At 41.0% G+C, this 144,179-nt stretch overlaps 1 protein-coding gene and 4 long non-coding RNA genes across 11 annotated transcripts in view; 3 read left to right on the top strand and 2 right to left on the bottom strand.

Annotated features, from left to right (window-relative positions):
- Nucleotides 1-6,984, bottom strand: part of LOC118227111 — a 9,002-nt gene extending 2,018 nt beyond the window's left edge. For 3 of the 4 annotated variants that reach the window (XR_004765169.1, XR_004765167.1, XR_004765170.1), the window contains exons 1-4: nt 6,826-6,984; nt 5,863-5,928; nt 4,903-5,127; nt 1-1,285 (exon numbers count right to left, since the gene is read on the bottom strand). The exon at nt 1-1,285 is cut by the window's left edge. This is a non-coding gene — a long non-coding RNA (uncharacterized LOC118227111). The remainder of the gene's footprint in view (nt 1,286-4,902; nt 5,128-5,862; nt 5,929-6,825) is intronic. The other variant, XR_004765168.1, reaches the window with a different exon arrangement.
- Nucleotides 6,985-23,859: 16,875 nt separating this feature from the next.
- On the bottom strand, nt 23,860-67,294 carry fam174b (family with sequence similarity 174 member B; the record flags this gene model as incomplete). The annotated part of the gene is made up of 4 exons (XM_035417260.1): nt 23,860-25,559; nt 65,879-66,007; nt 66,612-66,828; nt 67,153-67,294. Coding segments are annotated over 4 exons (936 nt in total), but the record flags the coding sequence as incomplete, so codon positions are not given.
- A 12,087-nt stretch (nt 67,295-79,381) lies between these two features.
- On the top strand, nt 79,382-84,014 carry LOC118227110. 4 transcript variants are annotated; one of them, XR_004765164.1, is made up of 11 exons: nt 79,382-79,888; nt 80,014-80,123; nt 80,533-80,766; nt 80,884-81,062; nt 81,207-81,300; nt 81,440-81,527; nt 82,134-82,244; nt 82,508-82,582; nt 82,698-82,801; nt 82,910-83,179; nt 83,358-84,014. It is a non-coding gene; the product is annotated as an uncharacterized LOC118227110 (long non-coding RNA). The 4 variants fall into 4 exon arrangements; XR_004765165.1 differs by having other exon boundaries at nt 80,014-80,128; nt 83,572-84,014; XR_004765163.1 differs by having other exon boundaries at nt 80,014-80,128.
- Nucleotides 84,015-96,916: 12,902 nt separating this feature from the next.
- On the top strand, nt 96,917-128,958 carry LOC118227112. The gene is made up of 5 exons (XR_004765171.1): nt 96,917-97,138; nt 99,722-99,798; nt 99,978-100,054; nt 127,637-127,696; nt 127,835-128,958. It is a non-coding gene; the product is annotated as an uncharacterized LOC118227112 (long non-coding RNA).
- An 8,439-nt stretch (nt 128,959-137,397) lies between these two features.
- Nucleotides 137,398-138,199, top strand: LOC118227109. The gene is made up of 4 exons (XR_004765162.1): nt 137,398-137,452; nt 137,586-137,645; nt 137,728-137,807; nt 137,919-138,199. It is a non-coding gene; the product is annotated as an uncharacterized LOC118227109 (long non-coding RNA).
- Nucleotides 138,200-144,179: the final 5,980 nt, after the last annotated feature.

The following is a 144,179-nucleotide window of genomic DNA, read 5'->3' as shown; positions in this document are numbered from 1 at the left end:
CTCCTCTTTGTAGGGAATCAGATGGTCTGTGTTTATTTTAGGGAGGAGCACACCACTGTCATTCGTCAGATCAGCATTTTTGTCGTCAGTTGCTTGAATCGTGTACGGGCCAAGATAATTAGGCTCCAGTTTGCCTCCTTTTCATTGTTGTGCATGCACATTCAGTCGCTACACCTTGTCACCCACAGCTAACTGGGCACATTTTACACATTTTGCCAATCGTTTTTGTGTGGCTTCTGCACCCTTCTTACATTTTCTTTTGCCTTTTGGAGAGTTTCTTGATATTTGTGTAGCATCCTCCTCTGCCACATTGTCTTCCACACTGCCATCAATGTATGGATGTAGTGTTTTAAGCTCAATAAATGCCAGCATTATCTGTAACAGTATCTATTTTTTCATCAATGCATCAATAATAGGATAAGAGAAAATACGATGATGAATGTGCAGAATTAACAAGCATTTTTTCATAATACTGAATGTGCATATTAAACATGTACACTAACCCTGTATTGCTCAGGGATCTCCGAAGGGTAGCGTGCTTCTCTCCCAAACATTAGGTAGTATGGGGAGTATTTTGTTGTTTGTTTTTTGGTTCTCAGACCAAACATCACTGCATCCAAGTGATCATCCCATTCATCTTTTTTTTTTGCAACCAATTTGCTGAGCGTTCTGAAAATTAATTAAAATAAAGAACTAATGGATTGACTTTTGCTTTAACAAGGATATTTTGACTGAAAAGTATTGAACATCTTAATGTTTCTTTGTTCTCAACAGTAAGGGTTACTTGGACAGAGTAAAGAATACTATAACATACACAAGTAATTTGCTTATGCATTACAATAGCATTGCTCAACAGTGTGCTTGTTCATGTTAGTTAATACAACCTGTTTACCAACCATGAACATAGAACCACAAAATACAGATGCCATACTGTTACTACTGTAACACTGCAACATCACTGAAACTAATGGATGAATTTAGTGATCTTGTTAACTTGGTTGGTATCCACCCCATAATAGTGTGGAGGTGGAATTGTATGTCTTTACAACATGACATGAGTCATGACAATTCAAGCAATGTATACAAAAATGTAGAGAATACAACAGCTTATCCTGGATTTGGAGGATCCCTAATACAAACATGAACATATGGGGCAGTCCACAAGCCATTGTTCTCACCTCTGTATTGTCGCATTCATCCTTTCTACCAGCCCATTGGTCTGGGGGTGGTAGGGGGAACAGAGGCTTCTTTTTATCCCCAGGATTTTGCAAACATTCCTGTTGATCTGTGTGTATAATTGACCTTTTGATAGGTGAACATGTTTTGTTTCAATTACATGATCATTTCTTAAAAAGTAACATCACAACTTATATCTAATTTAATTAATTTATTGTGGAAGACAATCATAAATCAAGTGGAATTTTATGGAAATTTATGCACACACACAATAGATAAATATCTTATATATGACCATAATTGTCAGGCGGGGAGCGGGAATGGACCCAAGCGCAGAGTAAAAATGCCAAAAGTCCAAAATGGGGAAAACCAAAATACTTTAATAAACAGAACAGGGAACAAAGGGAGCAGAACGCCTCGCTGGGCGGCGATAACAAGGGCAAAGAAAATCCTCAAAAACAAGGGAAAACAAAAATACAAAATTTCCAAAACATGTAGGGCACAGAGCAACAGGCAACGGGCGACAAACAAGCAGGCAGGTAGCAAACAGGTAACAAACCAAAAAACAGGTACAGAAACAAAAGGATCCAGCGCCTGAGTGAGGGAAGGGGGAGACTTAAATAGACAGACGCAGACGAGACACAGGAGGGCACGATGAACAATTAAGCACAGAGAGGGAGGGGAAACACGAGACAATTGGAAACTAATAATGGGGTAATGGGAAACAATGAAACAATTAACAGAACACAAAGTAGGGGTGCCGCCATCTGGCGGCCCAACAGAGAACAACAAGGGGAGAAGACACAGAACCCTGACAGTACCCCCCCCCCCAAGGGACGGCTCCGGACGTCCCAGGAGGCCGACCCTGGGAGGGGGTGAACTGGAGGGCGGGGACAGGGAAACAGAACACAGGAACTCGGACAACAGGAGACTCAGGACTCGGGCGACAGGAGAAACTCAGGGCCCGGACAGGACACGGGCGACACGGGGAGACTCAGGGCCCGCACATCGGGCGACACGGGGAGACTCAGGAAACCAGGGGGACTCAGGAAACCAGGGGGACTCAGGAAACCAGGGGGACTCAGGAAACCAGGGGGACTCAGGAAACCAGGGGGACTCAGGAAACCAGGGGGACTCAGGAAACCAGGGGGACTCAGACAGGGGCAAGGCAGACATACAGGACTGGACTGGGGCGAGGTAGACACAGGACTGGACTGGGGCCAGGTAGACAAAGGACAGCAACGAGACGGGGCACGACAACACTGGACTGGGTAGGGCAAGACTGAGAGGGAAACAACGGACTGACAGACACCGGCACAATAGGGAGACCTACAAAGACAGACACAGGGACAAGCAGGCGGGGAGGCACACGGCGACACAAAGGGACAGGCAGACAGGGAAGGCGAGGGGGGAGCCCAAAAACTGACACAGGGACTGACACAAGGGCAAACAAGACAAAAAACACGCGGACTGGCACACAGGCAGGCAGGCAGACAGGCGGGCAAACACGTTGGCCGATGGGCCGACGGCCTGGGGGGCAGACAAACAGGCCAACAAACTGGCTGACACACATACGGGTAAACTAACAGACAAACAGGCGGGCAGACAACTAGACAGGGCCGGGGAACACACGGACACACGGTTGGGAGCACTGGAGGGTGCACGAACATTGGGTGGAGCACGGACACTAGGGGGCGCGACTACACTGGGGGAAGGACGGACACCGGGGGGAGCGACAACATCAAAGGGAGACTGGACACCGGGGGGAGCGACGAGACCAGGGGAGGGACGACCACTGGGGGGAGCGACGAGACCAGGGGAGGGACGACCACTGGGGGAAGGACGGACACCGGGGGAGAAACGACCACTGGGGGAAGGACGGACACCGGGGGAGGGACGAACACTGGAGGACGCCGGAGCTACAGGGGGCGCCGAAGCTACAGGGGGCGCCGAAGCCACTGGGGGCGCCGAAGCCACTGGGGGCGCCGAAGCCACTGGGGGCGCCGAAGCCACTGGGGGCGCCGAGGCTACTGGGGGCACAGGAAAACGGGGCCGGGCAGGAAAACCGGGAACCGGGCAGGGGAACGGGGAACCGGGCAGGGGAACGGGGAACCGGGCAGGGGAACGGGGAACCGGGCACAGACCCCAGCTGCAGGGAACCCGGCTGGGCCAGAGACAGGAACGCGGACCCCAGCTGCAGGGAACCCGGCTGGGCAGGAGGCCTCTCCTGGGCGCGGGGCAAAGCATGAGGCTTCTCCAGGGCGCGGGGCGAAGCATGAGGCTTCTCCAGGGCGCGGGGCGAAGCAGGAAACTGCTCCCGGGGAGCGGCGGGCAGAGCAGGCGGCGAAGGCCCCTGCGAGACGACAGGCAGAGCAGGCGTCGAGGGCCCCTGCGAGACGACAGGCAGAGCAGGCGTCGAGGGCCCCTGCGAGACGACAGGCAGAGCAGGCGTCGAGGGCCCCTGCGAGACGACAGGCAGAGCAGGCGTCGAGGGCCCCTGCGAGACGACAGGCAGAGCAGGCGTCGAGGGCCCCTGCGAGACGACAGGCAGAGCAGGGGGCTTCTCTGGGACGCGGGGCCGAGCAGGCAGCTCCTGCAGAGGGACGGCGGCCCGAGCAGGGCTGGGCTGTCCGGGCTGGGCAGGGGACAGGAACACAGACCGCAGCTGTAGGGAACCCGGCTGGGCAGCCGGACGGGACCGGCGGGACCCCTGCGGGCCGGGCCCTCGAAAGATGACCAGTCGAGTCCCTTCGAAAGCAGGGCCGGGAACCGCTGGCTGGGTAGCTGGAGGTCTGGCTGACCGGGAGGCAGCCCGACCACGGCTCCTCCGTGACCGCCCGCCCCGGGCGCTGGGAAGCTCTAAGGCGAAGGCCTCCCAGTCGCTGGGTGGTGAGTCGTCCGAGTCACTCCACCACCCCGGTGGCATGATCAGCAAACAAAAAAAAAAAAAAACCCCAAGGAGAGAAAAAAAAGGGGGGAAGAGGGGGAAAAAAAAAAAAAAAAAAAAAAAAAAAAAAAAAAAAAAAAAAAAAAAAAAAAAAACTCTGCTGGGTCCAGATCTGGCTGGATCCTTCTGTCAGGCGGGGAGCGGGAATGGACCCAAGCGCAGAGTAAAAATGCCAAAAGTCCAAAATGGGGAAAACCAAAAGACTTTAATAAACAGAACAGGGAACAAAGGGAGCAGAACGCCTCGCTGGGCGGCGATAACAAGGGCAAAGAAAATCCTCAAAAACAAGGGAAAACAAAAATACAAAATTTCCAAAACACGTAGGGCACAGAGCGGCAGGCAGGCAGGCAGGCAGGCAGGCAGGCAGGCAGGCAGGCAGGCAGGCAGGCAGGCAGGCAGGCAGGCAGGCAGGCAGGCAGGCAGGCAGGCAGGCAGGCAGGCAGGCAGGCAGGCAGGCAGGCAACAGGTAACAAACCAAAAAACAGGTACAGAAACAAAAGGATCCAGCGCCTGAGTGAGGGAAGAGGGAGACTTAAATAGACAGACGCAGACGAGACACAGGAGGGCACGATGAACAATTAAGCACAGAGAGGGAGGGGAAACACGAGACAATTGGAAACTAATAATGGGGTAATGGGAAACAATGAAACAATTAACAGAACACAAAGTAGGGGTGCCGCCATCTGGCGGCCCAACAGAGAACAACAAGGGGAGAAGACACAGAACCCTGACAATAATAATGTGCTCTGTATCAAGAACTTTGCAAAGACATAAATTACCTCATTGACAAATTATTTTCCCTGATCAGTCGGGATTCTTTTTGGGGCCTCAAACTGATAAAAGATTTTGAGAATCTGTGACCTCCGCAGCAGTCTTGGTCTTCATGAGGCTGATGGCCTGAGGCCATTTGGTCATATAATCAATCATGACACAGATGTACTGATTCCCCTTTGCTATGGCGCAGTTTCCCAATGAGATCCATGCGAATTAACTCAAAGGGGTGCCTTACAGAAAGATAAACAAATCGTTTAGTTTCAGTTTACTACTATGCATTGACTCATCAAGTATGATTTTTATAAATCAACCATCATATACACTCTCAGAAAAAAGGTACCATTCAGTACCTAGAAAGGTACAATTGCGTGTCACTAGTACCTTTAGAGGTACAGTTATTGATGGGGTACAGTTTTGTACTTCTAAGTACACAATTTGTACCCTTGTATACCTTTATTTCTGAGAGTGTAGGCTATACTTAACTAAGACCCTATTTACACTGTGCATTATCATATCTGTTTAACCCAGGTAACGCCAGTTATATTTCTAGTTATACTGTGTGGTGTGGGGATGGCTGGTTTAAGCAGCCACACCTGCCCTGAGTCAAGCTAATTAGACCTGGCCAATTGGATAATTGGTTAAGAATTAGATAATTGGCCAGGCTAATTGGACCCAGGAACAGGAGTGGCTGCACCTGTGCGTAGTGAGGTAATCACTGCGCACAGGTTAAATCTGCCATCCCCACCCATACCAGGAAGCTTCGGTCATGACTGGGTTACATCTGCTCACTTTGGCTGTTACCATCTTGCCAAATCCTCGTGAAATAAATCTGGACTGTTGGAACATCATCTCCCTGTGTCTCTGTGCTGGAGGGCCCCAAGGAAAGCCACTTCGGTGGCCTGTGGCAGGCGTGTTTGCCACATACTGCTAGTACTTAATGAACATAATAATAAACCATGACATACCTTTATAGAGATGTACTCCACCTCCTGTTTAATAGTGGTTTGGCTGGCCTGGCATTGTACACATACCTTATAACATAACAAGATATAAAAAAGTTTTTTTACCACCTGCTTTTATGAAACAATATGTTTATGTACAGTTTATGCTTATCTATCTACATCTACACTTGAGCTACTACTTTTTCTGGCTAACTTGAAAGCCGTGTGCATTATTTTATAATTAGCGGGTATATACTACTGAATGTATATATCTATATATCTACATGTACATATTTACACAATTACAATCATGACATTCTGACAAACATGTGGTGTCTATATAGGGGCATATGCTATGTATATATGTTGCATTTATGTATGCATTCATGCAGATTGAACTGTCTGGCACTAATGGTAGGATCGAGTTGGTACAAAGGGCTTACATCTGAAATTTCAATGTGTGAGTCATTGTACAGAGCCTAGCTCGTGGAGGTGGTTTGAATTGGGAACTATGTTTGAAGGTGATTACCCTATGTATTACTGTGCTGTCTAATAAATGAATGAGAAAGCATTAACGTGTTTCTGTTTTGCATTGGTAGTTGTGAACTACTGTGAGCCATTTTAGGGGAGGGCTGATGGTGGTTAGCATGGGACTGAGAGTAGATCATAATTTATTCACTCAATTTTCTTTATCTTGTGTAATTTTTTTCATCCTGTGTTTCTCTTTTAATTTATGTTTGTGAAATATGAAGTACTGCCAAACATTTGTACTCCGAATACCTACTACTCCTGTATATCTCCTAGGCATTCCGCATGGGGGTTAATTTATTCAAGGAAAACTTGATCACAAATTAATGTTAACTGTGAATGTAATAGAACATTAATCTGGAGAAATTATTTTTTTTTTATATCATTGTAATGAAAGACTAATAATGTTAAGTCAAAATCTTCAGTGGGCTACATAAGATTACATTTTTGGATAATTACCCAGGTGTCAATATCTATGGTCATTCCAGGCCAGAAAAATCTCTTCGTGATGGCATCTCTGGTGCGTTTCTGTCCGCAGTGTGCCCCCTGGCTGCTTACGTGGAAGTCAATGAAAATGAGGTTGGCCTCGTCAGCACCACATACCACCTTTCTCTTGATGGCCCCATCACTGCCTTTCTTCTGCACATAGTACAGTTCCTCTTCTGTGACATATACATAAAAATAAAAAAAAACATATTCGTATTCGTATTCGTTTTTAGTGACCCACATACATATCCGATCCTAGGTCTATATAACGGATAAAGCACAGAAAACGTTCACCTAAATTAATATGTGATTTGTATAGAATATGTGAAGTAAGATGCTGAATTCAATATGTCAATGTAACTTAATTTTTACAATTTATTTATCAATTTCTGAGAATTAGCCTACCTTCTATTTCGAAAGACTTCGCTTTCTTCCGAAAATTGCTTTTTTCGCTTTTGGACATCTCAGACTGGAATTGCCTGTCTTTTTTATACAGAATAATGTTTCTGTAAATATCAGGATCCTTTTTAAAAAGCTAGATACAATGTAAAACCTATTCGGATGACATTATTCACAGTTGTTTACTAATTTAACTTGACTTTTTTTATAGCCTACTTGTTCGCACATGCTCAGTCTGTAGTGATGAAGACCTCGTCACGTACACTACATAGGTAGAGATTAAACTGAACAAGCATTACTCTATTTAAACAGTTTAAATGGACACATTTTCTCTGCTGTAGAGAAATGTTGTCTGTCTGGTGTGTGTGTGTGTGTGTGTGTGTGTGTGTTAAATACAAATAAAAATGCAAAGAAAATTTGATTCAATTTCAATTTTATTGTTATACCATCACTCAAGAAAAGTTTATGGAAATGTTCCAATTTAGCTTGAGATTGACGCCTTGGGGAAAAAACCAACCTGGAGAAATTATGTTGCTGCTGGAAAAAATACTGTACAGTTGATGGACAATCCATGCTGTTACCTACACTGTCAAATGCTTTTCAGAGTGTAGAGCACAGGTAAGGATACATTCAACACAAGGTCTTGCCGAAATCTATAGGTCTACCCGCTGCCGAAATCTATCCCCCGCAGCCCCCATTCCTCCTCCGGTTATACAATAGGGTCTAGTAGTGTCATTCTGGTATGTGTTAAATACTATTCAGTCAAGTAAAGGGGGGGGGGGGTGAATTTTTGGCTGCCTTGCCGAAATCTCACTCACTTATGTCATCAGTGATTTTGTGTACACACAGGTCTCCGCTCGCATCTCTGCTTGCCTGAGGGACATCCTGAGCTGGATGGATAACCACCATCTTAAGCTGAACCCAGGTAAGACAGAGATGATCTTCATCCCTGCTCCATCCTAACCTCCTTGACTTTTCCATTTCCCTAGGGGACACCGTGGTGTCATCATCACCCACCGCAAAAAACCTCGGAGTGGTGATGGACAACCTCCCCCTCTTCGTGTCTCTACTTCCCACTCGCGTCTGCTGTCTGTCCTGGCCCCTTGCTGGTGGAATGACCTCCCCGTGGCGGTCAGAACAGCAGAGAATCTGACTACCTTCAAACGCAGACTAAAGACTCATCTCTTCAGGTTGCACCTCTCCCCACTACTCCCTAGCCTATAGTTTAGCTCAATGTACCTAGTTAGGCTAATGCGATCACGTTAGTTTTTATTTGACAGGATTGTTTTTGTCTGATTCTGATTAGGCAAATGTGATTTCAGTGCTAGTTTGTACTTGGCAGGATTGTTTGTTTGTTTGCTGAACAGGTTACCCTACAGGTTTGGAGTCCTGATCTATGTGGTCACTTCTGGCACTACGATCTTTACTTCACTCTAGTGTGTTTCTTTTGCACCTCTGCACTTTGAACTAATGCACTTGTTGTACGTCACTCTGGATAAGAGCGTCTGCTAAATGCCTGTAATGTAATGTAATAATTGTTGGTGATTTAAACATACATGTGGATAAAAATGGTGACCCCCTAGGAACAGCTTTTGCCTCTATTATTGATTCCATTGGTTTTGTACAGAATGTTTGTGAGCCTACTCACTACCGTGGCCATACCTTAGACTTATTTCTGTCCCATAGTATTAAATCTTACCGCGCATCTCATAACCCTATACTATCAGATAATTTCCTCATTACATTTAATATTAAGGCATCCAATCCTCCTGTATCAGAGCCTAGACATTACTACAGCCGATCAGTAAACCCTGAGGTTATTCCAAAATTTATAAATATGCTTCCGGAGTCATTCCTCTCCACAGAAGAAAAGGCTGATGAAACTGCTGATGAAGCTGCACTGGACCAATTGACTAACCAGCTAACCCTTACCCTCAGGAACACTCTTGATGTTGTTGCGCCCCTTAAAAAAAGAAACCCTAGTCGGAAAAACCACACTCCATGGTACAACGATACCACCCGGGCCCTGAAGCAGTCTACTAGAAAATTAGAGCGAAAATGGCAGTCAACAAAGCTAGAAGTATTTCATCTTGCATGGAAAAACACCTTTCTTCAGTATAAGCAAGCTCTTGCTTCTGCTAGATCTGCCTTTTTCTCAAAACGAATTGAACAAAACAGACATAACCCAAAATTTCTATTTAGTACTGTGGATAAATTAACTAAAAAACAATCATCAGAGTTTTCAACTTATCCCTCCAATCTTAGCAGCATTGACTTTATGAACTTTTTCGATCAGAAAATTGAGGCTATTAGAGACCAAATTTCCAAACTGTCTCCATCATGCACTATTCCTGTTCATGTTAATAAACAGCCCCGCACCTGGTTACAAAAGGAAGATTTACAGACAGCGGTACTAAACTGTTTTACGCCCATTAGCATGGTCGAGTTATCCTAGTCACAGGATACGTACCTGAGTCACTAAAAGTGGCAGTTATTATGCTATTATTGAAAAAACCAAACCTGGAACCTGATAAATTGGAAAATTATAGACCTATTTCAAACCTTCCATTTCTATCAAAATTATTGGAGAAAACTGTTGCTAAGCAACTAAGTGCATACCTTAGCTCTAACGGTATCCTTGAAGTATTCTAATCAGGGTTTAGACCCCACCACAGCACAGAAACCGCACTTATCAAGGTTACAAATGATTTACTACTGTCAGCCGACCGTAACTCTGTGTCGGTTCTTGTACTCCTCGACCTGAGTGCAGCTTTTGACACAATTGATCATGGAATTCTACTGGACAGACTCCAGGCCTGAGTTGGACTTCATGGACAGGCACTCGCATGGTTTGGATCATACCTATGTGACAGGAAACAGTTTGTCAAATTAAAAGAAGAAGAGTCCAGCTCCTCAAAAATGAAATACGGTATTCCTCAAGGATCAGTACTAGGACCAGTACTCTTCTCGCTATATATGCTACCGCTTGGCAATATTATCCGGGCACATGGCGTAGAGTTCCACTGTTATGCGGACGATACTCAAATCTATATTTGAATGAAACCTGGCGAAGCACTGCCGCTTTCACGGTTAGAGATATCAAGATATTTTAGATATCAAGGTTTGGATGCTTTCAAATTTTCTGCTCCTAAATTCAGATAAGACTGAAATGTTGGTTTTAGGTCCCAAAATATTAAGGGAGAAATGGTCTACTCTCACCTTAAACTGTGATGGTTGTTTGGCTGAACCTAATATGGTCGTTAAAGACCTTGGTGTCACCATTAATCCTGATCTATCTTTTGACACCCATATAAAAAACATTTGAATTGCCTTCTTTCAGCTACGCAACATAGCTAAAATTAGACACTTCCTGTCAGTTGGGGATGCTGAAAAATTGATCCATGCATTTGTTACGTCTTGGCTGCCCTAATAACTCGTTAAAGAGTCTCCAGCTTGTGCAGAATGCAGCTGCTCGTATCTTGACCAGAACTAAGAAGTGTGAGCACATTACACCAGTACTAGCGTTGCTTCACTGGCTACCCATTAAGCATAGGATAGATTTCAAGGTTTTGCTCCTGACTTTTAAAGCTCTGCATGGACGTGCACATGTGTACATATCTAACCTGCTCCTACCTTATAAGCCCACAAGGTCACTCCAATCCCAAGATGCAGGCTACTTGGTAGTCCCAAGAATTTCCAAAAACCTAAAAGGTGGTAGGGCTTTCTCCTACAGGGCCCCACTACTGTGGAACCAGCTTCCAAAATTTATAAAAGAGTCAGATTCAGTCTCAATATTTAAATCTAGATTAAAAACGCACCTCTATGCTCAGGCTTATAATCAGTTATAGTCTGGAGACAGGGTGCGAGAAGCCTGTAGTCATAGAGCTTTGTAGGTGGCAATCCTTTCCTTACTGTCACTTGTCAATCAGCTGTGACCCGACTTTACATGGGCTGGTTCTTGATAGGCGAGTATGGTTGTCCACCCCTCGTGACTGCATGGGCTCTCCATCCCTGTCCTAGTAGCCATGCAGCCATATACTACTCCTGGCGGTGTCCCCCCAATACATACTACTGCCACTTTACCCACTGTCTGCTATATTGCAAATTCCCTAATTGCCGTTTCTACCCTCTTCCCCACGCTGCTGGCGGGGCTCTTGCCCAAACCCTCGAGAGTGCATCGAGAGTCGTCTGGTCTCCCCCACCTCTGTGGTCCAGCCCCACTTTCGTCATTGCCTCCGCCCTGCCCACATCTGTCGCCACCTGCTGTTCCCCATCACCGCCACTCGGCCCCACCCATCATCTGAGCCACATCGTAAACCTTATAAAACTGACTGACATGTTGGTCACCAGTCGGCACCCTGAGCCGACCAGAGGAGGATGGGTTTCCCCCTTGAGCCTGGTTCCTTCCAAGGTTTCTTCCCATCTGCCACAGGGAGTTTTTCCTTGCCACTGTTGCCTTAGGCTTGCTCCTGTGGGGTTTAGGCCAGGGTTGTCTGTAAAGTGTATTGTGACAACTGCTGTAAAATATGCTATACAAATAAAATTTGATTGATAAAATTTGATTGATTGAGGACAAGAACACTGGGGGAACCAGAATCAGCAGACATTAGGAGATCATTTGTCACTCTGACTAGGGCAGTTTCAGTACTGTGCCTTAATCTGAAACCAGACTAGAAAACCTCATAAAGGTGGTTTGAGGACAGATGTGAATGAAGTTGGTGGGCTATACTTGACTTGAAAAGGGTTGTGGGGATAAGGATCAAGCAAGCAACTTGTCGTTCTGATTTTGGAAACTATAGTTAATATGTTAGCAGCTGAGACAAGTGGCTGAAGGATGGACCTGAATATACAAACTGAGGTAGCAGAGTGGACTGGTTGGCAGTGGAGGACTTAATATTATCCCTGATGGTGGTTATCTTGGAGTTAAAGAAATGGCTGCATTTCTCAGAGATGGTCGCAACAGTCAATAACGCGGCAGGGTTTAAAATGTGATTCATGTTTCTGAAAAGGAATTTTGGGTTTCCAGGATTGCTAGCAATTAGCCCAGAAAAGTAGGCAGCCTTAGCAGATTTTACAGCAGAGATGTATGCAGACTGATGTTCTCTGAATGCCCTATGGTTCTTAGAAAAAATTAGATTACTTAATAAAAAAACATTGAAGCATGAGAGTAAATGTATTGAAATAAAAGTATATAGTTTTCCCATATGTTTGAACATAACATATAGATTATTATCTGTGTCATTTATTATATGCAGCCTTTTTTCTTCATTTTTATTAAGGGTGCCAATAATTCTGGAGCCCACTGTAAATGAATTCCCTTGGTGTCACCAATATTTGCTACACCAATTACACAACAAGCACTGACTCAATAAACTCATTGGGCCTCATTCACAATACTTTTATTAAATTACTTACTTTTGTTCTTAAAAATGTTCCAACAAAAAAAAAAAAAAACTATGTGGCATTCATGACGCATATGCAGATCTTTGTTTCTGTGCATATTCCAGGTGTATGAAATGATAAATGCTGACTGTTTATAAATTTTGTGTGCAGTGCTGTTCATGTGATTAGCGTAAGGGAAAAGCCATGAACAAATACAGATAAGAAAAATATAACGACTTCCAAAATGTTCGTGCAAATGTTCTTACACACAGTTTATGATCAAATGTGATTGTACGCAGAGCCAGCCCTGACCAATTTGGTGCCCTAGGCAAGATTTTAGCTGGTGCCCCTTGCATCACAGCTAATTCCACATATACATATAAGACTAATCAATATGAAAATGCAAAGGTTTACAACTATTAATTACAAAAGGGGATGGAAAAGGAAAATCATTTTAATTGACTATTATAAGCAGTGCTAACGTTGGCTAACTAGACTTACAACGGCTTGGCTGAATACTCAATTCTGATTGGTCCAAGGGTGGGTATTATTTCTCACTAAAGGGACACCTCAGCCTTTTAACAGTTCTAAAATCAATGCGCTACAAAATCCAGCATTCTAAAGCAGTTTAAACAGCAACATTATTCTTTCGATTTTTAATTGTTTTTACGTGCTCTCCCCTTTTCAATGTCCAATTTCGCAATAGATGGCAACGCTGAATCACGGTTCTTGGGTAATTGGCATCCCTAAACTGGCTTAATTTAGGGATGCCAACCATCCCGCAAAATACGGAATAGTCCCTTATTTGGACAGTAGAACAGTCCATATTTAATTCATTGCTACGGGACACATTTTCATCCGTATCTTTGTGAACCATTTTGTTTGTAGTAAACGCTGTTTTGAATACAATTCAACAGTTAGCTAGCTAGCTAGCCGGGATAACAAGCATGCTGTGAGATCATTCTGACCTAAAACCCAGAATTTTAATATTGGCTAGGAGACAAGTGACGTAAAGCTAACTGGCATTCAAGCCCGGTTTCAGACTGTCTTGGAAAAACGCAATGTCTACACTGCAAGACCGCAACATTTTAAAAAGCAAGACAGAGCTAGGGAGATTAATTTGATTGAGTTATGGTTTCATGTAGTTTTCGTAAATGATGTAATGACAAAAATGACCAGAATTGGCGCTAATTTTATGGTATAAAACAAGAAGGAACAATTTTTTATTGATAGAATCATTAGTTTCACAGAATTAACGACCAGAGGTTCTTGCTTAACAACGGTGCAAATAGAACTACCAACCACAGTTTTGGTTTGTGCAGCACACTTAAAAGAAAAAGTACATTTCTCAAAATGATGTTGTAGGTTATTCCCCAAACACCTGAATAGTCTTTCCAACTTTCCTTAATGAATTTAAGGTGAGAGTAACTGACGTTAACTCTAGCTATTTATTAAATTAGCGAACGTTACTATTGTCCAAAGTAAGCTAGTAACACCCTGCTCCAAGTCCAACGGTAACTACTATTCAATAGATAAACTATTCATTCATCACATTACCTCTGTCTTTTTCCCGTTTTTCCTCCTCTTCTCTTCTTTTTCTTCCCTGAGCACCAGAGGGCTCTGGTCTTTTTGACATGATATATATTTGAATTGAATGGTGAATGGACTGCATTTATATAGCGCTTTTTTCCAAAGCGCTTTACAATTGATGCCTCTCATTCGCCAGAGCAGTTAGGGGTTAGGTGTCTTGCTCAAGGACACTTCGACACGCCCAGGGCGGGGTTTGAACCAGCAACCCTCCGACTGCCAGACAATCGCTCTTACCTCCTGAACTATGTTGCTATGTCGAATTAGGCTACTGATGTTAATCGTGTCACATTTCACGGTCAGTAGTGTCACTCACTAGTTCAGATAACTCGCCCATCCCCCACAATCAGGAAAGTCTAACTAAGAGTGCGAAGGGGGGGGGGGGGTAATCATGCTGGCAACCCACCCAGAAAATAGGGCCTATTTAATGGGTTATGTAGTTATGTTGTTGTGGGCTTTTTTGTAATACTTTGAAATAATAGTATTAAAATTGTATTAGTAAAAAATAGTAAAAGTTAAAAATTTTGAATTTCTTTTTCTTTTTCTTTGGGGCACCCCTATGGATGGACGGCACCCCTAGCATTCGCCTATACCACCTATGCCACGGGCCAGGCCTGATTGTAGGCATGTTTCATGCATGAGGCCCATTGTTCCAATGGTATAAAATATAGGCTACATAAACCTATGTAAGAGGTCCCTAGTGCTATCAGCATCTTCAACAAGTGTAGGTGACCTGTATAAAGTGTATATGTGTTGTGTGCTTGTCCCTATACAGCATATAATTTCAATGGAAGGTAAGTCATTCTGTCATTATTGTGGGTTTTATTGCACACAGGTGCGGCCAAAGACAATTTTTCAACCTTGCACAATAAAGGCTGCACTGTATTGTACTGCATTGTATTGTTTGTATTTTACTATAGTATACACAAGCAGCATGTAGTCAAGAAATGGAATACATATGGTCTTGTCAGGATGAAAAAAAAAACGCAAAATCAGAAAATCATGAATGAAGAACTAAGCAGACACATTCCCCATCTGTTCCAGGGCTGCGGTCAATTCCATTTTCAATTCACTCAATTCATTACCTTAAAATTCCTCACTGAACATTTTTCAATGTATTAACTCAATTTCAATTCATTTTGTGAATTGACTGAATAGAAAATTTAAGTGGCCCAAGTGAAATTTACAATTTGGTGTAACGACCCCTCCGCTCCTTTTGTCCTGCCGGTTGTGCTGGTGTCTTTTCCTCTTGCCTGCAGAGGCGTGGCCTTTGGAGCGGCAGCGGTCATTATTGGGAACACCTGTGGCGAGGATTGGCTTGGCAGCATATAGGGTTGGACGGGACATCAGTGCGAAAAGATCCCTTCTCCCCGCGTACTGTTGGTGGCGGCTCCTGGCTTTCTGTTATTGTATTTTGGATTTACACTGAACACGCATGCAGCCTATTTCCACACATCCACTCCCTACATTTCTGATTCCACTGATTCACTCATACCCCATGATTTGACTTTAGTGGTTAAACTTACTTTCTAATAAATTTTTCATTTGTTAGGTTTTTTCATTTAAGCTCACGTGTGTCTCCCCTTTGTTGCGGCCCCAGAGAAAGGCTGTAACAAATGGGAGCTCGTCCAAACTTTTTTCTGTTGCTTTGTGGGTAAGTAGCACGTGCTTCCACGGGTTGTAGCTATGTTGGGGGCGTAGCTGTAGTTTATGAATGAAACAGCTGATCAGTGGGTTGGCGTGATGACACAGCTGGAGTAGTCTAGTTGATTTGTTTGGCGGAGCTAGTGAGCGTTACATGTGGGGAAACACAGCGAGTATTGGGAGCTGTTTTTGTAAAGTAACAGAGAGTGGTTTTTTTCTGTTTTGATTCTGGCTTGTTTCATTTAACCGGGAGGTAAATGAGGGTTTGTTTTGTCTGTGCGGGGCACTGGTCGGGACAGGCTGTAACAAATAATCCGGTACACGATGGAAGTTGTACGGGGCCTTATCTCCGGTTAGGCCGTAGAGGGGCTCGTTTGGGGGGATTGTAGTGTGGTGAACAAGGTTGTGAGCAGTCGCCTCGGGGGCACATCCGTGGCTATGAGGGGTCGCCAGCATGCTGGTCGCCTTATCGCACCATCGGGCTTTAAGTGCGTAAATACCCGCCACAAGTAGCCACCTGAAGCCTAGGGTTGAGCTTTTAGCTAGATCCGGAGTAGGCAGGTGGGGAGAGAGGGCTCCGTTTCATAAAATTGGCCGTGTATTGGGCTGTGTGGGCTGTCCGGGCTGTCCTTACTGTGGTTGCCACGCGTGTTGGGGGTTGGCCTGATTAGTTGTCATGGCAAGTGTTGAGGATTTTTTGGAGCTCCTTCACAAGGGAAATTGCTGACCATTTCAATTTGGATGTTGGGGATAAACGCATGAAAGAAAACATTAAAGTAATCCTTAGGGCTAACTTGGTTGAGCCTGGGGTTTCGAAAATTGAATCACCCACTGCTAGTTCAGTCAGATGTCGGGGGAGGTTTTCTTGCTTCTAATGTTGGTTCGGGGCTAACATTTGAGCAGCAAAAGGAATTGCTCCTGCTGCAGTTGGAGAATGATAGGCTCAAGCAGCAAACTGAAAGGGACAAGTTGAATCATGAGGCAGAAATGAAGAAGCTGGATTTGGAGCAGTGCCGTTTGAATCTGATCCGTGATGGTAAGGTTGCAGCTGAGGGTCTGGTAGGTGATGATCATACTGTTTCATTGGGGGCAACTGCAAGCTCGCGTGCATTTAATGTTGCTGGAAATTTGTGTCTAGTGCCCAAGTTTAATGAATGGGATCCAGATATTTTTTTCTGACTGTTTGAGCGGGTGGCTGACGGTAGGAACTGTTCTGAAGCAGATCGCACTCTGTGCACTCTGTTGCAGTGTGTTTTAACCGGCAAAGCTCAGGAAGCTTATTCGGCTTACGAGCTTGTGCCGGAGGCTTATTTCCAAAGGTTTAGAACGTGTGAAAAATTAGGTAAGCAGACGCATTTAGAATTTGCCAGGGACTTAGTGACTCACTTTAACCGCTGGTGTGCTGCAGTAGACATTAAGAGCCATGATGATTTGTGTAACCTGATCATTTTAGAGCAGTTTAAGTATGCTGTCCCCAGCTATATCAGTACTTATGTAAATGAGCATAAGGTGAAAACTGTTGCAGAGGCATAAGAGTGATTTTAAGTACCGTGGCCGGGGTGAAAATGGTAGATTTGGGGAAGTGTTCAGACCGCGCCCTGGGAAGTGGTTGGAGGAAAGAGCTAGTCCTCGCAGGTTTAGCTCTGATCATGGCTCTAAGGGGCAGAATGATTCCACTCGGGTTTGTCACTACTGTAAATGTGAGGGGCACTGGAAGGCAGAATGTCCTGTAAAAGCGAAAGCGAGGAGGGGGGGTCTAGTGGGGCACAGGTTAAGTCTGTTGCAATTGCTGCTCCGGTAAAACCAAGTTTAAGTGATGCTGTTTTGCCTCGCGCACAGGAGAAAGCTGAACCAGAGGTGTTTCGGGGACCCTCGGATTATTCCACTTTTGTGTCCAGAGGTTAGGTGTCGCTGGTTGGGAGTGACGTAAAGGTACCAGTAAACATCCTGAGAGACACCGGGGTGTTAGATTCGTTTGTTCTGGCCTCTGTGTTGCCATTTTCCCAGGAGTCTGATACCGGGGATTTTGTCTTGGTACGGGGGATGGGCTTAGAAATTTTGCCTGTTCTGTTGCATAAGATGGAGCTTGACTGTGAGCTGGTTAAGGGGGAAGTGGAGATTGCCGTGCATCCTGCACTGCCTATTGAGGGAATAACTGTGATTTTGGGGAATGGTTTGGCTGGCAGCCGCGTCTGGGCTGATGTTCCACCACGTCCCGTTGTTACATGTTTTCTATCCCTTCCGGGTGAACCAGATGACAGTAAGCGGTCTTTTCCTGAGGTGTTCACAGCCTGTGCCGTAACACGGGCGATAAGCCATGCTGAGACAGAGTTGGAAACGGTGCTGAGTCAGATCAAGGAGAGTGTGAGTGTGTACGTGTCTGTGCCTGATTCTCTGTTGTCTGTTTCCCGCAGTGAGCTGGCGGAGGAGCAGAGAGCTGATCCTGGTTTGACTGAAATATTCAACAGGGTTCTCCTGGCTGGGGAGGAGAGGAGCGCTGCGCATGGGTATTTTCTGCAGGACGGGTTGGTAGTGCGTAAATGGGTACTGCATGGTGAAGTCTTTGTCGGTGAACCAATTTTTCAGATAGTGGTTCCACATAAGTTTAGGAGTGTGGTGTTGCAGACCTCCCATGATAAATCTAGGCATTTGGAGGTGCATAAGACTTACGATCTAATTCTGAGGTATTTCTTTTGGCCCTGGATTAAAAAGGATGTGTCTAACTACATTAAAACACGTCATACTTGCCAGTTAACAGGGAAGCCCAATCAGAAGGTGAAGCCAGCACCGTTGAGTCCCATTCCGGCTATTTTTTAGTCCTTTGAGTATCTGATTATAGATTGCGTGGGTCCACTGCCGCGGTCTTAGACTGGTAGTAACTATCTACTAATTGTGATGTGTCAGACAAGGTATCCTGCTGCCTACCCTCTCCGCACAATTACAGCTCGGTGGGTGGTAAAGGCTTTGACCCAATTTATCTCCATCATTGGAATCCCAAAAATGATACAGAGTGATCAGGGTTCTAATTTCTCCCATCTGTTTACACAGGTCCTGAAGCAGCTGCAAATCAAACATAACCAGGCTTCTGCTTACCACGTGCAGAGTCAAGGGGCACTAGAGTGGTTCCACCAGATGCTCAAGTCTCTATTGCGCGGGTATTGTACAGAGTTGGACCAGGATTGGGAGGAGGGTTTGCCTTGGCTGTTACTGGTGGCGAGGGAGGTAATGCAGGAGAGCACCGGTTTTTAGTCCAAATGAGCTGGTGTTTGGACACACAGTGCGGGGACCGGTGACCTTGCTGCAGGATACAGTGAGTATTCCAGAGCCTCCTCGAAATTTGATAGAGTATGTAAATGGGTTTCGACATCGGTTGTATGCGGCAGGGGAGATGGCAAAGGCCAAATTATTATCAGCCCAGGGGTAGATGAAGCGGTTATACGACAGGAAAGCTGAGCTTCGCAAATTTAGTCCGGGAGATCAGATATTGGCTTTGCTGCCTATTGTAGGTTCTCCCTTCCGGGTTAAATTTTCAGGTGCGTTCACGGTGCTTCGTGAGCTTTCTGATCAGAATTATCTGATTGCGACCCCGCAGCGCAGAAAGGCGAACCAACTGTGCCATGTCAACCTCTTAAAACCATACTACGCTCGTGCATCTGGGTCGGGTGAGTTGGGGGTTGATGGGCTTAAAGGGGAAGCAAGGCCTGCTCTTGTGGCAGATACGGTTGAGTGGGGCTCTCATGGGGTCTGCACAGGGGCAGGTGCTTGCTTGATGACGGTTTAGTGCGGGGGCAGTTAAACAATTCAGAGACCTTGCGTGATTTTCCTGGGTTGTTGGGACATTTGTCTGATACTCAGCGCACAAAGATATCTCCTCTTATTTATGACTATCCATGTTTGTTTGGTGATACGCCGACCGGAACAAATTTAATAGAGCATGATATTGATGTGGGAGATGGGCAGCCTATTAGACAAAGATTTTACTGGGTCTCTGAGGAGAAGCGTAAAATTATGGATTTAGCAGTTGAATACATGCTCAAAAATAACATCGCTGAACCATCATCTTCTAGTTGGGCATCTCCTTGTTTGCTGGTAGAAAAAGCTGATAAAAGCCCTCGGTTCTGTACGGACTGCCGAAAAGTGAGCAGTGTGATTAAACCAGATTCTTTTCCACTTCCGCTCATCGAGGATTGCGTTGACTGGGTTGGTTCTGCCAAATTCGTGAGTAAATTTGATTTGCTCGAAGGATATTAGCAGGTCCCACTTACTAAAAGAGCGTGTGAAATCACTGCTTTCGTGACCCCATCTGGCCTGTATTCTTATACAGTGATGCGTTTTGGATTGCGTAATGCGCTGGCAATTTTCCAGCACCTTATGAATAAGGTTGTGGCTGGGTGGAGGGTTGCGTGGTCTACCTCAATGACGTTGTCATTTTTAGTGACATTTGGGACACACATGTGCAACGTATCAAAGCGCTGCTTAATCGGTTGGCTGAGGGGCGGTTGACGGTGAACCTGGCCAAATGTGAATTTACCCAAGCCATGGTAACCTATCTTAGTAAGGTAGTGGAACAGGGACAGGTGTGTCCTATACAGGCAAAAATCGAGGCAGTAGCTCAGCACCCAGTTCCTGCAACAAAAAAACAGCTTATACGGTTTTTGGGGCTTGTGGGCTACTACCATGGTTTCTGCAGGAATTTTTTCGACTGTTGTTGCGCCATTGACAGACTTGTTGAAGGCGGATGTAAAGTATGTGTGGTCCACTGCCTGTCAACAAGCCTTTCAAAATGTTAAATCTCTGCTCTGTTCAACTCCTGTCCTAGCAGCTCCGCGCATGGACCAGCCATTTATACTGCATGTGGATGCCAGTATGGTGGGTGCTGGGGCTGTTCTTTCACAAACTTATAGTGAAGGCATTGATCATCCGGTGAGTTTCTTTTCAAAGAAATTTTATAAACATCAAGTAAATTATTATGTTATTGAGATGGAGACGCTGGCACTAATTCTAGCATTGCAGCATTTTGAGGTCTATGTGGGTTCAGGGTTGGTGCCTCTGGTGGTATATAGGGACTACAACCCACTGACTTTCCTGCATTCTCTGTGCTGTCCGAATCGAAGGTTGATGCGGTGGGCTCTGTTTCTGCAGTCCTACTGTTTAGATGTCCGCCATATCAAAGGATCTGACAACATTCAGGCTGACACGTTGTCAAGAGCACCATGCTCCTAAATTATGTCTGCAGCATCGTTCGGGTTGTTGTTCCCTGTTTCTCCCCCTTTTTCCTATTCTTAAATAGCTTCTCCAGGCGCCGGGGTTGCAGAGATGGACTGTGGAATGGGTTGGTCCAGCAGGGGATTGGCACAGGAGCGGTGGGTAGCTTGACTAATTTTCATGGGGATCTTGAAGTTTTAATGGTTAGGCTACAAGTTAACTTTAAGGGCTACAAATTTATTTTACAATGTAAAAGTATTTGTGTGCCTTTTTGGTGAAAAGGGGATGTTTACTATTTTTTGTGTTTATTGGGAGTCTGCCGGGATCCCCATTTGGGACCCCGTTTTTTATGGGGGGGGAGGGGGGTGTAACTGCTTCTGTCCTGGTGTCGTTTCCTCTTGCCTGCAGAGGCGTAGCCTTTGGAGCGGCAGCGGTCATTATTGGGAACACCAGTGGCGAGGAGCGAGGAGGGGCTTGGCAGCATATATGTTGTAGTCTGTATTCCCGGTCACTTGTCTCCCCAGTACTGTCTCTGTGTCTGTGTTCCCTGAGCTGCTTCACTCCCCTGTACTTGTGTGGTTTCACTATTCGGGTGGTTCCGGGTTTTCGTGGTTTCCCCCCTTCTTTCCAGTCTCGCTTTACTTACTTCCTGCTTATTTCTAGTTTTACTAATTTCTACTAATCCCTACTAATTTATAGATTGTAAAGTACTAACCTCACTAATATACTAACATGTGAATATTACTAATGGACTAACACACTAGTTTTGGGTTTTTGATAGTTTAGATCACTATACTAATACATTAACCAGTCTCCCCTTTTCCATGCTGCGCTGTAGCTCCGCCCCTTTTCTTTCTAGCCTGCTCTAACGCTGAGTTCTGCAATTGCCTGCACCTGTCTCTTGCTCTGACTGCACCTCTCTCTCTCTGCACGTGTTTTACCTGCTTCACCCAGGCCGTCTATTATCATTGGATGTTGTTTGTTACTCCTCCCTCACTCACTTAACCCCTCCTTGATTGTTATCTTCCCCAGTGTATAAATGTCAGTCTTTTCCACCTGTTCAGTGTCAGAACGTTGATCGAATTCATTGTGCCGATTGTTAGTAACTTTGTCTATCGAGATTCCTGCGACACCCCTTTGTACAACTTTGAGTTTGCCTGCCCCTTTTGGTTTTGTTTGCTTCTGGTTTGACCTTCGCTTTGCCTTGACTTCTCTTTTGCCTGTCCCTTTGTACCTTCGCCATTCTGATCTCCTGGTTTTTGATTTTTTGCCTGTTTTTTCACTTCTTTTGGAAACCCGATTCGGCACCGTCCTCTCTCTGATTACCTGGCTTCGAACCTCGGACTGAATAAAGACAACGTTTTTTGGATTTCCCTGGTCTGCGTGTGGGTCCTTACACAGAACATCACAATATAGGGCTGGATGGGATGTCAGTGCGAAAAGATCCCCTCTCTCCGCGTACTGTTGGTGGCGGCTCCTGGCTTTCTGTTATTGTATTTTGGTTTTACGCTCAGCACGCATGCAGCCTACTTCCAGACATCCACTCCCTACATTTGTGAGTCTACTGATTCACTCACACCCCATGATTTGACTTTCGTGGTTAAACTTATTTCTTAATAAATTTATCATTTGTTACTCCCTTAAGCTCGCATGAGTCTCCCCTTTGTTGCGGCCCCAGAGCCAGGCTGTAACATTAGTCAAAGTTGTTTTCCGTTTTTCTTAACTGGTCAAATATATTTAGGGTTGCTGATAAGAAACAGATATCATTAAATCACAAAGTGATCAGGTGGCAGGTTTGAGCAGAGGTGAACAGCAGTAGGTTCTAGAGTAGAACAGGGCCTATGTTGATCAGGCAGGCTGGCTTAATATAGGAATACATAATGACAAATACAGGCCTTCTAATCTATTGCCAGGTAAGCTGTTGTATGTATTGAATACTCTTAGTTAAAAAATGACCGCCTGATATTAGTTTGGAATGTGCCTTCAACTAATTTCCACCTTGCCTCCTTGTTGTGCTGACAGTACTCAACCTAAAAATATTTTCTGGTTTACATAGTTAATCAATTTTATTCATTTAAAACCCTCAATCTGATCCTCCCTTGGTCCCCTTTTGCTAAACCAGTATAGATTAAGTACATTATGGCTTTCCTCATAACATTTCCATTTTATACCTGGGTTGCACAAATTTGGCATCAGGTAGGTGATGAAGCCGACGTGAGACCTTGAATGCATCCAGTAATGAGCAGAGAAGAGAAAGGGGTTGTATGGGGTTTTTATCGCTTTATAGTCAATCTCCTCTAGTGTTTCACAAAAATATAATTTCAGTTTTTGAAACTAGGAAATTAAATGCAAAACTGATTACTAATGTTAAAAAAAATCTCTTTACCACAGTTGTTTATATTGGTACTTCTGTCAGGACCGCTGTCATCAAAGTAGACTTTATTGACAATAAAGGCAATACAGTTATGTTTGGTGGTATGGCTCTGTTCTGGAGCTCTCCCGCCAACCACGCAGCCCGCGTGGATTAGGCCGGGAGGCCAGCAGCAAACCCCCCCTAGAGAGGTACACAGATCCAGCAGCAAAGCAAGTTCTTAAGACATAGGGATGGAGCAATGCAATTTCTTAACACATAGGGATGGAGCAATACAAATTCTTAACACATAGGAATGGAGAAATGCAAATTCTTGATGCATAGGGATGGAGCTGGGGTGGTGGAGGGGGTTTACGAAGCAACGTGCAGCAGCTTGCATGCAGGAGGAGCAGCCAAATGAGTAGAGGGAGGCTGTTTAAGTAGACCGCCCTGTTAGTGAATGTACTGTGATAGGCGAACATCACTCAGCTGAGCCATCAGCTGATTCAGCCGAAGCGCTTGACTCTCGTGGCCTGCCAGAACTACGCGATGCTCCGTATTATATGACCACCAGTATTTGAACACCCCTTGGTCTGGGGCTGTTTTTAATGGTTTAGGCTAGGCCCCTTAGTTCTGCTGAAGGCAAATGCAGTGGCATTCTAGACAATTTTGTGCTTCCCAGTTTGTGGCAATAGCTTGGGGAAAGCCCTTTCATGTTGCCCCTGGGCACATCAGATCGGTGTGTAAGACTGGCCTGCACAGAGCTCTGTCCTCAACCCCATCAAACACCTTTGGCATCAATTAGTAATCCAACTGTGAGGCAAGTCTAATCGCCCAATCAGGGCCCGACCTCACTAACACTCTTCTGGCTGAATGGAAGCAAATCCGTGTAGCAATGCCGCAACATCTAGTATAAAGCTTTCCCAGAAGAGTGGATGTTGTTATAGCAGCAAAGGGTAGACCACCTCCATATCAATGCCCATAAGTATGGATGTCAGGTGTCCACATACTTTTGGCCATGCAGTGTACCTTCGACAGCATAACCAGCATTGTTTTGTATTAAGTTTAGATTTTCCTTGGTGACAGGTTTAGTGGAGACCTTATCTCATCCTTGATTCTGACACTTGCCATGGAGCCCACTCCCACCCTGTGAACCAATCTGGAGGGTAGTAACAGCTTTCCTTCAAGCAGGAGGATGAAGCCCTCTTCCTCTAGGTGGAACTTCAACAGGACCCTCTCCAGTGTGATCAGGTACAGTCTGACTCCCACTCTGATTCCTGTTTCGACTTCTACTTTGATTCTTGCTTTGACTCCCATTCTAGCCCTGACTCCATTCTGATCCTCGCTCTGACACTCACTCTGACACCTGATGACTCATATGCATTGGCTCACTTTCTCACTTTACTGCCATTATTTTTCTTCTCTTTTGGAATCTTGAAAAGGTTGTCTTCACCACAACACTCATTTTGGTGTTATAGAATAAAAGACAACAGAGAGGGCTTCTGGCTGGCTCATTTTGTTTAAACGGCCATGACATGGATATGCCCTACGATCTTGGATCAAATCTGACTGCAAGCCAAAGTTGCATATGAGATGTCTCGATTTGAGTCGGACGAGCTTAGCGGTTTGCTGCAGTGCGACAAGAAGCAGGCTGATGACACCATGTATTTTGGAGGAGAACCGTGGATGTTTTCACTCTTCCAAATCAACAGTGGAGATTGCGCATGAAGACGGATACAAATAGTCAATTGAAAATTCCAAATTAGGGTGGGAATTGGACATACTCAGCCCCGCATTGGGCACCAATGTTTTTAATTTTAAAAAATAATAAATTACTCCTAAAACTAATTCTAACTCTGTCACGATGTGTAATGCTGGACCCAAACGCAGAACTCCAACACAGAGGCTTAGGAGAAAAGCAACCGGTTTATTGAGTGGTAACCAAACAGAGCAGGGTAGGAGTTGGCTGGAGCTGGAGCAGGACCGGAACTGGACCAGAACCGAGCAGGAACAGGAGCAGGACCGAACAGGACTGAGGCAAGACCGGACTGGAGCTGGAGCAGGGCCGAGCAGGACCAGGAGGAGATCAGGACTGGACAGGGCTGGACTGGGAGGCCGGCGAAAGGCAGGCTGGACACGGCTGACAGGGAAAGGGAAACGCAGACAAGATGGGGATGAACAGAAAAAGAGACCAGACAAACACGACAACAGGAAAGACACAGACTGGGGAACCCGAACGCAAGGTGACGAGTGAAGTGGATAAAAGCTAGGGAAAAAACCAGGGAACAGGACTGGAATGAATACGTGATCTTTTTACGTGAGCCGACGAGAAGTTGCAAAGAACAGAGGCAACGATCTGGCAGGGAGTGGTAGGCGAACCGAGAATAAAAACTGGGGAGCATGACGAGGAAGCGTGCAGAATGCAGGGGAAACAGGTGAGTGAAATCAGGTACTCAGAGATTGCTGAAACCGAGACCCGCCTCCACTGTGAAGGCGAAGAAAGATGGTGAAAAAAGAGACAAGATACACGAGGCAATACAGAAAACATGAGAGACGGCAGGGACGTGACAAACTCTGGAGTGTTGCTCAACAGCAGCTGAGGCCCTGAGATTGATGGCCATGACTTTTTCATCAGGTATGGCTCCACCTGAGAAGCAGTTGTTGATGCCATCAGCAGGGAGGCTTATTTAATGATAGGTTGGCCACGTCCGACAGTCCTGTTTTTGGAAAAAGAGGTTGATACATTATCATAGTTGTTGCCTGTTGGTAAAATGGGTAGGTGAAATGGGCATTTTGTCACCTCTACATATTATTTTATATTATTAAGGAGGGCAAAATATGTTCAAGTAGTGCTACTGGCCAGTGTTTAGGCAACATTACAGTGTGTTGTGTATTTTTTAGATTTGTTAATTTTTTATTTTTTGCAGACCTATGAAGTGCTGTTTCAGTTTGTTTGTCCCCCGCAAAACTGCGCCCCCCCCCAAAAAAATGTTTTATCACCAGCCCCCACTGCAATGCGGTACAGTACCTAAATGTGTAATAATTAACTCTTGTATGTATTTCTATACTCTGTCCTCTCGTATGTTTTCTTGTATGGGGATGGGACGACATGAAAACAATTTTCAACCGTCCACCACATTTTGGAAATGTTCCAACTCTCACTGTTGCATGCTTCATAAAAACTATTACACTACTAACTAACGCTTACATTAAAGTGTGAAATATCCACATTATATGCCACTAACCTATTTAAAGACACTCAATTTCAAAAATAACGTGTATAACCGAAGTATTTTGAGCAGTAATACTTACATAGCAATGATGAAATCTTATCTATGTTGGAGACAGAGACAGTAAATCAATGATACTGTTCTATTCGATTGTTTTGCTCCAGAAAACGATGTCAGCTAGATCTATCAGCAGACATATGACTTAGCTATGCCTAGAAGTCCTCAATAATAATAGTATTTTCCAAGAAATTACGAAATATCGTTGACCACGTTTCATTAGGTGCATCATCTTTTACTGCTACCACAGAGTGAATGCGTAAGTGAACGCGATACGAAAATTTTCGGTTACGCTGACCTAAAAAACGCTATTCCAAAATCAAAATTAGACATGTTATACATTGTTAGAAAGCTTATACTCTCACCTACTGAATAAATTAACTGTCAATCAAGCCAGACTGTACGAAAAAGGGCGAAAACGCTGTAAACCACACGTGTGGTATTACGCACAGGTATTTTGGAAGGTACCCAGGCATGACAAATGCAGGTATATTTCACAAACGGATTGTCCAAGACAATATATGACCACTCAGTCTCAAAAGGGACATCTCTACGCGTAAAACCAACGGTAAGGTTGTATATTTATTCAATATTTAGTCCCAGATATTGACTGTAGAATGACATGATATCATTTTTTAAAAAATTTCTCTTTATTTTTTTGTTCAGTGAGCAACGTTTTCACTGTTGTATTGGCATATCTTAGGGCTATTGTTGGGCTGATCTTGTTGCTATGACGGAATACGATTTTTTAGTGGTGAAAGAATATTTTTATGAATTCCAAGATAGACAATATTGTCCATTATATCATGGGTGGGGGGTGTAGTTATAGATGAGACTGCAGGGAGGGGTTGCGTGTTAAATGAATGACCAGAGCGTCAATGGTGGCACTGCAAAACTCCATATTCGGTATAGTTGCCGTGTGTCGTCTACTAATGAAACTAAAATAACGTGTTTCAGTTTTTAACTCATACTTTGGTCGCAGTAGCACTGAATGTCTGAGTTCAGTAATCTTGGCATGCTGGTGTGCTAACCACTAGGGGCTTTGCGCTAAGGGATGAGATTTATGGCAGTCACTTTAAGCTATAATTGCCATTTGAACATTTGAATCAGAAATAAGCAGTTGTTCAAAACAATTTAAAGAAACACTGTCTGTCCTGTTGTGTAGTCAGAGGAGTCAAATGTGAGCAACTTCCTGTTAGCAGTTGGAGTTCACTGGCACAACTAAATTCAGGTAGGAAAAGAGAGGCTTCAGAAAATACTGTAATGGCAAATCATGCTACGAGAGGCTTTTAGCTATCCTTTGTGAATAACACAACATGTGGTTGTATTTTAATTTTTTCAGATACTGTCTTGGGGTGATCATCATATTTCTCCCAGACAAAGAAGGATCTTCTGCAGAAGGCCACGTAGTGTCCAAGAGCATCCTTCGATGGTCCTGGTATGAATGCAACAATTCCTCTCTGTTAAGTTGCAAGTTGACGGGAAATTCAGACACAGGGTAGTAAGTGTCAGCACTTGTTTCTATGCACAGCAGTTGTCCAGTAGTGTAGTTGTGTGTGACTGAGCCACGGCAGATACATTTCTGTGACGTAGGGTCTTTATTTTCAAGCTGTCTGGGCACTCTTCAGGTGTCTTCAGTGGCCGCAGACATGTGGATGGATTGAGCAGTAACCCTTCTTCTAGTGCAGCCTGAAGCTTATTCACTCCTCCTGCCTATAGAATACCTTCATTGACTGAAAGGAGTGGACCTCTCTTGAATGTCCCATACTTAGACTGCAGTGTGGGGAGGAGCACTGACTCTTAGTTGTCACACTCGCAACTTGCTTCATTGTTGTAGTGATGATATGAGAAACGTGGCATTCTGCCGTCACCTGCTCAGCGCCCGACTTCAGTTGCACAGATTCAAATGTGTTGTACAGAATTTTCGCCCTCTGTGCGTAAGCATCCCGTTCCACTCCCTTTGTGGCAATGGTCTTAACCAAATGAAACATTTCAATGTGGTGTTCTTCTCTGTTGACGTAATTGCCAAATGCCTGACTGTCACAGAATGCACAACAGAGCCATTGGCAAAAGGAATCAAAGGCACAGGTATTGTTTACACTCAGAAGTGTTTTGCCATCTTTAATAGGCTGTTTAGCCAGGTAGTTACCATTTCTTAGAAGACCAATTTAGGTTTTTTTTCTTTTCACTGTTGAGTCTGCATGTAACCACTCAGGGCAAGGGGTAAGATAAGACAGCCTCTTCTTTTTTGGTGGAAGATCAAGGCCTCGCCAATTTGCAACATGGATATTCATCATCTTTTGCCATCACATATTCCTTTTTCCATGTCCCGTACTGCTTGGACCTCTGGACCCTGCTCTCCATGGCCTACTGTGGAATCCTCACACTCAACAGACTCTGAGATTTTTTTCTCACTGTATGCTGAAATGTTTACAGCTGCAGTGGAAAGCTTCATGTTGCCCTCAATGTATCCAAGGTGACGAATAATGAATCGGTCTACTCGAATAGGCAAGCTTTTGTGCTTGAAGAGACCATGTTTGAGATTCTTGAATTGTGCCTCAACGCTGGCTGAGCTCGCAGTAATGTTATCACTTTTGAAGTGAGGCACCATTACACCTGTCCACAGAGGCAGGTAGCATGCCATTCTTATCACATGGGGGACAAGCTCAGGAAATGGGAAAATTGTCCTGGCCACCATCATCCACAGCAAGCATCTTGCTCTCCTCACAAATGTCTGTCACCCACCTCTTAAGTTCTGTTTTGCATGCATGAATGGATTCATTGGTCTCCACCTTCTCCAAATCTTCTTCTTTGATGAAAGAAATCGGGACACATCCCTCCGCAATTCTTTTCTTCAGTTGTGTCTTGCATGTCTCTGAGATAACAGGTATGCCTGTGTCATCATTCCCCTCAGATTCACTCAAAGCAACAATTGCAGAATGAATAAGCTCCCTTGCATCCTCCATTGACACTGACTGTAAAAGCTGTGCCATCGCTCTGAGGTAGAAATCTCTCACCCGATTTCCTTGTTTCCTGAGACAGTCCCATTAGCTGATCAATTTGATGCAGTGTACGACATCAACTCTTATGAAACAAGGTGGTAGCTCTCACGACTCGTTCCCCATTAGCACCCCAAAACATTAATTTATGTAGTACTTCAAATTGGGGTGTGGAGGAAAGGCCTTGACAAGACCCCCCAGCAATGCAAGCGAGAAATCACAGCTGTGCCTGCCCGATGCCATTCTGAAAGCCAGTTTCCTATGGCGTTGATGTCGTGACGTTCAGAGAGCATTAGCGCCACTGGAGCATGAATTGAACTATCTCCTTGTGAAGACAGAATTCCCTGGTATAAGATGTGTCCAGATGTGCCATTAGGTCTTTTTAGTTTTTTGACGACTGTGCCTGTAGCATCAAAACTCACAACGGAGCCTTGGTTTTTTGATTGCGACTTGTAGGGTTGCATTTGAGATGGGGACCAGTAATGGCAAAACTTATCAAGACCAATGTCATGTATGCTCCCATTGTGTGGCATACTGTATTTCAGGAGTTGAAGTGAAAGAATGGGGTCCCTGTTTCCTAGCTCCTTGTCGCCCCTCTCTTGTTTGGCTTTTCTTAATGTGACCAGATTTGGTAGGTGGCTAGGCTCTGGGTCACCAACATCCATGTTTTTGTGAGCCTAAGTAGCTCACCATACATGTGGCTGTTTTCGACCTTCCCAGAGTTCCTCGGACACTCGTGCTCTCAGATTTCCAGATAACTTGCGCTTTGATTTTCCAGTGTGGAGACTCTCATCAGTATTCCTGATCATGCATGTAAACAGCACTGGCTTGTCAATCTCAGGGATCTTTTCACTGTTAATGGACAGTTTTGCATTGCACTCAGTGCAGTTCCCTATGATGTCAACATACTTTGAAGCAGCATTTGGATACACCTCCGCCCTCCTGAAACTCAATGTACATGAAGATTTCACTGTTCTCCATATCTCCTCATTCAGGATATGAGTCCATGTACCACATTTTAAGGTGGTGTACTGTCTTTCATTTGAGTCTGACAATTTATTACTTTATGCAACTTTCTCATGCCAAATTTCTGTCCATCTTTCATAAGAAAGTGTCAGTTCAAAGTTCGTCATAATTATTCTGCCTGCACTGCAGTGAAGGATGAACATCAGCCTCATCAGGGCTGTCACTGTTTTCATGTATTTCTTGTGTATCAACAGTTTGTAAGCCAAGGAGTTACCATACATTGTGTCTGTTTGACTTTACAAAGGTGTATACGTTCTTTGGTGACATCTTGCTCTCAAGTTGCTGACTCAATTCTGCCCACACATTTTCAGATGGAAATGCTATACATTCACCCTTGATAACTTCTTCCCTAGCAGCAACGATGACTTTTAAAATGTCATCTTTGTTGCAAGCTGGCATCCTTGGCATCTGATCAAAACAAGACTAGTCAGTTACCACTGATGTCATTACTTTTAGATTTTATTTTTGGTCAGTATTATAATGACAATGTCTTAGCTTCCATCGACTTATCAAGTTTCTTATGCAGGACATACTGTATTTGAATGATGATTGCTGTATATTGTTCCCATACAAACTATTATAAACATACATATATATATATATATATATATATATATATATATATGTATGTTATTATGTATAACAGATCTGCATTCAAATTATATCTGTTTTAGATTCAAATGTTTTTTGCAATTCCTGGTGCATTCAAATGTACCTTGGAAACTAGGGAACTGGTAAGTTATGGCATTTATACAACTTAACAAAATAACTATAAATAACTAAAAACAGCATTCCTGGACAGAATGTTTCATCATGCTTGTTTTTAGATTTTACATATATTTTCAAAACACCTATTATGTTCTCTTTGTAAAAAGGAATCACACCAGATAGTTAAAATACATATTAAAACAAAGACTGTGATCCCCACAATTCCTTGCCACACCACTTCTCCTATACAGATGCGTAACAACTCATAAACTTGGGTATCACCCTTGCTACAAGAGTTTCCCACTTGGAACTCCAACTTGCAGGGTCATTCAAGCGCTTATTTCAGAGTCGGAAAGTCGTATTAACGAGAATCTGACATGAATTGAACACACAGTGACTGAGCAGCTCTGAGCTTCCTTGGTGCAATTGAACCAATAATCCCAAAAACTACAAGTCCCACTCATATGGTACTCCTTGTTGGTCATTTGCACCAGGCGTACTTTCCATTGCAGAAAATGTTTGATTCCAAAACAAATAGTATTTGAATCTAGGTCTGATGTGTAAACATCTGGATTACAATTCATGCAATTCACATACAATTCTTTGATTGCAGTAGTATTTACACTACTTAATACTTACGTATATTTACATGTACTGTGTAAATATTATACTACTACTGTTTATTATAATGATATGATTAATTAAGGTTAATCATCATCTTTATCATTTTCATTAAACACTTTCAAAACGCTAAGCAGCAAACTAGCTAGCTAGCTATTTTATGCTCACCATTAGGTCGGGTAGCTCGCAAGTTTAACTGCTTCCTCGCTAACAATCCAACTTTTGATGCATATTTAAATTCATACCACCATGGGTTCAGATGTAAGAGTAACCAGCGATAGATTTTGCATTTTAAACAGTAGACTACAAGCTCCAACCTTCTAAAGTTAACAAGCTAGCTTCACACATCCAGCAGCAGCACAGTGTATACCTGGCTGTGTATTGCGGAGCGCTTAACGTGGTCTTGATGTTCCTAGTTCCCAAGATGCTGTGCTAAAAATAGATACATTTTGAGGGCACGTTCATGTAAACCAGATACGCGCAGATTGTGCGCAAGCAAGCAGATCTTCATAACATTTGAAAAGGTTTGTTATAGGAAAAAAAGGAAACCATAATATAATGATTAGCTAATTTGCACAGAATCTGCGTAGATCTGGCTTACATGAACGCTGCCAGTGATGAGAATAGCTACGCAGCTGAAACGATGCAGACTTGGGGGTAGATCACCTAGCTAGCAACCTGGCTGAGAGGCTGGATGATTATTCATGAGTCAAAAAGTTTAGCTACTATCTCAAAAAGAATACCGACACAAACCATTTTTACGGCACAAATGAACACAAACCCAGCACAAACGAATGACACCACTTTTGGCCGATTCGGAGCTTGTTGGGGTGGAAGATGACATCATGGCTAATAATAAAACGCTTCATATCTAAATAAACATAACGGCACTTAACAAAACAAATACAGCACACCAGCACAAACGAATGAGACTACTTTGGAGCAATTTGGACAATGATGGGGTGGAAAATGATGTCACTCGTGAAAAAAGTAATGTTTAATATCTAAAGAATAAAAATAGCACATTTGCTTCTTTCAACGACACAAATGAGCACAAACGTAGAACAAACGACCGAGACTACTTCGGGGCGATTTGGAGTTACTTGGGGTGGAAAGTGACATCACAGCTCATAAAATATAATGTGAAATATATCAAAAACCATACCGGCACAAATTATGATTTTTACAGCACAAATCGGCACAAACGAATGACAATGTTTTTATCCATGTTCTGATCACATGGGGCGCCAACTTCACGGAGGTGAAAGGGTTAATATCTGAGACCATGTAATCAGCTGTACTGTTGCCAAGAGGTGAGCTGTAGGTGTGACATTCTGTGTTATGCTGTTATTTCTGGGCCAAAGAGAGAAGCCCCATTTCAATTTCATTTATCAGAGCGGTCATTTAAAATATATTTTAAATAAATTTCAAGTGATGTGTTATTAATACATATAGTACAGTACACAGTATATCCTTTCATTTAAATAAATCATGTGATTACAGGAACTGGTCTTGTACCCTAAAGGTTCAATTCCTGGCTAGGGCACTGCTGTTGTACCCTTGAGCAAGGTACTTAACCTGCATTGCTTCAGTATATATCCAGCTGTATAAATGGATGCAATGTAAATGCTATGTAAAAGTTGTGTAAGTCACTCTGGATAAGAGCGTCTGCTAAATGTCTGTAATGTAAAAGACTGACTGACTGACGAAAGTGTGTCTGCGAGCGCATGGTTAAAGGCCACCCCCTCCCAATGACAAACGCGGTTGGGATGGTGCGAGAGGTTATGTGTGTGTATGTACGTATGGCAGGGTCACCACAGACCTTACTTCATTGGGGCACCACTTTCGTGCCACCCTTTCATGGGTGCAGAGAGGCAGTTCCAGGGAAGGGAGGGCCAGAGAAAAAGGAGCAGAGATGGAAAGGATAAAACTAACAATTACGGGGAGGGAAGGAAAGAGAGGATTCAAGAAATGCCAGTTCAAGTTGTGCATTTTTCAATGGCAATGTAGGCAATGTAAAGATACTAAGATCTTAAACAAATATATAAAAATATATACAGCGTGAAGCCGTAGAGAACAAAAAGGAATGCATAAAATCTCTGTGAAACTAATATTAACTTCTTCACTAATGGCTTATAAAACTCCATTTGAATGACGTCTTTCTGTTGCATCAGGTGGCGATCAAATGGTCTCCCTCACTCAATGGCCCTCATTTATCAATCTAACGTAGAAACCAGCGCAGATCCGAGCGCAGAAATCGTCTTACAACAGGGTTCACGTGTGATTCATGAAACGTTCGTCTCTCGCCAATCACAGAGTAGAATGATCAGGCGTTGATAAATGTGGTGGCTTAAAACAATCATCATTTAAATATCACTCCCCTATATATTCTCGGTTTAGAGGCCTTGCCCCTGGAGTTCACAACATGGAGAAGTGTAATACGGCCAAGAAGAGAAATTTCTCCGACCTAGAAATAGAATCTGAACCAATTAGTTCTATTTGGCAGCCTGAAAAGTGGCATAGAAGGAAGTCAGAAAAATGCAGTGTGGAAGGAATTCACTGCTGCGGTCAACAGCGTTGCTGTGGACAATCAAACTCCAGCTGAGGTTGGAATATTTAATTTATACATCCATGATATGTATAGCTATATATATAATAGTAATTAGCTTATATCGTAATTCTTTACATTTAGGTGAAGAAAACATGGTCAGACCTCAAACTCTCCACCAAAAAGCGTGTTGCAGCCAGAGACTGTAAAAAATATGGACAAAGCTACTGTGACGTCACCCACTGACTCTCCGTGGGTCTCTAAAACACGTTTTGAAGCTCAATGGCCATGTTGTCGATTTGGAGCCAAAACCATAGAGTTAAGCGGTCTTGTGATTTTTACAATGTGATTGACAGTCCGGTGCGGAAAAGCCCATCAACCTGAACGAACGATTGCAGAACGAACTTGAGGCTAGCTGACTGTCTGCCGTTATGTTTTAAAATATATTATCAAATGTTTACAGAGTTCAATTTCCATCCGTGACTGTACTGTGTCATGTAATCACGTTATATGTATGACATTAATAATACAATTATGTTCAGTTATCTTCAATTTATGTTTCTCAGCAAAACGAATATGCTTAGCTAGCATATCAGCTTGCCAGTGAGCTTAGGTAGGCTATCCGTGGTTAGCTCACGCATTAGCAATATGCACCACAAGGGAAGAACATCGACTACACTGATGGTCAATCAATCAGAGATGTGTAGGCTACTGGTGATTTGACTAGGCTAATTTTTGTATAACTGTCTGGTAGACCTGCTGTTAACCGAGCAAGTTATCGTCGTAGGTTTTCGCCACAGTCAGTTAATGAGCCAGTAACTGCTACTAGCTACTCCATCGCCGTTTGTGGTGTTCACTCGCTGGGTGACGCTAGCTGACCGATTGTTCGCAAGTCACTTTCTACCGAATAAAAATTAACACTGTCAGCGGTGATTAACAAATCTACCAAGTATTTTAATAACCGATCTGCAGGCGTGTAAATATGACAACGCACTTTGTACAGCAAGATTTCCACCTGGTGCATGAAGACAAAAATAATGTACATTGAATTTCTAATTATTATTAGACTATTATTTTTTTCTTGTAAATCATCAAAACCAATGGAGAAAAAGCCAATATACGCAAGGAGCCCCCAGGACCGATTCTGAGAACCACTGTCTTAAATGCTCTTGTCGGTCTCTTAAATGCTAAAAACATGTTCCTTTCTAAATGCCAGTCTAACAAAGATGGTTAATTTAGTTAAATTCTGTGTTGTATGCTATTCAGCAAATAAACCTTAATTCGCTTCGTGAAACTGAAAATTTTGCAGTGTTTATCCCAAAATCGGGATTACAGTAGCTTTGTCACATGCGTGAAGCATGGCCCAGGTAGACATTTATGGAATGTACATGACTGACAAGCCGTCAAACACGTTTGACAGATTGAATATTTGCAGTTTAGGGTTAGCTAGCTAGTCAAATGGCTTGGTAGCCGAAGTTGAGAACTGTTTTAGCATAGGCTACTGGACTACCAAATATAGCAAGCTGATTACGCTTTCTGCCAACTAATTATTTGGTTAAGTAGGCTAAAGGAAATAGTAAAAATGACTCGGCTACTGAAAAACTTAAGAGGAGGATTATTTTATGGTCGTCTAGTGCAGCTGTAAATAGCACACGTCATAATGAAATCACTACGAAATGGGATGCCTGCATTTTCTGACTTCGCACAGGTAGACCGTGGTCGGAGCCGCAATGTCAAGGCCAAGAGGCGCCACCTCCCACCCCAGTGACCATAGACTGTAAGCCCTTACTGTAGCTTAGTCCTCCGCAGTAATCAGGAAGTGACCCAAACTGTACCTCATTGGTCCACAACAATTATTATAACAGTGCCCAAATGACACAATAAATCATGAAATCGACCCATGGACAGTCATAAGACGAATAAAATACACATATTGTGACTATTTGTTCTCGTGAGAAAAAATTATTGACTTTGTATTTTGACCGCATTTGTACCGTAGACTTACATGGAAACCGGATATGAAAACACCTATACTGGAGCCAACCGTAGTGGCGCTAGTGAGCAACCAGGAACAACAAGACCAGGAAATGAGCTTCAAAAACGAAGTCTGGTTTTGGCCGCTTGGTTGCAGCCCGTAGGCGCAGCACCCAGATGACTGGAGGAAGCCAGCTAGATTCCAGCCTTGTATTGACGCAGACTGAGGAGCGAGTGTCCGCACTTATCGGGTCTGCTTCCATTTCGGGCATAACAGGTGCTGGAGGAGATAATGGTAAAAATTTAATAGCCTAGGCTACTAGTATTTAAATAATTACTCAGTTGCAGGGTTAATTTATCTCTTCATTTTAATGATTTAATGATGTTATAAACATGCTTTCGTTTCGTTCGTTCCGTTTTCGTCTTACGGGCGCGTAGAGGTCTTCTAACAGAGCCAGATCTTCCATTGCCGAGATTTGATGAAGCTCTTGTTAGGTGACTGAATAAGCATCTAACCTAATTGCTTGCAATTGTCACCAGTAGCGTAGCCTAACAAGTAGGCCATCTCAAAATGAAGGAGAAATTAATCTCATAGCCTACACCAAAAAACTGTTAACCCCGTTAATTGCAAACAATTTGAAAATAACTATTTATGTTAGGGATATGACACAGTCGATGTAGGCCTTTACAAAATTGAATATTTTGCCATAGGCTACATATGTTTAAGTGATGAATATGTGGCTGCATATGCTTAGATGCCCGTCAGAATATGGTCTAATAACAATTCTCCGACTCAGCCAGATTTACTATGCTGCACCGTAAGTCCACACTGACATGAAAACTTGCGTACACGTACATGTATTTGAGATACCATGCGTGCTTGTGATGTGTGGTTACGCTACCTGACACTGTCCTCGGTGTGTTCTACTTTCTTTCAAAGGCTGCTTTACATTGGTTTGGGGTATAGTTTTATTTTAATTGTAAACTAGAGTTAATTGTAGGCTACTTAAAATATCAAAGTGAACAAAATGTCTCTTTTATCATCTGTTCTCTAGCTAGCTAGTTAATACATGTTGGTTGCTTAATTCACAATTGTGATACCGACAAAAATCTACCTAGCACTTTAAGCAACAAGGGCAGGCTTGGATAAACCGAAGCAGCCAACCAAGCGTCAACAAGTTAGCTGAGCCATTCCGATCATTTATAAATTGCTCTCTGTATCAGCTAACAACTTCAAGTCAGCGTTTGCTACAGCACACAACTCCGCTTGCCTATCGATGCACCCCCCCGACATCAGAGGCTAGTACTGGCTACGAAGTAATATTTTAAATACAGTTTCTGTGAATAAGTTAAACAGAATGAGTTAAAATGCAGCTATTTTAACACCTATTTCTCGCCTCATTTTTGTCTGTGGAAGATTTTAATCACATTTATTAGTGAAATGAAAACTAAAAAAGTTTAATTTGGCTCGGCTAACACGTAATAGGCTACTATCCTCTGGCTATGAGTTGGTCTCCAAGGTAACAGATTAAACTCTGAGTTAGAGCCAAATTAAATGTTTTTAGTTATATGTTGTATGGTTAAAATGAGCTGAAATTCAGTTCTAACATATTTCTCGCATCATTTTCATTCTTAGAAGAATTTTTGTAACATTTATTAGTGAGATGAGAAAACAAAAACAACAAAATTGTGGCTGTTCAGTGGTCTCATCTGCCATTGCGCAATGAATGCTGGGATATGTGTGTTGTCAAGTTCATACAAGTTACCAACCGATGCATCCTCGGTAAAATGGGCGTGTCAAGAACACTTTAACCGTTCTTGGCGAAATGCAAACTTGTGTATTGGGACAGTACTTGGGCCGCTAAAGATGACGTTTCACAAGGACACAAGTACAGAGAAGAACGCATATTGAGAAACAGCCTCTGTGTCTGCTGCATCTGTGTCTGTCTCCTTCAAAATGACTGACAGAGTGCCCCTACCCCACCTGATGGTGTGTAATACTTTAAATTAGGACCCATGGCAAACATGAACTCAATAAATAGTTCCATCTATTAAAACTGCATAGGCGGAATTGGGTGCTTTTGACTGGGGTCCCCCAGGATAGTAAATCAAATAAGAATAGGATGAACATGTTTTCATCATCTACTTTCCATTGTTGTTTTAATGTTAATGTATTGTATTATTAGAACTGCACCTTTATGAATTGCAACAGCTGAGCTTTATGTGAGGGTCAGTCAGAGATTTGTTTGTTGGGAAGGGCTCCCAATTTAGCCCTGCAAAAAACCACAACGGTCAGTTTGCAGTGAGTTCGGACAAGTGTCTGTACATTTGAGATGTATTTTACTCGTGTCATTGTTAGGGCTAGTATCATCATGATGAACTTAGTTGCTTACTTTTATCGAACTGTGCCAAGCATTCACAGGCGTATCATGCGATAGTTCCTTTTCATAGGTCTCTCAGTTGACCTACGCTGGACTCAGTGGCATTCTCCCGTTATATACCTTTCAGACGTTATTAAAAAAGACTTGACTAAGCCATTCGAAAGGGAGTAAATTGTCTTTGTAGTTCCAAAAAAGCAGGAAAATCTTACTGATAGTAGCCTAAAGCTTGACGCCGCTTAAACACAGCGTATAGAGCCATTAACAGAGCGAATGCCATGACAATGACCAGACTATTTCCACATCACCTACAGACTAATGCAGCTCCAACCTCCAAACTATTGCATTTTGTTTCAACCCCCACAAAAAGAACCGCCGTTTATCCACACCAGCAGTTTGGGTATAAGACCACCAGAACGACTACAACAGAGAAACTTTAACGGAAAAAAACAAGACTCTGAAATTCTCTTAAATTTATGGTCAATTTATACCCAACTCAAACATAAATTGTAAGGTACCAATTTAAATATTTGTTTAAGTGCCGCCACCTTGTAGCCTAACCGTGCAACTTCACAAGGCCAAGTTTATGGATGGGAGTCTTTACTCATAGACCTCAAAACAGACCAAGACATAAGCCTATGCACCATAAAATGGGCCTAAACTAGATACAGAATTCATTTAATACACATATTTACGCAAGAACAACCAAAAATAGCAAGCCCACGTCATAAATACCCCCATAATGTATGCTTTGCATGCCCCCCAAAATTGGTCATTTAATACCAATTCCACTTGAACATAACACAAACTGAAACTAGAAGAGTGCACTCAGTTGAGTGCAGATCTCCGCCAAGCGTGTTAGCTTTGCTGATGCAACAACAGAGGCTACACAATAAATGCAACCAGACAAGTACAATATTACAAGTTTTTACCATGTGCCACTGAAAATCCCACAAGCTCCGATTCAGTGAAGTAACGCTAAAGGTAGTGACATGTTGGCTAATTTCATTCATATCAGCCACAATGTGTTAGACAGAGCAAACGTTGACGTTATAGTCTAGCACTTTCATTTTAAATCTGGACAGGAACAATCTGGACAGGAACAATTCTAAAAGACCAGCGATGTAAAATATCAATTTCAATGTGAAAATGCCAACAAAATAATTGCCACAGATTCAAACATTAACTTACCCGTTAGCTGGTGGATTATTTTGTTGGCATTTTAATGTTGAAATTGACATTTTACATTGCTGGTCTTTCATTCCAAACGGAAGCAGTTGTTGATCACTTGCAGCCCCTATTAGCCGGTTAGGAGGAGTGAGGAGTTAGCACTCAATGTAAATCAATGGACAATGATGGAAATTAATTCAAATAAAATACTTGTCATTGCAAAATATTCAAGAATTCAGGTCCTTGGCCTGCTGTCAGCATGCACAACAAGTATTAGGCTGATCGGCCCGGTAGTATGCGAGATTAGCTGCGACCAAATGCATAATCCCCTCCAGGCTCTCGCCTGGCGGAGATAATTACATTGACGTCAACTGTACTTTGATTTTTGGAAATCAGATGGCTGATATGCATAAATAAGAACATTTCATTGTGTTTATAACTGAGCACATTTTCATATTGAAGTGACAGTGCAGCATTTACAAATAGACTGATAAGACCAATACTGCTAATATCCCTCATTCATTTTTGGTCTTGACACAAGTCACTTCTGATTTTGCAACAAACAGAAAGGAACAGAACAGAGAAAGGAATAACAGACAAAAAAGAAACATTCAGTAGTACACAATATTACATCACATCATGCCTCCCACTGTAGCCTACATCCTGTGAAATCTTCCCTGTAAAGTCCTCAATATAAATAATCTGAGAAGTAGCTATAGCCAGTGACTTTGTCTGTTGCATAGTATGCCAAAGAACATTTATTCATTAAGATAGATTGTATTTCCAAAAATAAAAAATAAAAAAATCACGAAATTGCACAGCATTAATTAACAGTAATGTCCTTGGAGTCCTTGGTTTTCCAGCAGGTCAAAATAGTGTAGCAAAGACCTTAAAAGTTCCTAGAACGATAAGAACACCTTATCAAACAGGATCGGATTACAGGCTTTTACCAACCATTCTAGCTTGATTTTCTGAGGGTGTTATCAAGGGAGATTTCGTACAATTCACATTGGTTTATGAAAACTGACTTTAAACAACATCCAGACAAAATATACAAACGGGATGCAAAGGGTGAGGGAGTAGTTCAAATGAGAGCTGTACTACCCAAATAAATTATGTTGCAGGAAGTTAAAGCTAGCTGGTGAGCAATGGAGAGACTGTATAACATGCACAGAATAAACATGACGAATCTAATAGACACTTAAATGTCATTCACAGTGCGAGTTTGGTAACGATACAGGAAAAACAAGAATATCTTTAGAGCAAGATGCATGGTACCAGAAAATGTGTCTTACTATTAGCCCCTGTAACAGGACTGTTACTCTCTATATGATATACATCTTTTAAATAACATCTTAAATGCTTCCAATAAATTTTGTGATTTAAAGTAACGGTTTGGCACCAGAAAAAACCGTTCTGTGACCAGAAGTGCTTCTTGTCATTTATAAAGTCATTAAAGTAGGCCTTCTCCACTGTAAACTTAAACTCAGCACCTGAATGCTGAATTTAGCATAAACATAGATGTGTGTGTGTGTGGGGTGGGGGGGGTGCTTTGGTAAAATATTGGTCAGTCAACAAAGGGCAACGTTCCCGTTTAACCTGTATTAACATAGAAATTGTTATTTTTGCTGTCCATGAAATGAAGATGTTTCTCTAGACTTCAGCTGCCTTTATCAAACTCCAGCACCAAAAGCCAATTAAAACTGAAATGAGACCACATGGGGACTTCCTACATCATCTGAAAGACTACTCAAAACTGTGCTCTAAATTGTAAAAAAGCAATAGCCCAGCTATGTTGTTTGTCAACAGCCACTTTTAAATCCAAATGTTTTAAGTAAGTACCCACTGCAAATGCAGGAGATCTCCACTTTAAGAGGCAGTAAATAATTTGCTACACTTGACCACCACACCTGGAAAAACTTATCTTTGAAAGCACGCCTTATCTCTATAAACTTGAAAAGAATAATATCAGTGTGCACCCAGGTGTAGCTTGTTTACACTTACAGTAGATTGTGTGCAAACTGCTCCATGTGCAGTATCTGTCTACCAATATGTGGTAGAGAACCAGAAACATCTAGGTTGAAACAAGAATAATACCTACATTTTTCCAATTTGGTATATAACGCAACATTTTTGCATGTTAGCTAGGAGTCCAGCCAATGAGGTTTTGCTTAGTGATGGGAGAGAAACAAGGTTATAACACAGTCCAGTGATGAATTTGTCTGTCAAGCACTTTTATGCCCAATCACAAATGCTACAGATGTCCCGTGGGCTCGCCTCGCACAACAGTGCACAACACTACCCCCACAAAAAAACCTGCAGAGAGACCACAATTCTCTGTGACAGAATAACAGATGCATTTAAAAAATGCACTTGAAGTAATAATCTCGATTAAGATTTTCATTAAAATAAATGTCTTTTAAGTCACTATCTATCGCTGCATTAGGTAACACAATGGTGATTGAGCCTATTTTTATATTAATTTATACTATTATTATTATCATAATTCACGATTAAAAAAACTTGGTGTCTGTGGCGACATTCCCGGAAAAAAAACACAAGCGATGCACAGTTAGTGACGCGTTTTTCATCACCCATCAGTGGTTGGTCCGCCAGAGAGGGTATACGGAACTAACGCAACAGGCTCGCTCTTCAACTCACTTGTGTGTGAGCGGCGTACTGTTTTTTCCAGTGTCTGCATGCGTTACAATAACAGAGAAAGGGGGGTTGGGGGAGTTATGGAACCCTAAAAAGTTTTTGTGTAACATGAGAGATCATATTATTTGTTGATGTAGATTTCGTATTACATTTAATGACAATGTAACTTTACTAAATTACATAGCTATTTGCACAGCTAACGCTAGCTACCGGACCATGTCAAGAAAGACAACATTAGTTTAGACAACGTTGCGCACAGTATCCATCTCTCATATCAGGTAACGTTGCGTTAGCTAGCTAGCTAATGTAATTAACACAATCTAATGTCGGCTAACAATTAGAAAAAAACGCTAGCTAACGCTACCGACCGGTACCAAACTCGCAAACCGTCTCTCGAATGCAATGCTACCTTGTTGCAACGTTGCAGTGTAGCTAACTTAAGGCCAGTTCAGATCAATGATTCGCAACGAGACTGGGTGCAACTTGCAAAATTCCAAGACGTCTGATTGTAAACGTTCTAAAACTGCACTTGGCAATTTGACAAGGTGGGTCTTTTAAAACCTCAGGGCAGGCAACGGCTCTGCTACTAGCCAGTTCACACCGCTGCAATTTTCTCTGCAACATTCTAAAACTGTTTCGCCTCGTTGGGAATCACTGATCTGAACTGGCCTTAATGTTACCGTTATTTACACTGCCATCGAGTTCATCAATATATTATAATGATCGGAATAAAGCCGGGGTATGTGGAGCAGCATGCAGGAGAAAACTAAATAAAAGAATGGATTAGCATTGTTATTTTATTACGCTTCCTCATATGTTTCTTCAGCCTTTATGCCCTTTTTGATGAAATCTCCTTTGTTTTTGTTTTATTCTTCTTGTTCTGATTGCTAATTTAACACCCAGCTCAGCTTTATTCTCGAACAGTTTAGCTAGCAAAACCAGAAACACCAGGGGTAACATTTTGCAAGGCAGTTGTTTCAAAAATACCACACAACAATCATTCACGAAAAAGACTGCTTATTGTGCACGAGATACATAATTGCACGAGCCACAGCGAATCCGGCAAATTCTTCTCTGCAGTGTAAAGATGTTCATACCGGGAAAAAGGTGGATAAAGAACATTTGCAGAAATTAATCATCACTAATTCTACCCCAGGTTTGCTACGGCATTTTAACCCGGCTCGGCAGTGTAAAGACATCTTGAGTTAGCCTAATGTTAGACAACGAATGAGTATGTACATAACGTTACTTTTATAACAACCGTTTTTTATTCAGTAAATAGTAAGTGTTATAGTTGGCGTGCCAACTGACTGACGTCACACAGGCGACACTGGTTGGATCCGGTTGGATCTATGGGAAGTGAGGTCCAAAAACACACCTGCAATTACCGCTTCTCGCCATTGGCACCGCCATAGAGAACGAAACTGAAATCTTCGAGATTGTCACTTTAATGAACAAACCTCACAAGAACTCTGAAACAAGACTGAAAGACTGAAAGATCCACCTATTATACCCATTCCACTAATTTATTCCTGGATTATGCATTAAATATCAGGAAGGATTATTCCTTTATTATTACTACATCACAATTTGCAGGTAGACCTAAATGCTTCCTATTCAAGTGCAGTTTTTTATTCTCTGACATAAAACTATTCAGTGCTCTTCAAACATTATCATTTTTAATACTGCCACATCTTTCATTCCTGGTGCTTCCTAAGGATGAAAATATGCCACAGAAAAAGCATGTGGCATACAGTAACACACAGAACCACCCACTGAGTCATGAGGGCAGGTGCTGTCATAAGGAATAGATGTTGATTGATGTGTTTTTTTTTGGCCATCCCAGACGTTTCTTCTGCCATAGGTTCTCTTGGCAGGTTTCCAATGTTTTTTCCCCCGTAGGGACATTGATTTCAGCAGAAAATAAAGTTTGTGGTTAACTTAAGTTTAAGAGAGAAAAGTTGTTCATTTTGTTCTATGACAAAAATGACACCCATTAATAATTCAACTGTGAATTTTGAAGGTGCTGTGTGCGTTAAAATAGTAAGTTGCTAACAAGGTGCTATGTTGAAACTACAACAGTTTTTGTGTGCAGGCGCTCTAGTATGGAAACTTGAGTGGTGGTTTGCAGAATGTGACCATTGTTGAAGTTTCATTATAGCAACTTGTTTGCAAGTTACTTTTTAAAAGCACATAACAGCTTTAAAATTCAAGTCTGAGATATTAATAAGTGTAATTTGTGTTATACAACAAAACGTAAAACTCTTAAGCTTATGTTAACTGCAGACCTTATTTTCTGCAGAAATCAAAATCCCTTTGGGAAAAACAGGATTGAATATCTACCAAGGGAGTCCATGGCTCAAAAATGCTAACTCACTTCCAGGTTTTAGGACGACAAACTGTGGCCCTCTATACTCATAGTGGCTGGATGACAGAGAACATTCTATAGAATCATACAAAAGGATCTTTGTATCCCATTATGTAAAATATATCATGTCCTTCAAGTCCATGAAATATTTTTCATGATTCATTATAGTGGTAGAGATGCGTTAGGAATAGCTTAAACAACCCAAATAAAGGGAATGCGGTTTGTCTATAATTCTGTAACAATCACAACAGAGGTCATTAAACATATGCAGGCTAATTGAGGGTACAGAATTTGTGTACTACTAAGCATGTTCAGGGTCACAACCCTGGTTTGTCTCTCTTTAAAATTAGAAGGGGAATACTTTTAGGCTGTATCTTTTTTTGTTGTTTACAGGACCCGCAATTGATTCCTGTGGCATAGACAAACCCACAGAGCACAATAGGGTTGCGAGATCTAGAACTACTCAAAACCGGACAACAAACCCTCGGCTTTGTTCACAATTAAGCTTCGAGCTGTGCATGTTGTCCGCTTTTGAAAAGTTCTAAATCTTGCAACCCTATTGTGCTCTCAGACCGGGGGATCCTCCTCAGACTGAGGAACCGACACCAGACCAGGGAGTCACTGACACACAAATTCATTACAAACTACGGGTAAATTTCCTCCATCAATTACTCACACCGGACAATGTAATTGTCATTGTCTTATCGAGACTACAAACAAGATGTGTACAAATAATGTGAAAACCAGACATTCCAGTTGAAAACAGGACGTCTGGCAACCCTAGAACACAATCAAATCTCATCGTGCACAAAGAATGAAATACATACTAGATTCCATATTTTTTGAGGATTTTGGTGGGGTTTCTCTTCATTTTTTGTACTTTCAATCCTTGAGAGGTCGTGGTTAGTGGATGGGTGGAGGGCAAGGCTCACTAAGTGATCCAGGGTTCACAGTAATCCACAACACCAAGGTTACAGTGGTGTAGAATACTAAAGTTACAGTTGTTGAAAAAATACTGTCCATGGGTTCCAAGTAAAGCTGTAATCCTGAAAGTATTTGAAGGAATGTTGGTGGGTTGGAACAGAAGCTGCTGAGTGTGTTCCAAAGGGCTCTCTTGTGGAATCTTGAAGCATGGCCACTAAATCCATCCATCCATCCATTATCTATACCCACTTATCCTGTCAGGGTCGCAGGAGGTGCTGGAGCCTACCCAGCATGCATTTGGTGAGGAGCAGGAAATTGCCACTAAATTTTGACCAAAAAATTCATGCAAATGGGAGTGAATTATCTGTGGTAGTCCCTGCTCCCACTGTACTTTTTTTTTAAGGGGATGTCATGGTCAGGTGTACATATCCTTCATATTTTCAAGGTTTTCCAGGCATTAAAAGTGTCTGTAAATTAGCTATATTGAAAGAAGGATTTATGATTTTGAGGTGCAGGGAATCGAGACAGAAAACTATCCCTTGTCTATAGATGTCAAGAAACACAGCTGCAAGACACTTTTGTTTCATGAAACATACTTGATTACTTGCGCGATGAAAATAGCCAACTTGCACAACTGAAGTCACTTTTTGTGCATGTCCCCCCCTCAATAGGTATTAACACCAGATCTTACAATACATTCAGTTTTACCAAGCTCCAAAACTGTCCTTCGTAAACAAATCTACCAAAACATTAGTCTTGCAGGGCTGATGGGATGCCTTTAAATCTCCAAGACACTGTGGTCTGAGACATTGAAAACAGAGAAAACAAAGTACAACGTAATGGGGCAAATTGCACAAAGTATACTAAATTATCTCCCTGGTTTGTAATCCAAGGAAATGTTGATGGTATTCTATTGACGTGTGAATCTTCACCTGTAACACACAAAAAAGGATCAGTCAGATACAAAACTTACAGTACTTTCTCTTTACCAAAGACAAACAAACCACATACTATAACTGATGTTCCCACACAGTCTAACTGAGGGACATTGTGTAACAGTTTCCATAAAAGGTTCATAGCTTAACCTCTTAGCGCACATGCCAAATCTGGCCAATCCATGTCCATTTAGGGGGTACCCTTTTTAAAGCTTTATAACTCCAGAGGTGAACACCACAGAGACTTGAAAAATGGCTTAAATGAAGCTAGACATTTGTACAATTTACAATACTAAAGCAGATTAGTTTATATTCATAATTTTGGAAGAAATAAAGTGCCACAAATGCAACTGTCTAGACAAAAAATCAAAAATGAATGTGCACTTTTTTAGTTTGCAATGAAATACTGAGAGATTGCATACAGCAGGTTAAACTATACATGTGCTGGATCAAAAACTTCTTGACCACAAGTTCATAAAATCAAAGGGTGGATATGTAGAGCTACTATAGATTTATGAAGCAAAAAGTAAGCAGTGTACCCAGCGTCTCCAAATCTATCCAAAATGTCTAAATTATGCATTGTTGTAAATCACAACATAGTCTGCTAAGTCTGCTAAGATGGCGCCGCGGATGGCTGCCTCGGTGTGTTGGTGCGCATTGTTTTGCCTTGTTTTGTTTGTAAATTCAGTGTTTTGCGATAGCATCCGGAACTCTTTCACCAGAGAAGAGCTCATGAATATCAGGGTAACAACTCCTGTGGATTTATTTCCCAACTTTCTCATCCCATCTGCGGAATTACTGGTCACTTTTGTCAAAGGTACGCTCACCCTTGTTCACGCAGTGAAACGCCGGAGGAGAGGGAAACGTGCCGGTGCGCTCGTGCGTCTCCGCAGACGCGGTCTACGCACTCCGTTACCGGGAATATTTCTCTCTAACGTGCGATCGCTGTGCAATAAACTGGACGAACTTCAGCTACTGGTGGAGAAAAACAGAGACTTTTCTTCATCTTCCGTTTTGTGCTTCACGGAAACTTGGCTGTGTGGATCGATACCGGACTCTGCGCTGCAGCTGGCAGGCTTTCAGCTATTCAGAGCGGATCGCGACACAGAGCGCTCCGGCAAAATGAAAGGTGGAGGTATTTGTTTTTATACAAACAGTGGCTGGTGTAAAGATGTTACAGTGATTATGCAGCACTGTTCTCCTGTTCTGGAAACTTTTTTCATTAACTGTAAACCCTTCTACTCCCCCAGCGAGTTCGCTTCATTCATTCTGGTCGGTGTTTACATTCCACCGCAAGCCCTCGTGCAGGAGGCACAGCGTATGCTCGCCGACCAGATACTGTGTGTGGAGCGGACAAACCCGGACTCTTTCGTTATTGTCCTCGGCGACTTTAACAAAGGGAATCTCAGCCACGAACTGCCTAAATACCGCCAGCTGATTAAATGCCCGACCAGAGAGGAGAACACTTTAGATCACTGTTACAGTACAATCAACCGTGCCTATCACGCCGTCCCCCGCGCTGCACTGGGACACTCTGACCACGTCATAGTCCACCTGATTCCTGCATACAGGCAGAAATTAAAACTCTGCAAACCTGTTGTGAGGACATCTAAGAAGTGGACCAGTGAAGCTATGGAGGATCTTCGCGCGTGCTTGGACTGTACTGACTGGGATGTTTTCAGGACTGCTACCAACAGTCTGGATGAGTACACAGAGGCTGTGACATCATACATCAGCTTCTGTGAGGACAGCTGTGTACCATCACGCACCAGGGTTAGTTACAACAACGACAAACCCTGGTTTACAGCTAAACTCAGACCGCTAAGGCTGGCAAAGGAGGAAGCATTTAGGAGTGGGGACAAGGACCGGTTTAAAGAGTCTAAATACAGGTTTAGCAAGGCGGTGAGAGATGCTAAACGACTGTACTCTGAGAAACTCCAACAGCAGTTCTCAGAAAACAACTCGGCCTCTGTCTGGAAGGGCCTCAGACAGATCACCAACTACAAACCGAAAGCCCCCCACTCCACTAATGACTTGCGCCTGGCCAACGACCTGAACGAGTTCTACTGCCGATTTGAAAGACAATGGGACAGACCTGACACCATCCCCCGTGACCCCATTCACCAGCTCCAGACCACCAGCTCCTCCTCCCCCATCTCAGTAGGGGCCCGAGCCTCTCTACAATCACCCACCTCAGAGGCCCCCTCCCCCTCCCCTATCACAATGACGACTCTCTCCCTCCTGGAGAGGGACGTTAATAGACTATTCAAGAGACAGAACCCCCGCAAAGCAGCTGGACCAGACTCTGTCTCTCCCTCCACCCTGAAGCACTGTGCCGATCAGCTGTCTCCGGTGTTCACAGACATTTTTAACACCTCACTGGAGACATGCCACGTACCAGCCTGCTTCAAGACCTCTACCATTATCCCCGTCCCCAAAAAAACAAGGACCACAGGACTCAATGACTACAGACCCGTCGCCCTGACCTCTGTGGTAATGAAGTCTTTTGAGCGCCTTGTACTGTCCCACCTCAAAACCATCACGGACCCACTCCTGGACCCCCTGCAGTTCGCATACAGAGCCAACAGGTCTGTGGACGATGCTGTAAACATGGCCCTCCACTTCATCCTCCAGCACCTGGACACTGCAGGAACCTATGTCAGGATCCTGTTTGTGGACTTCAGCTCCGCCTTCAATACCATCATCCCAGCTCTACTACAGGACAAGCTCTCCCAGCTGCACGTGCCTGACTGCACCTGCAGGTGGATCACCGACTTCCTGACAGGAAGCAGCACGTGAAGCTGGGGAAACACGTCTCCGACTCCCGGACCATCAGCACCGGCTCCCCTCAAGGCTGCGTCCTTTCTCCTCTACTCTTCTCCCTGTATACTAATAGCTGCACCTCCAGTCATCAGTCAGTCAAGCTCCTGAAGTTTGCAGACGACACCACTCTCATTGGACTCATCTCTGGTGGGGATGAGTCTGCCTACAGGAGAGAGACTGAACATCTGGTGTCCTGGTGCAGCCAAAACAACCTAGAGCTCAACACCCTAAAGACAGTGGACATGGTTGTGGACTTCAGAAGGAACGCAGCCCCGCCCGCCCCCATCACCCTGTGTGACTCCCCAGTCGACACTGTGGAGTCCTTCTGCTTCCTGGGCACCATCATCACCCAGGACCTCAAGTGGGAGCTGAACATCACCTCCCTCACCAAGAAGGCTCAGCAGAGGATGTACTTCCTGCGGCAGCTGAAGAAGTTCAACCTGCCAATGACAATGATGGTGCACTTCTACACTGCCATCATTGAGTCCATCCTCACCTCCTCCATCACCACCTGGTACGCTGCTGCCACTGCCAAGGACAAGGGCAGACTGCAGCGTATCATTTGCGCTGCTGAGAGGGTGATTGGCTGCAATCTGCCATCCCTCCAGGACCTGCACACCTCCAGGGCCCTGAGGCGGGCAGAAAAGATTGTGGCCGACCCCTCCCACCCTGGACACAAACTCTTTCAAACACTCCCCTCCGACAGGAGGCTGCGGTCCATCAGGACCAAAACCTCACGACATAAGAACAGTTTTTTCCCGACTGCAGCTGGCCTCATCAACAAGGCCCGGGACCCCCCACTGATACTGTACTGTTATCCTGACCCCCACGGACAACAAACAGACAGCACCTGTACTTATAAAACTTTATCCCCTTGCACTATTGTTTATTGTTTACTGTTTACCGTTTGCACTATGTTTATGTTATGTTATGTCTGTTATGTTTTTATTGCACTATGTTTATTTTATTTTATTTATCTTATTTTATGTTCACTGTTATGCACCACCTGACCAAAACAAATTCCTTGTATGTGTAAACCTACTTGGCAATAAAACCTGATTCTGATTCTGATTCTGATTCTGATTCTGATTCTGATTCTGATTCTGATTCTGATTTGCGTATTTCACTACAAATTAACTGTTTTTACTCAAGAAACTCACTGTTGCATCATTTTCAAGAGGGAATTACAAGCTTTCTGTCAGTACAGTGGTCTAAAATAGCTAGGGGTCCAGAAAAATATTAAAGTCTCTCCAAAAATGAATAAAATGCTTTTTGTCCATTATAAAGCATATAAACAAGCCCCTTATGAAGGTTTAAGATGAACCATTGCTATCAGATTAAAACATAATGCAAAAATATTGTCACGCAATGCAGTACAGTGCCTAAATGTGTAATTAACTCTTGTATGTATTTCTATACTCTTGTATGTTTTCTTGTATGGGGATGGGACGACATGAAAACGATTTTCAACCGTCCACCACATATTGGCAATGTTCCAACTCTCACGTCATCACTGTTGCATGCTTCACAAAAACTATTACACTACTAACTAATGCTTACATTACAGTGTGAAATATCCACATTATATAATAACACTAACCTATTTAATGACACTCAATTTCAAAAATAACGTATATAACCAAAATATTTTGCGCAGTAAAACTTACATAGCAATGATGAAATCTTATCTATGTTCAGTAGATGGAGACAGAGACAGTAAATCAATTATACTGTTCCATTCGCTTCTGTTTTGCTCCAGAAAACAATTTCAGCTAGGTATATCAGCAAACATATGGCTTAGCCATGCCCAGAAGTCCTCAATAATAATAGCATTTTCCAAGAAATTATAAAAAATCATTGACGACGTTTCGTTAGGTGCAGCGTCTTTTACTGCTACCGCAGAGTGAATGCGTAAGTAATAGGGTTGAGCCGAATACTCGGATGAAACGAGTATCCGGTACGGATAATGTACTTTTTACGAGCACGAGTACCATCCGAGTAAAATGCGTCAATATCGGTACTCGTGATAGACCAGCCACACACAGAGCTCCTCCTCTACACAGAGCCTATACGAAGTTCACTGCTGCTGCACCATACAACACAATCTTGCCATCGTCACAGCCACTCTGTCCACAGCAATCTATTATCTATTGTCATATATTCTCAATAAAATAAAGTTTGCAATTCTCAGATTCGGATCAACACATTATTCTCACCATAGCAAAACACACATTTACTGGACATTCACACGTAAGCACATATTGCTCATTACAAACGGACATTTCTAGCTTCTAGCTTGCTACAGTGAGGCTAACTAGCCAGTTAGCTAACGACTACATGATATAAGCATGTACTTGTATTTCCTAACATTTAGCAATCTCATACACACACTCTACTAGCATCACTGACATCCTAGCATTCTTATACATTCTTGTACTAATGCAATATCACTTTTGTGCAAATTTAGACATCGTCGCTCACCTGAAATCACAAGACATACAGTACATCGCGGTTAGCCAACTGTAACCTGGCACGCTCTGTCTACTACTGCCTTCACACCATCAGTTCATTTAAAAAACTAATAAAACCAGAGTAACAATAACAGCGTCTTTTACTGCTACCACAGAGTGAATGCAATGATAAGAAAATTTTCGGTTACGCTGACCTATAAAACACTATTCCAAAAGCAAAATTAGACATGTTATACATCGTTAGAAAGCGCATACTCTCACCTACTGAATTGTCAATCAAGCCAGTCTGTACTAAAAAGGGCAACAACGCCGTAAACAACACGTGGTATTGCGCACAGTTATTTTGGAAGGTACCCAGGAATCACAAATGCACGTATATTTCACAAACGGATTATCCAAGACAATATATGACCACACAGTCTCAAAAGGGACATCTCTACGCGTAAAACCAATGGTAAGGTTGTATATTTATTCAATATTTAGTCCTAGATATTGACTGTAAAATGACATGGTATCATTATTCAGTGAGCAGCGTTTTCACTGCTGTATTGGCATATCTTAGGGATATTGTCGGGTTTATCTTGTTGCTATGACGGAATACGATTTTTTAGTGGTGAAAGAATATTTTTATGAATGCCAAGATAGACAATATTGTCCATTATGTCATGGGTGGGGGGTGTAGTTATAGAAGAGACTGCAGGGAGGGGGTGCGTGTTAAATAAACGACCAGAGAGGCAATGGTGGCACTGCGAAACACCGTATTCGGCATAGTTGTCGTGTATTGTCTACTAATGAAACTAAAACAACGCGTTTCTGTTTTTAACTTATACTTTGGTTGCAGTAGCACTGAAAGTCAGAGTTCAGAAATCTCGGCATGCCGGCATGCTGACCACCAGGGGCTTTGCGCTAAGAGGTTAACAAAGGATGATAAATATTTATTAAAAACTCTCAGTATCACAACTCTAAAACAAATTACTAAATGTTGGATTAAGTAAAATAAAAGATTCGCAAGACACAACACAGGAAGTATTTGTAATGGAACAAGACCAGGTCAAAACCTAGTATATGGCCGGCCGACCAATGGTGTAACTTCATAACTCGGCCGACCAATGATGTAACTTCATCACTCAGTTAGATCACTCAGTCACTCAGTCACAGACATTCGCGTTTGTAGGGCTGGCCCCGCTGTTGTGGTCCAGCCAAAAACACACTTGCAAACTTCAGAATAATGAGATATAAGGAAAAAAATATAGGAATTGGTAACAAATACTCTTTATAAAGGAAAAGTCATTTTGTTCCAGCCTATAAATAGAAATATAAACATGACGTTATCTGAAAACCTTTAACCTCTTAAGGAACAAGCCAAATTTTGCCAATCCTTGCCCATTTAGGGGGTACCCTATTTAAAGCTTTATAACTCCAGACGTGAACACCACAGAGACTTGAAAAATGGCTTAAATGAAGCAAGACATTTGTACAATTTACAATACTAACACAGATTAGTTTATATTCATAATTTTGGAAGAAATAAAGTGCCACAAATGCAATTGTTTTGACAAAAAATCCAAATAAATTTGCACTTTTAAGTTTGCAATGAAATACTGCGAGATTGAATATATGCAGGAGGTTAAACTATACATGTGCTAGGTCAAAAACGTCTTGACCACAAGTTCATAAAATCTAAGGGTGGATATGTAGAACTACTATAGATGTATGAAGCAAAAACTAAGCAGTGTACCCAGCATCTCCAAATCTATCCAAAATGTCTAAATTATGCATTGCTGTAAATCATAACATATCCATGTATTTCACTACAAATCAACTGTTTTGACTCAAGAAAATCACTGTTGCATAATTTTCAAATGGGAATTACAAGCTTTCAGTCAGTACAGTGGTCTAAAATAGCTAGGTGTCCAGAAACATATCCAAAATCTCTCCAAAATTGAATAAAATGCTTTTTGTCCATTATAAAGCATATAAACGAGCCCCTTATGAGGGTTTCAGATGAAACATTGCTATCAGATTAAAAAAATAATGCAAAAACATTGTCACACAATGCGGTACAGTACCTAAATGTGTAATAATTAACTCGTGTGTATTTCTATACTCTGTACTCTCGTATGTTTTCTTGTATGGGGATGAGACAACATGAAAACAATTTTCACCCGTCCACCACGTTTTGGCAATGTTCCAGCTATGACGTCATCACTGTTGCATGCTTCACAAAAACTATTACACTTCCGTCTAACGCTTACATTACAGTGTAAAATATTTACATTATATAACACCACTAACCTATTTAAAGATACTCAATTTCAAAAATAACGTATATAACCGAAATATTTTGAACGGTAATACTTACATAGCAATGATGAAATCTCCTCTATGTTCAGTAGATAGAGACAGAGACGGTATCAATGATATTGTTCTATTCGCTTCTGTTTTGCTCCAGAAAACGATGTCAGCTAGGTCTATCAGCAAACATATGGTTTAGCTATGTTCAGAAGTCCTCAATAATAATAGTATTTTCCAAGAAATTACGAAATATCCTTGAACACGTTTCGTTAGGTGCATCGTATTTGTCTGCTAACAGAGTGATTGCGTAAGTGAATGCTATGCTAAGAATATTTTCTGTTACGCTGACCTATAAAACGCTATTCCAAAAGCAGAATTAGACATGTTATACATCGTTAGAAAGCTTATACTCTCGCCTACCGAATAAATGAATTGTAAATCAAGTCAGACTGTACTAAAAAGGACGACGACACCGTAAACAACAGGTGTGGTGTTACGCACAGCTATTTTTGAAGATACCCAGGCGTCACAGATGCGCCTATATTTCCCAAACGGATTGTCCAAGACAATATATGAACATCCCTCAAAAGGGACATCTCTACACGTAAAACCAACAGTAAGGTTTTATATTTATTCAATATTTAGTCCCAGATATTGACTGTAGAATGACATGGTATCATTTTTAAAAACTTTTTCTCGTTTATTTCGTTATTCAGTGAGCAGCGTTTTCACTGCTGTATAGGCATATCTTAGTGCTATTGTCGGGTTTATCTTGCTGCTATGACGGAATACGATTTTTTAGTGGTGAAAGAATATTTTTATTAATGCCAGGATAGACAATATTGTCCATTATGTCAAGGGTGGGGGGTGTTTTTTAGATGAGACTGCAGGGAGGGGGTGCGTGTTAAATGAACGACCGGAGCGACAATGGTGGGGCTGCGAAACTCCGTTTTCGGCATAGTTGTCATGTATCGTCTACTAATGAAACTGAAACAACGCGTTTCTGTTTTCATCTCACACGTTGGTTGCAGTAGCACCGAATGTTTGACTTTAGTAATCTAGGCACTTGGGCGTGCCCACCACTAGGGGCAATGCGCTAAGAGGTTAAAGTACTCATGGTGGTAAATAGTCTCTCCAGTATTTCTGCTGCAACTTTCTCCCCTCTTGTGTTGTATTGTATTGTATTGTATTAAATTAAATTAAATTAAATTAAATTAAATTAAATTAAATTAAATTAAATTAAATTAAATTAAATTAAATTAAATTGTTTTTTCTCTTGGTCTCTTTTTTTAATTTATCTTTGAATTTTAATAATTTCTATTTTATTAATTAATTTTTGTGATAATTGGGTAATCATATATATATATATATATATAAATACATATACATACACTCACCAGCCACTTCATTAGGTGACAGGAGTGGCACCCGGTGTGGTCTTCTGCTGCTGTAGCCCATCTGCTTCAAGGTTTGACGTGGTGTGCGTTCAGAGATGCTCTTCTGCATACCTCGGTTGTAACGAGTGATTATTTGACTTACTGTTGCCTTTCTATCAGCTTGAACCAGTCTGGCCATTCTCCTCTGACCTCTGCCATCAACAAGGCATTTTCGCCCAGAGAACTGCCGCTCACTGGATATTTTCTCTTTTGTGGACCATTCTCTGTAAACCCTAGATATGGTGTATATCCCAGTAGATCAGCAGTTTCTGAAATACTCAAACCAGCCCGTCTGGCACCAATAACCTATGCCATGCTCAAAGTCACTTAAATCACCTTTCTTCCTCATTCTGATGCTTGGTTTGAACTTCAGTAGATTGTCTTGACCATGTCTACATGCCTAAATGCATTGAGTTGCTGCCACGTGATTGGCTGATTAGATATTTGTGTTAATGGGTACAGTTTGCAGTTGAACAGTTGTACCTAATGAAGTGGCCAGTGAGTGTATATATATACACCAATCAGCCACAACATTAAAACCACCTACCTAATATTGTGTAGGTCCCCCTCGTGCCGCCAAAACAGCTCTGACCCGTTGAGGCATGGACTCCACCTCTGAAGGTGTCCTCTGGTATATTTGGATTTCTGTATTTGTATCTACTGTATATTTGTATCTGATATTTTGTATCTACTGTACATTTGTATCTGATTGTGTTACTTTGTTGTCTTTGATGCTGCAACAGTGCAAATTCCCCCCGGGATCAATAAAGTACACTACTACTACTACTTATTGCATTATTGGTTTTTATTACATAAAAAATTTGAAATGGATTACATTATCGGGAGTTATTACACTATTGGCGGTTTATTACATTATTAGTTGCTACAGGGCTATAGAAAGTGAAGATATTGTTAGAGGGTGAATTATTTCCACATAATTTTAATAACTCTCGACGGGTCAGAGCTGTTTAGGGGGACCTACATAATATTAGGCAGGTGGTTTTAATGTTGTGGCTGATAGATAAATATATATATAAATATATGTGAGGAATAAACCATGACGTGCTGTCCCGTTATTGGAAAATAATTTACGACGGGGGTGGTGATGCGCCCGAGGCGAAGCCAGGGGTCGTTTAACCATCCCCGAAGTACACTATTTTCCAATAACGGGACAGCCCGAGGGGTTTATTTCACTTATACAACGGGTTACCAACAATGACTATATGGTTACTTTAATATTTATTGATTTTTATCGACTTAATCAGCTGAAAGTGAAATATTCGTCCGCGGCCATTTGGGCATGTTATTTTATCGTTGTCAAGCAAAACTCTGGTTGGCAGTTCCATTTGCACCGTTGTTAAGCAAAAACCTCTGGTCGTTAATTCTATGAAAACAACGATTCCATCGAGAAAAATAGCGCCTTCCCGTTTTATACCATACAATTAGCACCAATTTTGGTCATTTTTGTCACTACATTATTTAAGAAAACTACTTGAAACCATATAACTCAATCAAATTAATCTCCCTAGCTCTGTCTTGCTTTTTGAAATGTTGTGGTGTCGCAGTGTAGACATTGCGTTTTTCCAAGACACTCTGAAACCGGGTTTGGGTTAACTTTATGATAGGTTCGCCGTCACCTGTCACCTAGCCAATATTAAAATTCTTGGTTTTATGTCAGAATGATCTCACAGCATGCTTGTTATCCCGGCTAGCTAGCTAACTATTGAATTGTATTCAAAACAGCGGTTACTACAAACGGAATTGTTCACAAAGATACTCATCCCAAAACCATGAGTTAAATACGGAATGACTATTCTACTGTCCACATAAGTGACGATTCCGTATTTTATGGGGTGGTTGGCATCCCTAAATGAAGCCAGTAACTAGAACCATGATTCAACATTGCCATCTATTGCGAAATTGGACATTGAAAAGGGGAGGGGACGTAACAACAATTCAAAACCGAAAAAATAATGTTGCTATTTTAACCCTCTGGGGTCGAGAGCTCCGCCGGCGGAGCCCGACAAGATGAAATTAACTTTTGTTTCTATTTGGATGATTAACTTCACGTGCTCTTATCATACAGACACAACAAAAACATTGACAGAAACCTTAGAATCACGACTTTCCAATGCGCCGATTGGCAAATAATATGAATTGTTTTAAAAGTTTTATGAATTTGATTAATTAGACCATGTATGCTTCGTTAAACTTTATTCATTACTATGTGAATTTCGCTCGGCAGGAAGTCCGCCCAATTCGCATTCACATGTTAACAACATTATAATTACTCTCCATAGAAGGAGACTAAAGGAGGGGCGATGCGAGATCCATGTGAGAAATGCCAAGTATGCGAAAGTGGGAAAGAATGTCACAGAGTGTCGCCTAATTCACTTCTTTTGAGGTGAACATTTCGTTTAATTTTGGAAAATGGTCCGTCCGGAAGCCGACACTGATGAAGAGCGGTGTCATTTCGAACAGCGAACTGAGGATCAACTTCATGCCTAAGTATATTTCTTATGATCATATTGGTAAATATGTGTACTGTATTGCAACGTATCTGTGTGTTTGTAGGAATATCCAGCAGTGTGTGCGTTTGTAAATTCCCACACTACGAACGATTTGAACTATTGCATCTCAAAAAAAATTAAAACCCTCTGCGTCTGGTTGTGTTAGAAGTATCAGGTAGACTGTATGTTTTTCGATCATATTCGTAATAAATAGCTCATGCCTGGCGTGTAGTGGCGTGGCTAGGATTCTAAAACTGATGTCCTTGCACAATCGATATTAGCATACTCTAAGTAAGTTCGGGAAATGGCAATAAAATAACCACTTAGCTAAACAGACCTAGCCTAGTTCAGATTGAGGCATTGTTATTGATGAGTTGCGTGTAGTTTAATTGGAATATCAGTGTTTATTTAGTTAAGCTAATGTTTTTTCGTTGATAGCTTGCATTATTTGTAAATGTGTGCTGTATTACATTCTCTGTGTGTTTGTAGGAATATTCACTAATATGCGCGCTTGTAAATTCCCACACTACGAATGATTCTAACCATTGCTTCTCATTTCATAAATTGTTTTCATTAGTTAGTGGTTTGTCCCTTTTTTGTAAAGCACATTTAATTTTCACCTGTTGAAGGAAATGTGCTATATAAATAAAGTTTGATTTGATTTCACATTTCCTAACAATTTTGTTTTTATTATATTTGCAGAGATGTTGATCAGGAAACACGGCCTAGTTCACCACTAGCTAAGAGGCCAGGCAGACATTGCAAGAGTACACCAGTCTCCTCTCATCTTCCATGCAGTTTACTTCAATAAATGTTCTAAAATCAAAAGTTGCCTTTGTTTCTGTCTTCTAAATGGATGGCTCACTGAGTCTTTGTCTTAGTGGTGGGGAGGCATGTGGCCAGGTGTGAATAGCCTACTTAGCTGGCAGGTATTCCTACCCAATGCATATTCATTACAGAAAGGCCATTTGCCCTCCCATTCTCACCTGTTGTTGAAAAATAGTAGTCACAACACTAACTTTTAGCAATTTATTTTATGAACACATTTCAGTGACCAAAAGTCTTATTCACAATTGTTCAGTGTGCTTTATTACAACATTCCTGTGCATGTTCAAAACTACTGTTTACAGTTTGTGTGTTTTTAGAGCAGTTTACAATCCACACATGATTATGACCTACTTACTGCTGCCATATAATTGTAGCTGAGTTTGTGCTGAACACAAAGATATGAAACACTTTGGAATCACTGTATATAAAGTTGATGAAATTTACACAAATGTCAGAGCATCGCACAATCACCAGTGTGCCTCATTTTACCCTTAGACCCCAGAGGGTTAACAGCTTTAGAACGCTGGATTTTGTAGCGCATTGATTTTAGAACTGTTAAAAGGCCTGAGGTGTCCCTTTACTGAGAAATAATGCACACCCTTTTAACCAATCAGAATCGAGTATTCAGCCAAGCCGTTGTATAAATATATATATAACCTGTGTCTGGAAATATGGATGAAATATTTCTAATGAAACACAGTATATATTAAAATAAATAAATAAATAAATAAATAAATAAATAAAATGTTACAACTGATAGGTTCCCAGTTTTATTTAGTATACATATATATATATTATATGTAGTGTATAGTGTTTCCGTTTCTGCCATTACTGTGTCTGTAGTTTGCATGCCTCTGTGTCTAGCCCCTCTGTTGTGTGTCTCGGTATAACACCTCTAGTGTCTGCAGCAAGGATGTCACATTCCTATGCTAAATGGCTGCGAGGGTCCCCAGGAAGGGACAAGACCATTTGTCTCCGGCCCGCCACTTAACTCAACCTTTTGATATGTATGACTGCAAACTGTAGCTATATCCAGACACCACACAGTGTGATCGGCAGAGATTCTCTCAGCGCAGCGCCCGAATGTGCTGGGTCTGTCTCTCCCTTGCGCACTGAATTAAACATCAAATCCTCTGAGGAAACTTTGTCAGCATGTTCTTCATCGTCCTGCATTTGACTCCACGAATAAGGGCAAAATATCCTAACACAACAACCAACATCCTGAGGGACTTATAATTCTACAGCCATTTCAGAAGCGAAATGTCACCAAAAAAAAAAACCTCTCATTCAAAATAACCGCAGAAGTTGTAGCCAACCCGTCTTGACATCAGCCTAATTGTTCAATTCCAATTTGTCCTAGTTATGTCAGGAAGGAGGCCCTATAAAATGTTTACTGACATGGCTAGACAGCTAAGCTATTTTTACACATATTTCTTTGATAAGATATTGTCTAGTGTGGTATAATGCATTTTAGTTTTACAAATGGGTGTTTTCTGTAATTACGGTGAAAAAGGGGACGTGAGCCTGATTGACTGGATTTCCCAACTGTAATGGAATTTTGAAGCTAGAGGGCTGCTTGGTTTGAAACAGACATTTTGGCACGTATAGCGTTTTGAGAGTACACATTTCATTATATGCTACATCCCATAACAATATACAAGAAAATGCATTCAGTATATTGTGATAGCAGGTAAACGATCCCGCCAAGTTACGGCTTGGTGGGACAGCATACCCCTTAGGCTATCTGTACAGCACTGTGAGTTTGGCACTTTTCTGGGCTCTCTGCAGAAATAACCACAATAACCACAAACCACAGACTCTCAGCCCTTAAAGGGAACACCGCCTGTTCAGACATGTATGTGCTCAAATATGGAAATAATGCGGTAAAAACCACACAAAAGATTTCAGTTTTTGTGTGAATTTTCTTTTTGTTCTTTTTTTTCCCTGCCTGATTACATCATCACAAATGCTCCAGGCCCACAAAGAATACATCTCCCCTTTGGACATTTAGGTACATCAGCCAATAAAAACATCAGGTACACACGCAAAATGGAAATGCACAGAAGTGCATGCATTTGAAAGACAGAACTTTGCAGCGCCAGCGTTTATTTCACTAGAAGCTTATACGGTAACGCGTTTGCCTATGGGACTTTTGGACAAGTGACAAGCCCGGGTTAAAATCCCCCCTCGGACTCAAGCAAACCTCTAACTCATACACTTGGCTTGCTGGCTAGCTAAAAAGAAAACATTTTACCTATTGTTTTTGCATCTGTATAAGTTTTGTGGCAGCGCTGGACTAGTAATCTGGCAGACCGGGCATTTTCCCGGTGGGCCGACGCACCTTGGGGCCGATATAATTTAATTCAGAATTTTTAATTTAAAAAAAATAATAATAAATAAATAAATAGATTTTGCCCAACAACCAGCCCATAAAGCAGGGACAGCGTCCCATTGGTTCATTTTCTACACTGACACTGGGCTGGCCCAATTACATCTCTTACTGGGCCCCACCCCTCTCCCTCCCCCTCTGTCTTCTTTGTTTCTCATGTCAGATGTTGTGGCTCAGAGCCAAAAATCTGTGGATGCATGAGGGCGTCAAAATGGATAAACAAAAGTGCGGAGAAGTTGCGGGCCAAAAAAATAAACAATCTAGCGGCAGATGCCACAAAATGTGCAAAAATAACCTGAACCTGAAAATAACCTGGCGGCCGTGGTGGCCATATTGAATGAGCGGTGGCGTCACTGATAGAAACCAGCCTTCGTGTGGACAAGTCCAATTCACCACCTAAAAATCAGCCCGATCGACAAAGGCGTTTTCTGGTAAATGAGCGGAAACCAAATTGTTGAAGGACGATGGAAGGCACCTCGACTTAATGCCCCTCCTGCCTCCTATGGAGGCCAGGGGCATAAAAATGCCAAGTTACTCACACATACAAAGCACTGTCTATAAGTAATTAATTCAAACTGGCAAAATCCAGACCTGCCATTAAAAGTATTGATAAAACAATTACACCAAGTTACAAGAGACAATATTGGCAATTTCAGCTTACACAAATTAAACAAGCTATATAAGCTAGCAATAAAGCAATGCTACCCAATGTAGCTTGGCCCTGTGTCTACAAGCATACATTACCACGGTTTCCGCCAGTGTACTGCAAGCCTGGCGGCCCGCCGGGCCTAAGTTGACCCCCTGCCGGGCCTAAGCATCGGGGAATTTTTTTTTTAATGTATTTTTAAGATGTTTTTCAAACTACAGTTACAGTGGGGTGGCTCGGTTGGAAAGCTCCCCAGAGACATCTGTTGGTTAACATGTGAACGCACTATAGGAAAACAGCAGGTCTGAGATCAGTGTTCTTTACCCTCATTGTGCGTAGAGTGACGTTCAACACTTGACGCTTCCAACTATCACAAGCTAACATTACCTAGCAAGCCACCATTTCTTATTTAGTAGGCTAACTAACCTTGTTACAAACTGCGTCACTTCATCTTGTCGGTAAGTACATTCTTTTTATTATCTCCACCAGGCGAGAGCCTGGAGGGGATTAATCATTTGGTTGTGTGTGTGTGTGTGTGTTTGTGCGTGTGTTTGTGTATCTGTCTGCAGCTAATCTCGCATACTACTGGGCCGAACAGCCTAATACTTGTTTTGCATGCTGGCAGCAGGCCAAGGGCCTGAATTCTTGAATATTTTGCAAATCGGTCAACGACAAGTAGGTCTATTTTATTTGAATTAATTTCCATCATTATCCATTGAAATACATTGAGTTCTAACTCCTCACTCCTCCTAACCAATCGGTAGGGGCCGCAAGTGATCAACAGCTGCTTCCGTTTGGAATGAAAGACCAGCCATGTAAAATGTCAATTTCAGTGTTAAAATGCCAACAAAATAATCCGCCAAATAACGGGGTAAGTTAATGTTTGAATCTGTGGCAATTATTTTGTTGGCATTTTCACGTTGAAATTGATACTTTACATCGCTGGTCTTTTGGAATTGTTCCCGTCCAGATTGTTCCTGTCCTGATTTGAAACGAAAGTGCCAGACTATAACGTCAACGTTTGCTCTGTCGAACACATTGTGACTGATATGAATGAAATTAGCTAACATTTAGTCCTCTAGCATTACTTTACTGAATCTGCGTTTTTGGGATTTTCAGTGGCACATGGTAAAAACTTGTAATATCGTATTTGTCTGGTTGCATTGATTGTGTAGCCTCAATTATTGCATCAGCAAAGCACGCCTGCTGGAGATCTGCACTCTACTGAGTGCACTCTTCTAGTATTAACTTCAGCAGTGTGTAGGTAACGTTAAACTAGTAGCATGAAAGTAACATTCAATACACTGTAACACTGCATGACTTATTAATCGACATTCAAATAACTACTTCAATTGTTTATTAATAACGTTAGCTTGATGGCATTGATGTGCACGACAACGTTGTCACAAAATTTTTCCCGACCGTGAAAACTACCTTACTTGTTTACATTTTGGACAGATGTGGCTCCTGAGTAAATCTATCATTGTTTCCGTTGCAGCACTTTCAACACGATAACATATCTGAAAAATCCTAAAATTGAAAAGTGAAGAGTACCTGACCGGCAACCGTAGAAATGTGTTAACACAGTGGCAAAATTAGGCTGTATCTAGAAATACCATCTTTGGGGAAAAAACACTACGGTTCAGGGTCAGGCACTCTTCACGGTAAGAAGAAATTTCAGGATTTTTTCAATATTGCTTGCGTCGAAAGTGCTGCGATGGAAACAACGATAGATTTACTCAGGAGCCACATCTGTCCAAAATGTAAACAAGTCAGGCAGTTATCACCGTTGGGAAAGATTTTATGACAACGTGGTCATTTAGCTAACTTAGCTAGCTAGCCAAGTAACACCTTATACAGTTTTTTAAATGTTTAAATGTGCCCAGCATTCCAAGGCTTGTTGTAAGATTCAGTAGCCAATCAGGACTTGAATACAAGTGTTTTGTAGAGTGCAAAAACTTTGATATTATTTATTTTAATTTAATTTAATTTAATTTAATTTAATTTAATTTATTTTGTTGTAGTTGAAATGTGCCCAGCATTCCAAGGCTTGTTGTAAGATTCAGTAGTCAATCAGGACTTTTTTCAAGTTTTTTGTAGAGTGCAAAAATATTTTTTTTTTGATATTTGATATTATTTATTTTAATTTAATTTCTTTTGTTGTTGTTGAAAACACAGCATTCCAAGACTGCACATTGTTGTCAGATTCTTTGTAAGACTGTGCTATGTTGTAAATAGTTGATTTTTTAAAATGTGTGTTGAATAAATTACTTATTTATAACAACATTCACATTACGTAGTCATATTTTCAAATCTCCAGTCAGCTTTTAGCACTGACTTAATGTAGGGCCCTATGGAATCTGTGCTTTTTTAAATTCTCAATTCTGCGATTCCGTCCGTGATTCTGTTATCACAGAAACTACAGGGCCCTACCTTCATGCTGCCATCAGTCTGTCGCTGGCCTGTGCTGGACCCCCGTCAAAAAAGACACTTGGCCGCCGGCCCGTGCCGGGCCGCCGGCCCCTGTCAAAAGATACTTGCCACCGGGCCTAACAACTTTTCTGGGGGAAACCCTGAATACATTCATGGGGAAAATATACGTGTGGATAGGTTTGTAGGATTCAATATTTATTCAATAGGCCTTAATATGTCTATCTGCATTCATGTATTTCCCCTCTGGCATTTCTGTAGTGTGAAGGATTGCATGTTTCTTGGTTTAAATGTCTCTTTGTAAATGTGAATGTTACATGCTGCAAGGGAAATGTCCCCATGGGGATAATGAAGTATTCTATATAACTGTGTTTGCATGTATAGTATTTATTTTACAATCAGTGTTTACTTTAAGTTGCAAATATACAAGAGCCTGCCCATTTTGTAAAATAAACTTGACAACCAAGTATAAACATATCATTTCTGGAGGAATAACCTTTCTGTAGGTATTCACCAGCAGTTTCATACATTCATTTACTAGGCCATTTTTGTTATTTGACACTTTGATGTGACACAAATTTTGAATGACCACATTTTCTGCAGATGGTAAGATTAAAAAAAACACAGGGTCAAGTTACTTGAAACAATTTAGGAAACACGGAGTAGCATTGCTTTGGAATACAGCTTGTTTCATTTGTGTGAGCTGAGATAGCCAATATTATTTCTTGTGACTCAGCATAATAATGATATAAATACTTTTAAGGGCAAGCCTAGATTTTGCCTGTTTGAATTAATGAATTGTAGAGATGCTTTGTATGTGTGAGTAACTTGCCATTTCTGTACACTGAAAACGTTTTTCATCAGATTGCCTACTTTTTACACGAGTAGGCTACTTCAATACGTGCCAACAAATTGTGCAAAGCTCAAGAAGTGTGTCAGGTTTGCTTGGTTCAATAATAGAATAGCTGAGAGTTATCGCTGTTATTGTATTCCCGACTGTTAATCGTTGGCATTAGGGTGTTTTACCCTGTTTACCTGTACTTGACATCAAAGAGAGTCGAGTCCTCCTCATCGATCTCTTCATTTAACGGATCCATTTCCACTCGCTCGGCGGATGTCGTTATTATGTCGTATTTTCTTGTTTTCCTGACCTTCTTTCCTGATCTGCAACGTGAAAAATGATCAATACTGTCAAGAAATAAAACGTGTGTAATTTTCAGGAGGGAATATCCGGTTTTGGCACAGGCGGTCGACAAGTAGGTTTACACTAATAGGAAAGTAGATGACATTCAACAGGCTGTTTAGGCGCAGTTAAACCAATGGAATTCAATTTCACTTAAATGGAAGGATATTTCTGTATCACTTAAGAAAATTGCGCATTCCAAATCAAATATTTCTGTGGGCCACAAGCGAGAAGCTGGAAGGAGCTACATAGCAGTGGCAGTTAGCTACGTAAAATGGATTACATTTGGATAAAGATTTTTTTTTTTTTTTTTTAAACAAAAAGTTGGCTTATGCTTCACCGTTTAGACCATGCAACAAGTTCAGGGATAACCTATCTACTTGCAACAATCCTGGCATCATCTGGCAGTGATGGTGGTTGATGATTGAAAAGTTGCAGGTCTAGCCTACAGTATTCCACACAGAACGCAACAAAAAGACTGTTGTAATGGAAACACAAAGCCGTCCGTGTTGGCTTGCAAGTGAAAACCACAAATAACTAATATGGTTGACGACAGAACAAAAGTTGTAGACAGCACAGATTTACCTGTATACTCTCACGACCAGGCAAGTGATTACGAATGCAGTGAACACACCGATGAAAATGACAATGTTCCTCAGCGTAGGAAGATCTTTTACGATTGAAGTAAAATGTGATCCGGTTGACGCATTGTCTGTGGTATTCAAACGACCATCCGCTTGGACAGGTACAGAAGTTGAATTTAACTGCGTAGTGGCGGACGGTGGTAGCCGTAGTGCCGAAGCTGTCGTAATAATCGAAATAACAACGAAAAATCGCAGCATACTGCTGAAGCAAAATGCTACCAAGCTAGCAATGTGAATGTTAGTTTTAAAACAGTACGTTTGTTTGCTAGTAAACCTTTTTATTGATATAGCTAGCCAATTTACCGTTACCGCGATTTCGCCATATGCTAAATTTCACAAATCATATTGCTTAACTCAAAATCATGGAGCTAAAAATACCTGAATGATGGCGAATCAACCTCAGTAAATGCCACTACTTACACGCAGACGCAATCCTATTAAAAATAACACACATTGATGTGTATTATGCAAGTACTACGTACCCTGACGCGCTTTGCTGCTATGCGCACCAGATGGTGTATTCAGTTCCCAGTCTGTTCCTGGTTGGTTTACAAGGATTCCTGCTACTGACCTCAGTAAATGACTTCGTTCACGAAAATCTGCGCGTTCAACCGCGGCGCAGAATCATGGATCGGAAAATGACCGGGATAAGATAGTAGCCTAATGCCTCCGCGCGTTTGTTACAGTGCCAGGGCCATCCATGTTGCGTACATATTAAGATATCTGCGCAGCGTATGTAGTGAACTGATGCTCGTCAGTGAACAGGTTTAGCGCCTAAAACACGTAAAACGGGAAGAGATTGGCAGATTAATTTAATTTCCTTTTTTTATTTTTTGAGCAAATATGTTTACCCTATTGGGTAGTATACTTTATAGACATAGGCTACACAGTAAATATGCATCAAAACCTTCAGAATCATGATTCGTACAAAGCAGTGCCCATGTGTATTAATCAATATGGCGGTTGAATTAATGTCCTGTATTTTTTTTTAGCAGTAGCAGAATCTTAGTCATTATAAGCGGAAAAAAACTGGCATGCCACTTTAACGTTTCAAGGCGAACAATATCTGATATTGTAATAATTTATCCGGAGCTTCTACCGCTCCCTATTGGTCAATGCATATAATTAAGTGACCTATATTCAATAGGATGAATGTCTCCGGTCAAACCAGAACAAAAAAACTAAAAGTAATTTTCCTATGTGTTGCACAAAATATTCTCCACTTGGTTCAGTTTAAAAATGTCATCCAGGAACATCGGCATATTGTCGAGTCAGACCCCAAACTAAAGAGAGTTTTTACAGAAGCTCCTAAACTTGTTTTTAAACGTCCCACCAATCTACGAGATTTGTTTCGTTAAATCGGATATGCGCCCACATTGTGCACCGACCTTCCTCATTGTACCAGACGGTAATTACAGGTGTAGCTGCACCCAATGCACTTACACGCACAAACGTAAGAGATTCAGCCATCCACACACCGGTCGGGACATATCCATACGTGGTGTCATTGCATGTAGCACCACGCATGTAGCATATCTTATCCGTTGTCCTTGTGGCCTCGCTTATGTGGGAAAAACATCGCGAGCATTACGAAACAGGATTAGCGAACATAGGAGTAATATCAGAACTGGGGATGAACGTAACCCCGTAGCTGCTCATTTTAAACAAACCGGTCATAATGTCAGTGCATTGAGATATGTTGGAGTGGAAAAAGTGGAGAAGCCTCATAGGGGAGGTGATCTTGAAAAAAGGCTTCTCAAACGTGAAACCATCTGGATCTATTTCCTCAGTACCATGTCCCCCAATGGTCTAAATGAGGAATTTGACATAAAACCTTTCTTGTGATTTTCTTTCTTTTATCTAGTGCCCTAGTATACTAGTGACTAAAAAACATTGTGTAATTAGGGGTCCAAGCAGCGAAGCTGGTGGAACCCTATTGTATCTGTTAGGATTATTAGGGGTCCAAGCAGCGAAGCTGGTGGAACCCTATTGTATCTGTTAGGATTATTAGGAGTCCAAGCAGCGAAGCTGGTGGAACCCTATTGTATCTGTTAGGATTATTATTATAATAATAATAATTATTATTATTATTATTATTAGTGTGGTTGCCTTTGGCAATCACACTACTATTATATCACATATTTAGTGTGGTTGCCTTAGGCAATCACACTACTATTATCTCACATATTATTAGTGTGGTTGCCTTAGGCAATCACACTACTATTATCTCATATTATTATTAGTGTGGTTGCCTTAGGCAAACACACTATTATTATTGCACATATTATTTATTATTATTATTATTAGTGTGGTTGCCTTAGGCAAACACACTATTATTATTGCACATATTATTTATTAATTAGTGTGGTTGCCTTTGGCAATCACACTATTATTATCGCACATATTATTAGTGTGGTTGCCTTAGGCAAACACACTATTATTATTGCACATATTATTTATTTATTATTAGTGTGGTTGCCTTAGGCAATCACACTACTATTATCTCACATATCATTAGTGTGGTTGCCTTAGGCAATCACACTATTATTATCGCACATATTATTAGTGTGGTTGCCTTAGGCAAACATACTATTATTATTGCACATATTATTAGTGTGGTTGCCTTAGGCGAACACACTATTATTATTGCACATATTATTAGTGTGGTTGCCTTAGGCAAACACACGATTATTATTGCACATATTATTTATTATTATTATTAGTGTGGTTGCCTTAGGCAAACACACTATTATTATTGCACATATTCTTTATTAGTGTGGTTGCCTTAGGCAATCACACTACTATTATCTCACATATTATTAGTGTGGTTGCCTTAGGCAATCACACTACTATTATCTCATATTATTATTAGTGTGGTTGCCTTAGGCAAACACACTATTATTATTGCACATATTATTTATTATTATTATTATTAGTGTGGTTGCCTTAGGCAAACACACTATTATTATTGCACATATTATTTATTAATTAGTGTGGTTGCCTTTGGCAATCACACTATTATTATCGCACATATTATTAGTGTGGTTGCCTTAGGCAAACACACTATTATTATTGCACATATTATTTATTTATTATTAGTGTGGTTGCCTTAGGCAATCACACTACTATTATCTCACATATCATTAGTGTGGTTGCCTTAGGCAATCACACTATTATTATCGCACATATTATTAGTGTGGTTGCCTTAGGCAAACATACTATTATTATTGCACATATTATTAGTGTGGTTGCCTTAGGCGAACACACTATTATTATTGCACATATTATTAGTGTGGTTGCCTTAGGCAAACACACGATTATTATTGCACATATTATTTATTATTATTATTAGTGTGGTTGCCTTAGGCAAACACACTATTATTATTGCACATATTCTTTATTAGTGTGGTTGCCTTAGGCAATCACACTACTATTATCGCACATATTATTATTCTTTCTTTCCACCCATTTTTTGGACCGCTACTCCTCCCAGAGTTTTCGCACCACATACACGTGCCATATGTCAAATTGACCGGCTTCTTTGGGAATCGTGCGCTATTACTTTGTGGAAAGTTTCGCTGCACAGTTTTTGAGAAATATGACTTTTTATGCCCAATTTTGTCCCATAGAGATGAATGGAGAACGTGACGTCATACATATGCAAACGGTGAAGTTACAGCATTGGTCGGCTTAGCATCTACAGGAAATGCAGAATCCAGATGCGGTGCATATCTCTCTTTTGTCGTAATTACAGAAAACACACATTCGTAAACCTCAAATGCTTTATACCACAATTTAGATAAGACCTTGACGAAGACGTACATGCACGGATTGTGTTGTTCAAACGAGGTTTCCTGGTGACTTAGCCACCAGAAAGGATATAGCTGAATGCGGAAGTGAACGCGATAAAACGGTATTCCAAATGCAAAATTACAAATGAAAACGCTGTCAGCTAGGTGTATCAACAAACATATGGCGTAGGCATACCCAGAAGTCCTCAATAATAATAGTATTTCACAAGATATTACGCAAATTCTTTGACGACGTTTCGTCAGGTCCAGCGTCTTTGAATGCTAGTGCTAACAAAGAGCGAATGCATTTAATGCGATGATGAGAAAACTTTCAGTTGACCTAAAAAAACGATATTCCAAAACCAAAAATAGACGTGCTGTTATACCTGGTTAGAAAGCTTATGCTCTCACCTACTGAATAAACGAATTCTCAAACAAGCTAGACTGTACTAAAACGTGCAACAACGCCGTCAACAAAACGTGTGCAGCAGCTTCTGGTCCGGTCTTACTGCAGAGAAAGACGTCAGCTTGTAATACCACACATGTTGCTTTGGGTGTTCTCTAACTTTGTAGTACAAACTGGCTTGATCTACACATCATCGATCTAATAGGTGACAGGATAAGCTTTCTAACAATGTATAATATGTCACATTTTACTTTTGTAATACCGTTTTATATTCCAGCGAGTTGGAAACTTTGGTCTCTTTATAACTGCATTCAGTGAGTGAAAGCAACGCTTTCTCACCCCAACGTGTTTGCTACAGTACACAACTCCGCTTGCTTGTTAATGCATCCCTCGTTATAAGAGAAGTTACTAGTACTGGCTACCAGCCGATGCTTATTCACAGAAGCTGTTTGCAACTATTTTAACATATTTCTCGCCTCATTTTCTTTCTTAGAAATTTGGGTCAGCTAACACGTAATAGGCTATCCTCTGTCTATGAGTTGGTATCTAAGGTAACAGATTAAACTCTGAATTGCAGCCCACTTAAATGTTTTTAGTTGAATGGTTAAAATGAGCTGAACTTAACGTAAAACCATAAATCAATCAAATTAATCTCCCTAGCCCTGTCTTGCTTTTTAAAATGGTGCGGTCGCGCAGTGTAGATATAAGGTTTTTCCAAGACCCTCTGAACTGGCCAGCTAGCTTTATGATTCGCCGTCACTCGTCACAGCATACCATGAGTAAATCGCTGATCTCAAGTATTGATGAAGGGTTAATTTAGCTCTGAATATGTGTGTTGCAAATAAATTCGTTGCCGTGATATTATAGCATGTATACCATACTCTGTCTCTGCTTATACTACAGAAACTGTTCACTTCGTTCAGCACAAAGTCCACTTTGCGTTGGCGGCAACCACACCACAATTTCTGCAGGAATTGTCTAGTTAGTGTGGTTGCCTTAGGCAATCACACTACTATTATTGCACATATTATTATTCTTTCCGCCCATTTTTTGGACCGCTACTCCTCCCAGAGTTTTCGCACCACGTACACGTGCAATATGTCAAATCGAGCGGCTTCATCGGGAATGGTGTGCTATTACTTTGTGGAAAGATTCGTTGCACGGTTTTTGAAAAATTTGAATTTTTGTGGGCAATTTTTCCCCATAGGGAATGAATGGCAGAATGTTCAGCCTTGTGATGTCACAATACTCTGTCTTCTCACCCTTGTGATGTCACAATGCTCTGTCTTCTAGCAGCAGTACTCTGGTCTCTCTCTAGATTTGAACATTCTGCCATTCATCTCTATGGGGGTGTGATATTTCATAACTTTTGAACCGTTTGTCATAGAGAACTATGGGTCGCGTCATTGGACTCAGTAAAGACCTAGCAACTGACTAGAACTCCATAGCAACCACCTAAGAACACACTAGCAACCACCTGGAACACCATAACAACGGCCTAGCAACACCCTAGCAACCACCTATAACTCCATAGCAACCATCTAGCAACATCCTAGCAACCAGCTAGAATACCCTAGCAACACCCTAGCAACCACCTATAACTCCATAGCAAATGCCTAGCAACACCCTAGCAACCGGCTATAACTCCATAGCAACCACTTAGCAACACCATAACAACTGCCTAGCAACACCCTAGCAACCACCTATAACTCCATAGCAACCACCTAGCAATATCCTAACAACCACTTAGAATACCCTTGCAACCCCCTAGCAACACCCTAGCAACCACCTAGAACTCCATAGCAACCACCTAACAACACACTAGCAGCCACCTGGAACGCCATAGCAAATGCCTAGCAACACACTAGCAACCGCCTATAACTCCATAGCAAATGCCTAGCAACACCCTGGCAACCGGCTATAACTCCATAGCAACCACCTAGCAACACCATAGTAACCACCTAGAACTCCATAGCATCCACCTAGCAAGACCCTAGCAACCACCTAGAATACCCTAGGAACCGCCTATAACTCCATAGCAACCCCCTAGCAACACCCTAGCAACCACCTAGAACTCCATAGCAACCACCTAACAACACACTAGCAACCACCTGTAACACCATAGCAACTGCCTAGAACTCCATAGCAACTGCCTAAACTCCATAGCAACCACCTAGAACTGCATAGCAACCACCTTGCAACACCCTAGCAACCACCTGGAACACCATAGCACATGTCTAGCAACACCCTAGCAACCGGCTATAACTCCATAGCAACCACCTAGCAACACCATAGCAACCACCTAGAACTCCATAGCAACGACCTAGCAACACCCTAGCAACCACCTATAACTCCATAGCAACCACCTAGCAACATCCTAACAACCACTTAGAATACCCTTGCAACCCCCTAGCAACACCCTAGCAACCACCTAGAACTCCATAGCAACCACCTAACAACACACTAGCAACCACCTGGAACACCCTAGCAACCACCTAGCAATACCATAGCAACCGCCTAGAACTCCATAGCAACGACCTAGCAACACCCTAGCAACCACCTATAACTCCATAGCAACCACCTAGCAACATCCTAACAACCACTTAGAATACCCTTGCAACCCCCTAGCAACACCCTAGCAACCACCTAGAACTCCATAGCAACCACCTAACAACACACTAGCAACCACCTGGAACACCCTAGCAACCACCTAGCAATACCATAGCAACCGCCTAGAACTCCATAGCAACCACCTAGCAACACCCTAGCAACCACCTGGAACACCATAGCAACCACCTAGCAACACCCTTGCAACAACCTCAAACACCATAACTGCCTAGCAACACCCTAGCAACCGCCTATAACTCCATAGCAACCACCTAGCAACATCCTAGCAACCACATAGAATACCCTAGCAACACCCTAGCAACCACCTAGAACTCCATAGCAACCACCTAGCAACACCATAGTAACCACCTAGAACTCCATAGCATCCACCTAGCAACACCCTAGCAACCACCTAGAACTCCATAGCAACCACCTAGCAACATCCTAGCAACCACCTAGAATACCCTAGCAACCACCTAGCAATGCCCTAGCAACCACCTGGAGCTCCATAGCAACCACCTGAAACTCCATAGCAACCACCTAGCACCACCCTAGCAACCACCTAGAATTCCATGAAACCACCTAGAACTCCATAGAACCATCTAGCAACACCCTAGCAACTGCCTCAAACATCATAGCAACTACCTACCACTGTTCACTCTGTTCAGCAGAAAGTCGACTTTGCATTGGCGGCAAACACACAATTTCTGCAGGAATTGTCTAGTTATTATTATTCTTATTTTTCTCCGGTAAAAGTGTCTGAGGCTCAGCAACCATAAGTCCTAGAGCAACCAAATTTGGCAGGTGGGTTCCTATGGCCCCCCACTACTCAGGCACTAAAACTCACTTATTTCGGCCAGATGGTGGCGCTATAACAAAGGGTCATATTTTAAAAAGCCATAACTCCCACACCATAAGTCAGATCAACACAAAACTTCATCGACCGATGCATCTGAATGTGCTCTACAACGTTGCTATTGGGACCACCCATGTCCGCCATATTGTTTGCCCGCCATTTGGGCTTTTATATTAGTTGGGGTGCGGAAGAGCCGTAGCTCCAAATCTAGTGTTACGACATCTAGTAAGCTTCTTTACGGCAAGCGGCTAGAAGACATCCATGGCGACGCAAGCAATCCGACACCGTAGGGTCTAGTTTTTATCAGCGAGGGGAGGGTCTGAACGTCGGGGAAGCAATGGAAGACAGTGCCAGCCAGAGTGCATGCTAGGCTACTAAAAGTTTGTTAGTAAAAGCTTTTTGAGAGGATGAATAATTACTTTTCTTTGGCATGGATCCATTTGAAGACAGTATCGGGTGAGTTAGTTTAGTCTTTGAATCTGTCCTTATGCTGAGAAATAGCTAAACCATTTTATTGATAGGTTTTGAGTTTCTGTGCAAACGCACGAAAACACGCTGGTATAATAAAACAATGACAGTAATACATATATAGTCCGCTTCGTTCCGTTGCTACCATAACATAAACTATCTTGTGTCTACAGCTGCAGTTTCTCGCTGCAATTACTAATATTGAATATAAACAAAAGACGCAATTTATGCTGTAGTCTGCCAGTGTCTGAATAAATAAAGTCTTATTTATGTAAATGTAAATAAAGTCTTTACATTTCATCCTGCACTGAGTTAGAGGATTCATTTAAGCTATTGTAAAGCTGTAGAATGCAGACATAGTTCACTACAACTCAGGCAAAATTATTAAATTATAACATTTCTTCAATGCATTCCAGCAGCTATCAATAAATCAAGTGTTCTGTGAAAAAATCTGGTTTTTGTGAGTCTCCTAGGCCATGGTTACACCTGTCGTTTCATGCGATCTCAGTCATCAGAATATGCTAATCGGAACACAACTTGCTACGTCTACATTTGGCAGTTAGATGCAAGCTCTTTGGCCACATATGTGTTCGGATTTCTTGTTCCCGCCCAGTATTTAACAACCGCCCCTTAAAATTCCATGTAAACATACCCCTTTACCATTGAATGAACTGCAGATGCATTTAGAATGGAACAAACGACTCTTCATGAACAGAAACATTGAGAGTGATGGGAGGGAGTAGAGAAGCGGGGGGAATTATTTTTGCCACCGTGTATCTTAAAACAAATATATCAAATTTGTGATGAAGTATTCTTCTCCTAGAGCGGGCTAAGTATCTGTTTTTTGCCATTAGTGTAGCTAGATTAGACTTCTACCTGTTTTGTAGTTTGCCCAGCATTAGTTTTGGTGTTTGTTTGTGAAGTGTAGTTTGAAGTGTAGTATCTTATTAGCCTCATTTGCTCTTAACTGACTGCATCAAGCAGGTATTGTGTGGAGCTAGTTAGCTGCTGGTTTGTGGGGCAATTGCTTAGTCACCAGCTGCTTTTCATTTGCTAATTGGGGCTTGTAGTCTGGCTTGGAGCGACACTATATATTAGAACTGTTTGGAGTTAGTTGGGCAGAAAGTGCAATTAGGATTCAGCTGTGCAGGACCCGCAGAAGTTCTCCTAGAGCGGGCTACGTATCTGTTTTTTTGCCATTAGTGTAGCTAGATTAGACTTCTACCTGTTTTGGTGTTTGTTTGTGAAGTGTAGTATCTTATTAGCCTCATTTGCTCTTAACTGACTGCATCAAGCAGGTATTGTGTGGAGCTAGTTAGCTGCTGGTTTGTGGGGCAATTGCTTAGTCACCAGCTGCTTTTCATTTGCTAATTGGGGCTTGTAGTCTGGCTTGGAGCGACGCTAGCGTCGCTCCCTCCCAGTTTGTCATTGCATCTCTACCCTTCCTCTCTGTACTCCCTGTCCTCACTGCTATGCTATGTGCCCATCCCATCCCAACCTGTTCTCTCCCCTTCAGAACTCGCTTCTGCAGGCGAGGCTCCCCGCGGCGACAGAACCCCTCCAACCTTCGCTATCCCTCATTGACCCCCTGTGACAACTTCACGGTCGCAGGAGGGCTATGGAACTGCCAGTCTGCTACGCGGAAGGCTGACTTCATTTCAGCCTACGTGTCCCTCCTCTCTTTACATTTCCTTGCCCTCAGAGACCTGGATCACACCAGGCAACACTGCAACCCCTGCAGCCCTCTCCTCCTCCTTCTCCTTCTCTCACACCCCCCGCCCATCTGGCCGTGGTGGGGGCACAGGTTTGCTGATCTCTCCCTCCTGGAAATTCTGTTCTCCCCCTCTCACCTCTCCATCTCTACCTTTTGAATACCACTCTGTCTCAATCACCTATCCTGTTAACTTGTATATTGTAGTTATCTATCGCCCTCCAGGGCCCCTGGGAAGCTTCCTTGATGAGCTCGACACCCTGCTGAGCTCCTTCCCAGAGGATGGCACCCCACTGATCCTCCTGGGAGACTTCAACATCCACCTTGATGCCTCCCACTCCGCAGCCTTCCTGCCTCTACTTCACTCATTCGATCTCTCCCTAATGCACTCCCCACCAACACACAAAGCTGGCAATCTCCTAGACCTGGTTATCCTGAGGAATTGCTCCTCTTCCAATCCCACAGTGACCCCTCTGCACCAGTCTGACCACCACTTCATTTCCTTCTCCCTCCCTCCCCTCCATCCACTCCTACTGTCATGGTCCGCCGTTATCTCCGCTCCCTCTCGCTTCCAGTGTCACTGCTTCACTCCCCACTCTTGAATCCTTCTCCAACCTTCCCACTGACTCTGCATCCTCCACTCTGTCTTCCTCGCTCTCCTCAGCACTTGACTCTCTCTGTCCTCTAGTCTCCAGGCAGGCACGCTCGTCCCCTCCCAGTCCGTGGATGTCTGACCCCCTCCGAACCAACCGGGCCAGCCTACGTGCAGCGGAGAGGAAGTGGAGGAAATCCATGGCTCAATCCGACCTGTCTGCCTACCAATCTATGCTAGCTACATTTTCTACCGCTATAACCTCTGCCAAAATTAATTATTATCAAACAAAAATTCATAAATCTGCCTCTAACCCTCATCAGCTGTTCTCCATTTTCTCCTCTCTCCTCAGCACTCCTTCCCCACCTCAGTCCTCCCTCGCTGCAGATGACTTTGCAGTTTTCTTCGATGAGAAAATTGCAGACATCCGCAGCTCCTTCACGTCCACCACCACCCTTCCCCACTCCCCCAGCTCTGTTCCCTCCCCTTGTTTCTCCACTTTCTCTCCCCTCACTGACTCTGATGTTTCCCAGCTCCTACTCTCCCACCGCCCTACCACCTGTGCTCTTGACCCCATCCCTTCCTCTCTCCTCCAGACCATCACACCTGACATCCTCCCATATGTCACCTCCCTCGTGAACTCCTCCTTGTCTTCTGGATGTTTCCCCTCTTCTTTCAAGCTGGCCCACGTCACCCCACTGCTGAAAAAGCCCACTCTGGATCCCTCTGTCATCCAGAACTACCGTCCTGTCTCCCTTCTCCCTTTCCTATCCAAAACAATTGAACGAGCTGCTTCTAATCAACTCTCCTCTTTTCTCTCCCTGAACAACCTCCTAGACCCCTACCAGTCTGGCTTCAGACCTGGCCACTCGACAGAGACCGCACTCCTCTCGGTCAATGAGTCGCTTCACGCCGCACAAGCAGCCTCCCATTCATCTGTCCTGATCCTCCTAGACCTTTCTGCTGCCTTTGACACCGTCAACCATCCCATCCTCCTGTCCTCCCTGGCAGCTATGGGGATCTGTGGCACAGCACTTGACTGGATTGAGTCCTACCTCTCCGGTCGCTCCTTCCAAGTCGCCTGGGCTGGTGCAGTATCAGCACCTCGCCCCCTTGCCACAGGAGTTCCCCAGGGCTCTGTCCTTGGTCCCCTCCTATTCTCCCTGTACACCCAATCTCTTGGTCCTGTAATCTCTGCCCATGGGTTGTCCTATCATTGTTATGCCGATGACACCCAACTCTTTCTCTCCTTCCCGCCCTCTGACACTCGGGTCTCTGCTCGCATCTCTGCTTGCCTGAGGGACATCCAGAGCTGGATGGATAACCACCATCTTAAGCTGAACCCAGGCAAGACGGAGATGATCTTCATCCCTGCTCCATCCTCTAACCTTCTCGACTTTTCTATTTCCCTGGGGGACACTGTGGTGTCATCATCACCCACCGCAAAAAACCTTGGAGTGGTGATGGACAACAGACTGTCCCTCTCCCAGAACATCACGGCGGTGAGTCGAACGTGCAGGTTCTTCCTGTACAACATCCGGAGAATCCGCCCCTTCCTCACCACCTACGCAACCCAGCTCCTGGTTCAAGCGATGGTCCTGTCCCGCTTGGACTACTGCAACTCGCTACTGGCTGGTCTGCCAGCATCCGCCATCAGACCCCTGCAGCTCATCCAGAATGCTGCAGCGCGTCTGGTCCACAACCTCCCCAGACATTCCCATGTCACCCCCCTGCTCACTGACCTCCACTGGCTGCCTGTTATGGCTCGCATCAAATTTAAGTCCTTGGTGCTTGCATACCAGGCAGCTAAGGGGTCAGCACCAGGGTACATTCAGAGGATCATCAGACCCTACACACCAGCCAGACCTCTCCGTTCTGCCTCCTCTGGACGCTTGGCACCTCCCGCTCCCGTCTGCTGTCTGTCCTGGCCCCTCGCTGGTGGAATGACCTCCCCGTGACGGTCAGAACAGCAGAGAATCTCACCACTTTCAAACGCAGACTGAAGACTCATCTCTTCAGGCTGCACCTCTCCCCACCCCTCCCTAGCCTATAGTTCAGCTCACTGTACCTAGCTAGGATAATTTGATTATGTTAGTGTATCTGGCAGGATTGTTTTTTGTATGATTAGGTGTGATTCCAGTGCTAGTTTGTACTTGGTAGGATTCTTGCTTGCTGAACAAGCTTACTCTACAGGGTTGGAGTCCTGATCGATGTGGTCACTTCTGGCACTACGATCCTTACTTCACTCTAGTGTTTCTTTTGCGCCTCTACATCATGAAACCTATGCACTTGTTGTACGTCGCTCTGGATAAGAGCATCTGCTAAATGCCTGTAATGTAAAGTATGTAGTAAACTTTGCTGTTGTATAACGCATGTAATGTATCTGAATACTCTGTACCATGTTAACAGTCTGCTACGAGACCTTTAGGAGTCACTCATCAGCTCTGATTGTCTGGGGACTGTGCAGGAGGCAGCAACAACATCACCTCTTCTGGCCTCTACAGACTGGGGCACACGTAGCAGTCTGTCTGCTGAGAGGTGGAGGGAAGAGAGACCATGCCTCGTAAACAGCATGTTGGCCCAGGAATATGTAGCACCAACCGTGTGGGAGCAATCCAGCAGCTATCCATTGTAGAGATTGCCTCCCGAGCTTATATTTCTGTGCCAAATGTGACATCACCATTCATTCTGAAAGGCACGTCCATAACCGAGGTGCCATGACTCATGGTTTCTTCCTGCCTTTTCCGCCAACCACTGTTGTTGAGGATGAGGTTCTTTCTCAGTGTAGTAAGTTCTAGTTTATACGAGTGAACACCATATTTTATCTTTTGGTCCGTACAAGTTATCTTAATTCATGTGTATTTTTTTTTTTTTTTTTTTTTTTTTTTTTTTTTTCCCCCCTCACCCCCCAGTGTGGCCTTTACCTGTGGAGGTGCCCATGCAGATCTGCGGCTGCACGCCAGAGGCATTGAAGGCCTGACCGGGAAAGCCAGTCGCTCTGGTCACCATGAATGATAAGGATGTGAAGTACTTTCCTTTGTCCTGTTTGCAAAACAGCATGTTTTTAAAATTCAAATATCACTATTCTTTTTGTTTTAATGAAGGACGTGTTTATTTTTATACGCACGTATCTGTCTCCGTTTATGGACTGCTTGTTGGAACTAGGACCCCCAAGTAGTGGCTAAGTTGGAATTCATTTGACGCCACTACACCTACACAACCCCTGCCACAATATCTTAATGTGTTACATTACCTGATACTAACTTATTGTTTATAGAACTTTTGTGTTAAAGGACTATCACATTCACAATTGTGCTGTTCAACCTAATATCAGCATGGCTTTGATTCCCTGCGAAGCACTCTTGCTTGAGGGATATTGATTAAGTTGCCAAGTTGTTATATTATAGTGGATGGCATTGTGATTTTTGTAGGAAGATACAATCTCAACGTGCCAGAGCTAATTTTGCGAGACCTGCCATGCCATTTGGACGCCTGGGGTGGATAACCTTATGAAAAGTGGCTACTGGCCTGCCACCTTGAACTTCAGCACCATTTATGCCACCGACATTTTTTGGTCTTTCCAATAAATGAAGACGGCGGCGCCAGGCATGTCTTGCCAAGCATTTCTCAAAATGCTTGATCAACGTACTATACGCTTTGGTCGAGTGAGTGTTGGTTTCATCTATCCTACAGTATTGTTCATGTGTTATTTTGTGTAGTGAAAAGTTGTTTGCTCATTTTTTTGCCGCAAATCTCTTGTTGATTTCACTATATTGCATTAGATGGGGAAGATATCAGCAGACACCTTCCATAAAAGTTTTATGGAGTGGGTTGCCGTCCAGTTCGAGGTGGACAACCTATGTAAGGAAGACCACTTCCTCTGTCCTGCCTGCAACCCTCATATGCTTGCGGTTTCAGTGGATGGCAACAAAAAGCATTACCGGTTCAAGAACACGGCAAGGTATTTCGAAATGTGTGTCACTTTGGTTGTGTTAAGAAAACATAACACTTAAATGTGTACCAACTAACCTTTGACTGGATTTAAGAATATTTATGTTGGAATGTCCTACTAAAGAAGACCTGTTTTGTATCTTTGTGTTATTAGGTCAGAGGAGCGGGCCATCTTTGAAGGCGTCTTCATAGCCAGGGACGAAGACGTCACAGCATTTGGGGACTACGTCTTCAAAAAGACTAAACATGTAAAATTGCAGAGTATATGTTGCATCTGAATCTTTAATGCAAAACACCATCAATCGTCAAGTGTATAGTGATATCAAACTGCATACGTTTTCTGTCGGTAAATTAACTTCCTACAAGCTTAGCCCTGTTCTTTACCAGCTGATGTATACAGGAAAACAAGAGACGTCGCAGAGGTCAGCTAGCAAGTTGGATGAGGAGGGTTTGGAGATTGCGGTCTGCCGTCATGGTATGCTGCTGTCTGCCCTGAACATCTACGGGGGAGAAATCTTTGCTTATCCTATGTACTTGCAAAAAGAGATGGCAACTAGGTACAACATAGATTTCTTCTGCATGGATGTCACCTGCAAATATTGGCCCTACCTCCAGAGTCTCAAGTGTCTGGAATTCCAGCACCTTCTAGAGATGAGACCTTTCCTCTCTGTATTTCATGCCAAAGCTCATAACTTCAAATGTGAGGTAGGTGTAGATAACTGATTGTGTGGCAGTCGAAACCTGCCATAAATTAGCCTATATTTATATACCTTCTCTTTTTGGAAAAATACTGGCATATTCGTGTCCATTATTTATCTTATAATTTGTGTCTTGTATTTTTTTTTATATCAGCCTATATTATTTATATGTCTTGTATTTTTTTTTTATATCAGCCTATATTATTTCTTAGAATTTGTATATTGTCTTATATTTTCTCTTATTTCTTATTTTACTACATCTTAGTTTTAGCACTGTTATGGAGTTACGAAGTTAGCACAAGATCACCTGATATCTGCATATGACCTTTGACTGCCACTCGCCAATGTTCTTGATTTTTAGAGTTTTGTGTATTTTAAACCAGGTTAAATGGAGTGGGGCTTACCAGGCTGGGGCTGGTTCTACACTGGGGGAGGAGGTAGAACAGCCTTTCTCTCCAGGATTGCAGTGACAACTAAACGTATGTCAAAACCAGGTAAATGGTCTGCATTCATATAGCACTTTTACAATTTTGCCTCACATTCATAAACTGATGGCGATGCATGGCGCCAATCTAGCCATCATGAGCAGTACAGTGGGGTTCAGTGTCTTTGACGTATTCTCAGGAGAAGCCGGGATTCGAACCAGCAACCTTCCGATTCTTAGATAACCTGCTGTACCTCCTGAGCCACTGTTGCTCCTGCAACTACTGTTATCCCTGTGAGATGACATAAGTTTCAAGTGTGATAATGCTTGCAGGACGTACAGACGATGAGGTGGAATCAGCAAAAGGTCGCAAATTTGGCCACGTCACTGACCCGAAGATATCACCGGGTACTGACATCAGTCATTCATTTGTGGATGTTTATTTTTCCGTGTTACCAGTATGTTTATCTGAATGATTCTGTATTTATTTTCGTGTGCCTTGCCCTCTTGTTTGTCATTACAGACCAACAAGGCTCTGGTGCAGTCCCTGGAGTCCATGACAGAGCAGTTGGGAGTGGTAGAGCCAATTGGACGACTGGGTGGATGACATGAAATACTGGGCAGAAAGTGGGGAAATTACTGTTAATACATATTGTTACAAATTATAAATGAATCTTTTGTCAGTATTCTGAATTAAACACTATTCTTACCCATTTCATACCTATTTCTTGGCAGCAACAATGACAGAAACAACAGCAGCAGCTGACTTGGGCAGTAAGATCGAGGTCCTTGTGGCCGGGATAAAACAACGGTCACAGCGGCTTTACAAGGAAAGAGATGGCAACAAGGGTCGTGCCAGGCTCCGTGCGAAGATCAGGACGGAGAAGGGGATCCTGGCTGCTGTTGTGGAGAAGTACAACAGTATGGTTCCAAGCGCACAAACTGTCTGTTTTGAAACCATTCTGTCTCACGAAACAGCATGGCCGTGTCAGGAACCACAAAGTGGTATGTATGCATTTTTTTAAAGGAGAGCTAGCAGGTACCGGTGGAAAATGTCTTTGCGAATGTGTTAAGTTTTATGCTATTTCCACAACCGTATTGAAAGTGAATGGGAAGCAAAATTAGAGCATTTCAAACTTGTCACAGGGACTGTTAGAATAAGTTGTTCTCAAATGCATTTCAGATTTGGTTGATCTAAGGACCAAAAAAAAGCCTTTGACCAAATCATGGCATTAAGAAGACTCCAGGAGGAGAAGAAAATGTTGGTCACAGAGATGGACCGTCATTGGAAGTCCCTTTTGAGTCCATGCATGTCAATGATATATTTCATAAGTTCACAACAATGATTGTTGCTAAGGTTAACTAACCCAAGTGTTTCATTGTGTTATACTTATAAGATTCACAGTGGATTCTGACCAAAGAAGGGTCCAAAGGACTGCAGTGCATCATCCAGAGAAAGCTATGGAACCTTAAACGGATGAATGCTCGTGCAAGAGACTGTTACTTACAGAAGACAGCCAATTGCTACAGGACATCTCGAGTGACGAATATGAGAGTGGGAGTGGCTCTGAAAGCTGAGTTGTAATGCAGTATAAGTGCAGGGCATTACCAAATCTGTAGTAGCTAACTACATTTTGACGTCTTCCTGTATGTGACTGACCAGAGTCTCAGACCACACTCCCCCCCCCTTTCTCCTCCCCTCAGTCATTAAAAAAGTTTCAGTTTAAAAAATGACTGAAACCGGGGGTTTCATCCCCCTTCAAGCTGGGTTATGCTGGTCTATTTTTTAACGTCTTTTCTGTCTTTCATCTTTGTATGTCTAATAAATTCAAGTCTGTTACATCTGTGTCTCTGTTGTACTTCACAAACATGTTTGTATAGTTATAGCAGGTCTAACAGGTTGAAATTTAGGCTGTTAAAATAAGTTATTTACAATTGTGTACAGTTGACACATAATTCTCAACCGGAGGATATTCTAAAAAGTATCTCAGGAACTCAAGAACCAGTGACAGTGAGATCTCTGAGGTAAGATCAAACACACAACCTGTGACCAGTTCACTGATAACACCCCCATTGCAATACAACTCAGAAACTTTGTATGTTTGTTCCATCTGCCACCTAGTACTCCAGATAGGAGTAGTTGGAAGGATCTGGGAGTCCAGTGTTATGAGGGTGGCCTTCCTTCTGACTGACTAGGTGTACATTTCTGGTTGTGGCTGGGTGGTGCCAGTTATACTTTAGGTTTCTTAGTCACAGATGTAGTTAGATGATTCAGACCATTTCCAACAAAATGTTGAGTCAATCTACAGTCTTTCTTTTTGACATGCATCTTCTACGTGGTATGACAACATTGTGTGTATAATTTCAAGACACTTGGGTCAAGCGTTAATGCGAAAGGGTAATACCGGATGTCCCCTTTAAATACATTGAAAACCCTATTGACCGCACACACAAACCCGACATTTAATGAAAAAGTAACTCAATCATGTTCTGGTTAAAATATGTTGTCAATACATGCAGGTGGAGTGTGCATACTAAAAAAAAAAAAAAAAGTTTGTGTTGATAATTGCTGAAAATACCTACAATATTCTGTCTAAATAGCTTCGCCTATTGCGCGATACAAGGCTAAAACATGCCACTTGATAAGCAGAAGAGTTTTTGAAGTAGGCTACAATCTTTCTTTTTGACATGCATCTTCTATGTGGTATGACAACATTGGGCCTCATTTATCAAGCGACATACGAACGGAATTTCTCGTAATTCCTTCGTACCAACATTTAAACAAAACTGGGATTTATCAAAGTTTTCGGGAGTCCAACTTGTTCAGACGTGCGAAGGAAATTTACGAAAACCTGAGACCACACGCAGAGTGTGTGTAAACCCCGCAGTTCGTCTTTTAACTCGAATCTTTTACTTTTATTGATGAAATTGGTCATTAAATGGGCTTCTTTGTCTACGTATTTTGTCATGAAATAGCCTATTGAAATATCATAAAGAAAGAAATTATAAAGAAACATATCACGCTTTTCTAAAGGCATCATTTTCGTAGCCTACATCACTAGCCAAATACAAGTCAATTAAAGTTTCAAAGAAAATACATTTTATTTCTTATCAGCAATTATTTTCAGTGATGTAGGCTATTTATGTCAGCCAAATAATTGTTAATTTCTGTAAGCATGCAGGCCATCTCCTCTACAGCCTCCTGCCTCGTCGAAACTTCGTCCGTGAGGACCTTTGGAGAAGGGTGCGTTTCGACAGGTGATTTAGGGGCTCTCTTGCTGGTTACCGAGGGCCCTGACACCTGGCACCTGGCTTTCTGCTGCAATAAATAAAGAGGTGTTAATTGTGATTCAGTAAGGCATATAAATGCTGAGCGATTTATACTTGGTATGTTTTAATTTGCCTACCTTCCTACACCAAATCGGAAGATGACCGTTCTTTGTACGACGGCAGGTCAGTCGTTTCAGTTGCTGGGTTCAGGGTTTGGACGTCGCTGTCCCCTTCTGGAATAATACCGGACAGCGACACCTCAGCAATGATGGCACCGATGCGCTCCTTCGTTTGGGAGAGCTTATCTGGTGTTACTTGGCCTCCTCCAGTGGCATTGATTTTTTGCGTGCATGCGGCTATTCATTTATTAGTTTCTAATTTCATACCAAACCATTTTCGTTTGACTTCTTGTACACGTCGATCAACAGATTAAATGCTATTAACATGTCTTGTGATTTCTTGCCAAATTTTTACTTATTGTGGAGCAGAAACCCCACTGCTTCTGCTACAGAATAATATGTTTGTTCTGTTGAACAGTATCCTGTATTACCTCGACGTATGCGTTTGAGAAATTCTTCTTCTTCTGCTTCTTTGATGCCATTTCTCACCCAAGGATCATTTTTGTGGGTTTCCTGCTTTACCATATAGGCCTATAGAGGGTATGCATTGACGTCACTTTCCCACCAGAATACGCCCCCTCAGTCGGGACTGAGCGGTAAAACATGCTGCCTTTAGTATAGGAAATGGCAAAACCGGGAGTAAAACAAACGATTATTTGAGAAGCAATGCATCACTGCAATTCGCAGAAACAACTTGAATCCAGGCACCGAAACGTGGATTTGCGGTTGTTATTTCGTGTCAGGTATGTTGGATTTTGGGGTAAAATCATACCTTAATAATTTATATTCTTGGCTAGCTAATACTATCTAACCATCCCCCCTTTGCTTGTAGAACACAAGGCTCATCATCATGGATGTTTTTTTAATAAATGCTGACAAAAACTTTACAGTTATACTGAATATAAATGAAAGATGCTAAATATTTAATTGATGAGTAGTCAATACAGTAGCCTACATAACTTAAGGTATGATTTTACCCGAAAATCCAACATACCTGACACAAAATGACAACCGCAAATCCACGTTTCGGTGCCTGGATTCCAGTTGTTTCAGCGAATTGCAGCGATCCATTTGCTTCTCTTTTCTTTAGCTTTCGGCAGTCTGTAAAAAAGATAGTTCCGATTTCTAGTTGAATCTATTTCTACAGTCAATCGCAGAACAGCTCTTTCCCATTTTCAATGTGTTTTTTGTGTTTTCACGGCATTCAAGCTGAACACTAACGCTATCACTCATTTTGTGTTGGGACTACTTCTTCCACATAATGTGTGTGTTATGGGTGTACTTCATAAACTATTGCATTAGTATACATACTATGTGGAGCAGGGACACCACCTTATCCTAACTTCTCGTTTCCCCTGAAAAGCAGAGTTAAAAGGGCATTATGCAAACTTGCAAATGATTAACAGCAAATACACAACTAGTGTGTCCTGTTTATATGCCTATATTTTTATTACTATTATTATTATTATTATTTTTGGTCTGTGTTATAAGTCACATATTATTATGTCTGTGGATAGGCCTTAGTGGATGACAGATGAGTTTCCTCCAGATGTACTAAAGTGTAGTACAGAGACCACAGAATTTCATTTACAGCAGCCAGCATGATACTATGGTTCTGCAGTTCAAACCATCTACCATGACTACATATCACTAGTTGGTAATCATTTAACTAGAATATACACTGAACACAAAAAGAAACAACTTTTACCTGTTGGCCATTTAAAATTGTGTTTAATCCTATCCACAGCTCATTTTTTGAGTATTGTATGTCATATAATATTGCAAAGCATGTACCCCTATTACCGTGAAAGGGTCTTTTCTGCAACGAGACTTAATGGACTGTTGCATTTCTTTTTGTGTTGTGTGTATATGTAAATGATGAGTTCGGTGTTTTTCAAGTCAGATGTTGAACGGTAAAAACAACAGTTTTGTTGCTTGTATGGAGTAATTTACCCCTGAGATCAGGCAAAGCGGGGGCAACCTTCCCTTGCATTTTTTGCTTGCTTTTGCAAGGTAGCCCGTTATAAGAAAGAAGTTAATGGCACTGCAAGACTTCACTAACTTCTCGGATTCTCTCCTGTAAAATCTGTTGGTAGGGGTACGGATCAAACCCTAGGTGGTGGCTACAGCCTGAAAAATGCAAAGAATTATTAAGTCATTAAGTCACATTAATTTAGCTTGTGAGTCCTGCATAACACAAAATTACACACTGTGGGTTGATGACATAACTAATAATTAACACCAATGCTGACAGAACATCTTACCAATTGATGAGTTAAAATTTGGATTTCAGATTTTTAAAAATTGTTAAAGGAATAGTTCATTTCTAAAACCAACTTTATTTCATTGTGTACTCACCCCCATATCAGTCGAATCCCAATTGAAGTTTAAAAAAAAAAATTTTAGTCAATCGTTTAATCGTTGGCCATAGAACCCTTGGATTTTATTGCAAGTTTTTGGGGATATTTGATGGTTATTTGTATGTCCTTCTGAACACAAAAATATATATACATTGGATACCTAACACCCACATTAACGCGGCTAAAGTTCGCCGAAAAATTGGGATTCGACTGATATGGGGGGTGAGTGTGCAGACAACACATGAAGGACTTTAACATGTAATACAAACAAAAATAACCTTAATTTTTCTCTTTCCTCTGTGGCTCTCTCTTTCTTTTCAACTGGGACAATGTAGGGGAAAGAGAGGGAGAGGTGGTTATGTGTGGAGAGACAGGGAAAAGGGTGAGGGTAACACTCTCTTGGTCACTGTTCTGCTGGCTGGGCTGACTGGACTGGCCACTGTTCTGCTGGCTGGGCTCAGTGGACTGGTCCCTGTTCTGCTGGCTGGGCTCAGTGGACTGATCCCTGTTCTGCTGGCTGAGCTCACTGGACTGGTCCCTGTTCTGCTGGCTGGGCTCAGTGGACTGATCCCTGTTCTGCTGGCTGGGCTGACTGGACTGGTCCCTGTTCTGCTGGCTGAGCTCAGTGGACTGGTCCCTGTAATGCTGGCTGGGCTCAGTGGACTGGTCCCTGTTCTGCTGGCTGGGCTCAGTGGACTGGTCCCTGTTCTGCTGGCTGGGCTCAGTGGACTGGTTCTGCTGCACCAAGCTGGTGGCTTTAGAAGTTTGTATATGGTCACACTCTGACACAATGCATAAAAAAAGCTCAATTTATTATCAAAAACATACAAGTTCTTACTCTTTAGAAAGTGCTTATATAAACAAGTCATTTTTTACATAATGGCGCCGTGTTGCTGCTCCATGATGTTGTAGGCCACCACTTCTGCAACCCAGTTGGAGCTTCGGCAACCCTTCCTGGGAGGCCTCACCATAAATAATATGGGCCTGTAGCCCAGTGCTTCTAGTTTTCCAACCTGAAATGAAAAAAGTATGATCAGTAGACAACATTCAATATATATTTTTTGGTCACATGTCAGTACTGTAAAGAGTCCCTTCTCAGCAAATGGGCATTCCAACTAAGGGTGGGATAGAAAATGGATATCACTAAATATCACAATACTTGCACAGGCACCACGTATCAATATTTTTACATTTCTATTAAAATTGAGTTGGACTATGACTTTTTCAGCAATGTTGACAGCATTCAACAAAAGGATACATCTTATTTCTGGGTGAGGCAAGCTCAATGGTACACGTCAATTTAAGACTGCATTCGAACAGTTTCGTGTGACATCACACAAAATAGATTCATGTTAATTTACATGAACTGATAACAGGGTTGGGAAGACTACTTTTATCCAACCATCATCATTCATATCATCATTCTTTAGGTTTCTGGGGCACTTCAGTAATACTTTTAATGATTTCACCAAATGGATCCAAATCAAACATATTACAAACTATTAAATTACTAATGAACTAGGTTTGCCTGCGATTCATGTAACTAAGTGAAAGTGTCTGATCGCTAACATTACACTTTCAGATATCAGACAAGATTAAACAAAAAATATGGATCTGGATGTGTTCCAAAAGCCTAACGAAGGACAATGATTATTTGGTGATCTATTACAAATGTAAAGAAGAGAACATCTTCTGTTCTGATTATTCTGACGAATCACATTTCTGCTGACCAAATTATTTGTTACACAAAACTTAGAGGAGCATTGTTACTTACAGCAATACGTGCCGAGTCAACCACTCGGGTGGCATTCCGGTTCTTAAGAACATCTTGCCCCCATTCTCCCACGTTCAACGAGGCCTCCCTTTCTTTGACTTTTTTTTTTAGACTCAGACTTGCATAACATTTTATGCAAGTTTTTCTGTTTACCTGATTCTCTGTCTGGCAGGTGGGGCAAGGCCTAAATTTGGGTCTTGTCATAATTAGGCTATGAAAAAGAAAAACAAGAAAGGCACAGACAGAAGGACAGACACACAGACAAGTGCATAAGCCAGGCTTACTCAGTTAGCCAGCTTCGTGGAAGCTGGATAATTGCACTGAGTAAAACCCGGAACCCTCCCAAATCTGGAACATGGACTGAAGCAAAAACAACTGTTCCGGGTTTTACTCTGCGCAGTTATCCAGCTAACTCTGTAATCCTGCTTCAAGGAATACAAGATAGCAAGATAACATCAAGATCGCAAAATAACATTCATTAATTTAATTGTTAATATTGTCTAAAACATTGCCACCTTCGTGTCTGTAAACATAACAATAACAACAACAACAACAACAAATGTTCTGCCTGGCTCAACCATTCTATGATTTAGGTAGGAAAACCTAAATCATCTGCCAAATTAGCTGGCTAGATAGCTTTTGCTAACGCCGTGTTACTTACCGCGGGAAAGGTAGAAGTAAGATCGTTGCAGGGGATGACGTCGACATGTCCAATTTGCCACGATTTAAAAAAAAAACTTTATTTAAACAGCGTACTTTCAAAAAACAACGTAATCAATGCTAAGATTTCAAAATTACAAAGGTCTCTTACCATCGGTAGAGTTAGTTATTGAACCCATCGCAGGGAAGCCGGTTGCTGGCATCGTCTCAAATACCTTTTTGGGGGCATTATTTGGGAAGCTGGAGTCCCAAAGCCCTGTCACAAAAATTCTGTTGGCCAACATGATTTGGAATTGGACTTCAATTCTCCACAAAAGGGCAAAAGGGGGCGGAAATACCTTTTCCAGACATTAAACCAACCACACCAGCGTCGAAAGAGATTAAATAATGGTCACTGAACAAAATACAATAATAACATGTCTGTTATATTTTTAAACGTTGATCAGAGCGAGGTATCCAGTACACTCCAAATAAACTACATCACCCAGCATGCCTTAGCCTAGGTTTAGGTTGACGTTTATAAAATAATTTTTTGTGTAGCCTATAGTATTAAAATAAAACAATTTCTGGTATATTTCGGTATATGTGTATGTGATTTTAAGTAATTAAATTCGAATAGGTGACAATAGTATTGATTGTCTACAAATACGAGCTCCGAATTTGCGCTGAGGTTCAGTCTGTCCATAGCGTCAAAATCAGCCGAAGAGGTAGGTTAATTCAATTCAATGGGCTACCTCACTCGTCAACCCAAGACGCCCAAGTCTTTCCAACGCGTCTGATAGTGACGAGAAGGGCCATTGACCAAGCTGCAATATTTGACGAGTTGGGAATGAGAACGTGTTGGTGCCAAGCGGCCAAAACCAGACTTCGTTTTTGAAGCTAATTTCCTGGTCTTGTTGTTCCTGGTTGCTCACTAGCGCCAGTACGGTTGGCTCCAGTATAGGTGTTTTCATATCCGGTTTCCATGTACGTCTACGGTACAAATGCGGTCAAAATACAAAGTCAATCATTTTTTCTCATGAGTACAAATAATCACAATATGTGTATTTTATTCGTCTTATGACTGTCCATGGGTCGATTTCATGATTTATTGTGTCATTTGGGCACTGTTATAATATTTGTTGTGGACCAATGAAGTACAGTTTGCGTCACTTCCTGATTACTGCAGAGGACTAAGCTACAGTAGGGGTTACAGCCTATGGTCTGTAGCCTTAATTAGATCAAGATTAGATTATGGAAGTATTGTATATGGATCAGCAGCAAAATCTGTGCTGGCGGACCTAGATGTTATACAAGCTCGGGCTTTACGAGTGTGTTTAGGAGCAGTTAAAACTTCCCCAGTGTGTGCACTCCAAGTGGAAGCAGGTGAAATGCCACTGTGGTTGCGTTGGAAACAGCTGGTGGCTAACTACTGGGTTAATCTAAGGGGGCATGGAGATAGTCATCCAACAAAAAGAGTACTGCAGAGAAGCTGGGAGAAGGAGAGGATGGAAAAATCAAGTTTTGGATGGGCAGGAGATCAAGTGGCAAGAGATATGGGAGTATATGATAAAGAGTTTGGCGAAACTGTGGTGTGGCCTGTTAGACCTTTCTGGGAGTTAGAAAGTGTGGGGGTAGATCTGGAATTACTGAAGATTAAGCACAGTAATAAGAATGCTGACTTAGTTAGTGAATATTATAACTATAGGGACTGTAAGTATAAAGGCAGTGTTCAGATTTTTACAGATGGATCAAAGGATCCGCAGACAGATGCGACAGGGGCTGCAGTTGCTGTGCCTAGTTACCAAGTGAGAATTAGCAAGAGAACATCGGATTGTTTAAGTGTGTATGCTGTTGAATTGTTTGCCATATTGATGGCATTAGAATGGGCTGAACGGGATAGGGTTAACAAAATAGTAATATGTAGTGATTCTGTGCCGGCCATTGCAAGTATTAAGACAGGTACAGCCAGAAATCACCAGGATCTGCTGTATGAAATCTTGTTTGCCAATTCAAGAGTGGTTAGGCAAGGGAAAAATGTTACATTCATGTGGGTCCCAGCACATTCAGATATCCCAGGAAACGAGAGAGCAGATATGTTGGCAAAAGAAGCAGTCAAAAAGGGAAGTGTTGAAATCAATATCAAGTTATCAAAATCAGAGGGCATTGTGTGGGGAAATATCAATAAAGAATGGCAGCAGCACTGGGATCAGGAGAGAAGGGGGAGACATTTACATCTGATACAAAATAGAGTAGGCAGTGTAAGAAAGAGGGGAGGAAACAGAAGAGAGGAGGTTGTAATATCAAGATTAAAAATAGGACACAGTAATTTACGCAGCACACTTCATGTTATAGGTAAACATCCAACCAGTCTTTGTGAAATCTGTCAGGTACCAGAAACGGTAGGTGGGTCATTCTACAGAAACGGTGGCATTCCTGTGTCTCACCTTTAGAGCAAGCAAAATACTTTAAATGGACTTAATGATCACATGTAATATATATTTTTGATAAATATAGACTGTTCTTATAATAGTAAAACATATTGGAGTCATGTAATGAGCAATTCTTGTTTTTTTTAATCATTTATATAAAATAGCAAGTGCAAGCAATTTGCTTGTCACTCTGACCATGTATCGAAGTTTAGTGCCATATTTTGAGTTAAAAATTTTTATTTTTCTCCAATTTAAATGTCATAAAGTAAACACAAATGTCACATTCATGGAATGGAGAACTTAAAAAGCTGAAATACAAATGAAATATTATTAATAATATAACGGTAATAGTGGTCACCCCATATCATGTCATTGGTGTTGCTGCCTCACAAAACTTTTATTTTGAAAAAAATGAAATGACTTTTATAAGTAATTTTTGGTTCAAGAGGTCATTGGAAGATGTGTGATCAACATATGCACATGGTGAGTCTGCTGTCTCTCTTCATTTGTTATAAATTTGATGATTTATGTGTTAATTCTACATGAGGCTTTTAAATATGTCATTGGTGTTAGTCATTTCATAGGAAGGGGAATTAGAAATAGATAATAGAAATGTATTAAATTATATATTTGAATGATTTTAATATGATTGAAGACATGTGGTTTGAGGTACTGCGGTGTCCATTTTGTAAAAAACCATTTGTTCGACAAATTGTCATTGGTGTTACCGTCATTGGTGTTACTACTCCTCCTGGTAACACCAATGACAATCAGTAACACCAATGACATTCTTGTGTAAATGAGCTTTTATAAAAGCTTCAACATAAGTATTTAAAGCAAAATAGCACATTGTTTCTTTTTCATAACTTCCTATTATTATTATTTTTGTCAGGTATGGCGAAATTGAGTGCAGCTGAGAAGCAGAGGTTTTATAGACAGCGCAGGGATGCTGACCCTACACGTAGAGCAGAGTATTTAGTGAAAAGGCAACAGGGTTATGCTAATGATATAGCAACAGGAAAAAGACAGAACATAAATGATCTCAGTGAAAGGGCAAAGAGAGGTCAGCGCAAGGCATGGCGAGTCAACCAGGCAAGACACAGGCAACACATGAGAGCAGGAGAGACAGTCTTGACCCCCCCACCATCTCCAGGGAGTTAACCCAGCACTCAAGGTAGAACTGAAGATATTGGGTCTCATTCACTATTATTGTAAAGTGGTTTGCATGTGCAGGTAATTTTGAATTAGCATAATACACGCTCCAGAAAAGCCCACATAAGGGCTTCTTGCTTAACCGAGATTCAAAATCAAAAGATAAACCAAAATAAACAATTGAATATCTTTGCATATACACCGTTAGTGAATGAAACCCATTATGTATATAGGAAATTACAAGTGTATTCAAACAAACCTGGAATTCAGATATCAGGACTAAAATATGTCACAGTACAAGGATTTATTTAAGCATAGTATGCATAGTACACAGTGTAGCTTTGAATAAAAAAAAATAAGCTGCAATCTGCAATAATGTGGCCAAGCAGCTTATTATCATTATTATTATTATTATTATTATTATTATTATAATAAAGCTACACTGTGTAGTTTGGGGATTAACTGCCATGATTATGAACTTTGTATATCTATATTAAAGATATTGCTTTAATAAATACAGTGCTCCCTGACTATACCAAGTCATTGGTGTTATAATGTGTCACTGGTGTTACTGCATGTTTGTTTGGTGATTTGATATTAAAGGGGCCGTTTTTGACTTTATAATAATTTCGTGTTTGTTGATTGTTGCTTTATTCATGAGTTGGCATTTTAAGGATAGTATCATTCAATTTTGAGACTGTCCTTCGGTTATTGTTGATATTATAGCAAAAACCTGATGGCGTAAATGAAAACATGTCACACAATACAACTTTACACATACCTGATTGAAATAAATAAATAAATAATAAAATATTTTTCTTTTAATTATTATCAACCTACTATGTCTTTGAGTATATGTGCAGATTGAATAGAGAAATACTATTCTGATAAGCTTTTAATGTTGTTTTTGGTATGAGTAACACCAATGACAAAAAGATGGCACAAGCATTCTTTGAGTGAATGTATAAAAATAATTAAAATACATTAAGCTTTCATTTTTGTGGATTGTTAAAGGCAAGAGGTTAATTAATATTGTACAATAAGTTTTGATTAAGTAAAATTAAATGCATTTCAAGACATGTTGCAATTCCAAATGCCACCGTTTCTGTAGAATGACCCAGAACACGTTATCATTAACTGCAATAAATATAGGTCGGAAAGGAAGGATATGATGGAGGAGATGGGAAGATTGGGGATAACAGGAGCAGGATTGAGGAATGTACTGGAGTGTGGTGCTAGTGGGCAGGGGAGGAGATGTTTTATTAACTACCTTCGGGTAACGGTAATGTGACAGTCAATAAGCTGTAGGAGTTAACTTACTCCGAAAGATGGCAGTAATGCAACTTTCAAGGATGCAAGTTGCCGGTAAACAACACCGAAGAAGTAGAAGACAGTCTATGGTCACTGGGGTGGGAGGTGGCGCCTCCTGGCCTTGACATTGTTTCTCCGACCACGGTCCACCTGTGCGAAGTCAGAAAATGCAGGCGTCCCATTTCGTAGTGATTTCATTATGGCGTGTGCTATTTACAGCTGCAGTAGACGACCATAAAATAATCATCCTCCTGAAGTTTTTCGGTAGGCGAGTCATTTTTACTATTTCCTTTAGCCTACTTAACCAAATAATTAGTTGGCAGAAAGCGTAATCAGCTTGCTATTGGTAGTCCAGTAGCCTATGCTAGAACTTTGCAACTTCGGCTACCGAGCTATTTGACTAGCTAGCTAACCCTAACCGGCAAATATTCAATCTGTCAAACGTGTTTGACGGCTTGTCAGTCGTGTACATTCCATAAATGTATACCTGGGCCATGCTTCACGCATGTGGCAAAGCTACTATAATCCCGATTTTGGGATAAACATTGCAAAATTTTCAGTTTCACGAAGCGAATGAAGAGTCTTAAGGTTTATTTGCTGAATAGCATACAACACACGATGAAATCACACACACACAATTTAACGAAATTAACCATCTTTGTAAGACTGGCACTTAGAAAGGAACATGTTTTTAACATTTAAGAGACCGACAAGAGCATTTAAGACAGTGGTTCTCAGAATCGGTCCTGGGGGCTCCTTGCGTATATTGGCTTTTCTCCATTGGTTTTGATGATTTACAAGAAGAAAAAAAAAAGCCTAATAATAATGAGAAATTCAATGTACATTATTTTTGTCTTCGTGCACCAGGTGGAAAACTTGCTGTACAAAGTGCGTTGTCATATTTACACGCCTGCAGATCAGTTATTAAAATACTTGGTATATTTGTTAATCACCGCTGACAGTGTTAATTTTTATTCGGTAGAGAGTGACTTGCAAACGATCGGTCAGCTAGCGTCACCCAGCAAGTGAACACCACAAACGGCGATGGAGTAGCTAGTAGCAGTTACTGGCTCATTAACTGACTGTGGCGAAAACCTACGACGATAACTTGCTCGGTTAACAGCAGGTCTACCAGACAGTTATATGAAAATTAGCCTAGTCAAATCACCAGTAGCCTACACATCTCTGATTGATTGACCATCAGTGTAGTCGATGTTCTTCCCCTGTAGTTCATATTGCTAATGCGTGAGCTAACCACGGATAGCCTACCTAGCTCACTGGCAAGCTGATATGCTAGCTAAGCATATTCGTTTTGCTGAGAAACATAAATTGAAGAAAACTGAACATAATTGTATTATTAATGTCATACATATAACGTGATTACATGACACAGTACAGTCATGGATGGAAATTAAACTACGTAAACATTTGATAATATATTTTAAAACATAACGGCAGACAGTCAGCTAGCCTCAAGTTCGTTCTGCAATCGTTCGTTCAGGTTGATGAGCTTTTCCGCACCGGACTGTCAATCACATTATAAAAATCACAAGACCGCTTAACTCTATGGTTTTGGCTCCAAATCGAGAAAATGGCCGTGCCCGCCATTGAGCTTGAAAACGTGTTTTAGAGACTCACGGAGAGTCAGTGGGTGACGTCACAGTAGCTTTGTCCATATTTTTTACAGTCTCTGGTTGGTGCAAAAGGGCGGGCGTTGCTCAGTGCTCACACAGCGACAGCGTCATCATGGACAAACCTCCCAAATCTCAGCCTGAGGAAGAATCACCATGGCCGTACCACTGACTAGCTCCGTCGACAAAACCTACGTTTTTACTTGTGAGCTATGCAAGCCAAGAGTAAATGCACTCTCTACTGCAAAGACATCAAACACAAATCTAAGAACAAAGGTGAGTGTATTACATTACATTACATTACCGGCATTTAGCAGACGCTCTTATCCAGAGCGACTTACACAACTTTTTTTTTTTTTTTACATAGCACTTTACATTGTATCCATTTATACAGCTGGATATATACTGAAGCAATGCAGGTTAAGTACCTTGCTCAAGGGTACAACGGCAGTGTCCTTACCCGGGAATCGAACCTGCGACCTTTCGGTTACAAGCCCAGTTCCTTACCCACTGTGCCACACTCCGTATTAACATAGACTTTGCCAGCCAATTTAGCAAAGTTTAGATAAGTTAGCCACATTGTAATGTTACATACAGGCAGGTGATTTAATTCAGTGAACGTTAACGTTAGTCTAATTAAATAAAGTCTGTAGCGTTAATTCGTCTGACAACAATTATGTTCTATCAAAAACGAACATGTCGCTAACCAGCTAATGTCAGGTTTGCTGACATAAAACAAACATTAGCTAACGTTAGCTGACCTAGTCATAGGCTACTATTCTCAATGTATTTTGCCGCCCATACAATATGGCGCAAGGCATGGGACCGGTCTTTCATGATAATCACCTACTATTTGATTATAATCACCTGTGTTTGCTGACCAAGGTATCTGCAATCAATCCAATACTATGAATAGCTTAGCCAGAATCATTCAAATGAATAGCGTTTTAGAGGTCAGCGTAACTGGAAATTTTCTTATCATCGCATTCAATTACGCATTTACTCTGGTAGCAGTAAAACAAAGACGCTGCTAACGAAACGTCAACTATTTTTCGGAATTTCTTGGAAAATACTATTATTATTGAGGGCGTCTGACCATTACTAAGGCATGTTTGCTGATAGACCTAGCTGACATCGTTTTCTAGACTGGAGCGGATAGAACTATATCATTGATTTCCTGTCTCGTCTCTATCTACTGAAAACAGGTAAGATTTCATCATTGCTTATGTAAGTATTACTGCTGAAAATATTTCGGTTATATACGTTCTTTTTTAAATTGAGTGTCTTTAAATAGGTTAGTGGTATTATATAATGTGGATATTTCACATTGTAATGCGAGTTAGTTAGTAGTGTAATAGTTTTTGTGAAGCATGCAACAGTGATGACCTGAAAGTTGGAGCATTGCCAAAACGTGGTGGACGGTTGAAAATAGTTTTAATGTCGTCCCATCCCCATACAAGAAACATACGAGAGTACAGAGTATAGAAATACAGACAAGAGTTAATTATTACACATTTAGGTACTGTACCGCATTGTGTGACAATATTTTTGCATTATTTTTTTACCTGATAGCAGTGTTCTTAAAACTTCACAAGGGGCTCATTTATGTGCTTTATAATGGACAAAAAGCATTTTATTCATTTTTGGAGAGATTTTGGATATGTTTCTGGTAGGGATGTATCCGAATACTGTATTCGGGAAGGCACGAATAATGCGATGGAAACAGATATTTCTTCTACCCTGTTCGTTATAATTCGGAAAAAAAGTCAGCTCCATGTCGTGTTCTCATAGCCTCTATCTAACGTTATACAGGGAGAGAGAGGACTCCGGCACACACACCAACAAACTTGGAGCTACTGCGCTGCAAAACGTTTAATAAATAAGTTCTGTGCGTCGGCCATTGTGTTTCTTCAAATCGATTCATATCATTGTGGAAGGCCACAAGATACAAATGCCCATTCTGTTTGCAACATAGGACTTTGATTTCACTAACTAGTCGTTTCATTTACTACACAATATCGAAAAGTGATCGCTATATTCTGTAGTCGCCCCCACCGAGGCAGCGCACAGCAGGCAGCGGGCTGAGAGCTGACCATTCCCGGCTATCACTCAGGGAAACTCTTGCATCGAGGAGGAGACGTCAGGTGCGGGAGCTAGCAAGACAAAAGCCTTGTGTGGCAGCTGGATTTCTTTCAAACCACTGCAACCTATATATCAAAATAAAGATTAGAACCTGTAGTTTCAGTTGTGTGTGTTAATTTCCTCCATTTAAAAAAATCCAGTCGAAATATTTTACCTTGTATTTCAGTCAATATTCATTAGTTTACGATGAAACATGCTGTATGCATCAGCCATAGGTCTTGGCTATCAAATGAACACGAAATCCAGTCCAGATTTTCATGGTAGGCTAACAGTTGCCACCAAGGGAAAATATGAGGACATAAGATGGTTTGCAGTCTATCCAAACTTAGTTCAGTAGGGGAAAAAAATAAAACAGGCAAAAAATTCATGTATTACTGTTATGTAATTACTGTTGTAAAGTTGTCATTCACGTTTCCCTAGTGAACTGTTCACACATCAAGAAACGCGAACGCAGCATCGTTGGAATTGAAGATTATTCCCTTCAACTGAAGGACAATTTTCTATATATCTTTACTGTAAATAGTTTCTATTTCCAATGCAAAACAGAATCTTTCCATTTATATATTTTTTCAGTTGCTGATTGTTCAATGCCCTCCCAGTTAAAGGTGGGGTCAGTACATTAACCCATCTACCACAAACAACAGGCCAAAGTTGGACTTAAACTTTTGGCTGTAACGTTTGATCCATTTGACCTAGTTGTGATTCTTTTTTGTCCAGATTCCTTGGGTCCTGCTGAATTCAACATATTTTAACCATCTCTTCCTAGACCATTGACCAGATCACCATGAAATTTGGTATGTAGCATCATCAGAGTAGGCTTGCCTAAAGTTGTTAAAAGATTGTTGCTAGGTCAAATAATATGGCTGCTGTGAACATTAACCCATCTACCACGAACAACAGGCCAAAGTTGGACTTAAACTTTTGGCTGTAACGTTTGATCCATTTGACCTAGTTGTGATTCTTTTTTGTCCAGATTCCTTGGGTCCTGCTGAATTCAACATATTTTAACCATCTCTTCCTGGACCATTGACCAGATCACCATGAAATTTGGTATGTAGCATCATCAGAGTAGGCTTGCCTAAAGTTGTTAAAAGATTGTTGCTAGGTCAAATAATATGGCTGCTGTGAACAAAGAAATTGGATGGTGAAGGCACCAAACATGTTGTGAGCCCTATCTTTGCAATGCTATGATGTATCAAGGCCTTTATGGCAGGTGGTCTAAGTTGCGTGCACAAAGTTTCATGAAATTTGGCCCCAGACAAAAGCTGTAAATGGCAATTACTCTGGAACTGAAGCAAATATTTAACCAAACTTGTTGTGAACTATTTCAGTAAAGGATACTAGCTGCCAAACCATGCAGCCTTGGTGTCAGCTATTTTGTTTTTTAGCGATCTTGTTACACTTATTTTTTTCTTTTTGCCTAAATTTATTTTAAGGTAGAGGTTAGGGGTGGAGGGAGATGCTATTTGTATCTGTTTTATTTCAACCAACAAAATTATTTGTATTGTATTGTATTGGCTTGGTGTTAACCGGAAGTGGAAGCTGTATAAAATGCCGATTATGATCACTGGCTGCTATTCTTGTAATATTATAGCATTGAAGTCATGGTTTTTCAATGACATCAATAATAGTCCAGTTTACAACAGGTAATTTGCTTTTTAACCCTCTGGGGTCTGAGGGTAAAATGAGGCACACCGGTGATTATGCCATGCTCGGACATTTATGTAAATTCCAAAGTGTTTCATATCTTTGTTTTCAGCACAAACTCAGCTACAATAATATGGCAGCAGTAAATAGGTCATAATCATATGTGGATTGCAAATTGCTCTAAAAACACAAACGGTAAACAGTAGTTTTTAACATGCACAGGAATGTTGTAATAAAACACACTAAACAATAGTATCTAAGTTTTTGGATCACTGAAATGTGTTCATCAAGGTCTTGGGTATAAAAAGATGACAAAATATTTTAGCAAATTCAGTGAGAAATATAAAATAAATTGCTAAAAGTTAGTGTTGTGACTACTATTTTTCAACACCAGGTGAGAATGGGAGGGCAAATGGCCTTTCTGTCATAATATGCATTGCGTAGGAGGACCTGCCAGCTAAGTAGGTTATTCACACCTGGCCGCATGCCTCCCCACCACTAAGACAAAGACTCAATGAGCCTTTTAGAAGATAGAAACAAAGACATCTTTTGATTTTGGAACATTTATTGAAGTAAACTATATGTGACGCCTGCTCTTGCCTCTTAGCTAGTGGTGAACTACGCTGTGTTTCCTGATCAGCATCTCTGTAAATATAATAAAAACAAAATTGTTAGGAAATGTGATATCAAATCAAACATTATTTATATAGCACATTTTTTTCAACAGGTGAAAATTAAATGTGCTTTACACAAACCACTAACTAATGAAAACAAAACTTAGGAAATGTGACATAGTTACATCATATACAAACAAAGAACCAAACAAACACAACCAGACACAGAGAGGTAGCCTATAATTTTGAGATGCAATGGTTAGAATCGTTCGTAGTGTGGGAATTTACGCGCGCATATTAGTGAATATTCCAACAAACACACAGAGAATGTAATACAGCACACATTTACAAATAATGTAAGCTATCAACGAATCAACATTAGCTAAACTAAATAAACATTGATATTCCAACTCAACTACACGCAACTCATCAATAACAATGCCTCAATCTGAAGTAGGCTAGATCTGTTTACCAAAGTGGTTATTTTATTGCTATTTGCCGAACTTACATACAGTATGCTAATATCGATTGTGCGAGGATACTAAGTTTTAGAATCCTCGCACAATCATGAAGGCATGAAGCATGTCAAGTCCAGTCATCCGTGCCATTTTCCAAAATTAAACAATGTTTACCTCAAAAGCTAGCCTATATGCTTTGACCTTCTATCCCGCTTTCGCAGGCTTGGCATTTCTCAAATGGATCTCGCATCACCCCTCCCCTAGTCCCCTTCAATGGAGATTAATTATAATGTCGTTAACATGTGAATGCGATTTGGGCGGACTTCCTGCTGAGCGAAATTCACATAGTAATGAGTAAGGACTAACAAAGCATACATGGTCTAATTCATCAAATTTAAAAGTTTTAAAACAATTCATATTATTTGCCAATGGGCACATTGGAAAGCCGTGATTCTAAGGTTTCTGTAAATGTTTTTGTTGCGTCTGTATGATAACAGCTTGTGAAGTTAATCATCCAAATAGAAACGAAAGTTCATTTCATCTTGTCGAGCTCCGCCGGCGGAGCTCCCGACCCCAGAGGGTTAAAGCTGTATTTAACAATCAATGCTATATAGTCATAACAGGTAATACACTGAGCTAAACAAACAGTCAAATCAAGTTTCAAATATAGGTGTAGGAATTTCTTAACAAAAATGATGGTGTTGAAGATAAATATAACAAACGACAGAGTCAGGAGCTCCTTCCTATAATTTAATAATACGACCGGTCGGGAAGAGGTACAAGTACAGTCTTTGAAGATATTAAGTCTAATACATGAGTTTATATAGCCTAGTTTTTAGAGACGAAGCACTGTTGGTCCAGCCTATGAGATTCATTCAGTCGTCATATGGAAAACTTCCAATTATAGCTAAGTTTAGGTTAGGGAGTCCATTCCAAAACTGACCATGGGGGCCAGTTAAACAGAAATAGAGGTTCTTCAATCCCTTAATCTATTTAATTACTGCAGCTGCTGTCCATACCCTTTACCCTTTCACTGTAGGGGGTGAAACCACATACTATTACAAAATTGACTATTGAATGTAAATATTCAGCACTTAGTGAACTTTATCAAACAATTACTTTTTATATATTTGCTTATAATGCTTTATGTCAGTCAAACTTTTAACATGATCCTTCATAGGCAAAATGTTTTTGGGAATCAAAACATAGTTGACACAACCTGAGGGACAGTGAAGTCAATTATTAACGGGAAATACATGCTTTTATAATTCAATAATAATAGTTCCTTCTTCATTATTAACTACTGAATGCTAACTCCAAATGAATTTTTTTTTTTAAACTACATATTGTAAGGCCATCATTCTTTGTTGTTTTTTGTTTGTTAATACATTTTCTCCCCTATTTGTTGAAGCCCCACTTTTAAAATAAAGAAAAAATCTCAAAAGTCTCAATAAAATCCTTGAAAATATGTTGGTGCCGTTACCTCCTTGGAGTTCTAATCATTTCTATAACTACAGCTTCCACAATTATTCATCCACACCCTAAATGCTTTATCAACTTCATCACAAGATTTCAGTGAATGAATTTTGTGTGGTTTTATGTGCGAAATCAGTTTTGATAGCGCTTGATAGGGAAGTTTGCATCAAATTACCAGTCACTCAGTGTGAAGCCACGCATCCTCCTTCAAGAAGCAACTTCGTAATCACCCAGTTTATTCGATGAGAGCCGAGTTAACCAATCAGATCCGATGTGTAAACTGTCTTCAATTTCATCATTTATTTCCCCATTCCGCATAGTTCTGTTTGGAGGACTTCTTAATTATTGCTGTGTGGAGATGGCCAAAAGATATACGATCAATATACATTGAAGGGAGCAGAGGGGTTTGTGGGAAAAAATGGCACAAACTGCCTGTATTTTGTTCTGTATTTTTTTCAAATATTCAATTTTTAAAAGATTTTAAGCTCAAATAAGGATATAGCACAGTGGTTTAGGGTTTCAGTTAGTGCTGCCGCCACTAGCAGAGGTAAATTAGCTTTTTTTTTTTTTTTTTACAGGAACTACTTGTTCTTTGCACAACCACCACCAGGTGGAAAATGTGAACACTCAAAACCATATTTGACAGTTAACACTTCGACCGAATAAACTAATAAACAGTTGACTTGCAGTGAAATTATTGCTGCTCATTTTTGTGTGTATTTGAGTGACATGTATGTCCATAACCGGTTTTTCAGCAAACCTCTTGGTCAGACAATGAAACGTAACTGTCGTATAAGGACTTGATGGGCTGTTTAGTTCCTTAATTTCCTTTTCGGAAAAAAATGGCTCCGCTGCAATAGCACTTTGGTGCAAGGTGTTTTTTTATTTACAGTGCTCAAAATGACAAAAAAAACAATTCCCAAAAAGAGTGCTAAAGTGTATATACAAAGAAAAGGGTAATTTACCATCAAACAAAAAAATAACAAAGAAAAAAAAAACAATATTCCAATTTTACCTTTAGGCAATCTTTCATCTCTAGAGCTACCTTCTCTTGTCACCTTCACCAACCACCTCCTCCTGAGGACTGAGGCTCCCTTATTAAAACAGAAACCCCACCCTCTTGGTCCCTACTATGACCGGGGGTGGCCCATTAATAAACAATCAATTGCCCAATGGCTATAAGTGCCTACACAAATCACTGGGCAACTATATAACCCCCGCTGATTTAAAATGTAGGCTTAAGTCTGTTACAATCAGCAGTTAAAATCATTTATCGCTTCTCCGCTAAAGTTGCAGTGGTTTGTTCCAGTGCCCACCATTTTTCCAATACGTGGCAGAAAAGAGATGTAAAATAACCCAGAGCCGTACGCTCGGTTTGGTCCCGCTCGCCACTTGTAATGCGGAAGTTCCCGGACTTACAGAGTACAAACATAGCGCGCTACCAGACATAAAACAGATCAGTAAATAATGTTGTTTCAATAGCGAAACTTGATTGTGATTGTGATATATTTATGCTGGGGTGTACAGCAGGGTGAAGTTGTAGTATGACGTGACTGTGTTTGTATGTATGAGGGTTGTCGAGTTAGTCGCAAATTCTGTGCGTGCACTCACAGAACGTGACATGGTTAAATGCGGTGAAAAATGTTTATGGACAGAGTATGTGCTACGTATGAGTGCGGCCGCGGCTGGTGTCAGAGCTCTCTGTCACAGTAACAATAGTCAGTTTTGAGCACAGTCTATAGACCAACATGTTAGTTTCACGTATGATAAAGGGGAGAATCGGTATAAATGTAAGGCATCATAAATGTAATACAGTAAATAACTTTTTGCACACTGCTGCTACAGTCACCACTTGAAGAATGTATAGGCTACGCATAATTCACTCCTATACAAAATGATTAATGGAAAAGCAACAGCCACATGGTCGATCTGTGTACTTTCTGGCCAATCGTTTTCCGTTTCAGAAATAAAATTGAAAAAACAAGAAATTAATGGTTATTCGAAATGTCAGATATGTAGTGCTTAGATCAGTGGTTCTCAACTCGGGCCAGAAAGGGCCGGTGTGGGTGTAGGCTTTTGTTCCAACCAAGCAGTTACACACTTGATTCTACTAATCAACCTTTGGAGTCTTTACTAAGGACCTTGATTAGTAGAATCAGGTGTGTAACTGCTTGGTTGGAACAAAAGCCTGCACCCATACCGGCCCTTTCTGGCCCGAGTTGAGAACCACTGGCTTAGATTATGGCCTTAGAGAGGGAAACAGTGAATTTGATACAATATTATATTGTTTCTAAGAATGTGGCCTGCCCTCCCATCCACAAGCATGAAAGCAAATGTGATTGGGGCCATTTAAAATCCTCTGATACCCTAATCTAGGCAGGCAATCTATGGGTCACACCTCCTGCAATGTTTGCCTCAGAAGAGACCAACCAGAAAACACAGGAAACCATATCAGGCGTCAGAGGCCCTGTTCAGACCCGGCATTAAAATGCGTCTTGGATGATCCGATCACAAGTTGACAGCTCTAACTACTGGTGTGAATGCACCCAGGACGCATTGAGATCTGATCACTGACCACATTCGAAGGTGGTCTGGGTCGCATATGGCCACATTCTTTTAGCAGTGTGTACACACATGCGTCCTGGGCCACATTGAAGGACCGCCTAGTCAACTGGGTACCTTCCAAAATAGCTGTGCGTAGTACCACACATGTTTACGGTGTTGTCGCCCTTTTTAGTACAGTCTGGCTTGATTGACAATTCATTTATTCAGTAGGTGAGAGTATAAGCTTTGTAACGATGTATAACATGTCTAATTATGCTTTTGGAATAGCATTTTATAGGTCAGCGTAACAGAAAATATTCTTATCGCATTCACTTACGCATTCACTCTGTGGTAGCAGTGAAAGACACTGCACCTAAAGGAACGTTGTCAATGATTTTTTGTAATTTCTTGGAAAATACTATTATTATTGAGGACTTTTGGGCATAGCTAAGCTATATGTTTGCTGATAGATCTATCTGACAGTTTTCTGGAGCAAAACAGAAGCGGATAGATCTGTATCATTTTGGTTGGTTCTCAAATCGTGTAAGCTGGCTTTGTCCACAACGTTTGAAAATCTTTTAAAGTGCATAGAGACATATTATGAATGCGTCAAACATCTTGAGCAATTTGGTTTGCCTAGAACACGCCAAGGAATAGACCCAGCCTGTTTTTGTTTTGATTTTGCCAAGGTCTTTGCAAACCTCTTCTTTTTTTCATTTCCAGCAGACTAGGCATAGGTAGTGCATTGCTGCCATAGACTGTATAAAAAAATATACCGGTTAAAAACATACATATACCGGTTGTATTTAACCTCCCGTCGGTTAAAAACAACAACGCATTTGGTCTTTGCAAATGGAAATGATGTACATGTTTATTTGCATATTGAGCGGGGAAGTGAGATCCGATCACAAGTGGTCACTTGAGAGTCAGGCGCATGTGGAGATGCATTCTGGTGCCAGGTGTGAACTGACATCCGTCTCGACTGAATCTAGACACAATCTGGATATATCTTAGGGCTCCAGACTAACTTTTTACATTGGTTGCACTGGTGCGCCTAACTTCTTCATTTAGGTGCACCAGCACATAATTTAGGTGCACCCAAAAAATTTTCACCACGCCTTTTGGCGCCGCAATAGTACATTTTAAGCGTTACCTTTTTTGTCAGTTCCCATACACATTGGTAGTTTCTTAACACATTAAATGTTTTTTCTGTATTTAAATCACAGCACAAACAATAAATCGCAATAACCTCAATTGTTTAAAAAATGAACTTAAAAAGTGCTGATGTTTAAAGTGCTTGACAAACTCAAACTCAAACAAAAGTGTGCGCTGCTCCCGGAGGAGTACAGGACGTGGTTTCACACATACACACTAGTGATGCGTGGATAGGCTCTGACGTCATCCGAATCGCATCATCCACCTGCCACCCACCCGAACTAATTATTTTCTCCAATTTAGATATCCGCACCCCTACGACGGAGTATTAGGGCCACATTGAGGGGGAAAACATCAGAGATTTCCAGAATAAGGTCGTAATATTACGAGAATAAAGTCGTAATTGAGAAAAAAGTCATAATAGTATGAGAATAAACCCTACTCACAAAATGTGGTTGTGGCAACGTACTATTAACGTCCTCTATTGGTCTCGTAACGTCCGCGTTACGTATCCATTTACGTAGTATTAATGTAAAAACGTAAGACCAGCGCCCCGTCGCTGCGACGTCACAAAACAACATTGTGGATACGTAACAGTTACGGCCTTACAACTTTACGTTTGACAATGTAATAGAATAACCTTACCCCGACGTTGTGATTACGTTGCCAGGCAGTCATCTGTTGTAACGTTATAGATTTACGTCGCTGACACGTTGTTTAAAATTCTTTATTACGTTATTTACCTTTCCACAACGTTTCTGATTGGTCACTTACTTACTAAACCCTGACCATACATTTAGATTTTGTGTATTAAAAAAAGGTATATCATGGTGTTGTAATTTTGATCTCCATTCTATCCTACCAATGAAATGCCATTGCTTCTGTAATTCATATCTTCAAAATTTATTTTCAAAGATACTCAGTGCAGCAATAAAAAATGTACACACATCAAGCCCAAATAGGATAGAAAGCCTTTATTATCATTGTATAGAATACCATTGAGATCAGGTTCGAGTTACATTTCTAGGTAGGCAATATGTGCTGAGGCAAGCATAATTATATTCAATTTAAAAACAGAAATTGAAAAACGAGAAACAAATCATTATACATGTTACCGAGTAAAATTTAGGAAACTGAAATTGCTCTCAATTTTGCTGTTTTTGGTGTTTGTTCTGATTTCCATTTTTTCAAGGGAGAAGGGTCCGGTGGATATGGTGCACTCCATGTCACATTCATTTATTATAAGCACACACATTTTTGTGTTTGTTTTTAATTCATAATTGTGTCTCTTTGTTTTATTTTTTCGAAAAAGTAAAGAAATTCAGGCAGTTTGCCATGACTGATGCAAATGGCTTGAATTGTTAAGCACATATAATCATACAAAATGTATTCATTACTATTGTGTGATGAAGCTGATTAAGAGTGAAATGAATAATTATAGCCATTGTGGTTATAGAAATAATGAGTTTACAACTCTGTGGAGGTAACACTTCCGACATATTTTCAGTTTTTAACTGAAATTGAGCTTTCGATAAACTGAATAGACTTCATGACATCTGCAGAAATGTAACCGTTTTGTCTGCGGTTACTGCTTGTTATTACTGAAGAAATTGCTTAAAAACACTGCACTTTGCATTTCTTTTAACCATTTCTTTCTATTTTATGTGTTGTACTGTTTTTCACACTTTAGTGCTTTTCTCAGTGTGTCGGTAATATGTCTCAATACATTTTTGATCCCCATGAGCAAAGCGAACTCATAATGGCTATTGAGACATTCTGGACTTACGGACCACAGACCTCTGCAACAAATACATTGACCATCTGAACAAAGTTGTGGAATAGCAATGTGGACCAACTGGAATGTAGGCATTTGTAATTTCACTGGAGCGAATTTCATTGGATTTGGTCCCACTGTGGTAGGCCCACTGCTTTGCCTATGGTATTTCTGGTCTCTTGTTGCCGTTTTAATATAATCAAAACCATTTCCCTCAAATATATTTGTTTGTGCAAATGTATCGTCAATTTATAGCACAACAGCCCGCAGTAGCTTCCAGTGTGAGTATAGTTTATTCTGCTGATAATGTTTGGAGTTTAATCATTCAGTTGCTAATTAGCATGCCAGAGGAGAGAGACACATTCACATTCAGAATCAACACCTGGCTTTTGTCAGGCAGTGGGGTGTGAAGAAAATGACCCAAACATCCTGTATTTATTTACTGAGTCGTACTCTGTAAACTGTCCTAAATTTTAAGTCATTCTGTCGGACCTAACCTTTATTATTGAGTTTGTATGAATAAGAACGTCCACCCTACTCCTAAAAATGACATGAACACATTGTTATTAGTTAGCTAGCTGGCAGGTATTTACTATCACAAACAAAGCTAATTACTTTTCTGGCCAACTTTATTTCCCTTGTGTTTCTCAAACAACTACAGTAGTTTCTTATCAATTGCAGTGTAATCACAATGGGCATTCCACACGCAGACTTAAACAAAATTGGCATCTGGGCTCATAGGGTGACCAGACATCCTGGCCATGTCCTCTTTTTGAGGCTTAAAATATCCGTCCGGGCAGAATCTGTAAAATTCCTAAAATGTTCATTTGTGCCACGGACAACCTGGTATGTTTAACACTATGTTAAACTTGCATGCTACATAACTTAGCTACTGTATGTACTGCATTGCTATGAGACCCTGAAGCAAGCTTACCTGGTAGTAGCTTGCAACTAGGACAGAGCAGAGCCATATAGGCAACACAAAAATGCTGAAACGAAAATACAAATTCACAGACAAATTAATGAAATTCCTATGTTTTTGACCTGGACATGATCAATGGGAAGGCGAAGGTCTGCAGACCTGGCACGTACGTTTCAGTAGCAAATACAGGCGCTGTTGATTTAGAAATTTTTGGTGGATCTACAAAGCACAAAACTGCTGTTAAAGGAGAGCTCGTCAGCAAAAGTGACGGTATGGTCTATTTCGTGAGAACAAGTAAAACAGAGGATGTTTTAAGTGTGGCTGAGGGTGTTAAGCATCACAGTAGTTACAGGCCAATGGATTGCACGTCAGTCGTGATAAAGACGGCATTCCCTTGATAAAGATTCCAACTGAGCCCAAAAATTGGCATGTGCTCGCACCTAGACAAAAGCGATTGTTAATGCTGTGATTGCACCCCATTCTGTCGAAACAGCTTTAAAAGTACTTGAAAATATACCTTATTGTGGTGTTGCAACATATGACAACGATCACTGTGCAGTCAAAATAATCTTAATTCAGTATTTTGACTGGAAGAATGGTGCTCAAACCAAATTAATCGAAGTCAAAAGCACACCCAATGAGACAGCCAAGACATTTGTGTTACGTTAAAGACACTGGAAAAGAAAGGGCTGTTTAAGAAATGTGTTGCGTTTGCTGGTGACAACTGCAATACAATGTTTGGAGTAGTCCGACGTGATGAACGAGGATACAATGTATTTGCAAACTTAAAAATGTTGTTGGAGAACAACGGTTTGATCAGTTTGAGTTGCCCAGCACATAACTTGAATAACTGTATTCATCATGGAGTAGACACATTAGATGTTGACAGTGGAGGTATCATCTTCAAAATTTACTTTCACATCTTCACAATGGGCACAGAGAATCTCAAGGAGTACTGTGAGTTTGGCCCCTCTCTCACAGCTAGACTTGATGGCTGTCGTTTTTCCAAGGTATTCGAAATCCGTCAGGATGCAGACAGCTTAACATTTTAGGACACCTAAATATATGAAAGTATGAATACATAATAACCGAATAAGATGTAAAACATGTCACAAAGTTTTTCTTGTAACAAAATGTGTAATAATGCCTTGAATGAGGTTAGATTTCTTTATAATGAATCCATTGATTTCAGTGCAGCGTTCAGGCACAAATGCTCGTAAACCAAGTCAAATTATCATAATTTTGGACTTCTAAAGTTAAAGTAATATCGTTGAACTGTGCACTTACGAAAATATGCAATAGCTTTATCTACTGTAATTCTATACATTCCCTTGTTAAATGACTTGTTAAAGTGGGTCCAAATGCCAATTTTGTCTTATGTTTGTGCGTGGAACGTCCGTGATTGTATTGCATGCAGGACACAGGAAAAGGAAGGTGCTAATATTTAAAAATGTATTAAAGAAATCAGCCGTTATTTTATGACAAGTCAGCATTTATGACATTGTGAAAAATAAACTGTCAAAATATTTTTACAATGTAAAAACTTACACAGTTTTTACATTGTAAACTGTTATCTCATAAAAAACACGTTTTCAACGTACAAAAATGCCAAGTTACTCAAAAGTATTGATATCAAAATGACGCCAAGTTTACGGTACTACAAACAATATAGGCTATCTTGCCTCACCGAAATTACATAAGATGTATTTCAAAGCAATGCTACCCAATATTTCCTCAATTCTTTCAAGTCACTTGAAAAATCCCCTTAGTTTGGGGCTCTATTGTGTGGACATGTGAAGTTGTTTATGAATTCTGTCTGTTGAAATGGGGTCAGAATATACAGAATTTAATGTTTTTAAGGGCTGAGTGTCTGTGGCTGTTGTGGTTATTTCTGTGGGGAACCCTGAAAAGTGCCAAACTCTCGGTGCTGTATAGGTATGGGGCATGCCCCCGCCAAGGCGTAACTTGGTGGGATGGCATACCTGCCATCCCAATTATATGCCAAGATAATTACTGGATCCATAAATATATTTGATTGTTATCTCCAGATCACAGAGATAAGCATCCATCTGAAGATAGCAAATTGGGCGGCAGTGTACTGCAATGGTAAAGGAACTTGTCTTGTAACCGAAACGTCGCGGTTTCAGTTCCTGGGTAGGGCACTGCCCTTGAGCAAGGTACTTAAACCTGCACTGCTTCAGTATATATCCAGCTGTATAAATGGATGCAGTGTAAAAGTTGTGTAAGTCGCTCTGGATAAGATGCCTGTAAAATGCCTGTAATGTAATGAATCACCTCCAAATGCAACATGGCATGATGTTAGTACAATGCTGAATGATGGAAGCTGCTTATGAGGAAAAATTACACTGCTGTCCTCCACTGTCAGAACCCCGCAAGCATTTCCCTCTGCCCCGCTGAACCTCTACCGCAGAGGCAAATGCGTCAATTGAAGCACTGTACGGCATTGGAGTAATTTTGAAGTCTGAAATTGCTTCGTTTATATTTTGTACTATCCTTGGTGTTAAAATACGCAGTGTCAGCTGTATTATCAAATTATTTACCATTTATAATTTTTTGTTTTGAATGAGAAAAATTGATGTTTTAAAAATCACTGCGCCCCCTACTGTGCTTTCTTCCCATATTTTTAAAACTGACGTCAGGAAGCGGTTCATTTGCATGCAGCCTATCACAGCGTGTTTTTTGCTTATGATTGACATTGAGGGCAAGGCTGCATTTGCCACTGTCAAGTCTGGCAAACATGGCACCTTGCAAGCGGCACAGTTGTGTTAAAGGATGCACAAATAGTGACTCACTACACGCAATCCCGAAGGACACAAATGTAAAAAACAAGTGGGTAGAATTTTTATCAGGTTCATTAGTGTCAAACAACACAAGAGTCTGCAGTCTGCATTTTAAACCAGACGACTTTTTGAATTGGGCGCAAAAACAGAGTGGATTTTGCAAAAAACTGCGACTGAACCCTGGAGCAGTCCCCACAATTCGATCAAGCACAGTACGGAGCAGTACGGAGGATAACCACAAAGTGAGTTTCTTATATTATTATATTGTATAAATTACCTTCGTCTGGCCTACAAGGAGGATAGCTAACAGCTACATTCGCTAACGTTAGCTGGCATAGCTGAAAAGCAATCTTAGCATCAACATAATTATCACACGAAATATAAAGCAACAATTCAGGAAATATTATTTATAACAATCAGAAATATTATTTATCTAACTAGCTATGGAGATTTGTTGACTTTGTGCAATATGACAACTTATTTAGCTTTACAGGGTTTTCTGCAGCGCCTTTAGCCGAATGAACGTAAAAACACATCAGATTCTGAATGAATGTAAAAACAACTGTGAGAGTTCTATGTGCTGACAAAAAAAACTATAAATAAATAAATAGAGAGGTGGCTTTATGGGTTTAAACACGCTATGATGACATTATAAATAGAAGTGGGTGATTGACGAGCGTTTTTATGCATGGTAGGTTTGATCTAAATGCATTTACAGAATATAGTGTACCAAATATGGTATTTGCGGGTCAGGCACTCTTCACCATAGACATATATACGTCTATGCTCTTCACGGTAAGAAGATAGCGCTTCTGATTTTGCTTGTGTTAAAAGTGCTGTGACGGAAACAGCGACAGATTTACCCACTATCTCTCCAAAATGTAAACAAGGCAGGCAGTTTTCACGGTCGGGAAAAAATTTATGACAGCGTTAGCCAGTGAAGCTGGTTAGTTGACGTTACATGAAGATACCTCGACTGAACTAACGTTAGTATCTAACATGGCTTGGTCAACAAAGTTAGGCTATGTTCACACGTAACGTCTTTTTTCTGATGAAAACCGCTGGTCAAAGCGTTTTTTCATATATATATATATATATATATATATATATATATATATATAATAACGCTGTTCCAAAATATAGCTAAGAGTGAAAACCTAGGGAAAACCCTGCTTTACCTATCTACTGAAATGTAGCCTGTCACTCTATTATTTTATCTTGATGGCTGTCACAGTCAACATTTTCCCACCGTCCGCACTTATTTTTTTCCCCGCCATCATAATTTGAATTCACCCGAGTTCATTGTACTAGCCTACTGGGAGGGAATGCTGACTTCAGCTGTCTACTTTTCTGTCATTTAAAAATGTATTTCTGTCATTTAAGTATTTTTCTGCGCACCCTGGGAAAAACCGGCGGTCACTCTAGCTGTATTCTCAGCCTCAGACGGTCCGCCCACTAGCGGTCACTCAAAACGCAAGGACTACGCCCTCGACCCCACCCACGCAGTATCTGACCTCCATAGTAACATGATAGTAACATTTTTGTGATATGTCCAAAAGTATAAATTCTTATCATTAAAAAAAAACATTTTAAAACCATTAAAAAACAATTTTGCAATGGTATAGAATATAAATAATGATACAGTATATCAAAATTCAGTCGACTTTAATTTTAAAGCTTTTTCATAACATCCAAATACTTAAAATAGTGGTAATTTGACAATCAAACCCATAAAGTTTGAATGATCACATTCTCTTTAGATAGTGAGAGAAAAAAACACAGGGCCAAGTTTCTTGAAATAATTTAGAATAAATTAATTTAGGATAATTGGGTAGCACTGCTTTGGAATACAGCTTGTTTAATTTGTGTGAGCTAAGATTGTCAGGAGTGGGGGTTGGACTCAAAAGCTGATCAGGAAGTACGGATGAGAATTTGAAGGCAATTTATTCAGCAGTACAGGGTACAGAATAAGCAACAGTCTCGTAATTAAAATTCAGGCAAGGGTCAAAACCCACAAAAAATCCAAAAGGGCTAAAGTACAAAAACCGTAGCAAAGACAGAGTCGGGTAAACAGGCAGAGTTCGTAACCGGGAATCAGCAAAAACACAGATAAGGCTTGAACGGCACTGGAAAAATAGAGGCACGATCGGGCAAAGAACACACAAACCGGCAGGGTATAAGTAACAGGCAGAATGAGGAGATAACGAGCTGCAGGTGAGGAAGGTGACTGAGGCCTGATTGAATAATCGCCTCAGGAACAGGGCGTGGCAGAATGGCTGACAGCAGCTGAAGGCGGAGAGTGGGCGGCAAGGAACACATGGACTCTGTAAACAGGGCGTTCCTGCAAAAGAGCATCCGTGCTCGGGGAACCTAAAAGGTAAATAAAAGTTTTTTAAAAATGTCTGATTTAGCTCACTGGGTACAGTGGCACCTTCTAAACACTTTTGCTCTCACTAAATGTAGCATGCTTATAGGGACCTGTACCATGTGTAAACCTTGTTAATATGGCTTCCATTGACCCTATGGTGGTGCTGTAACAGATATTTGAAAATGCAACATATAACTTGTCATCCATAAGACATACAGTCACAAATTTTGATACATTTATGCACCTCCTCACAAGGATTGCTTCAAAATTTGCCTCATAATTTGGATTTTTTGTAAAACATTTGATTTATATCTTGTCTAAGACCATTTGATGTATTGGCATGTAGTTTGCACTAATTTGTTGGGGAGACCGTTCTTTTTAGAAGTTGTTAAAAGAAAGTTGCCATGCCAAAAAAACATGGCCACAGTAGGTGAATGAACTTTTGTGAATAAATCAAAAAAGGTTTGACTTAATATGATGTAACTTGGTATATACATTGCTAGGCATGAAAAGACACCAATTCTACAGTACTGGCCAAATCAACACATGATGGTGCTAAAGAGCTTAAAATCTGACAAAAATCAGGAAACTATTAAACTGGCAACATAATTACAGAAGTCAAAATAGGTAAAATGATGAACACTTTTTGCTTTCAGTATATTGTCTTGATTCTTGGCTTTTGATTGCCTTTGAAGTCTGCTGTTGCCGTTTGTCTGGGTGTTTGATAACCTTTTTCATTAAATAAATGAAATTATATTTTAAAAACATCTTTTGAGTTTACTGTTTCTCTTTGCCATTCAGTGTGACAAAAGCAGCGTTTCCACCGCAGGAACTTTACCCTGGAACTAGGAACCTTTTGAGGAACTCAGTGCGTTTCCACCGCAGGAACTAGGGTCTACATTTAGTTCCTGGGGCTTTATTTTACCCCCCAAAAAGTTCCTGCTCGGGGGGTAGTACTTTCCGAAAGTACAGGAACCTTTTGGGTGGAGCTTGCAGTGCTGAACATTTCTGATTGGTCGAGTACTCGCAGCATTTTTTTGTGTTGATTTTCAACCGCCATGTTTGAAAATATGCAGCCGCAAATCAATTTATTTTCATAATAACTTCAAATCATACTTGTATGTTATGCGGCGCAGTAGCCTAGTTTTGGTTATAGCCTGCCAACGTCTTGGAATTATAACGTGTGCTCTTCTGTTCTTTTCTTGCTTTAGTATTCGTTTTATAAAATGCTAAGCATTCGTGCTGGGACAGCATATTACGTAAGCTACCAAAACATTCAAACGGATTAATTTGGTTGCTGAATATTTTCTTCCGGATTTTCTTTGTTAGCCCGTTGTAATTGACTCAAAACGTTTGATACAGTTATGTGAGGTATGCGGTAGTTCTGCGTAATTAACATTGGTGATACAGTAAAACTGGAAATCACCTTCCGCACTTTTTGTCAGGGTAAAATAACAGGTTAATTCTAGTAATCGTCCCTTTAGCTTTTTCAGACTGCCGTAATTTTACTCCATTTTACTGCCATTCTTCAATTCCACGAAAAGACCAGGAAGACTATGGACTAATTTATGGTGCATGGTTCGCATCTGGAGGGCACACTTCGCTGCTCGGCTAGCAGTAACTTCGAAGGAAAGCAAACGGTGGCTGTACAACTACTAATTTAAATTTTCACACAAGTCCGAGTTTTCGTTCTATTCTTATCATTTTGCGATTAGCCTATATGGAATTGACGATGAGAAAGTAATCAAACAGCCAATTGTTTACAACGTGTGCATGTTTTCTGCTGTTGTTGCCAGTTATATTGGAAATGTGAATGCATTCTGTCGCTTCGGATGTCAAGACATGAAAGCGAATGTTCGCATAAAAACATAATGAATGTGTTTGAGAGGATATATAAAACAGTTACGATCTGACTATTGGCCTGTTATATACTATTTGTTGCATAACAACTGTCCAAGTTCAACTACCAACGACATTTTTGATTGACAACGGTAAAATATGCCCAAACGGCTGGAGAAGAATATTTCAATTCCTGGTGATTAAATCGATAAAAATCAATAAATACAAAAGTAACCATATACAGTCATTGTTGGTAGCCCGTTGTATATAAGTGGAATAAACCCCTCCGGGCTGTCCCGGTTATTAGAAAATAATGTAGGCTACTTCGGTGGTAGTATGGGGTTACAGAAGAAATCATAGGACAGATGGACCGACGACAACGTCGCTTTTTCATATGTCAGTGGGCTAATTTGCCTAATCTTCGCGGGAATTTAGACCGCGGTGGAAACGCAGACAACCATGGGCTGAAGGAACCTTTTAGTTCCTTGAAAAGTAGTTCCTGGGACTAAAAATTTTTAGGTGGAAACGCGGCTAAATATGCAGTAACATCAGGGCAAATACCTTTTTTAACGACACTTGTATGCATGTAATTAAGCTAGTAATTAATTGAACATATGCATAAATGTTATGTATATTGTTAATTGTATTAATATACGGTTGTTCACTTTGTTGCCAATTGCAGATGAAAATTAAATATTAAGGATATGTTGAAATGTTTACATAAATGCAGCCTTGGTCAGAATGCTGAGATTCTGTGGTAGTGTCTGTGTACATTAACATGACCTGACTGACCTCAGGTGTCTCAACTATGAGTTGGCCAATTTGCAAAATGGCAGCCAAGGGTAAAGTGTGCATTGGACCTTATTTGGGATAAAATATATAAATTCTCCCATGCTAGCACCTTCTTTTGTCATGCATTCTCAGCCAATTCAATATTTATAATTTTTTATAGTTTCTTCTTCTGGTCTTGCTGTATAATGTAGCTGTCCATTGGACTTTGTTTCATTAGGGGTCCAAGCAGCGAAGCTGGTGGAACCCTATTGTATGTGTTAGGATTATTATTAGGGGTCCAAGCAGCGAAGCTGGTGGAACCCTATTGTATCTGTTAGGATTATTAGGGGTCCAAGCAGCGAAGCTGGTGGAACCCTATTGTATCTGTTAGGATTATTATTATTAGGGGTCCAAGCAGCGAAGCTGGTGGAACCCTATTGTATCTGTTAGGATTATTAGGGGTCCAAGCAGCGAAGCTGGTGGAACCCTATTGTATCTGTTAGGATTATTATTAGGGGTCCAAGCAGCGAAGCTGGTGGAACCCTATTGTATCTGTTAGGATTATTATTCTTATTTTTTTCCGCTAAAAGTGTCTGAGGCTCAGCAACCATAAGTCCTGGAGCAACCAAATTTGGCAGGTGGGTTCCTATGGCCCCCCACTACTCAGGCACAAAAAACCACGTACGTCGGCCAGATGGTGGCGCTATAACAAAGGGTTTTGCGTAAAAGGCCATAACTCCCACACCATAAGTCAGATCAACACAAAACTTCATCGACATATGCATCTGAACGTGCTCTACAACTTTGCCATTGGCCCCACTTTTGTCCGCCATATTGTTTGCCTGCCATTTAGACTTTTTAGTTGAGGCGTGGCAGTTTTCTCCGCAAAAATGTCTGAGGCTCAGCAACCATAAGTTGTAGACCAACCAAATTTGGTAGGTGGGTTCCTATGGCACCCCACTAACCAGGCACTAAAAATCACCTATGTCGGCCAGATGGTGGCGCTATAACAAAGGATCATAGTTTAAAAGGCCATAACTCCCACACCGTAAGTCAGATCAACACAAAACTTCATCGACTGATGCATCTGAATGTGCTCTACAACTTTCCTATTGGGAGCACCTATGTCCGCCATATGGTTTGCACACCATTTGGACTTTTTCATTAGGTGGGGTGCGGAAAAGCTGGAGCTCCAAATCCAAACGATTACGACATCGAGTAAACTTCTTTACGGCAAGCGACAACCATGGCGACGCTAGTTTTTATCAGTGAAAGCACGGTCTGACACTGCCACCTAGCGTGCATGCTAAGATCGGCTACCCAAAGTTTCTTAGTAAAAGCTTTCTGAGAGGATGAATAATTACTTTTCTTTGGCATGGATCCATTTGAAGACAGTATCGGGTGAGTTCGTTAAGTCTTTAAATCTGTCATAATGGTGAGAAAAAGCTAAACAATTTTATTGGTATGTTTTGAGTTTCTGTGCAAACGCGCGAAAACATGCTGGAATAATAAAACAATGACGGTAATACATATATAGTCCGCTTCGTTCCGTTGCTACCATAACATAACGACATACAGCTGCAGTTTCTCGCTGCATTTAATAATATTGAATATAAACAAAATACGCAATTTATGCTGTAAATCATATCCTCAATTTAATCTCTAAATCGACTGTAAGGTCAGGGTTGTAACTAGGTAGTTGTTTCGTAGGTGACTTAACTCTTCTTAACTATTGCCGTAGGGTCTAGTTTATATCAGTGAGGGGACGGTCAGACGGGAAGCATTGGAAGACAGTGCCGGGTGAGTTCGTTTAATTTTTAAATCAGTCATTATGCTGAGAAATAGCTAAACCATTTTATTGATAGGTTCTGAGTTTCTGTGTAAACGCGCGAAAACACGCTGGTATAATGAAACAATGACGGTAGTCCAATACATATATAGTCCGCTTCGTTCCGTTGCTACCATAACATAACGAACTACAGCTGCAGTTTCTCGCTGCAATTACTCATATTGAATATAAACAAAAGACGCAATTTATGCTGTAGTCTTCCAATGTCTAAATAAATAATACGGTCCATTTGAAGACAATATCGGGTGAGTTCGTTTAGTCTTTAAATCCGTCATTATGCTGAGAGAAATCGTATTCTCAATTTAATTTTTAAATTGACTGTAAGCTTAGTGTTGTAACTAGGTAGTTGTTCCGTAGGTGACTTAGTCTTAACTCGTCTTAACTATTGCTTGAATGTTCTCATAGACTGCGTTGTTGCTGTTCTTGTTTGTGTTAGCGTTAATCAGTTTAAACTACAGGGTCCAAGGTGAACTATGCGGTTGTTCCCTGCACTTGGAACGGTATTTCTCTCTATGGTTTTCGGCACGCTTATTCCTGGTTATGGTTACACACTTTGTTGTACGTCGCTCTGGATAAGAGCGTCTGCCAAATGCCTGTAATGTAGGCTAATGTAATATTCTGTAGCAACAAGATAAACCCGGCGTTAGCCCTGAAATATGCCAATACAGCAGTGAAAACGCTGCTCACTGAATAACGAAATAAACGAGACAAAGTTTTTTTTTTAAATTATGCCATGTCATTCTACATTCAATATCTGGGACTAAACTTTGAATAATTATACAATCTTACCACTGGTTTCACGCGTAGAGATGTCCCTATTGCGACTGAGTGGTCATATATTGTCTTGGACAATCCGTTTGTGATTCCTTTTGCTTCTCATCTGTCAATAAATAAATAAAACGGTCGGCTGCTCTGCGCGTAGGTCGCGACTTGATAACTCGTCTTTTGTTTCGTTTATTGTGTCGTTTTTTCTCAATGTCGTATTTATTATTTGAAATGTGTATTTATGTGTTATTATTCTATCTGTCTCTGAGGCGCTCTGAAATGTGCATTCTCTGCTAAACTGAGCAATGGATTGGTATATGTGTCTGACGTAGTGTTGCACGGTATACCAAAACTTCAGCACTTTTTAGGTAATTAAAAAAAAAACAAAAAAAAAACGGTTTCGTATTTGAATTTTCCGACGGTAGTTCTGCGTCAAATGTAAAAGCCAGGGAAATGTGTCTCCCGCATTACTGATTTAGAGGATGAAAAGTGTAGTTTGTCAGAATCTTCGCTAGATGGCAGTAGCAACTAAGGTTGCCAAGTGAGGTGACCTGCGCTTGTGCATTCACTTCCTGGATACAGGGCAAGCTTTGACTCAGTTCACTTCAGTAGCAATAGGTGTTCCAATTTGGAAATATTTTATTATAGATAGATGCTTTATTGTTATTAAAATATTCTGTTTTTAAATCTATTTAAAGGTGAAAGACCTGTTTTAAAGAGTATTTACTTTACAACTGTTTAATTTTTGAAATATATTTAACATATTTTTCTATTGTTCAGTGTTGTAACACTATAGGCCTATGCATATTAATATGTTGAAGAGACTTCAACTTACAGGTTGTTAATGAACCAGGTTGTTAATAAACCATGAATTAGAAAATGAGGTCAACCCTTGTGGACATTACGTTTCTGATCTATTAAGGTAATTTCAGTATCGTTAGGTACCGAGTATCGAATTAGCACCGTTTAAGTTTCAAGTATCATTTCAGTATTGAGTATCGTAATACTAAACCTGGTATCAGTATCAAAATCAAAATTTCGGTATCGTGACAACTCTAGTGTGACGCCTTTTTCAGTTGCGGCGCAGAAACACTGCAGCTGTGCATGCACGCCGGACCATCTAAGTGTTACGACATGCCATCTAAGTGTTACGACATAGTAAAGGCCTTGACGGGAAGCGGCCAGGACACATCCATGGCGACGTAACTAAGTCATCCGACAGCGTCTCTTAGCTCAAAATTGGCCATAAGTCATCAATATATCCTCCGATCATCATGATATTCAGTAGATATGGTGGGTGAAGGCGTATGATCGTGAGGACAAAGCCATTTTAAAATTGCTCAATAGGGAGCGCGATGCTGCCACTGCTTGGACCCCTTCCAACGCCGCTTGCGGCTTTAATTATTATTATTATTCTTATTATTTTTCTCCGGTAAAAGTGTCTGAGGCTCAGCAACCATAAGTCCTGGAGCGACCAAATTTGGCAGGTGGGTTTCTATGTGCCCCCACTACTCAGGCACTAAAAATCACGTACGTCGGCCAGATGGTGGCGCTATAACAAAGGGTTTTGCGTAAAAGGCCATAACTCCCACACCATAAGTCCGATCAACACAAAACTTCATCAACATATGCATGTGAACGTGCTCTATAACTTTGCCATTGGGACCACCTGTGTCCGCCATATTGTTTGCCAGCCATTTTGACTTTTTAGTTGGGGCGTGGCAGTTTTCTCCGCTAAAATGTCTGAGGCTCAGCAACCATAAGTTGTAGACCAAGCAAATTTGGTAGGTGCGTTCCTGTGGCCCCCCGCTACTCAGGCACTAAAAATCACCTATGTCGGCCAGATGGTGGCGCTATAACAAAGGATCATACTTTAAAAGGTCATAACTCCCACACCGTAAGTGAGATCAACACAAAACTTCATCGACTGATGCATCTGAATGTGCTCTACAATGTTCCTATTGGGAGCATCTATGTCCGCCATATGGTTTGCACACCATTTGGACTTTTTCATTAGGTGGGGTGCGGAAAAGCTGGAGCTCCAAATCCAAACGATTACGACATCGAGTAAACTTCTTTACGGCAAGCGACAACCATGGCGACGCTAGTTTTTATCAATGAAAGCACGGTCTGACACTGCCAGCTAGCGTGCATGCTAGGATAGGCGACCAAAAGTTTTTCAGTAAAAGCTTTCTGAGAGGATGAATAATTACTTTTCTTTGGCATGGATCCATTTGAAGACAGTATCGGGTGAGTTCGTTTAATTTTTAAATCAGTCATTATGCTGAGAAATAGCTCAACCATTTTATTGATAGGTTCTGAGTTTCTGTGTAAACGCGCGAAAACACGCTGGTATAATGAAACAATGACGGTAGTCCAATACATATAGTCCGCTTCGTTCCGTTGCTACCATAACATAACGACCTACAGCTGCAGTTTCTCGCTGCAATTACTAATATTGAATATAAACAGAAGACGCAATTTATGCTGTAGTCTGCCAGTGTCTAAATAAATAATACGGTCCATTTGAAGACAATATCGGGTGAGTTCGTTTAGTCTTTAAATCCGTCATTGTGCTGAGAGAAATCGTATTCTCAATTTAATCTCTACATTGACTGTAAGCTTAGGGTTGTAACTAGGTAGTTGTTCCGTATGTGACTTAGTCTTAACTCGTCTTAACTATTGCTTGAATGTTTTCATAGACTGCGTTGTTGCTGTTCTTGTTTGTGTTAGCGTTAATCAGTTTTACCTACTGGGTCCAAGTTGAACTATGCGGTTGTTCCCTGCACTTGGAGCGGTATTTCTCTCTAGGGTTTTCGGCACACTTATTCCTGGTTATGGTTATACACTTTGTTGTACGTCGCTCTGGATAAGAGCGTCTGCCAAATGCCTGTAATGTAATGCAATATTCCGTAGCAACAAGATAAACCCGACATTAGCCCTAAAATATGCCAATACAGCAGTGAAAACGCTGCTCACTGAATAACGAAATAAACGAGACAATTTTGTTTTTTTCCTTATACTATGTCATTCTAAAGTCAATATATGGGACTAAACATTTAATAAATATGCAATCCTACCATCGGTTTTACGCGTAGAGATGTCCTTTTTGCGAATGAGAGGTCATATATTGTCTTGAACAATCCGTTGGCGAAATATACGCGCATTTTTGATCACTGGGTAGGCTACCTTCAAAAATAGCTGTGCGTAATACCACACCTGTTGCTTTGGCTTCATTGACAATTCATTTATTCAGTAGGTGAGATTATAAGCTTTCTAACGATGTATAACATGTCTGATTTAGCTTTTGAAATAGCGTTTTATAGGTCAGCGTAACCGAAAACTTTCTCATCTGCCAATGTCTACATAAATAAAACGGTAGGCTTCTTTGCCCGCATCACGCAATTCGCGAGTTGATATTATGTCTTTCTTCCGTTTTTTCTCAATGTCGTATTTATTATTTGAAATGTGCATTCATGTGTTATTATTCCATCTGTCTCTGTGGCGCTCTGAAATGTGCATTCTCTGCTAAGCTGAGCAATGGATTGGAATATGTGTCTGACGTAGTGTTGCACGGTATACCAAAACTTCAGCACTTTCTCGGTACTTAAAATTTTTTTAAAAAAATTAAAAATAAACGGTTCGGTATTAGAATATTCCGACGTTCGGTAGTTTTGAGTTAAATGTAAAAGCCACGGATAATTGTCTCCCGCATTACTGATTGAGAGGATGAAAAGTGTAATTTGTCAGAATCTTCGCTAGAAGGCAGTAGCAACTAAGGTTGCCAAGTGAGGTGACTTGTGCTTGTGCACTCAGCTCTTTGATTCAGCGCAAGCTTTGACTCAGTTCACTTCAGTAGCAATAGGTGTTCCAATTTGGAAATATTTTATTATAGATAGATGCTGTATTGTTATTAAAATATGCTGTTTTTAAATCTATTTAAAGGTGAAAGACCTGTTTTTAAAGATTATTTAGTTTACAACTGTTTAATTTTTGAAATATATTTAACATGTTTTTCTATTGTTCAGTGTTGTAACACTATAGGCCTATGCATATTAATATGTTGAAGAGGCTACAACTTAAAGGTTGTTAATAAACCATGAATTAGAAAATGAGGTCAACCCTTGTGGACATTACGTTTCTGATCTATTAAGGTTATTTCAGTATCGTTAGGTACCGAGTATCGAATTAGCACCGTTTAAGTTTCAAGTATCATTTCAGTATTGAGTATCGTAATACTAAACCTGGTACCAGTATCAAAGTCAAAATTTCGGTATCGTGACAACACTAGTGTGACGCCTTTTTTAGTTGCGGCGCAGAAACACTGCAGCTGTGCATGCACACCGGACCATCTAAGTGTTATGACATGCCATCTAAGTGTTACGACATAGTAAAGGCCTTGACGGGAAGCGGCCAGGACACATCCATGGCGACGTAACTAAGTCATCCGACAGCGTCTCTTAGCTCAAAATTGGCCATAACTCATCAATATATCATACGATCATCATGATATTCAGTAGATATGTTGGGTGAAGGCAACATATCTACTGAATGAGGACGGAGTGTGGCACAGTGGGTAAGGAACTGCGCTTGTAACCGAAAGGTCGCAGGTTCGATTCCCGGGTAAGGACACTGCCGTTGTACCCTTGAGCAAGGTACTTAACCTGCATTGCTTCAGTATATATCCAGCTGTATAAATGGATACAATGTAAAGTGCTATGTAAAAAGTTGTGTAAGTCGCTCTGGATAAGAGCGTCTGCTAAATGCCTGTAATGTAATGTAATGTAATGTAATGCATATGATCGTGAGGACAAAGCCTTTTTAATATCGCTCCATAGGGGGCGCGATGCTGCCACTGCTTGGACCCCTTCCAACGCCGCTTGCGGCTTTAATTATTATTATTCTTATTATTATTTTTTTCCGGTAAAAGTGTCTGAGGCTCAGCAACCATAAGTCCTGGAGCAACCAAATTTGGCAGGTGGGTTCCTATGGGCCCCCACTACTCAGGCACTAAAAATCACGTACGTCGGCCAGATGGTGGCGCTATAACAAAGGGTTTCGCGTAAAAGGCCATAACTCCCACGCCATAAGTTAGATCAACACAAAACTTTATAGCTGTATGCCTCTGAACGTGCTCTATACTTTTGCCATTGGGACTACCTGTGTCCGCCATATTGTTTTCCCGCCATTTTAACTTTATCGTTGGGGCGTGGCAGCTTTCTCCACTAAAATGTCTGAGGCTCAGCAACCATAAGTCCTAGAGCAACCAAATTTGGTAGGTAGGTTTCTATGGCACCCCACTACCCAGGCACTAAAAAACACCCATGTCGGCCAGATGGTGGCGCTATAAAAAAGGATCATACTTTAAAAGGTCATAACTCCCACATCGTAAGTCTGATCAACAGAAAACTTCATCGACTGATGCATCTGACTGTGCTCCACAACTTTTCTATTGGGAACACCTATGTCCGCCGTATGGTTTGCACACCATTTGGACTTCTTCATTAGGTGGGGTGCGGAAAAGCTGGAGCTCCAAATCTAAACGGTTACGACATCGAGTAAACTTCTTTACGGCAAGGGACAACCATGGCGACGCAAGTAATCCGACAACGTAGGGTCTAGTTTTTAGCAGTGAAAGCACGGTCTGACAGTGCCACCTAGCGTGCATGCTAGGATAGGCTACCCAAAGTTTTTCAGTAAAACCTTTCTGAGAGGACGAATAATTACTTTGGCATGGATCCATTTGAAGACAGTATCGGGTGAGTTCGTTAAGTCTTTAAATCTGTCATTTTGGTGAGAAAAAGCTAAACCATTTTATTGGTAGTTTTAGAGTTTCTGTGCAAACGCGCGAAAACACGCTGGTATAATAAAACAATGACGGTAATACATACATAGTCCGCTTCGTTCCGTTGCTACCATAACATAACAGACTATCTTGTGTCTACAGCTGCAGTTTCTCGCTGCAATTTCTAACATTGAATATTCACAAAAGACGCAATTTATACTGTACTCTGCCAATGTCTACATAAATAATACGCTACGGTAAAGATTTGAGAGGATGAATCATTACTTTTCTTTGACATGGATCCATTTGAAGACAATAACAGGTGAGTTCGTTTACTCTTTAAATCCGTCATTATGCTGAGAAACAGCTAAACCATTTTATTTATGGGTTCTGAGTTTCTGTGCAAACGCGCGAAAACACGCTGGTATTATGAAATAATAACGGTAGCCTAATACATATATAGTCCGCTTCGTTCCGTTGCTACCATCACATAACGACCTAGAGCTGCAGTTTCTCGCTGCAATTACTAATATTGAATATAAACAAAAGACGCAATTTATGCTGTAGTCTGCCAATGTCTAGATAAATAATACGGTCCGTTTGAAGACAATATCGGGTGAGTTCGTTTAGTCTTGAAATCCGTCATTATGCTGAGAGAAATCGTATTCTCAATTTAATCTCTAAATTGACTGTAAGCTTAGGGTTGTAACTATGTAGTTGTTTCGTAGGTGACTTAACTCGTCTTAACTATTGCTTGTATTTGTGCATGGACTGCGTTGTTGCTGTTCTTGTCTGTGTTAGTGTTAATCAGTGTAACCTACAGGGTTTAAATTGAACAATGCGGTTGTTCCCTGCACTTAGAACGGTAGGCTGCTGCCCTCTAGGGTTTTCGACACACTTGTTCCTGGTTATGGTTATACATTTTGTTGTACATCGCTCTGGACAAGAGCGTCTGCCAAATGCCTGTAATGTAATGTAATGCAATATTCCGTAGCAACACGATAAACCCGACATTAGCCCTAAAATATGCCAATACAGCGGTGAAAACGTTGCTCACTGAATGACGAAATAAGCGAGACTAACTTAAAAAAAAAATTATACCTTGTCATTCTACAGTAAATATCTTGGACTAAACATTGAAGAAATATACAATCTTACCATTGGTTTTACGCATATTTATTATTTGCAATTTGTATTTATGTGTCATTATTCTATCTGTCTCTCTGAGGCGCTCTGAAATGTGCATTCTCTACTAAACTGAGCAATGGATTGGAATATGTGTCTGACGTACTGTTGCACGGTATACCGAAACTTCAGCACTTTCTCGGAACTTAAAAAAATGAACATAAAAATAAACGGTTCGCTATTAGAATTTTCCGACGTGCGGTAGTTTTGTGTCAAATGTAAAAGCCAGGGAAACGTGTCTCCCGCATTGCTGATTTAGACGATGGAAAGTGTAATTTGTCAGAATCTTCGCTATATGGCAGTAGCAACTAAGGTGTTATTAAATATGATATGAAATAGTTATGTGGTCTTCATTTGGTTTTGGGTGTTTGACAAACTGGAGCTAGCAAGCCTTTTCAAGCTAGCATTGTTGGCGCCTCTTTTGCAAGCTATTTTTGCGCTCATTTGAAAGCATTTAGCTAAACATTATTTCCATTAGAAATCCAAAAACTCAACTTTTTTCCCCACAAATCCTGCAGCATTATTACTCCATACCTGGTGTAATCGTGGTCTTAAAATTTTTTTAAAAATAAATAAATCGGCTTTGGTTTTGCGCCAGTGCATTGTGTAATCCATATTAATCAAGAGTATTTATCTGTATTTTAACCAAATACTGAGTTAAATTGATTTTGTTTTGCAGAGTTCTCTACATTTGGTGCAACAGCTCAAATGGAAACTACAGCAGAAGATCAGAATAAAGGTAGTTATGGATATTATATGGAAACAGCTCTTTGTTCATTGACTGTTTGTCATTGTCAAAACACAATTACGATTTTAGCCTGCTGCGTGTGTTACTCAATGTATTTTTCTTACTTGGTCCAATTTAATATCCTTTCAGCTCCCACACATGGTCTTATGACTGTTGCCCCAGTGAAGAACCCGAGGTCCAGCCTTCCCCACTCAAGACATGCCTGAGACAAGAGTGACTGTATTCCAAGTTCCATTATTCCACGTTGAACAATGCATGGGAGGCCTGTGAATTTGGGCAGTGTGATTTGGAACTGTATAGTACGTAATAAGACTCTATTGAGCTCTTATAACCTTATTAAATAGCTAACATGGACAGCATTTTAGAAAATTAAGTAACATGAAAAAATGAATGTGACATGTCTTTAGGGGTGATTACAAGCCCTTAAAAAGTCCTACATTGTCTTAAATTTATTTTTGTTCATGAAATTGTCTAATACATCATGACAGTTGAATATATCATGGTGTATTTATCTGTGGTTACAATGTGTTTGTATTTCAATGGTAAAAGCCCACAATGTGTCCTTTTCTTGGACCAGAATAAACATTTGGACAAATGTCAATGTTGTTGTTTTAGATAACTGTAAAAATGTCAATTAGCTGAGAGTACAACTTGCCTGTGCTTACTTGTGTGGCAAACTGTCTTAAATGTTATTCTAAGAAGCATTTAAAATGTCTAAAAAGCCTTAAATTTAACTTGCTAATGCCTGCAGACATCCTACTTTAATATGTGGGGGATCGTAACTTAAATGTAGTTCACTGCTTGAAAAAGACAAAAATACTCAACACTGTTATAATGTTGAAATAATTGGTCTATGGTTATTACTGTCCTGAAACTACAACAATGCAAGACAATGCATATTTTATTGACAAGGAGTTTTGGGTGTTTTAAATTTAGTTCTTGTGCACTTCAATCTGTTGACATATCAATACATTTATCAGAAAAATACTAGGGAGGACGTAGTCATGATATTCTGTCAATATGCTGCAGTTGATGCTTATGATGGTGGTGGAGATGATTATGGTGATGAGGAGGTACTGCATATTATACTAGCACATATGCTTTGGGGGACCTGCTATAGACATTACACTAGTGCAAGTCACCCTTTTTATGTTGTTTTTGTATCTAGTTTTGTATGTTTGTCTCATCTTCTGTACCATAATTATGCTTGCTTCAGCACATATTGCGTACCTGGAAATGTAACTTGAACCTGATCTCAGTGGTATTCTATACAATGACAATAAAGGCTTTCTATTCCATTTGGGCTTGATATGTGTACATTTTGTATTGCTGCACTGAGTATTTTTTTTTTTTTTTTTGAAGATATGAATTACAGAAGCAATGGCATTTCATTGGTAGGATAGAATGGAGAACAAAATTACAACACCATGATATACCTTTTTTAATACACAAACTCTAAATGGATCGTCAGGGTTTAATAAGCAAGTGACCAATCAGCAACGTTGTGGAAAGGTAATCACGTAATAACGCTAGTCTTACGTTTTTACGTTAATACTACGTAAATTGATACGTAACGCGGACGTCAGGAGACCAATAGAGGACGTTAATAGTACGTCGCCACAACCACATTTTGTTAGTAGGGCAATAGCCAGCATCATTACATGACATTACATTAGATTCAACTTTATTGTCATTGCACCAAGCACAAGTACTGGGAGAACAAAATGCAGTTAGCATGTCACCTGAAGTGCAAAAAAAGCAGTAAAGTCCAATGCAGCGTATGTACATATGTTATATATATATATAGCCTATATAGAATATGAAAGGTATGAAAAGGAAAGGTATAGTATGAAGAATATTGACAGGACGTACAGTATAAACAGAGTGAGTATAAACGGTGCAACAGAATGACAGCCACTGAGTAAAGTGAAAGGCAATGTCGGGTGTCTCAGTAAATGCTCGTGCATTGCCTTCTACAAACTTATGCCTTCCCTATCAATCCTACAAATAAAAGTATCGGAATGTTGAAGAAAAGATGGTATGCAGCAGCATAGACTACACAATAGGTTCATAGTTAGGCAGCGCGCACTGAGTGGTGGTACCCAGACGTGTGAATGCCTGTCCTCCGGAGCAGCCAGACGTGTAAATGGCTGTCCTGTGGAGCGGAGATCTGCCGCGTTCATGCATTCACATGCAATGATGACCACTTTGCATTAAAAGCGTCCACTTATAATAACAATAGTGTGATGATTCTACCTTTTCCTAGTTGGCTAGTCAGTGGCGTCTGGGAAAAAATCCCAGTATTCTCAGCGTCGATAAAACCCCAAAGGCTTCCTGCCCGCCATTTCACTTTTGGGTAGCTACTTAGCAAGCGCCTTCGTTTGAGGTAGTTTTCCTTGTGAAACCATTATATCTCTCATCGTTGAATTTACAAGCAAATAATAAACATTGGTAGTCAAATTTATATTAAAACATTTGTTTATTAAGGCAATTGGAATCGACACGTTAACGAACGACCACAGTTTTAATTGAAGATCAGCGTTGACAAACCAGGCCTGGGGTAAGTTTCTCGTTTTCACTGTTTGGCGAATGGCTTCCTAGCTTGGCTACGTGTTTTGCAACGAATGTGCTAAAACCCACTGTAATCAACTGTTTATGCAGCTACTTTTGCACCGTTTGCTAATGTACTCTTACAGATTATTAAAAAAAATAGTCGTCAACGCTAACTTGGCTGCTAGGCCCCGTCCACACGTATCATTACACCGCCGCCCGGAGGCGAATAAATATACTGCGCCCAACTGTGTAATCCACCTTTCAGTACGCGGTTCAAAGTGCTGCCGTTTCTGCCGCGGAAACTCAGAACCTTTTTAGGATCTCAGTGCATTTCCACCGCAGGACCAGGGTCTAAATTATTTTACCCCCAAAAATGTCCCTGCTCGGCGGGTAGTACTTTCCAAAAGAACAGGAACTTTGGCAGTCGGCATAGCAGGGCTGAATATTTCTCATTGGTCAAGTAAAAATCTGCCGCTGTGATTTATTATTTTCATAATAATTACTTCAATTCAAACTTTTATGTTATATCGCGCAGTAGCCTACTTTTGGTTATAGCCTGCCAACTTCTTGGAACAGATAAAAAATTAAGATTGAGGATTATAACATGTATCCTCTTCTGTTCTTTTCTTGCTTTAGCATCAAGTCTGTTTTTATAAAATATTAAGCATTCGTGCTCGGACAGCATATTATGTAGCAAAACATGCAAACGCTTTAATTCGGCTGCGGAATATTTCCATCCGGATTTTGTTTCTTAGCCACTTATAACTGACTCAAAACGTTTGGCACAGTTATGTGAGGTATGTGGTAGTTCCCCAAAAATGTCCCTGCTCGGCGGGTAGTACTTTCCAAAAGAACAGGAACTTTGGCAGTCGGCATAGCAGGGCTGAATATTTCTCATTGGTCAAGTAAAAATCTGCCGCTGTGATTTATTATTTTCATAATAATTACTTCAATTCAAACTTTTATGTTATATCGCGCAGTAGCCTACTTTTGGTTATAGCCTGCCAACTTCTTGGAACAGATAAGAAATTAAGATTGAGGATTAGAACATGTATCCTCTTCTGTTCTTTTCTTGCTTTAGCATCAAGTCTGTTTTTATAAAATGTTAAGCATTCGTGCTCGGACAGCATATTATGTAGCAAAACATGCAAACGCTTTAATTCGGTTGCGGAATATTTCCATCCGGATTTTGTTTCTTAGCCACTTATAACTGACTCAAAACGTTTGGCACAGTTATGTGAGGTATGTGGTAGTTCTGCGTAATTTACTTTGGATATACAGTAAAATCAAACAGGGAAAATCGCCTTCCGCACTTTTTGTCAGGGTAAAATAACTGGTTAATTCTAGCAGTCGTCCCTTTTGCTTTTGCAAAGTGCCAGAATTTTATTGCACTCAAGTATTTAGCTGCTCCGCTAGCAGTAAGTTTGAAGGGATCTAAAATAGATGAAAGCAAACGGTGGGTGTACCACTGCAATATTAGTTAAAAATTTCATGCAAGTCCGAGTTCTCATTGTATTTATTCTTGTCATTTTCCGATTATATGGAAATGACGATGAGAGTCGCATTAATCAATTCAGCAACAAAATCTTTATGACGTGTGCATGTTTTCTGCTATATTACATTGCATTACATTTATTTGGCGGACGCTGCGGAAAGTGCATTTCATGGTCATGGACAACTACGAAACACAGGTTCAATAAGATAGAATACTTATTTTGTACAGCTATTTCTAGCCAAGAACACAGTTTAGTTCACACAGTGAACACTATTCTGACCTAACCTCTGCAGAGCCAACTAGGCAGAAGAATAAGCTACAGTATTAGAACAAATACAAATTACCAAAAAGTGCTATAAATGTTGCTAACAGTTATTTGTGGAATGTGAATGTATTCAGTCGCCTCGGATGTCAAGACATCAAAGTGAATGTTCGCATAAAAACATAATGAATGTGTTTGAGAGGCTATATAAAACTGTTACAATCTGTATATTGGCCTGTTATATCATGTTTGTTGTTCTTGTCAGGGCTCTTCTGTTCCTTTCTTGCCTTCCCTATCAATCCTACAAATAAAAGTATCGGAATGTTGAAGAAAAGATGGTATGCAGCAGCATAGACGATACAATCGGTTGATCGTTAGGCAGCGCGCACTGAGTGGTGGTACCCAGACGTGTGAATGCCTGTCCTCCGGAGGGCCAGACTTGTAAATGGCTGTCCTGTGGAGCGGAGATCTGCCGCGTTCATGCATTCACATGCAATGATGACCACTTTGCATTAAAAGCGTCCACTTATAATAACAATAGTGTGATGGTTCTACCTTTTCCTAGTTTGCAAGTCAGTGGCGTCTGGGAAAAAATCCCAGCATTCTCAGCGTCGATAAAACCCCAAAGGCTTCCTGCCCGCCATTTCACTTTTGGGTAGCTACTTAGCAAGCGCCTTCGTTTGAGGTAGTTTTCCTTGTGAAACCATTATATCTCTCATCGTTGAATTTACAAGCAAATAATAAACATAGGTAGTCAAATTTATATTAAAACATTTGTTTATTAAGGCAATTGGAATCGACACGTTAACGAACGACCACAGTTTTAATTGAAGATCAGCGTTGACAAACCAGGCCTGGGGTAAGTTTCTCGTTTTCACTGTTTGGCGAATGGCTTCCTAGCTTGGCTACGTGTTTTGCAACGAATGTGCTAAAACCCACTGTAATCAACTGTTTATGCAGCTACTTCTGCACCGTTTGCTAATGTACTCTTACAGATTATAAAAAAAAATAGTCGTCAACGCTAACTTGGCTGCTAGGCCCCGTCCACACGTATCATTACACCGCCGCCCGGAGGCGAATAAATATACTGCGCCCAACTGTGTAATCCACCTTTCAGTACGCGGTTCAAAGTGCTGCCGTTTCTGCCGCGGAAACTCAGAACCTTTTTAGGATCTCAGTGCATTTCCACCGCAGGACCAGGGTCTAAATTATTTTACCCCCAAAAATGTCCCTGCTCGGCGGGTAGTACTTTCCAAAAGAACAGGAACTTTGGCAGTCGGCATAGCAGAGCTGAATATTTCTCATTGGTCAAGTAAAAATCTGCCGCTGTGATTTATTATTTTCATAATAATTACTTCAATTCAAACTTTTATGTTATATCGCGCAGTAGCCTACTTTTGGTTATAGCCTGCCAACTTCTTGGAACAGATAAGAAATTAAGATTGAGGATTATAACATGTATCCTCTTCTGTTCTTTTCTTGCTTTAGCATCAAGTCTGTTTTTATAAAATATTAAGCATTCGTGCTCGGACAGCATATTATGTAGCAAAACATGCAAACGCTTTAATTCGGTTGCGGAATATTTCCATCCGGATTTTGTTTCTTAGCCACTTATAACTGACTCAAAACGTTTGGCACAGTTATGTGAGGTATGTGGTAGTTCTGCGTAATTTACTTTGGATATACAGTAAAATCAAACGGGGAAAATCGCCTTCCGCACTTTTTGTCAGGGTAAAATAACTGGTTAATTCTAGCAGTCGTCCCTTTTGCTTTTGCAAAGTGCCAGAATTTTATTGCACTCAGCAGTAGCAGTAAGTTTGAAGGAATCTAAAATAGATTAAAAGCAAATGGTGGGTGTACCACTTACACGTATAATGTGTAATTTTTCTTTTTGAATAGCGTTTTATAGGTCAGCGTAACCGACTATTTTCTTTGGGTTAGCATAATTCAGACGCTTTGGGTAGAATTGGAGACGCTGGATACACAGCTTAGTTTTTGCATCTTAGATGTGTAGTAATTAGGTTTGGAAAAATGTAAAATGTACAAATTTTCAAAGCGCTTTGCTATTAAGTCAAATATGGGATCGGACCGGTAATACCGAATTGCACTAGGTGTCGCACGTGACTCAGCCGCTCCCGAGTGGAACATAATAAGAGCACATGAATGAGAGTGTAGAGGCTTTACCGTTGTCAAGCAAAACGCTAGTTGGAATTTCTATTTGGACCGTTGTTATGCAAAAACTCTGGTTGGTTTCTATGTCCACAGTTGTTAACCAAAAACCTCTGGTCGTTCATTCAATGAAAACAATGATTCTACCAAGAAAAAATACTTCCTTCTCGTTTTATACCATACGATTAGCACCAGTTTAGGCATTTTTTGTCATTACATTATTTAATAAAACTGCATGAAACCATAAATTAATCAAATTAATCTCCCTAGCACTGTCTTGCTTTTTTAAATGGTGTGGTCGCGCAGTGCAAACATACTGTTTTTCTAAGACCCTCTGAAACGGGTTTTGAATGCCAGCTAGCTTTATCATAGGTTCGCGTCAGGTAGCCAATATTACATTACATTACATTACATTATAGATTCTTAGCAGACGCTCTTATCCAGAGCGACTTACAACAAGTGCATTACAAAACTCAGAGACAAGCGCTTTACAACATTCCTGCAAGAGAGCTACAATAGGTATAACTTTGCAAAAAGTGTGAATTGTACCCCTTTTTTTTTTTCTTTTTTTTTTTTTTTTTTTTTTTTAAATATATATAAATTCCCACCCCCCACCCACCTAGTTGTAGATGAACCTAGTTACATGAAAATAACATGACGCGTGGTTACTCAGTTGAGGTTTAATGGATGTTAGAGGGTAGTGGGGGGTGATGAGGTGAGATGTAGCTTGAAGAGGTGAGTCTTCAGTCTACGTTTGAAGACGGCCAGGGTCTCTGCTGTTCTGACTTGCACAGGAAGGTCATTCCACCACCGTGGGGCTAGAACAGACAGGAGGCGTGACCGGGTGCTGGTGCGAGCCGGGGCAGGGAGCCAATATTAAAATTCTTTCTGGTTTTAGGTCAGAATGGTCTCACAGCATGCTTGTTATCCTGGCTAGCTACCTAGCTAACTATTGAATTGTATTCAAAACAGCGGTTACTATAAACGCAATCGTTCACAAACATGCGCATGAAAATGCGTCTGTAGCCACGAGTAGCCATACTGTTGCTGTTTAAAACATTTAGAATGCTGGATTTTGTAGCGCAGTGATTTTCTGTTAAAAGGCAGAGCCTGTCCCTTTACTGAGAAATAATGCCCACCTTGGACCAATCAGAATCGAGTATTCTGCCAACCCGTTGTTTAATAAAACTTGATCTCCTTGTTGCCGGCCTCGGCACTAAATTGCACACAGCCTGTCAGTGTTTTTTTTGCACTCAGACATTAGTGGCTCCGTTTATAAACAAAGTGAATATTACATTAATCACGTTGTCATATTGCTTATTACTAATGCAATACAAGTTGTATTTAGCGACCATCGGCACAGGTTGCTCATGTAGTCTGCTTTTTCATTTGCCAGAACGTCTCATAATGACAAATGCCGGTTCAGTCAGTTTGCATGAAATCAAACCGGTTTAAGCTTGTTCATCGGACCGGACGGGCAAAACCGGAAACGGACCCAACCCTGTAGTAATTCTACATATCCCTTAACATTTTATGAACTTGTGATCAAGAAGTTTTTGGTATACTTTAACCTGCTGGATATATGCAATCTCCCAGTATTTCTTTGTAGACTAAAAAACAGCAAACTCAAACTCAAAAGATTTTTTGCCTAGACAGTTGCATTTGTGGCACTTAATTTCGTTAAGAATTATGAATATAAAGTAATCTAAGCTAGTATTGTACATGGTACAAACATCTTCCTTTATTTAAGCCATTTTTCAAGTGTCTGTGGTGTTCACATCTGGGGTTACAAAGCTTTAAATAGGGTACCTCCTAAATGGCCAAGGATTGGCCAGATTTGGCATGTGCGCTAAGTGGTGAAAGTTGTTGTTTCCTCTGTATTTAAAAAAAAGCTGTAATGCACATTATCAGATGAATGGAAGGACTAAGTGGCCTTCATGTTCATGGCAAACACACGTGTGCATGACTTTGATGTGCAAACAACAGGTAGCAGCAGTAATGCTATGTTTTTTTTATGTGGCATCAATTTAATATAGTTCTTCCTGTTAAGCCATGGCAGGGTGTGGCTCACGTCATAAAGTCCGCCGATGGCCTGTGTCAGACATCACTGGTCATCAGCACAAGACTGTGTTTCCTGACAATTGTCACGCCAATGCGAAAGAGGTGATGTATACAAAAGTTCCTTATGTAGTCTATAGCATCTAATACTATGTTATGCACTGTATAGCATGTCATACAACATAATTGGATACATGCAAGGTTGTTACATCACATGGTGTTGTAACAAAATTCATTAGCGTATTTATTAACATGTTTGATTTGTGTTTTCCCTTATGTAGTAATGTTTGATTTGTGTTTTCTTTATGCAGTTTGTGTTCGTTGTTGGCGATTCACATCTCAGATCTTTTGCTGATGGAGTTGTGAACATGCCAGAGGGTCGGCTGTCCTTCGGTTTTATGGCCACACCTGGAGGAGATGCAAAAGCGTTGCGTTTGGAAATCTCCCATCTTGGTGATACTCCACGTACTCCAGATGCAGTGTGCCTGCTTGCTCCAGGGAACAACATGACCTCAAGTCGCACTATTGAGGAGGCTGCCAGGGCCTTTGGGACTCTCCTTAGTGTTGCATTGCAACACTGGCCAAACAAGGTATGTGTGAAATCATAAACACTCAGACAAAGGCAATACTGTCCTTCAGTAAAATGTTATGTGTTCACAAAGGGACTAGTAATAGTCACAGAATTTTGTTTTAATGCTAATAGCAATTTGTTATTTGTAGGTGTTTGTGGTGGATTTTCCCATACGACATGTACATGCAACACTGGAATACCAGCTTCTGCTAAAGCAGGAATATCACCGAGTTGCAGCAAAGATGGGAGTGCGGTATTTCTCAACAAATGTTTTCCAGCCATCCAAAAGGTATGTTCCAAGAAGTTGTGGATACAACATCACTGTTCTTGGAGTACATAGTACATTCTTATGCATGTTTGTCTGGGACTTTATTATTGTCATTACTTTTTGTTTAAGGCATCTCTGGTGTCAGGATTTGGTACACCTAAGTGATGACAAAGGTATGCCTCTCCTTGCGGACTTCATTTGGAACACTTCATACAGCATCCTGCACATCCCCGTCAATCCTGTGCCACTTAGAGTGCATCCTACACTTAAACGATGCTTCAACAAAAACAAGAAGAAGCATGGTACTTCATCACAGCCACAGTGTGTTACTCCATCTCAGCGCTCAGCAACATCCTATCGGCCCTTTCCAGGTAATAACTGCTCTGTGTGTTACATAAAATTGTCCAGTGTTAGTGGTGTCCAATATTTGAACAATGTTCTGTCTCTGCTTTTTCCTTCTTTTTTTTTTTCTAAACCCATACGTCTGTATGTTCTTTTGTGCAGCTGTTAAAATGAAGTATGTCGACCATGACCAATGGACACACCTGCTGCCTACTGTTCCAGGTAATTCTTGCATGCCAATGTGTTACTGTTATGTAGGAGACCCATATTTCATTTAACTCATGTTATTTGTCCTTGTTTGTAGATGTAAGGATGCAGGTTCGGGACCGGCGTCATTGTATACGTCAGCATGCTGCCAAAGGACTGTTTGTTGACATACAGCAAGTACGTTTGTGTTGATGTATACACTTTGTAGAACTGTTCAATGACATTTTCTAAAAAGTAGGCCATATGTATTCAACGTAATTAACTCCTAACATCACCTTGTCTTTACAGCGAATTCTCAGTGGGGGTAGGATGGAACGCATCTTTGACACATACGTCCTATGTTACCCTTCGGGCTACCGCCAGAACGTCAAGCCTGTCCATGAGCCAGCACCCAAGTCTGTGGCTGAGAAGAAATCTCTACACATCAAAAAGCTAAGTGGTGCTGGTTCACGTCATGTGGGTCGTAGGCCTCTGGTAGTAGTTGACAGGGTCAGAGAAGTTGTAGAACAGGAAGATGTTAGGGACAAGGTAGTAAGGAGGAGAAAGATGGGAAGCATACACACCAGTGTTACACAGACAGAACAGAAGCAGGAGTTGCCTACCGAGAGAGTACTGAAACAGGAGTTGGCTAGTCAACTAGTACAGAAACAGAAGTTTGGTACAGATGAAGGTACTTGGTACAGACCAGCCGCAGTACTTGCCATAAAAAAGGCCAAGAACCACATAAGAGGAGGTGTAGGTGGAGGCAACTCAATATTTGAGACGGCTATTAGCATAGCAGAGCAGCATGGTATCCAACTTAGAAGTGGCAATCCAAACAAGGCCAATGGTAATTGCTTGTATGAATCTATTATTGATAACATAAATGCAAGACAATGTTTTGCAGAACATTTGCCAGAAAGGCCTGAGCACTATAGAAAGGTCTGGAATACTGTAGGTGAACAGAAAATTAAGGCATCTCCATACTATCCAAACATATATACAGAACAGCAGTGGAGAGAAGCATGGCATACTTTGCAAACAACTAACCAATATGACCTTGACTATTTTGGTGATATGGCTATCCTTAGTTGTGCTCATACTACTAAGAAAGATATCCTTGTTTTCAACACACCTTGGAAAACAACAACTGCTCAAGCTCATAGTCCAATATATGTAATATCTGCAGATGCAATAGATCCGGCAAATGCAAGAGATACTGATGTTCCATTGGTGTTGGCATACAATGGCCATCATTTTGAAAGCCTCATTCCTGTTTCTAATGTTGATGTTAACAAAACAATTGTTTTGGTGGATGCATATAAGACTGGCACGTATACGACTCCTAGGTCTTTAGCACAAATGTTTCAGCTCATTGGAAATGCTTTACATAACACAGAAAGCGATTCTCCCACAACAAATACAACCATATGTACACAGGCCACAGAAAACCAGAAAAGAACAAAGCTTGCAGTTACAACCAGTAATGTGCAGATTCAAAATTATGCTCCAAAATCCCACAATTTAGCTGAAGGCAATAATACCAGCGATACCGTAGCCATAACTTTGCCAGATGTATGCAACAGCTGTCAAAAGCCATTTCAAACGCTGCTGGTACATTTGCGCAGATCAAAACAATGTCAGTTACATTACAACTTCCAATCTTTGCATCAAGAAGTAATTGTGAAACACGCAGACCAACAACCTCTATGGCAAGGTCCCAAACGTCAAAAACTGCAAAAACATTACCAAACTGAGGTCAATGTAGGTCTAAACCATCTTGAACAACAACCTCTACCATGTCAGAAAGCGAAAGAGGCCACTCCAATTGAAGCCAGTGCAATACAGATTAAAGTTACAAGGAAGAGACAGTTGCAGGGTAATCCTGTAGAAGTCACAGGAACAAGAAGAACAGATCTTCTCCAGATTCAAAATATAGGTCCTAAATCCCACAATCTACACAAAGCCAGTAATACCAGTGATACCATAACAATGACTTCCCTAGATGTATGCAAGGGCTGTCAAAAGCCATTTCAAAGGCTGATGCTACATTTGAGCAGGTCAATACAATGTCAGTTACATTACAACATGTCTGACAGCAACCCAACAATGCCTAATCCAAGTGCAGATGAAGTTGTTTTTGTCAATGAAATGGAAAGCCCATGTCTCACATTCTCTCCTTTCACTATGCAGCAAAAAAAATCACTTTGTTCAAAAATTAACATCATCCACAACTCACCTGAATACGTTCATACACAAGAACCAGTTCCAAGGAATGTCCCAATGAGTGACCCTTGTGAGACAAAGGCTATTGTAGGTGATGGGAACTGCTTTTTCAGAGCTTTATCATTTTCAATTAGTGCAACGGAAGGTCATCACAGAAAAATCCGACTAGCTGTGGTTAAACATATGGAAACAAACGCATTACAGTATGCTCCTATTCTCCGACATGGATATTTTTCTGTTGAAAACTATGTAAAAGCATCACGCATGAAATATGTTCACACTTGGGCAACTGAGGTGGAAATACAAGCAGCTGCAGATCTCTTTGGAGTTGATGTTTTCACATACAGTCACAACAAGTGGTTCAAGTATTCCACAACAAACGAAAAGACAATTGACACAGCTATATACCTAAAACACTGCAACGCATCTCATTATGAAGTAGTTACATGCGTTAAGCAACACAATTCTGACCTATGCACTAAACTCTGCAAGAAATCCAATGACTGTCCACAGTCACATCAGATAAGCAGTTCTTCAAGTCGACGTGAGCTTGACAGAAAAAACAAGCAATATGAAGTGAACAAACAATTCCGAAATGCAACAAATAAAAGAGGAATTAAAAGATACAATGAAGATGAAAACTACAGGAAAACTATCAAAGAACGCAGCATAAACAAATATGCCATTGATGCCCAACACCGGACAAATGTTAAACAGTACAGTGCACAGAAATATGCCACTGATGCCCAACACCAGGCAAATGTGAAACAGTACAGTGCACAGAAATATGCCACTGATGCCCAACACCAGGCAAATGTGAAACAATACAGTGCACAGAAATATGCCACTGATGAACAACATCGTGCAAATAAGAAAAAGTGCAGCATAGACAAATATGCCACTCATGAACAACACCGTGCAAGTACAAAACAATACAGCATAGACAAATATGCCACTCATGACCAACACCGTGCGAGTACAAAACAATACAGCATAGACAAATATGCCACTCATGACCAACACCGTGCAAGTGCAAAACAATACAGCATAGACAAATATGCTACTGATCAACAACACAAGGAAAATCTGAAACAGTGTAATATTACCAGAAGGATTCAATCAAAGAAACAAAGACAACAAATGGACTACATTGTTCAGCAATTCAAAGACAAGCTTAGCACTGGTCCCCAATATGTCTGCTCTGTATGCCATCGACAGTTGTTTAAACATCAAGTCATACAATGTAAAAAAGACACATATGGAAAAAAAGGGAATGCTACAGCTTCATTGGCCAGTAAATGCATTACTGAAACATACCTTCACAAATGCGAAAGCACCTGCACAGATCCTAATAGTACACTGTGGATTTGTTACACATGTCACAGAAAACTTCTTGATGGAAGAATGCCTCCGGAAAGTGTTGCTAATAATTTGGTTTTGGATCCCATTCCACCACATCTGAAGAACTTAAATTCACTCGAACAACATTTGATTGCAATAAACATTCCTTTTATGAAGATGCTTGCTTTACCGAAAGGGGGACAAAATGGTGTTCATGGACCTGTCACGTGTGTACCATCTAATCTCCCTCAGATTGCAAGTGTACTTCCAAGACCAGAGCATGATGATTTGATGATCCGTGTCAAATTAAAGAGAAAGTTAACATACAAAGGCCACTATGAATATCAATATGTAAACACTGCTGCTATTCATAAAGCTTTCTCGTACTTGAAACAACATAACCCATGGTACAAAGATATTACCTTCAACCACGAATGGATTAATCCACTCAACAAAATTCAACAACCCAACAACCCTCTGTCTTTTGACAATGAAACCTGTGTTGAGATTCATCCAGAAAACACTAATGATGAAGCATCCTCTGAAACAACACCAGATGATGAACACATTGATGAATCAATACATGATACACAGCAACATGGAATGTTCAATGATACATGTTTACAACCTGTCGATATTGTCCAAGAGGTGATGGATCAGCACTTCGATGGAATTTTGTCTCTGGCCCCAGCACAAGACAACAACCCAGTCAGATTACTAACCAATGAAGGCAATGAAGCAAAATGCTTCCCTGTTCTTTTCCCCAAAGGAACCGGTACTTTTAACGACACCAGAGAAGAAAAGTTAACCGTATGTAGATATTTCAATAACCGCATACTCAATGCAGATGGAAGATTTGCAAAAAACCTGGACTACATTTTTTATGCACAATATTTCTCTGAGATTAACCAAGTGGTCTCAAATGTATCTATTGCACTGAGAAAAGGATATGACTCTGGCAGAAAAATTACATCAGACATGCTAATCAACGAAGATTCACTTCAAAGAATTCTCCATTTTGACGAGGGATACAAATTCATGAAACCTATCAGAGGCACACCTGCTTTCTGGCAAAGTGTTCAGAAAGATCTTTTTGCTATGGTTAGACAGCTTGGAATCCCAACATGGTTTTGTTCCTTTTCTTCAGCTGACATGCGATGGAAAGAGACATTACAAATTTTCCTCCGGCTAGAAGGCAAACATATAAATGCTGATGATCTGGACTGGTCAGAGAGATGTGATCTCTTGAGAAAGAATCCCGTGACAGCTGCCAGAATGTTTGATCATCGCTTTCATTGTTTCCTTAAAGATGTCATCATGTCACCAGCTCAACCAATTGGAAAAATTGTTGACTACTTCTACAGAGTGGAATTTCAACAACGAGGTTCACCTCATACACATTGTCTGTTCTGGGTTGAAAATGCACCGCAAGTTGATAAAGCCGATGATGCTGATGTTGTAGCATTTATCGATCAATATGTGACATGTGAAATGCCACCTCTTGACGATAAGGAAATGCACGACATTGTCTCTACTGTGCAACAGCACAGCAAAAGGCATTCAAAGAGCTGCAGAAAAAACAAAACTGTCTGTCGCTTTAACTTCCCGCGGCCACCATCAAAAAACACTTTCATCACAAGGAATAAAATTTCTGAAGAAGAAATGCCTAGTGAGCCTAACCAAACACAACCTCAACAACAAACCAATCATCCAAGGCTTTCAATGGAACTTGCAGGACAGATTATGGAGAGGGTACGGCAAGTTGTCATGAACACTGACATATCTTTTGATTCTGCAGATTCCCTCTTTGCATCTATTGGTATATGCCAGGAGCTGTTTGAAGCTGCATACATACGCATGACCAAAAAAACCAATGTTGTTTTACAGAGAAAACCATCTGATGTTTGGGTAAATCAGTATAACACACAACTTCTCCGATGCTGGAATGCAAATATGGACATTCAGTATGTTGTTGACGCCTACTCTTGCATTGTGTATATAATATCTTACATATCTAAGCAAGAGAGAGAAATGGGATTATTGCTACAGCAAGCCCAAAAAGAGGCCTCAAATAACATTGATGCTAAACTTGCCTTGCGGAAACTTGGCAGTGTTTACCTTCATAACCGAGAAGTATCTGCACAGGAGAGTATATACCGACTAACCAACATGAGACTCAAAGAGGGATCAAGAAAGGTTCAGTTCATTCCAACTGGTCAACATCCCATCAAAATGAGTCTTCCGCTTCATCTTCTTCAGAAAAGACTCAACACTGAAAATAACAGCATATGGATGAACAGCATCACAGACAAATACAAAGGAAGACCAAAAACAGAAGCATTTCCTGAAATGTGTTTGGCAACCTTTGCATCACAGTACAGAATTCTGTCAAAAGCAGACAAGTCATCACCAAACAGCATAAAACTGGATCAGGACTTAGGATTTGTGATGAAGAGGACACGCACAGATGCTGCTGTTGTGCGTTATGCCCGCTTCTCACGCACAAAAAATCCTGAGAAATATTACCACAGTATTCTACAGTTATTCCTTCCGCATTACAATGATTCTGAGTTGAAACCACCAAACTTCAACACATTTGAAGACTTCTATCACACAGGCTTTGTTCAAATCATCAACAGTGAACTTAAGGCTGTGAAATTCCTGGTTGACACCAATCAAAAACTCTTTGAAAAAGAAGCTGACGAAATTGACAACGCTCAAGAACATCTAAACAGAGATGGACCACCAGAAGATGCATGGTCGCTAATTTGCCCAGAATCAGAATTACAACGTCTACAGTGTTTGGAAGCAATAACCAGTCATGTAACAAACACAGAGGAAACTGATGAAATCCTTCCCGATCTGCAACCAGATAAAAGCAACACTTTCACTATCGAACCTAGGTTCTGTGGGTTGCAAAAAGACACTGCAATGTGTCTCCTACGGTCACTAAATGAAAAACAACTGCAATTATTTTACAAGATTCGGCACTGGTGTTTACAA

The sequence above is a fragment of the Anguilla anguilla genome, chromosome 5, assembly GCF_013347855.1.
Source record: "Anguilla anguilla isolate fAngAng1 chromosome 5, fAngAng1.pri, whole genome shotgun sequence".
In the NCBI taxonomy this organism is placed as follows: domain Eukaryota; kingdom Metazoa; phylum Chordata; class Actinopteri; order Anguilliformes; family Anguillidae; genus Anguilla; species Anguilla anguilla.
Note: the sequence above shows the minus strand (reverse complement) of the source record. Positions and strands in the feature narration are given on the sequence as shown.